General features: G+C 44.8%; 1 protein-coding gene across 5 annotated transcripts; it reads left to right on the top strand.

Moving 5' to 3' along the window:
• The first annotated feature begins 43,433 nt into the window (after positions 1–43,433).
• Positions 43,434–103,472, top strand: dag1 (dystroglycan 1). 5 transcript variants are annotated; one of them, XM_085353621.1, is made up of 5 exons: positions 61,302–62,374; positions 62,575–62,679; positions 75,800–76,485; positions 98,889–99,350; positions 99,546–103,472. In XM_085353621.1, exons 3-5 carry the CDS (start codon positions 76,078–76,080, stop codon positions 101,385–101,387), a joined length of 2,712 nt encoding a protein of 903 aa, XP_085209747.1. In that variant the 5' UTR covers positions 61,302–62,374; positions 62,575–62,679; positions 75,800–76,077; the 3' UTR covers positions 101,388–103,472. The 5 variants fall into 5 exon arrangements, with proteins under 5 accessions (XP_085209744.1, XP_085209747.1, XP_085209745.1 ...); XM_085353618.1 differs by lacking the exons at positions 61,302–62,374; positions 62,575–62,679 and adding an exon at positions 43,434–43,863; XM_085353619.1 differs by having other exon boundaries at positions 61,302–62,679.
• Positions 103,473–144,179: the final 40,707 nt, after the last annotated feature.

Raw genomic sequence — 144,179 nt, 5'->3', positions numbered from 1 at the left:
TAAATGCCACTTGTTTTGCACATATTCAACTCTGTATATTTTATATATTTTATTATTATTATTATTATTATTATTATTTTTTTTTTTACTATTTAATTTGTAAAAATGTGTATACACACACACACACACACACACACACACACACACACACACACACACACACACACACACACACACACACGTAGGAAAATATTTAGTATACACATCCAGAAATGCATACACTATTATATATTGTACATATATTTATTAGTTTCAGGTTGGCCATTCTTGTATTTTGCTCGTTTGTGTTGTTGTGTTTGCACATCTCTGTTGCTTGTGGGGCTCGCACACAAGAATTTCACTCGCATGTGCTGTGCCAGTGTGCCTGCACATGTGATGTGACAATAAAAGTGATTTGATTTTGATGATGATGAAGCATTGGTCGCTGCTCTTCACTGTGGCCACGGTTTGTGTGTCCAGTTAAATATCATCACAAACTGCTAAAAAGGGACGTTTTAATGTAAAAACTGGGTTTTAAATCTAAAAAGTGGGATCATTTGAACCAGTTTACTGTCGTCAGTGGTGCAATCCATCAAAGTCTTCTAACTCCGTCCAAACACCTCCACGTGAACGGCGCTGCTCTGCACCACGTACACCTGCACTGAGGCTCGTTGGCCGGCTGCCTGCTACTCTGCCATGAGTGAATGAGAATTGACGAGTTCGACCGATGATGCAGCTAATACTGAAAAATAAAGTCCACTCAGGTAACCAGTCGGTGAAAACATGAGCTGAAGCACAGACACACTCAGCATTTTTAGTTTTAGTCGTTTGTGTGACCTTTCTCTGCTGTTTCATTTGCTCTGACAGCTGGAATTATGGGGGATTTTTGAATGTGTGTCCATAACCTCTGAAAAACAGCCAAAGCTGTAATCTGCGTACTCCCAGAGGAACACAGCGGGCAGATTTCAGCCTCAGTTTAGAAGATAATAACTGAAAATGTAATGAAATAATCTGTTAATAATGCAAATAAGCTGTAAGAAAAGCAGTTTGCCGCAAACAAGCTGAAAATGTGTTCCTCAGGTTCACAGCCCTCTGCTGCCTCCTCCACACAGCCTCGCTCTTTTCATGATGTGATTCACACTCCTTCTTTGTTGTTGGTGAACGCTGATGATGATTGTTTAAAACTCCAAAAAGTGGCAGAAATATTTGATTACCCCAATCACGCAGATGAACCGTGCCCGGTCACTGCGCTCTGTGTCGCAGCTCTGCTAACTTTTTTCCAAACGTGACGCGTGCCGTCTTTAACGGCGCTGCAGTCAGCACGGATTCTGGTTATGATTTCACACATAACATTCATGCAGGTAACAGCGGGAGAAAACGCCAGCGTGAGTAGTTTCGGTGCATTGCTGGGGTCGTGCGGTCGGTTAGCAGATGGTTGGAGAGGGAAAAGAAACAGGAAATAAAAATGAAACCATAAACTTACCGTGCAGTTTATTAGAAACAGGACACAAATTCTGCTTTTATTCAGAACAGTTTCAGTTTTTTGCTGACTTTTCTTCGCTGAGCCCGGCACTGTGTCCTTATTATAGATGGTAGGGTGCACACAGGATGGTGGGAACAAATGACATTTATGGCAGAGCTGTTGTATTGGATTAAAGGTGCTCAGTGAGCTTGATAAGAGTATTAATTAAGTCTCTATCTGCCTCTGAAGTCTGATGAACCACCATGATGCAGACGGCTGTAGCTGCTAGCTGTCTGCTGGGCTTCACCCTGAACTAGACCTGCAGACCTTTTTGGAGCCTTTCGGAGCATTTTTAATGACTTCATGGCTGCTGTGAGTTTAATCGTACTAACAGACCGTCAAAGAAGGTTTGCAGCTTCCTCTAAAGGAAAATTCCCTTTAAGGGATACAGTGGAGCCAGGGATGCAGATCCACTCTGTACATATTTACTGATCCATGCAATGAGCAAAAAGCAGCATTTAAACTGGTTTGTAATAAAGACAATGGGATGCAATGAACCCCAAAGTGCACCAAATGAATACGACTGAGTGATGTAATGTGCTTATAGTGATTAAAGCGATGCAGATGGGAGCTCTCCAGGATATTGCACTGTCACAAAGAATATGCAGCACGCGTAAGACGTGTAACAAGAAACTAACATGAGCTTTGTTTCCATTCATTGCATCATTTCTACAAGACAAAAAAATATTCCTCTTCATTAGCATAAAATTGTTTGATATCAAAACATTTATTTGATTTCATTTTTGTCTGTCTCGCTGTGTACAATTTAATGCATTACTAGTCTCAGTAAATACCTTGTCGTGCAGTAAACTCTGCTGGGAATTTTCTCAGGCTCATTATAAAGACCACTTTTTTCTTTCTGTCCTCTTTAAATCCGTGACAGCCCCGTGCTTTATATTTTTCTCCTCTTGACTTTTATCTTATTTTTCCCCTTTTGTGTCTCAGTCTGACAGCCTCCCTCCGATTTTCTGTCTCCTTTTTTTGCATCTGCCTTTCAGCAGCTATCCACGGAGACGGCTCCAAGAAAAGAATCAACCACAAAGGAAGCTTAATAATTGCCACATAGCAGGAAAGACAAACGTTACATCTGGATAAATGTGTTGGGAGACAGGTGAGAGGAGAAAACATGGAGGAGAAAAGATGACAGACAGGAAGCGAAGGGAAAGAGAGGAGAGGAAGAGGAGGCGGAGAGGGAAAGGGGCGGAGGGTGCCTCGATAAAAAAATTGTCTCGCACTAAATTAGTGCTGCGAGTCACAATTAGTTACACTTCAAAGGAGGAATTTTGTTTGGAAATTGGATGGCGAACATGTTGGATTTGATCAAAATGAGATCAAGACCTTGTAAATCTTCAAACCACCGATGATATAATACGGCAGAGTCAGGCAGATGAGACACGAGTGCACATGCAGGGACTGAAGAAGTGTCTGGATCAGCCTTCTTTACTTCATCCGATAAACATTTCCTCTCTTCTTCGTGCCTCCTTGCTCTCTTTAGTAGATGTCTGGGTGCAGGCATGACCTGCCAGGCCTTTCCATCCTTCCCGGTACGACTGAAGTGAAACGCATCAAAGCATCAACGTGTGTCGAATCTGAGCGGCGACCATGACGATGAAAGGAACTGACGCCAACGCTGTGCGTTCGTTTGCCTTTAATGGGGAGAATTTTTGGAAAGAAAAGCATTAGGGGTATTCATTGATTTAAGAAAAGCTTTTGACACTCTGCAACACTCCATCTTGATTTCTAAGTTAAGAACTTATGGTGTGAGAGGAATAGTATTGAACTGGTTAAGCAGCTATTTAGATAATAGGTTTCAGTATGTGCAGTGTTTAGGCAATTCATCTGATAGAATGAAAATAGACTGTGGGGTCCCTCAAGGTTCTGTTTTAGGACCAAAACTTTTTAATTTATATATAAATGACATTTGTGATGTGTCAAAAATGTTAAATTTTGTTTTGTTTGCAGACGATACAAATTTTTATTGTTCCGGAGAAAACTTGAAAGAATTGGCTAAAATTATGGTTATTGAAATGAAAAAAATTAAAAAATGGTTTGCTGTAAATGAGTTATCGCTGAATTTGGAAAAAACAAAGTTTATGATATTCGGAAACCGTGTAAAGGAGGAAGAGATAGTATTATCTATAGAGGGAGTATTAATTGAAAGAGTGACAGAATTCAGTTTTCTGGGTGTAATAGTGGACGACAAGTTACCATGGAAACCTCATATTGAACATGTTAAAAAAAAGATGGCTAAAAGTATTTATATCCTGGGTAATGTTAGATATATATTAGATTACAAGACAATGAGAATATTATATTTTTCATTGTTTCTACCCTATCTGAGCTATTGTGTTGAAGTATGGGGGAATACATACGTGACTAATATGAAACCATTATATTTATTACAGAAGCTTCGAATTATGCATAATGTTAAATATAGAGAACACACTAATAGTTTGTTTATAAAATCTAAATTGTTAAAACTAGAAGACATAGTGAAATTACAGACTTTAACTATTATGTTTAGGGTGAAAAATAAAACACTACTTCTTAAGTTACAAAGTTTATTTGTATTGTGTTCAGAGAATGGGGACGGCAGAAGGAAGTTTTATTTTGAGCTCGAACCACACAAAGGCAAATGTGTCCAACAGTCACAGGCATAAGAAACTGGAGTTCTCTCAGTGATCATCTTAAGTGTTGTATAAATGTTTCTCAATTTAAAATCTGCTATAAGAATAAAATGATAAACCAATATGAAGAAGTTGAAAAGAATAGAATTTAATTGTAGAAAAATGATCCTTTTAGTTTGATACTTAGTGGTATTGCTCATTGTTGAGTATATTGTTCTGTTTGCTTTGTTTTGTTATGTGCAGAAAATTGTCATAGTGTAATTTTGGTTGCCTACTTGTATTATCACAGATAGGGGGCAGGTATCAATAAGAATTTATTCTTCTTCCTGCTCCTTTTCATGCATGGAAACAGTGCTACTTTAATTGAAAGGAAGGTTGTGTATGGGAATGCATTACGGCTGTACCATGTGTGAAACAAAAAAATAAATAAATAAATCTTGACTTCTTTTAGATTCTTGAAAATGTTTCAGTGCTCTTCCGAAAAGCTTCTTCAGTTTTAAGAGCAACACAGAAGAGCCACCTCCACAGGACAAGACTCGGCTGTCCATCTGCATCTAAAGGTCAAAGGTCACTCTCTCGAGGATGCCAATGTTCACATTTTGGACAGAGAGGACAGATGGTTTGAAAGAGGAGTGAAAGAAGCATCTGTGTCCACCGTGAGCGACCATCTTTGAACAGAGGCGGGGCTTACGACACCAACTCTCTGCCATCTATAATCCAGTTTTGAGATCCTCCCCAGACGCCTTAACGCCCACTCACATCCTGGGCCATCTGACCTCAGGAAATCACATGATAGGGCGGGGCCAGGTTTCACAATGAGCTCACCTGAAACCCTGGCTGATTGTAACCTACACTCGTCTTCACACCTTGGCTCATGTGATTAGGTAGAGGATCATCAGGGGGTCCGTGACCCTCTTGGGGGGACACTCCCACGGGCTTAAATCTGACCCTAGAACTGAAGAAGCTTCTCGGATGAAACTTAAAGAAGTCCAGACGCTTTTCTTTTTAAAGTACCTAGACTACGATGACCTGGATGACTGAGAACCTTCACAGACATTCCTTCTTTAAGTCTCGACCACAGACTGGTGGACATGGCTACCCTGAAGTCACCGAAAAAGTCACCCATTGGTTTGTGAAGTCCCATCTTGATCTGAGGGGGCTTTCTGTCACAGTCTTGCAGTTTCAGTATATCCTAATCGGATAATCGTCACATGTTCTGTTTAACGTTACCAAGAACAAGTGACTGAGAAAAACTCCTGTGGGAACTGTGTCGCCCCCTGGTGGCCCTTAAGAATGCAGGAAGTGAATTACGGTGACCAAACTAACTTCAACACTCAAAAGGAAGTAAAACACGGCATGTATCCAAGTATTGCAGTCATGTGATCATTAACCTTGTTACCTTGGCTGTGATATAGAAGAGTCAAGCGAAGTCATCCTGAGTCACGTGGGTGTGAAGGCTGCTCGATGACCATCAGGCAACCACCAGGGAAAACTGGATATTCCATGACCAGTTGGGAAATGGACGCTGGTGGTAGCTGAGTGAAATCAGTCACAAAGGATGCTGCACGGAAGATTTCCTTGGATAGTCCTGCTGGTTGCTAGCAGGCCACCAGTAGTTTGCTTCTAAGATGAGTCTACAAACATTCACCAACTACAATCTGAGTTGTAGTGTGAAGTGCAACATTTTTATACATGGAAACTTGTTTTTGTTGAATTTTCCGAGTGAATCTATTTATTTCACGGGTGTAACAGGTAATCTTCATCAGGTCCAGTCTGAGCGTCTTCTCACACAGAAACATCACATGTATATGACAACAACTATATCAGTTTTCTTACTGTGCTTTGCAGATGAGGAGGGATGTAAAGACACTTGTCCAGTTTCCTGTTTAAGTGGACAAAAATCACCATCTTCTCCTTTTTCAATTTCCGCTGCTCTGTGTCTGTCATCCATGTGCATGTTATCATTAATGGATCCATTTATAGACTGTACAAACAGCAGCGCTCATTTCCAGGATGCCCGCTCATCTTCATCTCATGTTTCTTTCATGTACTAACAGCTTCATCGCATGCAGCAGTGAGAGGATCAGAAGCAAATGTGAGATTTTGCAGATTAGTGGCTTAAAGTTCATCCATTAGTATCACATGATCCATATGCAGGTCTCCACAATCCGGTTGTTCAGTGATGACGCGACGAATCCTACTTCCGGGTCTAAAGTAGTCTGCGTTTAATATGGCTTTTGTGTTGTTAACATGTTTAATGTTTTGTATTTTCTTCTATTTGATCTCAAAAAGCTCCTAAAACAGTCAGCGATCACTGTTGACCTCCCTCGGCTTTTATTACCGCTAATCATTTATTTAAGCTCAGTTTTTAAAACCTTAGGATGTAACTACAGCCCAGCCCATGCAGCAGTATATGAATGACTAACCTCGTATTGTGGATGGATTATCTCAGTTGTTCTCCTGGCTGAAGTTTGGTCCTTTTACAGCATCCTGCCATGCGATTACATTTGTTCCTGACCACCGAGAACACTCACGTTAACTTTTATCGAGTGGAAAAAAAGTTAGCTTGTTTATATTATGCTAACATAGCTGTGTCGCTAGCGGTCACGTAGCACATCATTATATACCAGCTAGCCCAACTTCAGTAACCCTACAAACGTCACTGCTGTTTAGTTTTCTGTCTTCATTTATGCTGGAAGTGATAGCAGAGCTGTACGTTTTAATTTGTTTCCAAAACCCTGCAGTCAGGACATGCTATATTGTATTTAGATAGAAGCTAGCGAGCTAACTCCCTGCTAACTTCTAACTCCGTTAAATGTCATAAATTCCGTTTTCATGGATGCCTGGATGTTAAACTCAATTGTTACACCTGGTAGAGCAGAACGCTGATCATTTTATTAAAGATGAAAGACTTTAGACAGTTTTTCAACTCTCAGTAATGCCATAGTGATCGTTTGATATATGGACCTGCAGCGGAGTTTAGACCCAGACACGGCTAGTGACGTCAGACTGAACAACCGGATAGCTTTCTGAGCATTAGCAATAGCATTGTTGAAAGCATCCAAACGATGTCTCCCAGTTTTTCTCTGCTTAGTCTGAGATGTATTTGTGGAGATATGATGCAAAATCTCACAACGGTGACCCACAAATGTCTGGATCCACTAAAAAAATGAATCAGACCCACTCTCTAATCACTCAGTCACACCAAGGTAAAACGGGAAATGTTGGTGGTTAGCCAGAAATTAAAGTGAATCTTTAATACATTTGCAGTATTTGCAACAACTATCTGATTGCCCAGAGATTAAATGTGCAGTGAGCTCGAATTCTGGGCAACCACAAGAGATCTGATCACAGTGATTGCAAGGCTCTAGCATCTATGTCAGTTTGAGGGTAAATTGCTGTCCTGCAGCAACTGCGTCACAATTTGTGGAGCAATTTTTGAATTTGAGTTTCTGGCTCGAGTCTGAATGTAAGTAGCTCCTGTGAACTTCTGTGTATGTAGAAGACGTCAGATTGGCTATTTTCACCAGTTTATCACAAACAGATTACATGTAATTACCAACCTGATCCCACTCACTCACTGACTGATAGCAGACCGACTCCATCTTATCGCTGTTTCAACGTGATGCACCAAAGTCTCTTTGAGGATGACAGCAGACTGTGATTGGTCGCTGTTGGCCCCCAGGTCAAAGCACCCATCTCAAAGGTAACAAGGCTGCCAGCTTATTGCACACACAGTGATTTTGCCCATGGGACTGTAACATAAAGGTTTCCATGCAGACACCTACATGTCTTTTTGAATAGTCCTGCTAAAAACAAACCAAAATGGTCACATGACCTCCTCGTGGCGGTGCAGCTGCTCTAATAACAGATTTTTATCAAGAGTGAAAAAATACGCAGAGCCTAGAGACACGATCAAATCTCCCACTCTCAGTTATGCAGGTTACGAAAGGCTAAATGGTATAAATGTCAGCGTGGCCTCTCATTGGTCATGCTAATCGCAACACAAAATGTGCGGTGATGGGCGGGGTCAGGAAGGCTGTTATCTGCAATTTAAACGGTGGCACGGCTCACCGCGGATCTGCGTCTGTCCGCTGTCCGTAGGCGCGTCCGTGATGCCCGTTTGCTAAAGTACACTGTGTCTGTGTGTCCTCCGGCTGGCTGAGCCAACTAATCAGTTATAATCAGGTAACCAATCAGGGCGCAGGTACACCAATTAGGGAGCGCCGGGGATCCTGGGAATATCAATTAGAAGAACTGATTTGGTCTAATTTAGAACAGCTGCTACGGAGCGCTCTGGGTGACGGCAAGAATTCCCCCTCTGCAAGGACGAGATGTGCACCTGACACACACACACACACACACACACACACACACACACACACACACACACAGGAACAATACCATGTGGTAGGTCCACATATGAAAAGCAGGACATGTATGATATGAGCGTGTGTGTGGATGCACTCCTGAACCTGTAAACGTGTGATTCTGTTCACGTTCTGTCCTGCAGGATGAACACACACACACACACACTCGGGATAATAATCCTAACTATTTGCTCTGAGCAGCCGTGTGGAACCACTCTGAGCTCCGAGGACAAAGTCACATTCTCGCTGACGCTGTCTCCTCTTCACTCTTTTGTTCAGCCTCTCCTCTTCCTCACAGCCTCTCCTCTGCACCGTGCTGACTGCTCCAGACAATTAGAGCACTACATCACATACGGTGCATCGCCTCGGTCTTTAATATTTAAACATAATGTTCATTTGCAGAGAAGATAGCAGGCTGCAATGGAAGTGGTTGTTTTGTGGATGTGAAAAAGGACCTCGAGCAATTTCAGATAGATATTATTCTTATTATTTTGCCACCAAACGACAGTAAACATGTCACATCCCACTTCGTACAGTGCTCTTATTACTTTTTCCTCTTAAAATAATCTGATTCAAAGTGGCTGCAGCCGCCTGTGTCGCCACCCACCTGTCAGTCACAGAGGTCACGCCCTTAATACTGCAAACTCAAAACACTGCTCAAACCCAGTGACAGCATCAGGCTGTTACTTACCTGTTTGTTGCTTTATTAATTTCACAAATTTAATACAAAGTCGACAAATGAAATAAAAGTTGAAACATTTTGGTAACACATGTTACAGTATGACATCATGATATTATAGATGGATTTGTTTAGCTTTACATGAATTTGTTGCTAACTGTGGAAACCCACAGAAGAGTGAAGAGTAATAATAATAAACAGAAATAGAAGCAAAATAATAAAAAGTCTGAAAATGGAGTCGATGCAATAAATAAACACAGAAACAGACGCAGAGCCTTACTTTACTCAAGACAGTCTCTCTGGCCTCCCTAATGGAGTGTGCAGGGTGCTGTAATGGTTACCAGTATAACAGGTTGGCCTCGAGCCACTTTAACTCTCCTCGACTTTATTACGCCTAATGGTTTTGGCCGAGGCCGTATATGCTGTCGATCCAAAGTCCATAATGAATCCCTACTGCTAGCTTTTAGCCGCTGAGCTTTAGCTGGACGTTTAAATGTGGGAATCAGAGAGTTGTTTGTTGGGGTGTACCAAGTCCTCAGCGCCCTAACAAAGATAAACAGCTCGTCTCGATAACCTCTGTCAGTTAAATTTAGACAGCCCAGCAGCTCCCAGAGCGTGTGTGTGTGTGTGTGTGTGTGTGTGTGTGTGTGTGTGTGTGTGTGTGTGTGTCTCAGCCTGCACATCCCAGCAGTCATAATAGTACAGGGCTTATTTTTAGGACGGGGAGACTGAACACTCTGACAGAGGTACAACTTACTGAACACTGCTGCTGTTTTTATGTTAGCAGAGTCAGAAACACTTTTACATTTTCTTCTTCTTTTCTCTTTGAGCACGAAGATCTGTCCAGTGAGATCAGTGATCAGAAACATTCGGTCAGTTATCATCTACTTCATGCCAGCTTGGTTATCCAACAGCATCCACAATTCAATTCCATTTTATTTATGTAGCGCGACATCACAACAACAGTCACCTCAAGCCGCCGTCTGTCTTGAGGTGACCACAGACATGGATACTTGTCAGCATCCAATCGAAATCCTAGAATTTCACCGAAACTGGACGTTCTGGTAGCACAGTAACCTCACTGCAGCCATGGAGGTGACTGTAGGCAGACAGCTAGCAGCTACACCCACCTGTGTCACCAGAGGCCGCAGGCTGTAATCCAGACTGTTTATTTCTTATTGAGTGAAGTTGGAGATTTTGCTGCAGATTTATTATCACTCTTATTGGCTTTAACTATTTCCCAGACAAACTGAACCCTATTTATTCCTTTCTGCTGTGTGCCTGCATCAGAGTGTGTGCTTGTCTGTTCTTACTACAGAGTCCAGAGTGGGTGTGTTGAAGAAGTAAAGGCTTTGCAGCAGTAATTTATGGACTCTATCAATGCCCTTTCATGCTGAGTCGTATCATAATCATTTATTTGGGGGGGGGGGGGGGGTTGCAGTGTATTGTCGTGATCCATGTTTGTGGTGCAGCTGGTTTAAAAGCCTCTGAGTTGACGTATGCATGCACGTGCTGCACCGATGCTCTTTAGGAGTTCACAGCTATTTGTCACCTATTGACCGTATAGCCCATTTCCACTGATATGTAATCTCAGGGCTCCTTCCTGCTGCCAGCTATCTGCACTAACATACTATTAGTCTCACATGCACACACCTACACACAGCCACAGTCACTCGGACTCTCTTTATTTGGCCTTCCTGCTCGCTGCTGATAATCAGGCAGCAGATAATTCTGCAGGAGCCATTATTAGCTTCTTGAACGCGAGGCTGCCACTGAACAGCAGCAGTGACACAAACAATATGACCTTTATATTCAAAAACACTTCTCGGTTAGCGGCTGCTTTCACCTCGGTGTTGCCGTGTGGGTGGGAATACTCTGTCTTAGACACATGAGCCTTTATTAAGATACTCTGCAGAGGCTCTGTGGGCAGAGCGAGGCAGTAACACTGTCAGGGTCAGAGGTTTGAGTCCCAGTGGAGCGACTGTGCTGAGCATTTAAGAAGCTGCACAAACCTTCAGTGTGTTCGTCTCATCCCTGCCTCGTTAGTATATGCTGGTTTGGTAGGTGCTCTGCAGATTAAAACTCGAGACTTTCAGGAGGGAAATGTAGATATTGTGTTTGGGTTTGTTGGGAATCATTCCAAGACAAATCCTACCGTTTCAGAGCTGAACTGTAACATATACTGCTGTACTACTCACACACAGCTGTACTCACAGCGTGGAAATACTGTACAGAGCAGCCTGTGTGTATATCTGTCACTGCCCTTCACTTCTTTGGACAATTTGTCACCTAACGTCTCGTCTGCAGGACCTGAGGGACTTTAAGGCTCACATTTGTCACAACACTGAATGAAAAAAAACAGTTAATGACAGATCATCTTCTGATCAATGATTTAGGGCAGAGGTATCCAAAACGTACTTCCTGTTCTGGATTGTTCCGGATTGTTCAGGCCGTCAGCGAAGGCACCAACATTTCTCTTTATTTTTTGGACTTGATGAGCCGTGGCACTGCCGATGGTTTCCACAAATGTTCCCGAGACTGGATGTCAGGACAAGATGTCCTTAGGCGGCAGCGTGTGGCCCGTTGGGTCATAACAAAAACAAGAGGTCTCTCCCTTTCGAGCCTCTCCATAGTAGTTCAGGTTTATTGTTATGCAAGAGCCTGTTTTAAACATAAAACTCAAAAAAGCCTTAACCTTGAAAACAGGTGATAGGAAAGATCCTCCTGAGATCCCGCCTGGTCATTTATGTCCTCTGCTTTTGACACTTGTTTTGGTCTATATCTTTGTACTCGTTTGAGCTACCCTACCAAGTCCTGATGTACTAAATAAAGCACATCCCGGGGTTTCCATTGATATCTCATGTGTCTGGTTGGTGTAATTTTGCTCCAAAGATGCATTTTGCATGTTTAGGCAGCAAATTAGAATCTAAAAAATGTTAAACATAAAAATTTGCCACACATGAGGAAGATCTCAGCTGTCTGTTTGGCAGATAAATGTACTTTTTGACTTTTTTCTTGGCAGAATCAGCAGCATTTATGTTATCGATCTGAACTGATTGAACTTTATGAAACTTTGATCATGTGTAGGAGTTTAAATAAAACTTATCATCCTTATTTTGGGGCAAAGTGGCAAAAATTGTGTTAGTTTTAGAAATGATTGCTTAGGCTTTCTGGCAACTTAGTTACAGGCTTCAAAATCAACGTTGACTAACAAGTGGCCCCACCCAATGCCAGGGGCAGCCAATCAAAACAAAGTCAGCTGAAAGGGGGAGGGTCTAAAGCAGGGGTGTCCAACTCTAGGCCTCAGGGGCCGGTGCTCTGCGGGTTTTGATCCAACACAGCTGATTTAAATGGCTAAATGACCTCCTCAACATGTCTTGAAGAGGCCTGGTAATGAACTAATCATTGGATTCAGGTGTGCTGACCCAGGGTGAGATCTACAACCTGCAGGACACCCTCAAGGCCTGGAGTTCCCCACCCCTGAGCGATGGGATGTGGAGCTCCACCCACAGTATAAGTCAAATCAGCATTGTTTTGGTAGGTCCGTAGCAGACAGATATCCACGTCTCTGTCTGACACACGCACACACTATGCAGAGCCACATACGTCGCAGATTAGCTTGTTATTTTTGAAGGTGAGGAACAAAGGTGGTGACATGAATGGAGACTTAATGGTGCTGCAGGTTACAAGATGGGGAGGAGGCCACAATAATCAGGTCCCATTCTCTCTTTAGTTTTTAATCCAGCCTGAACTGTTGTTAATTATCGCAGCACCTCCTGAACCCGGCCTCGCCACAATGGCTGCTTAATGAGAGCACAGGTGATTGGAGAGGCATGTGCTCATGCACGGCAATAACTACCAGGAGGGCATTCATCACTGATTAGGTTGCGCTTTGCATCTAGCTACATCACGGAGGTGCCGGTAATCACAGTGGAGACCACGCTCGAGGGTATAATGGCTTTAAAAAAGTACCTGAAAACGTTTCTTCACAGTGGTGTAATTAAGAAATATAATTAAGGGTAAAATAGAGCCATTATTATATACAGGGAGTGCATAAAGATGAGATATAAACACATACATGCTGATGAGACGTGAGCGCCGTGATGTATAATTCAGTTCTTCTGTTGATCCTTCATACAGCGAACGTTTCCTATAAATACATTTCAGCTTTGGCGTTTCGCCTGTGAACACAGACTCTAATTATCTCACTGTTCACATTTCTCTGCATTTCAGTAGAAGCTCATCAAACAGCACCATTACTTTGTGATCTATGGACAGCACTGTATTATTCACAGTATTTATCCCAGCATGCTTTGCTCTATCATATGGAAACATGTTGTGGTTCAGCGCTTGGATTTTTAGTCTTTCGGTGTAAAATTCTCCTGCTGTTGGTATAAAATGAACAAATCTCACGTTTGTTTTCTCAGCAGCAGATTCCTGCTTTCTTTAGCTGCGTCTGCATGCAGAACGTCACTTCCTGTCGCCGTGCGTTCAAACCAAGTCTGAAGAGTTTGAGCTGCACAGCCACAAATGCTGAAGCTGTGTAGCATGAATAGATGTTCACCGCGTTCATTTTAGATAATATATTCAAATTATGCACAATCAAGCTGCTTCATCAAAGCCTCCGGCGGGATTTTCACTGTTTTATTGGCTCGACTGTTTTCTGGTAAATTTGTGGTGTTTGTTTCTTTCATGTCTTATTTACTTTTCCTTTCTTTTTTATGTAAGATTGACAGATTTTTTTTTTTTAGTCCATTTACCAGTTTTTTTTATATAAATTTGCCAGTTTCTTCTTGTCAATTTTGGTATTTTAAAATCTAACTTTGCTAACCCACCAGCGTAACCTTGCCAGCACTGCTGCCTGTGGCAGCTGTGACTCCTCTCTCCTATAAACAAGAGGACTTAAATGGGACTGCAGTGATCCAGATCAACTGTAGTCTCTCTCTCGCTCTGTGTGACTCAGGTTTAGCAACTGCGGCACGATGCACTAGATTTTTCTTCTAAAGTTGCAAGTTATCAATTTACCACTTTTTATGAAAATCTGCCTTTTTTATTGTAAGTTGTAAGCTTTCCAGTCCTTTTCTTGAGACTGTGCCAGTTCTGCTTTGCTTTTGGCAAACTGACATGTTTAGTCACGCCGCGAGAGGCCAAGTTCGGATGCTCAGCTGGTTGCATCGGCTCATACCAATTAACTTTAAAGTTTAAAATGAAAAACAAAACATAAAAACAGGTTTGCTTTTCACATTTCTATCAATCTGGGTTTTTCTGAAAATCACGAGGAGCCAGGAGCTGGGCAGGTTCGAGAGCCCCGGCCCAAACTCTGCTTACATAAAGTGTATCTTTTAATCACTCTGCCATCGTTGCCGGTTGTTCAGTGCCAATATGCAGTTTTATCATCAGCTGAATTCCAGAGCTCGGACTGATTTCCATTTTTCGGCATCACACGGGAGCCCGGCGGCACACCTCCTCTTCCCTGCAGCACCTGCCTCTGCCTTCGGTGCAGCACACACTACAAAGTTCTTCTCCTCGCCTTGAAATCCCTGCACAGTACGGCCCCCTCCCTTTATATCCACTCTCCTCCGTCCCCGCACAGCCCGGCCCATCTGCTCTCCCCTCCTCCCAGCGGCTCGCCTCCATGGATGACAGGGCTTTCAGTGCTGCTGGCCCACCGCTCCGCGATGCCTCAGGGTCTGCGCCAGCGCACATCTGTTGCTTCTTCAAAGGTGCGACTGCAAACACATCTTTGTAGAGCAGCTCCCCTTTCAGCTTCTTAATCTGCATGAAGAAAATGTATCCGGCTCGCCTCACACGTCCTCCTGTCACCAGTTCCTTTCTGCTCTTTCAGCTTTTAGGAGCTTTTCTTTATTCGTTTACTTAATTCAGTGTAATTTGTACAATAGCAGCACGCTTGAATGACCAGTATTAACAAATACAATTTTAAAAAAATGTATTTATACCCTAAAGCCATGAAAACATTAAGATACTTGGATCAGGAACCATCACTTCATCCTTTAATCATGAGTTATTATTAATCTCTGACTCTCTTCCACATCTTTGTCCTGTCTCCATCCCGGAGCTCCCAGCCAAGTGCTCGCTCAGAGAGGACTGTTGATTGTTGGCTTTTCCTTACAATATAAAGTCTCTGAGGTGGGAATTAAATCCTTCACATGGACGTCCTTCCACGAGTTGTTGGACATCATCTGGGAAGATCTCTGAAGTTACATTGCCAATAAAAATATTTTAATACAGGAAAAACCTTCATAAATGTCACCTCCTGTGGATGTTACTGGAAAGTTTGTGCTGAATCTGTCATAAATAAATCAGAGTGAAGAAAGGATGCGTGCTTTTTAAAATGTATTTACGGACCATATAATCTCTTTTGACACTGGTAATAAAAATGTTTTGCATGAAAAAGTGTTGCACTTCTAAAAACTCAGGCTTAATAAAACCAACAGGAGTGTCTGCAGATGTTTTCATTAGAGCGCTGTCAGGTTAAAGACAGACTAAAAGTTCAGGAGGAAGTAGATGTGTGAAAACGGCTCCAATCAAAAGCACTTAGGCTATGATTTGATTTCACAAACCTTCTTCTTCTTCTTTTGTCCCTCGCTGGCGCTCGGCAGGGAGGTTTTGCACGAAGCCAATACGTCGCTGTGGGTGCCGCAGGGTTTCCATCTTGATCAACGATGCACGTCCGGGCCTCGTGGTCTCTTGCCTTCACCTTTGCTTGCTCGAGGGTTAGACGTCGTTGTTTAAGATCATCTTCAGTTTGCTTGATCCAAGTCTTCTTGGGGGCATCACACTTGATTCTCCAGTGGTGGGGTGCTGCTGCTTCAAGAGGCGATATGACAGGCGATGGCTGCTCATGTGGCAGATGCGGTCGTTGCTTCCTAACCAGCTCTTGCGTTGACGGCTGCTGGTGACATTGACTACGTATCACGCTGTTGCTGAGACGATCACGGAGGGACACTCGGAGAATCTGATGTAAACAGCGCATTTGGAAGAGGTCGTGTTTGAGGATAACCCAGGTCTCCGACTCATAGAGAGAATGGGCAACACCAGTGTACGGTACAGGCGGATTTTGGTGGTGAGGGTGAGGTTTGTCTTCTTCCAGATGCACCATCGGAGGGAGGTGAAAGTCGCCGCTGCTTGACCAATTCTTGAATGTATTTCCGCTGCTGATGCCACTTTCTTTTGTTGCACCAGAGAGCCGAGGTATTTGAATTCCGCACTTGTTTGATTTGCACGCCTGCAAACGATTTCACAAATAATTAACTTAAAATAATCAAGCTTGTTTCTAAACTTGAGCTCAGATATAAAAAGATCAGCAACAAAAGCCGTTAAAGGAGAAATACTCGAGTCTGTGGTCACTTAGGATTTATGCAAGATTTTCAAGGACACGGGAAAGTAACACAGAGAGGAGAGAAGAGTCTCCAGATGTCTCACAGCGGTTGTAAAATATCACTGGAGCTCTACTCTGGCTCTGAGATCCAGTTTGAAAAGAGCCAACAAAGCTGAACTTGTCAGAGAAACGTCTCCATCTATCTTCATCTCCTTCCTTTGTTGGCCTTTAGGGAGCCAACAGTTTGTCTTTCTTTATTTTTTCTCTTCTGAGAGTTTTTTATCTTCAGCTTTTGATCTAAATTCTTGTGGATGTTATGAATGTTAGTTTAGTTTGTGCGTGACCTTCATTTACAGGAGAAATTCAAAAATCTGGGTTAGGTTTACTAAAGATCAGCTTTTCATTTGATTCAAGCAGATTTCCATCCCATTATTAAAGGTTGTTTTGTGTCGCAGAAGATGTTTTAATGTAGCTTTTGTATTTGATAAGAACCGATGGTGGGATTTAAACCTATCATAGTCAATCGTAAGCCCTTTGGCTACAGCCTGGCTTCATTCATGTTTGAATCATATGAGTTACCAGGATGTTAAAGGACTTGATTATAGTCCTATAGATGACTTTTGAATTTAAGGAAGAAACGTAGTTTCACACATAATCTGATTTTCATTCCACTTATTCAAACACGTCTGGATTTCACATATTTCATAAATCTAAACATGAAACTTTCTGATTGAAAATCAGAAAATATCGAACCAAAGCTGGAACGTAGGGAATTGAATTAAAGATGTGGGATTTATATTTATCTCATCATTTCAATGTAATGACACTGACAGGTGACATTACTGACACATGAATCGATGCACATCACAGCTCACATTCACCGACGTCCTCGTGTTATCGATCGTGTGGGTGAGCGGCTGATGACAACTGGCCTCGCACACATGTTGAATTTAATGAGCACTGATTGATGATCACACATTTAATTTGTCATGACGGTGATGTTTTAGTCAAAGATACATATAACATAGATCAGTGGCAGAGCCAGATTATTCCATTAGTTAGCCTGTATTGATTAGCTGATGTTATTTACTGAGCGAATGAATCGATCCATCAGTCACGTCTGCACCGTGAGAGGATGTCTCATATCATGTGACACACAGGCATGTTTTAGCTTTTTGATCCCACAGTCATGTTTGCAGTGATTATTATTATCTCTGATTATTATTATCTTCTGAAGAAGCTTCTCGGATGAGAGATGAAACGTCTTCAAGTAACTTAAAGAAGTCCAGACGCTTTTCTTTGCAAGCTCCTTTGACTCTTCAGACTACAGAATCTATAATGATTTTAAGGCACTGCTATAGAAAGTTCATCGTTTTATCATCTGCTCATCAGAGAGCTACGGTGGCCCCTAGAGACAAAACACGTACAAACTCCAAAACACAACGGAAGTGCTCCAGGACACTAGGGGCAGTGTTGAGCTTCTCTCTGAGCAAAGCACACTGACTGTCAGCTAATGTCAGTTTTGACTCCACCATACACCAAGCGTTCATAGTAATGAAAAACAAATCAAACAAACAACAGTTTGCACATTAACTTTCTTATAAAGCGTGGTTGTTCTGTCCTTGCAGATGTTTCCCGCTGGTATCCAACTCCAGGTGTTTGCAACAAACTTGCTGTTTATTTTGCAAATCAAGCTCAACACTGCCCCTAGCGTCCTGGAGCACTTCTGTTGTGTTTTGTACATGCTTTGTCTCTAGGCGCCACCGTAGAGAGCTGCTGGGAGGACTGGAAACCAGCTTTTACTGGTGCTCGTACAGTCAAACTGGATTTAGATTCTCAGTTATAAAAGGTGTTTTGTTACTTTTTTTAATTGTTGAAATACCAATAACAGAAACTCTGCGTTTAGAAGCATCCATACAGCTGCAGCGCTCACTCTGTCTGTCTGGGTCCAAAGTTACAGCACAGCTATTAATAAGACTTCAGTCAGAGCTGTCATGTCCTACTGGGAACCAGTAAACTCACTTCCTGCTGACTTCTAACTCAGCTAAACCTCATCTGCTTCTTCATGGACACCTGGATGTTGAACTTTATTATAACGCCTTGAGGACGACTGTTTTCGATTCTCGGTGGTGCTTCGGTGTGTGGACCTGGATGTAGTTAACATCACAGATTAATATTCGCTCTTTAGCGTTAAGTCTTGGACATTTTTCTCTCCGGAATCGCGACAGTGGTCTTTGCTTTACTTGACTCAGCACCATCACTGGGAATCTGCTTCCTGCTCTGAATCTCAAAGCACATGATCTACTGGGGGCTGGCCAAAGGCTTTTTAGCATGTTGTCAGTGCCGCTGGCTCAAAGAGAACTGGAGAAAAACAAGCAGTGCTGACAGCAATAAGCTGCTGATTACTGAGCAAGTCCTCGCTAACCTAAGCACGAGCAACACAAGTTCACAATATTAGTTCACATTATTATTAATCTAAGAGGAGCCACGTTTGATCTGTCGAGTCCAGCAGGTCAGCTCCGCCCAGCCGCTTCACCTGGGGAGATGAGATGTTATCTGCCTTTCTCCTCCTCCCTTTTTATTCCAGATAAATGTTGCATGTTGTCGACTGCACTCGTAAGAATCTTAGCAGTGACCTTGGAGCGAGCGAAGAAGTGATTTCGTGAGCGTATTTGCACAGAGTAATCCCATAGATCACATTTCTGACTGCAGTTTGAGGCAGATAAACAGTCGTCTGGGCCAGATTACATTCTGAGCGTAACCTTGCCAGCACTGCTGCCTGTGGGAGCTGTGACTCCTCTCTCCTATAAACAAGAGGACTTAAAAGGGATTGCAGTTATCCAGATTAACTGTAGTCTCTCTCTCGCTCTGTGTGACTCAGATTTAGCAACTGGTGGCACGATGCAGACTTGCTTACCTCAGTTTAGCTGTATTTAATTTGCTTTGGAGGAGCTTTATTAAAGAGCCACTTTTAAACACCTCATGTCCTCACATTGGATGCAGTTACCTTTCACCCCGCGGGAAGAAGCGCTCCGGGCCACGGATCGGCAAAAGCTCCTGACAGAGTCTGGGAAATGAGTCTGAGGCGTCAGCCCAAAGGTGTCCAAAGGCGTGAGGAGCTTAACTCACGATGCCCACACTCGCACTCAGCGGCCTCTTCGACCGACAGGCAGCTGTAGTCACTCCTGTCCAACAGATGGTAGAGTTACTGTAACTGTGAGATTTGGTACTAAGACAAGTATTTGTGTTGGTAAAGTCCTGCATTCACCAGCTGTGTTCCACAGATAAGCATAAATCGTTTGACTACTTTAATAAATCTCAAGTCAAGTCAAGTCAAGTGGCTTTATTGTCATTCCAACCACGTGCAGCGGTACAGTACAGTGTGTCTCTAAGACCACGGTGCTACATATGACACACACAGGACTGCAAGTGTGCAAAAACTGCAACAACAAACAAAAGAAAGACAACAGAAAAGTGCAACAATGACAAAAGACGGAGCACTGTGCAAAAAGTAACTAAATGAATGAAGATGTGTGAGATTGTGCAGCTCTCCAACCCAACACTGGCTTCACTCGTCATTCCTTCTCCAAATGAGGATGAGGATGCTCTCACAGCACCTCAGCTGGATCAGCTCTCAGGATGTTGGGTTTAATGTCTTAATCTTTAATATCTATTAATTAAACCCAACATCTGCCAGGTGACCGTGTAGGGTTAGAGCTGTGGTTTGCTTGTGTTGTATGTTTTCTGACTCTCACAGCACATTTACTGTCCATTTTGGTCTCCTAGTTCTTTGGTCATAAGCTTTTCTGTTTGGCGTACGTTGACTGAACCCTGACACTAGATGTGTGACCAGATGGAAGTTAAAAAACACTAAATAAGGTTAATGTGGTTAGAAAACCTGCCCAGGCCTTCAAATCCCCGTACTCGATCTGAAAGACGTGTTTTAGATAAAGCGCTTCTTATGTCGGGCTCAGCTGTCACCCTGATGTGATGCTCACCTTCAAACACACTCATTTTTTTAAAGGTTACAGATTAAACTCACTTAAAAGGAACCGACACAAACTGGTGTGAGCTTCCTGATTTCTTTCTCTTTTACCCCAGATGTCAAACTGTTCACAGCTTTTATTTTTTAATGAAAAGTTTCACTTTAAAACATAAAAGTTTAACAAAGGCCGATTTTTGTTTAGTTGCTGAATTTGAATCTTTTTGCTGACCAGAAAGACTGCTCGCTTGAGCAGCCTGAGCAGCGTAGTTAAGTGAAAGCTGAAGCAAACACCATCATTAGTCATCAAATTAAGGCAACGCTGCGGAGGAAAAAGCATCGGTGGCATTGTCCACTGGCAGGGAACGCTCACGCTAAGTAGCCCAGGCTTAAGCGGTCGAGTTGTTAAACAGGGATTGGAGGGAAGTGTAAGAGGATTGGCTGTAAGTGACCTCAGATCGCTGCCTTTGGTCTGTAACTCCACACAGTGCTGCAGCTGCCACATGGTTCATAATGAGAGGCCGTCTGGGAGGGAGGACAACGTGCTGGTAAAATAAAAAGATGGTGCTGGATGACATGACGCGCACACTCTACTCTTCACAGTCGATGCAGATCTGATGAATAAACACAGGAAGCTGAACTGAAGGTCTCAAAGTACGGTCGTCTTTGTGTTTCAGTCTCAGCTATGACAGCATCAGCACATGTAACCAGGGTTAGTGAGCAGTGAAGGATTCAAATGAATTCTGAATCCCAGTGAGAGCCGCGGGACAGCAGCCAGGATCAGGCTGGTCGGACACGCTCTGTTAAAAGCAATAAGAAGCTGCTGCTGCTAAAAACTTTGGTTAAAACCACCGAAAACAGACAATAGTTTGTATTTTATACTGAAAAGAATAAAATCTTGAAGCATGCTGATGAATTCCTACAACTAAGAGAGGGACAGCAGCAAAAGATGGTGGAGCTGAAGATGTTCAGATGTTCACTGAGCAGCATGGATCAGAAATGAGTCCATCAGAGGGACAGAGAGGAGAGGCTGAGGGTTTGGACATGTGCAGAGGAGGGAGGGTGATGAAGATGGATGTAGTGAAGGAGGACATGCAGAGGGCTGGTGTGATGGAGGAGGAAGCTGGGATAGGAGGAGATGATCCCCTCTCAGAAAAAGAACAGAGAGCTTTTATTTAATTAATTTTTTTAAAGAGTATCACTCTGCTATTAAGAAACTGTGGACTTTTATTTTGAAAATCTGCCACACAGCAGCTTCTGTCTGTTCCTGATGTAACAAATTCAAATGCAACAAATCAGCGTAGAAAACATACATAAAAATAAAAATGACTAAATGCAGTAAAAACAACGTTTTAGGTAACGAGGAAGTCCAGATTCTGCACCTCCAGTTTCTAGGAGCAACAATCATTTTATATCAGGTAAGCTCGATATTGATGTGTGTGTGTGTGTGTGTGTGTGTGTGTGTGTGTATTCCTAATGGCAGTGGCCCGTGGCACAGTGCCAATCATTCCTCACTCCCCAATTACAAAGAGCAGAGGGCTGCAGGTAATCACCATTGATCAGTGCCGTGTACACACACACACACACACACAGTGTGGGTTTGCAGCATTGATCCGCCCAGCCCAGCCTGCAGGGAAGGTGGTGTGTGTGTCGGAGAGGAGAGACAATAGAGATACACAAACAGAGACGGGCAGAAAGACAAATAAATGGACGTGACAGGCAGAGAAAAGGCAGCTTCATGCTAACTGCAGCTGAGCTGAGCGAATAACTGCAGTCACTGTCACTTTGAGAGTTTACCTTAAATGTAATATAATGAGCTTAAAAATGGCAGGCATTGTCAAAGATGAAACCAGCTGCTCCGAGGCTTTTCGTCCCGTGACCTCGCACAGAGAGCCGGGTGGAGCTGGATGCCATCCTCACGTTTCAGGGCTCTGTGAGCTACTCCACCAAGCTGAGCCATGTCTGCTTTAAACTGGCTTCATTTTGGCTGATTACAGTTGTGGGTCACGCTGTACTTTATGGAAATAAGCTGTGCATTTATTTCGCATTAGAAAAAACTAGAAATAAATCATTCTTTATCAGAAAAAAGCAGCACAGTCCCTACCCTAATTACACACCTTACGGTCTAATTAGAAACCTGATAAAGTGCCATTAGATCCTAAATATATGCCAGATTGTATTTAGCCTGGATAAAAGTGAGACTCAGAGGACAATACTTTAGTCTTTATTTACCGTAGTTTTTCCTCACAGCAGGATCATTCGTCGCTAACTAGAAGAAAACTGTGTTGTTAGCTTCGACTGAACCACACAGGCTCACACGCTAAGAATGATGGGTAATCCACTGCAGCCCTTACATCTGCAAAAGGTGTTTGGGCTTGTGAGCTGTGATTCTTCTGATCCACCAGGCAAAGGAGCAGCGATATGCAGCGTTCAAGCTCCACGTGTATAATCAGTTACCCATAAATCAGCAAGCGTGGCATATAATGGTGACAAAAACCAGTATGCACTTACCAGTTCATCATGAAACCAGTGTGGCAAAGCTGGCTGTTGTTCAGCAGACACGACCAAACGATCAGACAGGACTGAGCCAGAATGAGCGAGGGAACATCGCGGATCAGAACACAAGATCATGAAAGCCTAAAACCTGCACTGCCACCAGGGGGCGATATCTGTGGCTCCAGAAAAGACTTTCTGGGAAGATGGCAGTGAGGGGAACATTTTTGGGTTCAGCTCCTGACACTTGAGTTCATTTTCTCTATTTTAGTCATTCTGGGAGGATTACGCAGTCCAGCCCATCCTCACTCATCACTTCCTGTTTGAAAACATCAAGACGATGCGTGATGTCATTAAACAGGGTCACGGGAAATGAGTTGATGATGTATTTTGTAAGGACGACGCCAGCTTGTCTGCAAACACACTTTACGCTCCGAACTAGAAGTTACAACACAAACCTGAAACAGAGCGTTCGCCTTCAAATTAAAAGTCACGTCTTCCCACTGAAACCAACACAACCGAGAATGTTTTGAACTCTCAGCGGTGCCTCTAGGATTTGTTCGCTTTGGGAATCGAGGGAGATTCAGAAAGCTGCAGAAAGCCGGCCGAGCAGCGTCTGTCTGGTAGCTTTTCCTTTTTTCCAGGACAGAGAGATGGTGGGTGTCATGGCGATCGCTGACTCTCTCCTTTCACTGTAATGTGAGCTGTGCCTGCAGGTGTGGGGAGATGGATCCATCATTAGGTAGAGTTTTGCCACCTGAGGCTGAAACCCTGAGTGTATTAAATATGAACTAAGGTCATGTTCGCCTTCAAAATGCTGACCGGTGCTTATATTTTGCTCGGTTATAGTGTGAGTGTGTGTTGTTGTGGACCGTCTGTGCAGTCGTTATGATGCTCTTTATGATTTTCCATCAGCTGGGTTGGAAATTTAAAAGATGGGTTAATAATCTCTGGAGGTTCTTTGTTTTAAATCAGGTTATTATCCCAGCTAGTCATCTGTCTGTCCACAGTCCAGAGTTTTGATCGGATGGTTTCACTTTTAGTGGAAAAAAGGTCTGAGAAGGTTTCAGAATCACAGAATATCTGTCATGGTCCGCGGCCCGGCGTCCGGGGTGCTGCTGGGATGTCCACGCCCACGAGCGTGGCTGCTAACCCCACACCTGCATCCCATCCCAGGCGATCACCAGGTGGACTATTTAATCCTGCCCTACCTGCTGCTCCACGCCAGTCCGTAGTCGCCTCTCAGCGGTAACGTACGCCTGCGGGAAAAGAACTCTTATGACAAACTCTCCATCGGACCTAACACTGTTTTTTCCCTGTGTACCCAGATCACAACTCGGCGTGTTTTTGTTTTCGAGCCACCTGCCTGTCCACCTGTCCGCCTGAGATTTGGTTCACCATCAGCTTCGCCGTCTCGACCCCTTTTTGGAGCTCCACCCCCCTCTGGTTCACTCGGCCCGGCTATCACCGTGAGACGCACACTCCACCTTCCCTCGTATGCTGCCTTTTTTCCGCACCCCAGTAATCTGTCTCTCTTTTTGTTTTACAGCCTCTCACAGCCCCGCTCTCGGCGTTCCCTGCGCGGTCCCTCGGTTTCCATACGTTGTTTTTCAGGCTACCCTCACGGGACACCTTTAGTTGCAATAAAAATTACTTTCTTTATTCGCTCCTACCCTAGTGTGTGTGTTCTGCTACTGGGTCCTGCCTGCGCTCGGAACTTCGGTTCATGACAATATCTGATCTTGCAGAGCGCTCATACATAATTATATGAACTGTATATAAAGATGGAAGTAGCCGCAGTCCCAGCCTTGGTATGCTGAAACAGGACAGAGCAGATCTGACCAATAAACAGAGAGAGACACTCTTCAGCCAATGAGCACGTCCTGGATTATGTTTATTAAATCATAATAAGACTGAGGCCATAAACTCATCAGGACAGCGTTCACTGAGGTCAGCTGCACAGAAGGCTCGTTTTCTCATAGACAACAGTCCGACGTCTTTTCACAAGCAGAGGAGTCGCCCCCAGCTGGACATTAGAGCAAATGCAGGTTTAAGACCCTTTGTGTGTGTTTTCAGACCTGGAAGCTGTGTCCATCCCTTTTATACAGTCTTGAAACCTCACTCTCTGACGCGCATGCACGTGGTTTCTGTTGCAGCAGATCCTGAGTGATTCTTTACCGTCTGAAACATGAGCAGCAGCCTCGCGGACGGCCGGTGTCATCGGTACTTCACTCACTGCTTGATCAGAAACTGCTGAGTGACATCAAGCAGCGAGTGCTATCCAAAGTAAGAAGACTGGCCTCATGATACAGACATTAGTGGTGTTATTAAAATGACATGTGGATCCATAAAGTGTCAGTGTGGCTAATGCGATGGGCCGCTTAACGATTCAGTGAAGCAGCAGCCGAGTATTCATCACGCGTGCATTGATTTTCAGCTCCACACAGAGTCATCACCCACCGTCTTCAATAAAAACACCAATAACATTTTATACAGAGAAATATGCATGCACAGGGTGACCCCGTTTGCTCCGTGCATGCATGAGTTTTAACGTTAAAGACTCCGTGGACGATCCAGGGAAAGGCTGCATAAAGAAACAAATAAATGGAGGCTCTGAAAGCGAAGAGGGCGGCGTGGAGAATGATGTGAGTGCAGAGGAGGGCTACTGACTGCTGCTCACATCCAGTGAAAGGTTACACAAATCGATTCTCAAACAGGTCTAAACAACATGTTATCGACTCCTGTTTTCAGAGATGCATTTAAGCTTTGAGCTTCTGTCTCGCTGCAGCTCCTGTAAACAAAGGACACTCGGACGAGACGCAGCGCCGTACCTACACCTGACAAAAATCAGCACCTGCTCATTTCGAGACGTCCATCCTCTGTGTGTCACAGCTTATCATGTTCCCGGGGTCACATTTCTGTGGGATTCACAGATAGACCTCCAACCGTGAATTTCTCGGAGTATTTCAGACCTTTTATTAGTCATCTAGAGAGAACTGATTTGAGCTCAGTGTTGGAGATACCCGATGACCTACCCATTAATGACCTTTCTGTGATTTCCAAAGCGTGCCCTAAAATATGTAACAAGCCTTCAAAGGCCTCGTCTCCGTGAATGCCACAGAAATGACCGGACATGGAAGAAAGTTTTATTCTCTGATGAGAACAAATGTGACCTTGATGGTCCTGATGGTTTCCAGCGTTCATGTCTGGATCTTTGATTTCTGATTTGGGGGTTTACGGGTGTTTTCGGAGGTGCGCTCCTAAACTTTTGATCAGCTGTGTTTTGTCTCTCTCCCATTTCTTCTTGTTGCATGTTGAAACTCTACTTGGAGCCTTGTTAAGATCCAACCATGCAAAATATGATTTTTTGTCATTTTTCAAGTGGTCTTAAACTTCTGATCGGGATTGTATTGTATCAATAAATGACTCTTCAGCTATGAGTTTGATAGCAGTAGGAAGTTTTGAAGTGTTTTCTCAGTTGGCCGGTTGATTCTTTGGTTTGCTGAAAGGAAACAGAGAGAAATGCTGATGAGTTACTGACAGCTGAGGAATCTAATAGCTGAAGTGCCAGAGAAAACGCCGGCCTCTGTTTTTGTTCTGAGGAACGAACGCGCTGACACGATAAAGCTGCCGACCGCTCTGCGGGCGGGTCTGAGAGCCGCTGACCCCCACCCCCTTATCATGTGAGTCATTAAGCCAAGCCACCATCAGGTGAGCCTGGTCGAAGTGTGAGCGGGGCCTGAGTGCTCCAGTTGGATGTAGATGGTCATCTTGGTTTTTCTCTCAAACTACCCGTGTTCTCGGTGTAGCGAGCGTAAGAATCCCCCAAAGATAAATGTACTGGCATAAGTGGCATGATAAACAGGAAAGCACTCATACGTGAGGAGGTGCACCGGGGGGTGGCTGGCAGCGGCGTTGCCTCACTCTCAGCAGGGCAGGTTGGATCATGAAGCCAGCTCAGCCTCTGTTTACTTCCCCCGGGTGAGAATGCTTCATTCAGCCTCCTCCGTGACTCTGGAAAGTCCCTTTGTAGGAGTCGACTCACACTCGGCGCATGTGTGCAAATAATCCATTCATTCACTGCATTCTGTGGAGCATTAAATTGAATACTTTTAGCTATTAAAATCCTTTCCTTCCTTGCTCTCGTACTGATGCACTGCGTGTAAATATTATTTGTATTAATGCAACGATGGTCGTCGCCGTTGCCGCAGCCTCCACGGTTCAGATTTCTCCTTCTTCTGCTTCTCTGCCACAGATGGAAGGAAGACGGAGTGTTTAATCTGCATGCACATGTGCAGAGTAAACACAACCCCGTGACCTACAGCGCACGCACACACACGCACACGGTCCTGCGGCTCGTTTAAATGCCCCTCTGGAAAATGCTGTGCAATGAGAGGATCCATAAAAGGAGACATTCGGCTTTAAAAGTGAATTAGGTAATTTCACACGTTGCCGCTTGCAGTGAGAACAGGTGAGAGAAAGTGGAAGACTTCAGGTCACAGACGTGGATGTCGCAGTGTGACACATTAGCCTAAGAGTCTATTAAAACTGGGGAGAAAGGGCTGATTAGCACACAGCACGCCGACTGCACGAGGATTAATGACACGGCGAATGATGCACGCGATAAAGTCACATGAATGGATGTTTCCTTTGCCCACAGCGAAGAATCTCAGAGCAGACTTTGTTATTGTCTGTCTTCATTGTAACTGGGTCACCAGATATTACTTTCTACATGAACCCCCTGCTTTAGGCTCTGTGAGGCCACTGAGACAGCGCGAGGTTTTCCAAGCCATCGCTCCCTCGTCTCGTCTCATTTGCTGTGTTGTTACCATCAGAGGAGCAACACAAGAACCACATTCACCTGCAAACCAGCGAAACCTGATGCGATGACTCATAATGAGAGAAAAACTGCATTAGCAGAGCGCTCGCTGCTGCTTTAAACTTCCTTGGATTTTGATCTTGACTGATGGCAACATGCAGCTCAGCAGTGCGACACTATGACCTCAGCGCGGCGTGTGCAGTAGCATCCGTGCATGTCTGTGTTAAACCGTGTGACAGACATTTCACAACAACGGATACACGATGATGTACCTGATGTTGGTGACGACTGTAAAACTCAAACACACACCGGCCTTCAGTCCCGTTTCTCACAGACTTTACAACCAACGCTCTCCCGGTGACCTCGCAGCAGACTCCTGCGACCTGCGTGAGCCTCACACTTTGTTTGGAAGGACTGCATCAGTAAGTTGTGCACCTGTTTAACGTTAATGCGATGCATTAAAAAACTCTCAAATTCTTTTCCGACTGTGTCGTCAGTACGACTTCACACATCAGGGTGTGTGAGACAGATGCTGTCCACTGCACAACGATTTATTTACCAAAAAATATTTGCAAAAATCAAAAAACTCAACTCCAAAGTTAACTCGGTGCAAATACACAAAACTGAACTTAAACCAACAAAAATGAAGGTGACGTGCGCTCAGCTATTTCTTCTCTTATCAACAACTTATGATGCTGAACTTTATGAGCAATACAAACATTCCAAGGTGTAGTCGATAAATATCACAACAAAACATCCATTTCTCAACAAACAATGCTAAAACTGACTTTATTAAATTCTCCCCCTTCTGCCCCCGGTGCCTTCCTGTGACCTCAGACTAAACAGGAAGCTATAAATACAGGAAGTGAAGCTGCACTTCCTCCTTTAGCTCCTGAAACACAGGCAAGTAAGGTGAATTCAACGAAGTAGACAACTAACAGTTAAAACAAATAACATGTTAACTTAACAAACTTGTCAGAGTTGATTTTAACCAAGATGTTACACAATCTGTAAAAGTGCAAAACATGAACAAACACGGGATAATTAATGTTTGCAAACTACAGGATAAAAGTAATGTGTGGCCAAGTTCAAAACAGGAACGTTAACTAAGAAAAGCGAGCTGCAAATATGGACAGAGTGTGTTCTCGCCCACTTTGTCACAGGGCGGATCAGCGTGAGTAACGAGTAACTGCACTGGAAGCCACATTAATCTTCACACTCAGGCATAAACTGTCACAAACACCTGAGCAGAGTGAAATGAGGTGGCGTCGGGGTCGTGTGGTCTAAGCTGCAGGTTTGGAAGCTGTTTGCAGATCAGATCAACATTAAAGATTCAAACGCCTCCTCATGTTCACGTTGTCGGGAGCAAAGACAGAACTGGATTTTCCTTTTACTCACAGATGTTTAAAGAGCAGCTCTGCTTGAAACCGTGGAGGTGTGTGGTGAAAGCTGCACCGGCACTCTTACCACGTCCTCGCAACAATCTCACCTCATTAACTTTCACACCTAATGACGGAGCGGGTCAATGATGTCGCCTGCGTCACTGTTACTCTCCCGCCGACGTGTCCCTCTCCATCGGGCTGATCAATGTGCGCCCTGAAGTTCCACAGCAGACGTCTTCTGTTTTCACATTCCTGCAGCCAACGTTGCCCGAGGGGCTGATTTTAGATAGGACCCCTCCTCGGTGGGAAGAGTGGATCAATGGCGTGACTTTGCACGTTCATCTGTAATTGGATGACTTCACTGACCTGGCCTGTGTGGCCTGAGGACAAAGGGAGGGTGTCAGGAGCGCACGGGTGCAGTCTCGTGGTCAGGTTACATACTTTGACACAAACCTGTCCTGACAGCGACCACGAAACCTGCACATTCATGTCAAGAGTATTTTTATGACCAGTTCATGAGTCCTAAATCTTAAAACATGCAAACTCAAGAAATCACAAGAGTTTTCTTCAACGTGTTGGTGGGAAGGATAAAGTTGGCAGTGTGGTTGTGCACGAGCTGCATCAGTCTCTGTGAGGGCAGTGATTAGGTTAGGAGCTAGGAGCCAATTGTATCTACAGATAGTTATTGATCCTGCAACAGGTGCTGAAGGAATGTGTGTGTGTGTGTGTGTGCTCGCTGGTGTTCAGGATTCCTTCTATTTATGGATCCCTGGCACTCGAATGCTTAGGCTGCTGCCCCCGCGACCCGGCCTCGGATAAGCGGTTGAAGATGGATGGATGGATGGCACTCGAATGCCTCGGTGTGTTTGCATGAGTGCAGAGTTACCTCAGAGACTGTGTGTGTGTGTGTGTGTGTGTGTGTGTGTGTGTGTGTGTGTGTGTGTTTGAGCCTGCTGGGAGCTGAGGGCCAAGACGGGGGCATTAGCTGGTGACATCTACAGCCGCGGCGTCATCCGTCAAAGCCCTGCTTGATCTCTGGCTCTTTAATTTGCTAATTAGGCCACGAGACCCCTGTTTGTTTCCAAAGACCCCTGTTAGATACTCATCACTTTTACAAGATAATTCCCAGACAGCCTGGCACGCTGCTCACACCCCAGCTGGAAATCAGTCGCTCCTCGGCACATGCTGGCATTCCTTCAGCTCTCGGCAAAGACAGAAGTCCTGGAGGAGAGAGAGTCTCTGAATTCACATGTTTGTTCTCAAAGCCATTTTAAACCTGCAGGCAGGTATTTGTGTTGTGGATGCTGATATGAAGACAGGTAAGGACAAGCACAGCTGTGGTGGTGGGCGTGATCCCTCAGTTTAACTCTGGAATGTCAGAGGCAGTTCAGAGCGGGTTGTTATAATTCCTTATTATCAGGTTGTCCTAAAAGCTTCCGGAAAAGCTTTCAGTTCGTCCAACATGCCGCAACAGGAGTCCCAGCAGAGAATAGATGATTTAATCTGGGTATTTCCAGCCTTTGTTGGGGGGTCTGCGTGTAGCTAAAGCAAAGAGCCAGCGTTACTTAACAGAGGTCTGTGAACATGTTCCTGTTGTTTGTTCTTGCTATAGATCCAAACCTCTTTAAGAGGATATTTTTAGGCTTTTCCTTTTAATCCAAACTTGGATCTTTTGCTTACAAAAGTCAGTTTTTGTGTTCTTAAACCATGAAGTGGGATCATTGCTTTGATAAATGTCTGTATCAGCTGTATCTGTATTTCTCGTTTAATATTTTATTTATAGATTTTAAAGAAGTTTATTGTTAATTTTTAAGCTAAAAGAGATTAACAAACATGACTCCTTGTTATTTTTCAGCATGTAAACATGCTTTTGTTTCGCAGCATGAATATTTAATCGTTTCGGTATTAGCTGAAGGGGAACCATAAAACTACGAGGGCGGCTTTGGAGGGAGAAACTGATGATGAGATGAATCGAGTCTTCTTTAAAACAATCTCCCGCTGCCTGTTTAATTCATGCAAAGCATTAATGGATGAATATGCTAGCCTTGGGTCACGCCGGACAGCCGTGGTTGTTGCATTTGAAATGTTTCTGAGCAGGACTCGCAGTCAGTTTCCGTCCTCAAAGCAGCTTTGGAGACAAGCTGCCTCCCACCCGGGGACCAACACGAGCGCTTTGAAAGCGGTCGCCCGGAGGTCAGTGGTGTTGCATGGCAAGCATCTGGGCAAACAGTCGGTTACTGCAATTACTTGCAGTCTGTCACTGAATGCAAAAAATATGCAAAAAGACAAACTTTGGAGACGCAGAACGAGATCGTTTTATTACAAAGTTACAAGCTGTGAAACTACAGCTAGCATGTGTGTACATGCATGTACATCCTGAGCAGGGAACATCTAAATGAAGCAAATATAAAAACACAACAGCAGACACACTTTTATTGATCCGAGTCTTAATATGAGCCGTTTAACGACGCGGCCGTGTCCTTGGTGATGGCTGCAGATCCGCTCTCTCAGCTCGCCGTTCCCCAGATCTGTGATGCAACAGCCGTGCAAACGGGACAAATGTCTCACATGCAGTAAATCATAAATGTGTGTTTGGACTGAAGCTCATGAGAGCCATAATTTTTCTGCTTGATCACTGGTGCGTACGCACAACATGTACACACACGTGCACGTTCTTGTTTACCAACACAGCGCATCAACATAAAAAATGAGCATATAGTAAGTATTATGGTGTGTGCAGTCCCCAGACACTTTATTAGGCACACATATAGGTGTGGGTTGGACCCTCGTTTGCCTGCAGAGGTGCCTTCAGTCTTCCTGACTTAGATTCAACAAGGTGCTTTAAACACTCCTCGGAGATTTTGTCTCAGTGGCAGGAGGAGGAGGACTTTCAGTAATGCATATTTAAAAAAATCCTACCTTTTCTTTGTTTTTTCTTTTAGTTTTCTTTTCTTTTCTGCAGCTATAACCTGCAAACTGAAAAATGAAGCTAAACTGCTTCAAAATTTGACACCAGGCGGACCTGACAGAGCAAACTGGGACAGAGACCAGCTGACAGAGACCAGCTGACAGAGCAAACTGGGACAGAGACCAGCTGACAGAGACCAGCTCAAAATCTGACCAGTTTTATTAGAAAATAATTTTGTGCTTTCTTGGGCGAGAAAATGTCTCCGAAAAACTCCAAAAACACCAAATAAAATGTCCGTCAGTTTTATTAAAAGACAAAATCATAAAAAAACAAAGATGTAACTGAAGAGCTTCACCAAAATAAGAGTCTCAGCAGGAAACAGGAAGTGTGCTTTGCTTTGTTTTGTAAAGATTCAATAAGAAAATACCAAATGTCTGAGACTGTTTTAAGTGTCACTCCGTGCACCATAGAATAGAATAGAATAGAATAGAACGCTTTCACTATACACGGGTGCAGGAGATACAGGAGGTGGAGGAAGTAGGTGGAGTTGTGCCAGAACTGAACTGTTTATTAGATATTCTTGAAAACGAGTGAATATTTTTAGACTTCATAACATTGAATTGATTTGTTTTGGTTGTTTGTGTCTGAGCAGTTTTATTGCAGCAGTCGCAACAATCAGCTGAGACACTGAGGAGGAAAGGGTGACTTGTGCTGTCCACTGCAGCTTTAAGGACATTTGCTGGAGCTCGATCTTGTGACATTAGTTTCAGGATTTTATTGCGTCTGTAAGAAGCTTCTCTTTGAAGCCGATTGTGTCGTGAGTTATTCGCTCGTTAGTCGCCACCATCAACCAAAAATGACGCGACATTATTTAACGTTTTAACGAACTGAGACAAATCTCTGCGAGCTTCATCTTTGTTTGCGTGGCGTGCTGATGAAGGGTCACGATAGCTGACGAGTCCGCGCCCCGGGATTATCGATGACCTGTGTAACTTGACAAATCGTCAATCAGCTGCCGGGAGTAACGACCTTTTATCTTGCGGTAGAAAATCCCCCGATTTTGTTTCCACTGTAGCGTTTCAGAGCATCTGAGCTGCGCTGTGACACCTCCAGGCCAGCTCCAGCATCACTTATCTTCCAGCACAGGCTGAAAACTCATCTGTTGGAGAAGTGCATCACGTCCCCTTGTCCCCACTGAATCATATCCCCTCTCCCGTATCTCCCTCCCTCTGCTGGCTACAATATGCTCTTATCTCCAACTTAACATAATCGTTTCTGCCTCTCAGCTCGGCTTTCATTTCTCTCCTTTCCCTTTAAAGCGCTGCTCTCTCTTACATGGTAATTCTGTGGTCACTGTAATATTGCCAGGATGCTCTGGCCTCAGTTACCGCAGCAGCCTAATGCCTCAGATCTTGTGTTTACAGCCGAATTTCAATTTCCTCTTCTTCATATTCAACTTAAAATCAGTCATAATTTTATCGCAGTGATTTTCCAACCATCCAAACACCCAAATCGTGACTGTTTGCACTGATTACTGCAATTATCACCTCCAAACAGTGGGAATGAACACAGTTTCTCGCCTGGTTTAATAGATAGTTTGCTCTGTTTTTGCAGCTCTTGCTGAACAGCTTCATCCTTGAATCTTTAACAGGCCGCAGCACAGTGAGCGGCCGAAGGAGATTCCTGCAGCCCAGTCACTGAAAGAATAAATGAATAGATGAAGTGGTTTGGCTGAGATGTGCCGCCAAACACTGCTGTGCAAAAGGCTTCCACCTACGGCCCTTTATAATTCATACTCCGTATATTTTTGAGACATCATGTCGTTTGTAAGGTCAGCTGCAGGGAGAGGTTTTCTTTGATGAACCTCTTCTCTCATCTTCAGCTCCTGTGAAACCAGGGTCCCAACGTCCCATATGAAGACTAGTTTCCAGTGAAGGAAAACCTTTATTATAATCAGAAGAAGGTTAGTTTGTGTCATGTTCATCTGGGAAAGTTAGAAGTCACTAAAAAGTCACAAGCGTAGCAGATTTCACTGATTATCAGAGAAGCACACAAAGAAAATGAAGCAGCAGGACTCAGAAATAGTTTTTGCTTTCAGAGTTGCACAGGGGGAATATGGTGTGCAGTGGCACAGGAGATGTGTGCCATAATTGGGTAAAAATTGCTAAAATTGTCATGGATAATGGCTCCAAAAAGGTACACCAGTCTATGGATACAAACTGAAACACAAAAAGTGCTGAAATAAGAGTGAAACCTAAGAGAATACAGGCGCATATAGAGGCTGTTGTTTGAGACTGTAAGACAAACTGAAGCTTCCTTTTATCCTTATTGCTTTTACTGAAATGTAACATATGTGGTCTGTACATCACAAATGTTCAAGTTCACACTGTGTCCCGACGTCTCCCACCCAGACACCCTGTCTGTCCCTCGTTTAGTGCGCTGGGATCTGTTTATGTTACCTGCACACGACAGACCTGCTGACGAAACCTGAAGCGTACGTTCCTGTGTACGTGTACCATCACACACACACACAAAGGCATTAGCTTCAAAAACCAGGCACAACAATACAATCTGAAATCAATAAAACATAAACAAAACTGCACACAGACACACACATCCCGCCGTGTTAGGCAGAGTCTCCGTCACATTAGGCCTTCTGTGTTTCTCTGCCCCGTTTCATTCTGTCAGGCCTGAGATGAAATATTAACGAGGAGGACGGCACCCTAACCCACATACTGTATCCTGCACTGCCAGTTTGACTCGCTGCTTTACAAGGCACACAAGCGGAAAACACACACACGTATTCATGTGTTGTGGGGACATCTAATTGACATAATGCTCCCCCTAACCATGAAAAATGAATACCTAACCCTAACCATAGCCCAATTGTAACCCTGACACTAAAACCAAAACTGCCATACCGGGATTCTGGTCCCCACAACTGCAGTAAACTTCCAACATTTGGTCCCCACAAAGATATGAATACACACTCACACACACAGAGGACATTGCCTTGCTTTTATTTAGTCACAGGACAGCCCACATTTATCCAAATCCTCAATAAGAAAACACAAAACCAGCCAGCACCCAGTCTAAAAAGAAGGTTTTCCATAAATGTGGCTGCGGCACGAACACGCTGGAGTATTAATAAAACAAAAACAAAGTATGCGGCGCGTCTGTAAGCCGCAGGATACGCCGACACCAAAGCTGCTTCGCCTCATCGACCTACAGATGCCCACCGAGGATGGAGACTTTATCTTTCTTGTAGATTGATTGAGTGCACTGTGAAGTTTTCCTATCACATGCTCATCAGATAATCTGACACGCTCTGAATACCTGCCATTCAATAATCAATTTACTTGCTATCTCTCAAATGACAACGTCGCAGCGTTCCTCTGCCTCGCCGGCTTTTCTCCCCAAACATCTGCTGCTCAGCAGCAACACACCGCCTACAGTTTCTCACATTATTACACGTTTAAAGCCAGCCGTCTCCCCCCTTTCCCTGCAGGACAATTACAATATTTAAAATATAATAAGTATATATTGGCAGCAAAATTGGGGAGCACTTTATTAGAAGGCTGAGAGGAAAGAGATGAGGAGCACTGCTGACGGTGTGGGAAGTGGCGGTGGTGCTGCTGGTGGCGGCAGGGCAAGCAAATCGGATTTGAAGCCTAGCAAAACAGGAGGGCTTTCCGGGAGAAGGGAGTTGTCACTTTTCATTAGATACAGCGGCACGGACGAGGCCCCGGCTCGCCTGACGCCTTCCCTGCATTCATAGTCTGAGACGGAGAGCTGAGCATCTGCAGAGATTTGCCTTCTTCTCCCCTCCAGTGTGTTTGTGCGATTTTAGAGCCACGTGTCCCACCTCTTTCCCCCCGGCTCAGTTTCTTTGTGGACAACCTGCTTTTTTGTCTTCAATCTGCAGAGCTGGAAACGAGGGGACGTCACGGTGGACAGCCAGCTCCCTAAAAACGCAAGTTATTTATTTTGTGTGTAGACAATGTTCACTGGTGGGCGAGCACAAAATCTCCTGGCTGAATCCTCCGGACGTGAGCAGCTTCATTAGAAAGAGCAGCTCCTTTAAGTATAAACATGTTCAGTCACTCGTTAAGAAACGTCCAATCACCGAGCTTCAGATGTTGCCGAGCTGTCATTTGTGGATTTCTGAAGATGGCTTCAGAAGCTGAGCATTCCTGGAAATTTCCAGAAAATAGTGCGCTCTGTACTGTAGTGAGGTGGTTATGATTATGCACAGCTACAAACAAATCTGTAGAGCAGCTTTGCTTGATTCTCAATTCAAAATAATCCTTCTTTGTCTCCCTCTGTGTGAAACTGGCTGTTTTAGCTCCTCCCCCTTCAAGCCAACCTTCTGCTGTTTGGTTGCCCCTCCTAAACAGGAAGCTTGGGCAGCAGGTGGGTTTGGAATTTAAGCTCTTTCTGACATCATCCTGATCCAGGAGTAGAAAGTACCGCCCACATTATTGGAGACAACGTTTAATCTGAACAGCCAGCATTAAGAAGGGAAGATAAGGATAATTATTCTATGCAGTATAAATATAATACAATTTACTGCTGTCTCCTCTCATTCTTTATACTTGTGGCAGGTCTCGCTATGATCTTCTTCTTTCTCGGTGCCTCGCGCTCCGGCTCTTATACGCTCTCTGTCTTTGTCAGACTCGATATCCTTTATAGTGCTCTCCCCAGCCCTCCCCGGCTCTCTCGACTCCACTTTGTGCCTCCGTGGTGTTGGTTTACTCCTACTTCTCCTCTCATCCACACTTCTGTCATGTACCATCATGAATATTGAAACACCACCCCCCTCGGTAAAGATGGCCTGTCTCCCGACGTTAGCAGCAATGAATACCTCTTCCAGGGGCGAGTGTTTGCTCTGTGCACTCAGCACGAGCAGGCTGGCGGTCCATTTATTAGGTACAGCCGGAGTTCAGACAGTCAGGAGAATAAGAGCAAACCAGATTCGCACGAGCCAACCGGAGACACAAAGATGATGCAGGAACAAGAGGGAGGGGGTAATAAGGTGAAGGTGAACTTGGTCAAAACGAATGCTTCTGTGTGGACGGGGCTCCTAACCTCCTCTGTGCACAGTCTGTGATGCTAACACAAAGCTAGCAGCAGCATGCTGACCACGGCCGAGCAGCAAAGCCCGAATATTCCTCTAACTTCCTTTAACAGTTGCCCGCCTCTTTCCTTTGCTTTTCTGTCATCTTGCAGATACTCAGCATCACCTCAGCTCCATCTTCCTCAGGACTCCAAAGACAGTGAGATCAGCCTCCCTGGACCTGCTCCTGCAGTCCTCGACCACGTGAAGTCGGCTGGCCTCTGCCTAAAGCTCTCAGTACAGCAATTTTACTCCACGAGCAGTAAAGTTGTGTTTTGCTGAATGAGGAGGCTTTTTATAGCCACTTAAAATTCTTTCACTTTGTGCTTTTACTTTTCGTTGCATCGGTGAGTATTTTACTGACTCATCTGCCCCCACGTGACTCCTGAAGTCCTACGGAGACCTTCAAGTGACACAGAAACTTCTGCTTCTGACGATGAATTGGTCAATTGTTCAATTTCGCCTCTCTTGTTTGCGGCATTTAACAATACATTTCCAGTTATCTGACGGAGCCTGAGAGGCACGGAACAATTTTTTGTCTCTGCACAATTGGGACAATGTCTGCTGTCAGTTATAATAACGCTCTCAAAGATGGCCTAGTTCTCGGACAAAATACCAACAATTTTCCAGATTCGTTTCATCCCTCGGCCCCCTCACTCATAACTGCCTCCGCTGGTTCTGGCAGCTCCACTTCAGTGGACGCTTTCATGTCCGGAGATGTCCCGAGCACCGTCGAAGCTAAGTACACACCGTACTCAACTTTTCTTTCACCTCCAGACTTTCGTATGTGATCACTGAGTCATCACAGGGCAGACAGTGTGAGTTTCAGCCTTGCACTCCTACTCGCCGATCTGAGAAAACTTAACTCCCAATTAAACACGAATGAAATGAAGCGCGTTTAATGAGCAGATTGAAGTTTCACATCTCACTCACTCTGAAATGAAACATGCATTACTTAAAAGTGACACCTACGCTCATCTCGTACTGCGGATTTAATGACAGAACAAAGCCGTATTAAATGAAAGCAATTTTCTAAAGGACAGACAGCCACTTAACACCGACACAAAGATAACATCTGTGCAGGTGCAGAAGACCAGCACAACAACAGACTCTTGCGCTCAGATCAGTACACCACAGTACGCCATCAAAGAGCTTTCTTTTTAAACACTGCAGAGAGAAAACTTTCCCTCAACTTTACAGGAGAAAACACATTTGCGTTCCAGACTGATGTGAATGTGGAATTTCCTTCAAGAGATGGAGAACTGGTGCAGTGCCATCGAGATCAAATCAAGAATTAGCCATTGATTTGATCTCGATGTCAGCGCAGTCGGTTCGTTCTTCCATCCATTTCTGTTTTTCCAGGTCCGAGTCACAGACATAGGAGTCACTTCTACAGGTCTGTGGTGTTGAAGAGAGACAGGACGTATGTATCTACCATCATTTCTGTCTACGAGCTGTGGGAGCTGACAGAAAGATTGAGACTGAGGACCAAAGTGGCACAAATGAGCCGTTTCCACACCAAACACTCGCTGGAGGGTTTTTGGAAAATCACCGTCTGTTTGGTTCAGAGTCTCAGACCAGTCGATCACCTGCTCTGTTCTGTTTTGCATCACATGGACTTTGTACATGCGAGCTGACAGGTTAAAGTCTGACTTTATGGCCTCAGATGTAATGCTTCATGCGTAACGTGTAGAAAGGTTTGGGGCTGCAGTGCATGCAGGACTCTGGCTGCCATCGCCTTCCTCACAGACTCCGTATCCAGAAGCTGCAGATGTTTAAATGACGACCGTCCTCTCTACCGCTGATGCATCAACCGCTGATGCGTCAGTAATTTTATGACTTGATTACGAAGACTCCTGACACGTCTGAATCTGAATCAGAATCAGATAAGGAGAAAATGGAGAGCTGGATAAACGAATATTCTCAGAATGACACAAACTACTCCTCAGTTCTTATGTGTTAACGTCTTAGTTTCCATGAAACGAGTAGTAAACTGGCCAAGCTGAAGCTGCTGTGAGCCTCGGCCTACTCCCGCCGCTCGGCGCCTCGTGTGATGTATGAAACGCCGTTTGTGCCGTCAGAACAATGCGAGACATCGAGAGTGCTCTGAAGTGCTCTTGAGATAAAGGCACAGTATACACGCAGTCCATTTATCACCACCCTGCTTCACGCTCACATCATTACGTACCCAAAGGACAAACAGGAGGACAAAGGAGGGGGGAACAACTAAGCTGTAGTGCCTCTGCACCTCACTGTACAATACCTTGTGCAATACTTTTTGTAAATAGTCAACAGTGCAATAGACTCAATACTTGAAATGTGCAATTCACTTGTATTTTTATTTTTTATTCCTATTTATTCTATTTATCCCCTTTGTATATTTTATTTATATTTGTCTCTGTATTTATATATGTGTGTGTGTGTGTGTGTGTGTGTGTGTGTGTGTGTGTGTGTGTGTGTGTGTGTGTGTGTGTGTGTGTGTATATATATATAACAGTTCTGTAACTGTAACTTCGGTCGTTGCTGTGCTTTTTTTGGAAGTCGAATTTCCCAGAGGAACCCACCCGAGGGATTAATAAAGTTCTATCTTATCTTATCTCTTATCTTACCCTATGCTCCCTGAGCAGCGCTGTGTTCGCTTCTCTCCTCATCGCTGGCTCAGATTTTGGAGAGTGACCTTCCAATCAGAGCTCTGCTTCGTTAACGGCACCTTTAGCGGGATAGCACTCAACGCCATGCGACAAACAATGGGTTAAAGACGTTAAGGCGTTAGCATTTACACGTCTCCAAGCAAAAGTCTGTTTTTTAAGCCTCGGTCCCATCGTGCGAGGTTACAGTTCAGACCCTCTCCTAGAAACACGAGGCTTTTACTACGGATAAAAAATGATTTTATGATCTCATAAAACACTTAGCTGAGCTTTTATATCCAATCAGCCTCATTTCACGCAGTGCTGAAATGCAGGCACACGCATAAAACCTCTGCAGGTGCCTTCACTCTGTCCATACAGCCAACACAAGCAATGCAGGCATGGAGACAAAGCCTCCGGCCCCACGCAGACGCAGTTTAAAGGGTTTTTTTTGAAAAGCAGCTCAGCTTCCTCTCTGAAAACATCTGCACAGATAATATTTATGCTGCAGAGAAGCTCTGAAATCACAGGGCTGCTTTATTCTCATTTCTTCGCCCCGACCGACCAGCAGAGCCTGGATCTGCTGCATGTTGCTTCCTGTTAAAAGAGAGTTCTTCCTCCTCACTCTCACCAGGTTCTTCTTATACACAAATCTCTCGTTAAGTTCTAATATATCGACTCTGTCTCTGGTTCAAACATTGGATGAGCTTCTTTGACTGTTCAGCCATCATTCTCAGCCTCTGCATCTTTTTGTCAGCTCTGCTCATGTGCAGCAAATTGTTGAGTTAAAGTCTCAGGGTGCAGCCCAGGAGCTCCCGGTGTGCCCATCGCTTCAGTAAAGAGTCTCTCTCAGGCTGACTGAGATTGTCTCTGCCCTTCAGAGACCCTCAACATGAACTTTTACTGGGAACAGTTGACTCCTCATCCTCCAGCTTCCCTCTGCTAATGTGCTTCAGTTGTTTTCAATAAACTGCATGCTCAAAAAGATGTTTTGTGTCACTCCCATTTCTTCTTGTTGCATGTTGAAGCTCTACTCGGAACCTTGTTAAGATCCAACCATGCAAAATATGATTTTTTTTAGTTGCCATTTTTCAAGTGGTCTTAAACTTTGGATCTTTTCTATTAGCCTGGCCATAGCTCTGCAGCTAGCCACCAGCTACCTCATCACTTTACGTCAGCTGAGGTCAGGGTTCTCCCACCTGCTCTTCAGTTTTCTGTCTTTGTTTACGCCCAAAGTGTTGGCGGAGTGTGTGATTTATTTCTGATCAGATCATTTTCCTGGAGTGGGACTTGGAGCGTTTTTAGCTCTCTTTGGTGCCTCAGAGTTTGACTTATTTGGGAAATGGAGACGAGAAATGGTTAACAAACATCAGACAGGTGGGTATTGTCTGGATCTGTCATACAATAGAAAAATAAAAGAAGCTGAATTCAAAATATGAGAGGATTTGGTCAAAGTTAAATGTCAGATATTATCTTGTTCATTATGAGCTGTTAAGACTTAACTGCGTGCACAGATATCGACAAGCCCTGCACGATGATTATTCACATCCTGGATCAATGTCATAAGCGTCTCAGCTCACCGGAGGAGGCGTTGAGTCAACAAATTGATTATTTGCTCATGATTAGAGGGTGAACGCTTCACAGATAAAGACAGAGAACAGTGTGGAAGCTCACCTGAGGCTGCGCTGCAACAGGAGGGAGCCAGCCAGAGATCGAGCAGGACTCTCAGTTAGTTTAAAACTGTCACTCATCAATCAGCACGTTTCAAAGTTTAAATCCAGTGCTGTAAATAAAACTACAGTTTATCATACATGTATTTATTTCCAGCTGCAACATTGAAATGATGAACAGCTTAATGAATTCATGAATAATTATAAGGCAACAATATGCACATGATTCTAAATAATATATACTTTTACTTTAGGCGCTTTTAGTATATTTTGGTGCAAACAGCATCTCCACATCATTTACATTTAACTTCATATATGGAAGTGTGTGTAGTTTACTTGCTAATATTGACTTATGGCCTTTTCATCCACATCACGGAGGATATTTTTACATACATGTTTTAATAATTTGTTCTTGGTTTTTCTGAGTAAGGATCGTTTCTGCAACACCAACAGAAAGCCCTTCATGTTCTTTATGTAACATCGTAATCGTTTCAGTTATTGTCATGTTGGGATTGTGGTGGACGTGTGGCGTCGCTCTTACAGACCAACACGACTGAGACTCCCGCAGAGACTCCAGCGTTCATGTCGAAGAAAAACGAGATCTCTCAACGCAAAACAACAAGAAGGGAGGCCCACAACACGCCTGTGTGTGGGAACTGATGCATAACGGTGCGTTTCAATAATTATGAGATAGGCCATCAAAAGGGCGACAGTTTGAAGGATGACTGAAAGAAAGAAGAGTGCGTGGAAGAACAGTGATGATTGTAGGCAGAAAGTGAGAAGTAGGAAAGGTGAAGATGCATTTTTTAATATTAGCCTCTGACAAACAACCTCTGTGTGATAATAATTAAAATGAATGAACTAATGAAAACTAATGTAAAATCAGCAAAATCTGCTCCGGAGACCAGCTGGAGCGAAACTGCAGTGATGAATCTGAACAAACCAAACCTCAGCGTCTGATTCGCTCCTGCTCAGATTTCAGATACTGTTTATATGTTTGCTGATGACACACAGGTGTACTTATCAGTGCCTAAATCCGCTGCAACAAAAGACTGAAGTCCACCTGAAAACCAGAATCTCCAAATCAGGACCGAAATCCTGGAATAGTTGCGCGTCTGAGTTTCGTTTAGACGGAGGAAAACTCGCTCACGTGTTGGCGTTCAGCAGGTTCAACCACAGCAACGCGCACATTCACAAAGCTGTGTCGCCTTGCTGTGTTTCAAAGGACAGACTTGAAAATCCTTTCACTGGTTTAAAAAGCACGAGCAGACCAAGTTACGTTTCAGATGCGCTCGCACATTTCCGCAGGCTCAGTTTGCGCTCCCACGCTGAGAACCAGAATCAGCTTGTAGATCTTTGCGGTGTGAAACGAACTTCCTGAACACCTCACATCAGACTGTGGCTTTATTTGTTGTACATTTCTATTTTTTCTTGTTCTGTCCTATATTTGATATGTTTCCACGTTTTTAACTTTTGGATGTTTGAATTAAGTTCACTAGAATTTGGAGTCGCAGATCTTAATCTTATTTGGATGTTGTACTTCATCCTTTGACTGATTTGTAATTTTACTGATTAATAACTGTTTGAAAAATGAAATGCAAACAAACTTTTATATTTTGTATTTTATTTTGAAATCCAGTTCCTATCTGGTGTATTTGTCTGGTAGATTTGTGTTACACACACATTTGGCTTGAAAACTAAAGAACTAATTATAAAACACAGAATAATAATAATAATAAGTGCTGCCCCCGCGCGCAGGCCACTGGTGGAGAGGTGGCGGCGCTGAGGGGAGGGTGGGGGCAGCTTGGAGGGTGGAGTAATTCAGAGAATGCGAGACACTGCCCTCCCTCCCTCTCTCTTCACTCCTCCTCCTCCGGGTGGAAATTCATCCTTCAGGCTGGGTAGCGGACATTTGTGAAGAGGACGTCGGGAGTGCGGGACGCGGAGACTCGGAGACCCGCGGTGGCAGCAGAAGTTCTACCGCCGGGTTTGGTGCTCTGCGGCTTCTGAGCTCCGCGCACAGCGGCGTGATTTCCGTCTTGTGCTTTTCCGGTGGCTCTCAGCTCTTCTCGGTTCCTCGGATTTTTCCAGCTGCCGTGCCTCCCTCAGCTCCAGCGGTGTTCCACTCGGAGCTTTACGGACATCCGCCTCTGCTTCGTGTGCAACTTTGGAGATCTGACACCGACACACGGCCCGGTTCGTCCGCTGCACTCCGGAGTGAACAGGAAGGAGGTAACCGGAGCTCCCCGTCGCCTCCTCCGCCACCAGCTCCGGTGTGACCGCGGCGGCAGCAGCGGAGAGGGAAGCGGGATTAATGTCGGGAGGACCCGGACCCACAGCAGCGCTCACGGTCAGTGTGTTCTCGGCTCTGTGCGTCACCGCGCGGCGGCTCGGCTTCCCGCCGGTGCTTCCGGTGTGTTTAAGTGTGAATATCGGTGCGTTCGGAGCGCGTCGGCTCCAGCACGCCCCGGAGCCCTGCTTGTCCTCCGTGTCCGCGGCTCGGGCTTCAGAACCGAACAGGTGCTTTTTAATTCGGGGGTTGGGGGGGTGCCTCTTTCTAAAACGCCTCTCGGTCACAGTCGGGCTTATTTTAGGCGTCATGTGTGGAACTCTGCCCCTGACGCGGACACAGCGCGGCAGTCAGGGGCAGCGTTCCTCGGACACTCGGACGGAGGCTGAGCGGCTCGCTGACCCGCCGGCTCCCCTGCACCCTTCCCGGGCTCTCTCTCTCTCTGCTGGGCTGGAAGTTGGCCGAAGTGCACCAGGCGCGTGAAAACGTGCCGGGCGGCGTGGACGCAAACCTCCACCTCATCAGCAGCTCCTCGGGACTGCGGGGTGAGCAGCGGGGGGAGAGGTGAGGAAGGTGCGCACCGCAGGGTGTTTTCGCCCGACTCTTCTTCATTCCTCTCACGTCCTCTTCGCCATGGAGACGTTTGACAGTCTGCCGCGGCGCGGGGACGTCTCCTCTGACCGGGGGACGGCGGGGGGAGGGGGAGTGAGGGGGGCTCACACACTGCTCCGGTTCAGTGATGGTGTTGCTGGACTCATCAATCAGTCTGTTAATATTCACGTCGTTATGAAATAATCCTGATTTCGGTCATTTTTAAAGCAGAAATTTCCTCCTGAAAACTGAATATTTTCGCTTTATATCTAAAAAGTGGCGCTTCCATGACGTCATTTTCTCACCGGTGAACGGTCTTCTGGTCCAAGCTGATCGGTAGCTGCAGTTTTCGTGAATTGCGTGAGGCGTGCAGAGGTTTTAACCACGGGACGTGATTGGCTGCTTCACGCCAGCGGAGCAGGAACGCGTCCGTGTGCTGCTGCTGGACCCCGAGCGGCGCGGGCTCTGCACTCGGTGCACAGCGGGTTTATTTCAGACACTCTGCTGATCCAGGCTGACCTCAGCTCTGATCTGCTCCAGTTATCTGTTAAACTTCTTCACTCTCAGCTTGCTTTCTTCATGGTTTTTTTTTTTGGTCCAGAGTAATGTGGCCCCTCTGCTTCACGGGCCCTACATAAATTAAGGGGCTGTGCTGTTCAGTAATGGGTAATTTGGAGGGTTTTGAGCGGTCCCGTGGGTGCTATTACTCTCTGTCTGAAGCGGGAGCAGGCCTGGAGGTCCACCTGTTCTCCTATTACCACCAATGGAAGTAGATCAATACCTCCTCAGTACATCACCATGGATTCTGTTCTCTTCTATTCTGTCGAGGCTTCAGTGACGCAAATCAGCCAGAGCTGCAGCTGAGCACACTGTGTGTGTGTGTGTGTGTGTGTGTGTCATGTTGATGGGGCTGGTGTGTTTTGTACACATGCCGACTTTAATCCTTCACACTGAGAACAATGTTTGTTTCCGTCTGAGAGCCGGAGCTGATCAGCGTCATGGTGGCGATGAGTGTGTGTGTTTCTACACCGGACTGTTAATTTGTTCACTGTGTGTGTGTGTGCTGACTCTGACGTCCAGCTGTGAAAGTGTGTATGTGCCCATCGTTTGCTGCTTTCCTTCCACGTGAGGCCGTTTTGTGGACACTGTGGATGAAAGTCGTTTTATTAGGCAATGATCAGATAAATATTTCAGAAGTCAATGTACAAAAATGAGGCATGCACTGATAGGTCGCCGTGCTAGTAAACAAAATGCATTTCCTGATGTGAGTGGGTGATGGGTTTTGCGGTGGGCCTGACTGTGGATGACGGCAGACTTTCAGCCTGTAAACGTGTCTGTTAGACGCTGACCGAGCTCACAGTCACATTTTTAAATGTCTTGTTTTGTTTAGCAGTTTAACACCTGCTCACGATCGTATTGGACAAAGAAAAGTTGGAATATTGAACGTTTCCTCTGTGAAAAGGCTTCAGTTGGATTTCTGTAGCACTGCAACACTACAGCGAGAGGGTTGTGCTGTGGGTCATGACTTCATCAGTTTAATACTTGATTTGTTTCCTCTTTCAAACATGAAGATGAAGTAGTGTGTAGAAACGTGGACATATCTGTGAAGATAGTTGCAGAAGCTGGCCGTGGTTCTCCACCTTCGAAGGGTGGAGTTCCTGTGTTTCTGGCCTGAGAACGCCTCCGTGTCTCCCCAGGAGAGCTGAGGGAGGGCGGGGTGTCTCTGATGCCCGTGAAACCCCGATGCAGTTTTTGTGGGAGTAACGTAGTTGCTTTGGTCCTGGGCTCTGGTTGTTTGGGATTTGCACCCCAGACTGTTTCTCCTGGCTCCAAGGAGCTCCACAGGCGTGTTTATCTGCATGAAGCTTATGTCAGCAGTTTTCCTTTGGGTGTGTGTGGCTGCCTGCCCGTGTTGCTCATGTAGGAGGGCAGTTGCTGGGGTTGGGTTATCAGTGATTCTGCTGCTGTCGGGTTTGGTTTAACTTCAAAAGAGGTCGTAGATGCTGGTTTCTTTCTTTTTTTCTCCATTTTTGCCAGTGACCTGCTGCTTGTTAGGTCCAGATGTGGACCTGTGGTGCTGAGTTGTTTCAAACGCAGTCAGATGTGAACATGTGAAAAAAAGGCAAACGTGTTCACCCAACTGTCCCCGAGCGAGAAAAGCTCTAAAAACCAGATCAGTGCAGCCGGCAGCTGCAGTAAATAACCTGGTCTCCTCTTCTGATGAGACGCCACGCGCACTCTGAGCCGTCATCGGTTTGTCGGAGAGCTGCAGCGGCACGGCGAGGTGAGAAACGTTTTGACGTCTCTGTCTGCGTCGGGGGAAAGATGCCTTTTCCTGCTCTCCGGCTGCTCCTCATCACATTTTCTCTGCTTGTCCTGTAGTAGGCGTCTCTGCGCTGACCCGTAAGGGCGAGCGTTTGCTCTCGCCTCTGAAATGCCCCCCAGCCTTTGTTAGAGACGCTCTTCGGGCTTGAATGACCTCTCGGAGCTGCTCGTTGCAATGATGAGCCTAATAGATGTGGTGCAGGCTTTGTGTTTGGCCTGCTGTGTGCTGGCCCACTGAAACAAAGCCTGCTGGCCCGTCTTTGAGGTTTGGAAAGGAAACCCTGGAATTCCACTTTGGGTTTTGGGCTCTACCCCCCCTTACATGCTTACATAAGCAGTAATGTGCTGAGTAACTTCAGACCAAGGGGCAACCTCTGGAGCAGAGAAATGAAGGCAGTGTGCAAACTAATGTTCTCCTGCAGCGAGCCAGTCTCTGTGGACTCCCGTGTTAAAACGTCCGACTTTACAGGGGGAATAAACATGTTTACAGCCTGCTTCAGCCTCTCTGGATAGCTTCTCCTTCATAACAGCTCTGAGTGGGGCCATCTCTTATTTTTATTTATAAGTCGTCCACTGCAGGAGCTCCTGACTGCTTTACGACCCCCTCCTGCGTCGCAGCTGCCCGGCATGGCGGTGCACGGGGCGTTTATGCAAAGATAAACCTTGCAGGCTCATTTTTTTGTCTTTGTTTCTGTAAATCTGACAGCAGCAATGGTTCAGCCAAACAGTCAGTCACACTCCCCTTCCTCCTCTTCCCGCCTCTCTCGCAGCATTTCTTCTGTCTGAGCGAGTCCCCATCTCTGAAATCAATATCATCCAAAATAGGATCGAGTTCTCGTGTTATGAAAAGCCTTGTGCATTTACAGGATGATGAGTCTAATCTTTGGCTCCCTGCTTTTCAAACTTTTGGGTTACGAGAAGGAAAGGGAAGATTGGGTTATTTTTTTCTATTTTTGAAGCTTTGGGTTGAAGGTAAAGAAAACGTGCTGTGGAATAAGCCCGCTTTATCACGCCGGGAGATGAGCTTGAGATCCTTTAGGCGCTTTCCCTCCTCTCCTCCTGAGCTCTCGTGGGCTAAAATAGGGGGATGAGGCATCCCGAGTGTTACTGTGCCCACAGCTGACTACCCTTCTGTCGCTGTGAGTCATGCTCTCACCACGACTCGAACACCACTTGTCGATGCGCGTTTGTCAGAACTCGAAAATAAAATGGTCATGAGATGTTTAAAGAGCCTCGCGGGCTTTAGGAGGCGTGGGACGGCGAGGGCTATTCTTAGCCTGAGATAACAACGGGGCTTTGGTTGGCGAGCAGATTGAGGGGTGCGAAGCGGGCGAGTGCTGCCGAAGCTGGTTTCAGACACCGGCCTGCAACCCAACAGGCCTGCTGCTTTGTCTCTAGCTGCTTCCTTTATCATTAACAGTCGCAGCTTTCATCCGGCGTAAGCGCTTCATCGGGCTTACAGCGTTCAATGCAGATCCCGTCAGTCTGTCAGGGCTCACGGGGAGTTTCCTCCGTCTTCAGCTGCTGTTCTTCCCACGGACGGAAGATCATTGTGGTTAATTTCAGTCGCAGAGTGAGAAATCGGTGCTGTGTCAGTGACTGTAAAAGTTCACAGCCATTAGAGTTGACTTAACACTTTTGGATATTTCCGAACGCTCGCTTGGAGTCACACCACACCACCAGAACACCCCAATCAACACCTGTCAGCTTTAAATAATCAGCACTGGAGTTGCTGGAGTTCAGAGGCTGGAAGTCATTTCAGGCCCAGCGCATTTTATTTCCTGCTTGCAGGATTAATTGATCCTGATGCCACTAATATCATCAGAGAGGAGCTGCAGTGGGGCGATGGTGGCAGGAGAACTTGTTTGTCCTTCCACGGCGAGCTCATCTGTGCGGATGCTCGCTGACTAATGTCACACATGCTTGAAGTGAGGGCCGTGTTGACCCGGCAACAGGAAGAATCCTCCACCGTCCTAAATAAGGAGGACGCCCCCCTCAGGGGGAGGAGCTGCCCAAAGCTTGTGCTCATAGATCAGCGTAGGACTGCCTTCGCACTCTGCTCTCGCTTCGCCATGGCGCATTGCTACAGCAGAGATGCTGTAGATGCTTAAAGTCCTTCACTTGGGGCGGCCACTCCTCCTCCCACGCTACAACCACCACCTCGGCTTTGGAGGTGTTACCTCACATCGTAGTCAGGTCACACTTGGCTGGAAACCATACTGGTGAATTTTAAGTTCGATTACAGCGGAAATTCACAGTGACGATCTTGTTTCTGTTACTGTAGTCGCTTCACTTAAGCCCTGCATCCCCCTCCACGATCCTGCCACAGCTCACATTCATTTCCTGCTTTTCTTATTTGCTTTTGGTCGATTTGCAGTTTAAGTTCAAAGACATTTACAGAAAACAGCTGAGATCTAAATGCAGAGCAAAGCGTGGAATCGATGAGCCTTATCTTTCAGACCTTTACTTGTAAATGAGTGGCAGCGGCGCCGTCCACAGGTGAGTAAAATGTCCCCTGAAGCCTGTTTGTCACGTGCACGTGCGGCTCTGCGGATGCACGGTGGCAGCTTCTTGCAAATCTGACATCGGCTGCTGCAGAGGGAGACGGAAAGCAGAGCCGGTCATAATGAGCGATGCTCGGTGCGGCGCTCGGGCCTGTAGTTGCTGATATGGATCCATTTTAGAGCTCAGCAGGGGGCGGACGTCGATCTTGTAGTGCCGCCTCGGCGCTCGTACCTGTGGAGCGCTGCTGTGGCTCATATTTGTTTGGATCAGTTGCTGACGTGCCTCATGAACATCAGAGGTCAGAATCAGCTCCTTGTTACTTCCTTCTGTTTGCCCGGTTGCCGTGGCAGCAGCAGATATCCCAGTCCCCCCCCCCTCCCTGTGTGTGCTCACATGTCACACTTCTGATTTGGGAGGAGAGAAAACAGGGTGGCAGTTCAGTAATTAGTTCTGGAGCATTAACTGCTTATCAGTGGGCGCTTTTATTAGCCCCCCTGTTTTGGCTGGTTAGCCTTCTGGACATGGAGCCAAATGGCGCTCCAAGTTGTCCGGTCAACCATGGAGGAATTCCTCCGCCGTGCCAGAACCCTCAGTGCCGGGAGAGGACCTAATTGTGATTCGAAATCGGTGTCGACACAGCGGCCACACGCTGCTGCGTGATTTTCACCGCCGAGATGGAGTCTGATTAGCTGAAATGCTTCCAGCAGCGAGCAGATAGAGCGATAGGACCGGAGCCTGGGTGGTGCCGTTTGATTTGCTGGGCCAAGCATTTTGTAACCCGTCTGGGGTTGGGGCTGCTTTTTGTTTCACAGAGCAGAAGATGTTAGATGTGAAATAAAGTCTGAAACACGATAGATTTGCTGTTTTTCTGGGTCCAAACTGATGAAAAGTCTTAAAGGCTGGGAGGATAATCGTACACAAGCCCTCGGTGGCTTGGATGTCAACAGGAAACACCAACTTAAATACCGGACAGTTTCACAGCGTGTTCATGTTGAGCAGATTTTAAATCCATAAAGAAAGAAGAGTGTGGGAGATGCGGACCTTTAGCCCACACAGGCCGAAGGTTAATGCTTCAATATTAACTGGACAGATGCTCATGGACTCAGAATTCATATGATATTGAATATTTGTGGGTCATCTCCTGTTTTCCCTCAGTGGTGACCCATCTGGAGTGTCCAATCCTTTCATAGGATGGATGGAATAATTTTATTTCCAACACAAGTGAAAAAACCCGAGAAAAGAAAAACTTAAAAACATCGAGTTTTCATGAAATACACAATGTTTAGCAGAAGTTTACACTTTTTCTGTTCCCACCCCCTTATTTTATATTCCAGTATTTACACATCAATATTCAGAATATGACATTATACAGTCCACACATGTTTACTATATACAGGCTACACTCATATATGCTACACTCATAAACTCAGCACCCTGTGGTTAACACCCACTATGTGTAATGTTTGAGATGTAATCTGTGAAAGTCTCCTACTGTCGGGATTACAGTTCGGCTCGTCCAAACAGAAGCTTCCAGACGTTAAACCAGCACCAACCTGCGCTGCAGGTGTTCGGTCTGGTTTTAGCCTCATGCTAAATCGGCACGTGTTCAGAAACTAGAAGACCAGAAACGCTTTCATGGGAAACGTGAGAAGTTTAGTGTAGTTTGTGGTCTGTGTCCACTCGCCCTGATCGCAGGGGATCAGTTTAAGCTTCTCATTCAGGCTGGAAAACATCAGTGAAAACAGGGGATTGTAACCCAACCCAGTCATGGGCGGGACGCCACCTGGTGGATGTTTCCCCAGCACCGCTGTCCAACGATGAAAGTTCAGTTTAATAAAACCTGATTGTAAAAGCGTTTCTTCGTTTCTGCTCCTTCTTCTCTGCCGGTGATCTTCAGATTTTCTGTTTCTTGGAGCGGCATCGGTCAGGTTTCCATTCTCAGGCTGCTGTTTCATGACGTGCAGTAGATCTTAGTGAGGTGCTGGAAACAGGCTCGCATGTGTGGACATGTTGCTTCAGGAATTCAGCTTCAGCCATGGAGAACTGCCCGTTAGCTGGGGGAGCATAAAAGTGCCAAACAGACACAAATGTTTGCATGAACTCAGTTTTACTTTGTTGACGATGTCTGTGATAGCAACGCGCTGAAATAAAAAAAGATAAGCGCTTGTTTGCTTATCTCGTGTGTGGTGTTAAAAAAGAGACTGTTATCAGGCATGTGCTGCTGCTGCTGCTTTGGAGACGATTTGCATGCTTTATTATTAAAAATTAATGCGTGTGGTGCAAGTGTGAAAGTGAAAGAGACTCGGGAACCAAAGAAATGACACATGAAGAGGAAAAGCAGCATTTTTCACATTTGTCTCCGGCGGTGGAAACACATTTCCTCTGATGGATTTATGCTTCTTCTGCAGCTCATTTTTTTTCTGCTGCACTCCCTCTCAGAGCATTTTTTTTTTGTATTAATATGAAAGCTGCACAAAATTAATATTTTGGACACAAAAGGAGATGGCCTGCTTTTATCAGCAGAGAGGGGAAACAAACGTCCAGTCATTGGACGGTCGCACAATTTCTCTTTTTCTTTGGGGGGGGTTGATTTTAAAAACAACGTCACAGCGTCACGCCGAGCTCTGACTGTGACGTGTTGCTCTACACCGATCAGGGATTCATTGATCAAACAACCAGGAGAGTCATCCATAATGGAAACGATCATTGGCTCCATCCCCGAATAAAGATTTAGAAATGAGCTCCACCTCTGCGAGTTACAGCAGTAAGATGCTGATTACACACTGATGCATGATTAATGATGAGCTAATGACACAACGCGACTCTCAGCGCGACTATTTTCCTTCATTGAGGTCGCTGACTTCAATTAAATTTGTCTGATTACACCTCAAATTTTGGCTTTAGTTTAAAAGGTGTGTGTGTGTGTGTGTGTGTGTGTGTGTGTGTGTGTGTGTGTGTTGTTGACTCAGGCAGACGGCTCGGCCCTTCCACCTGGCCCGGAGCTTTTAAAGCATCAGCGACAGACAAATACAGCCGGCCGAGGAAATGAGACGTGAGAGAAGCTGACATGTTAAATCTAACAGTCAAACACCACCCGGCCAGCTTCACACCTGCCCCTCTGTGTGTGTGTGTGTGTGTGTGTGTGTGTGTGTGTGTGTGTGTTGTGCAGTTGGTTTCTGAGTAGGTGACTTTACTGGCGTGAATTCAAATGTGTACACACTTGCATACATGCATGCACACACACAGGAGTAAAGACTCCAGACTGCAGAGATGCATTCTTGCAGGAGGAGAAGAAAGACGCAGCGTTTAAACGTCCGTTTGCGTGTTCGGCGATCAGTTCTTCAGTTCCAGTGACGTTTGGATGAACGTGTCAGTTAATTGGCTACAAACTCTCAGCAGAGAAAACTGAAAAAACATTTTTTCGCTGTTCATGAGATCTGTTGCTGGTTGTGTTCTTAATAATCACTTCAGCATTATTGCTATTAGTGCGTTAGTGCTGCAGTTAATGGTTATTATGCTTAAGACTCAATTATTTCTCTCAGATAATCAGATTAAGCTCCCGGAGCCTGAGATCCTGATGATGGCTTCTTCTCTCTGATCAACAATCACAGCAAAGTCAGATTTATTCTTGGCAACAATACCGGAGTTAAAAACACTCAGAGAGAACAAAAGCTCTCACAGCTCGGCTGCGCAAACTACAGCAGTGCAGGCTGCAGTCATTAGTGCGCATTAAACATCTTTAATATTCACAAATGAGGCTGATGTGAGGAAACCTGATGGCAGTTACCAGCATCAGCCACCAGCTTTTCTACTGATGGGTATCAAACACTGAGAAAAGATTATAACTAAAAGATAGGACGGTAAACTCACGCGGGCTGACTGCTCAGCCCGTCACAGGCATGATGGGTAATTCCTACTGTTTCCACAGATTGTATTAAACATCTGGACTGTGGTGTCAGTCTGCACCCCAACAGGTGTGTCCACGCTGCTATCGGCTCTCTGCGCCCCTAAAAGCTTTAAAATATGCATCTGAACAATGAGAGGTACACGACGGTGCCACAGCCGGCCTGATGCCCTGCGATGTTAAAGTGTCATTTCTCTTAGCTGGTACAAGAACTGGTCAGCTGTGACGAGCTGTGGGTGGACACCAAAAGCAGAAGGTCGAAGTTAGAAGCATGAGCTTCCTCTGCAGGACGTCTGGGCTCGGCCTCTGAGGTGAGGAGGCTCCTCCTCCACATCAAACAGATCCAGCTGTGGTGGGTCAGCAGGACCTCCCAGGTGGGTCGTTTCGGGGATGTCTGACTGGGACCCTGAGGGCAGACTCAGGACCTGTGGATGGATTAACCAGGAAGGCGAACCCTCATCGCTCTTTAAGAATAGAAATGTTGCACATCGGCGTCCATCGCAGTTCCACCGTCACATGTGCGTGACACGGCGGCAGCCTGTGATGAATGACCAGGTGTTGGTCTGAAACCAGTGAATCAATGGCTTCAAAGTTTATCAGTAATATTTTTTGGCTAAATTGTCTTAACTTTATCAGGTTCGTCAATTTCTTTACAATCTGCTTTTGCGCGTCTCCGTCAGTGAACGCCGCCACCGCTGCAATAAAGCCTGATATTTCCTGGATAATCCACTTGTGTGATAAACATAAATTTGGCGACGACTGCAGAGACATTGAGTTTCAGATACATCCAGAAGCTTCCAGCTCTCTGTTAAAGGAGCTCGCATTTCTGCAGCAGGAAGTAAACATGAAATGTGTCACGGCGGATGAATGCTCATCTCCGAGCCTATTTGCAGATTTGTGTAACGGATCAGGATGTCATGACTCACCCATTCATCCAGTTATTCGCCCTCCTTTTCATCCACCCACCCTCCCATCTATCCACACACTCATCCACCCATCAAGCCGTTTATTCTCTCCACCCATTCATCCGTCAATCTGTCTTTTATGACAGGCAGTCATTCAGGGGACGAGCGCTGCCGTCTGCCAGCTCGCTCTGATGATTCACGTCCTGGAGACGCCACGGTGGCGGTGCATGCGCTCGGCGTGTTTGTTGGCGGGCGGCGGGGATGGAGGAGGAATTTGGGAATGACAGTGGATGTAGTAATGGGATGAGCTGATTTATTAGGACTGCAGAAAGGCACGGCAGAGGGTGAGACAGGGAGAGAAATGGGGTTAATAGAAAGCCGTGGCGTGAGAGCGGCAGAGAAAATGAGCACAGAGGTGGAGGATGGGTGGAGGTGGTGACAGCAGGAGGATGGGTGAGTCGAGGAAAATTACACGAGGGAGCAGATTATTGCCTTTGAGCATCCTTCCAGCGCTGCGGACCTCAGGAGGACGGTATTGTTGACGTCGCTGCCGCTTCAGAGCGTTGCACTCTGATTGGCCGATAGCCTTCAAGGGCAAACAGACTGCAGGTGGAGCTCACACCCAAACTCCCCGCTGTTCGCGATGTGGCGGCGGAGTCTTATCGACGCCACAAAATCTCGCCGCCTGCCGACTTTCAGAGAGAGTTTAAAGCAGTTTATCAGATCTAAGAATCATCTGAAGACTTTTATTGGAGGCTGAAACCTTTGCTGGAGTTCAAACTCAAATACCCTAACCCCTAGCACAAAGGTGAGCTTCAGGACGATGATCTCTGCTGACGACAGGAAATGAGGGCGGTCCAGCTGCTTGTAGATGGTTATGGTCTCTCTTTGTCTGTAAGGTTGGGTTTATGAAACCTGTTCTCCATCATGTGATGTGATTTTGGTGTTAAATGGTGCCTTTACTGTCAATCTGCATCTTCTCAACTTGTTTTTAATTGCCTGGAGTCACGACCTTTGTTCAGGATGAGATGTTTCTCGTCGTCCTTTTGGTTTCCTCCAGTTCAGAGAATCGGAGACTGAGCCAGTCGTATTTGGGAAGGAGTGTCCCACTCTAGGTGATAACATGTGTAGCCCTTTAAGTATGTGAAGTTATCGTGGCACTTATTAATCATTCAGAGTCTAAATACTCTGTTTGCTCAGAACACAGATGTCTCGACATTTATTGGTCCATTGTTTACGCTTTACTGCTCACGTTAACGATGTCGTATATAAAAGGATTGCTCTGAATTTTAAGAGTTATCTGTACTTATGAATTCAAATTTCACCTGTTTCCTTCTACACACCTACAAGAAGAAAGTTGACTGAAAGAGGTGGAGCTAAAACGCCTGCACTGACACTCAGTATAAACCAAAGAAGGATTATTTTGAATGGTGACTCATGCAAAGCTGCTCTAGGAGAGTCCAAGAATAAAAACGCGAAGCAGGAAATGAGCAGAACCGGTCCCATCCGGCTTCTGACACATTTCTGCGTCAGGTTCAGACTCAATGTTTTTGTATCCTGGCGTCACCAGTGGTGGATACTCACAACCCAAAACAGTCCCTCTCATACCATCCCAGGAATATTATCCTGGGATGGTATTCCTATACTGAGGTAAACGACAGCTGTTGCTGGGGGGATGGAGCCGGTAACGATAAAACTGGTGAGGAGAAACATGAGTGTGAGAGTCTGTTTAGACCTCAGGATAACGGTGATATTTAGCGTCACGTAAGGCAGCGAGTGTTGTACATCCAACAATCGGCTGTCTGTGTGGAGGGATTGCTGGCAGCAGACGTACTGCTGCATGCAGAGATAGCTGCTCGCTCCTGCCCTAATGACTCCCCCTCTCTCTCTCTCTCTCTGCCGGCTGAAGTGGGTCTCTTGAAGTGCAGTCCTGTACATCCCGATAGCACAGAGCAAACAATGGATGTATTGGCCGTGCTAGTGAGGGTGTTAGCATCTCAGAATAACAACGAGTCGAGAGAGGACGCTCCGGTTGAATTACTGCACTTCAGAGAAAATCCTCGCCGTCTCTTCCTGCTCTATGAACAAACACGGCGCAGCCGAGCAGCCCGTCTTTGTCTTTACTTTTAAATTAAAGAGGGCAAAACAGATGCTGATTAGTTTTCTTTCCACTTGGTAAAATTAGATCTGCTCCAAGTGCCAGAACTTTATTCATGCATACATATCTGCTAAGTATGGCAAGCAAAAAGCAGGGGTTCATACAAACAAGCAGAACGTTTAAAAGTCTGTGTGGTTTCTTTGAGGGGGGGTTGCATGCTTCACTGTGCAGCCGTGAGGGGTGTGGAGCTCATCCTGAATGTTCAAACAGAATTCATATCATTCCAGCCGAGCTGTGCTGATTACAGGCCCGGCTCTGCAGAGGCTCAACACCTGGTTTGAGGTGAACTTAAATAGGAGCTCTGCCGTAAATCCACCTGATGTCTCAGGACTTAAACGCAGAGCAGATGACGGCAGAGCGCCTTCAAGTTTACTTTTTCCTGAGATCTTAAAGCACTTTGAAGGTTCCAGAAATGTCTCAGGTGATTGCTGGTGTGTTTTTTGGAGGTTTTACTGTTATTTTTGTGCCTTCGCTGGTAATCATATATATTTAGCCATTATCTAAATGTTCATTTTCTGGATTTTGCATAAAACAAAGTCAAATGGTTGGCGTAAAATCCTCGAGACGTGCCTTGTGTGTGCAGAGGACTTAAAGAAAGCCGAGCTGCAAAGACTCCATATCTCAGATCCTCCAAACTGTCACACTATAAGTAACTGAACCCAAATTACACTCCAATAACTTTGCAGACGGCACAAATTGCCGACTTTGAATGAAGCCAGCGTGAACGTCGTTGTTTTATGAAGCACTCTGCAGTTTTATGACTTGTTTTCTTCAAGCTGCAGGCAGCCGTCACCTACAGTTAAGAAACTCTTTGTGAAATTAGGTTTTTCCTTTTATTAAAAAGAGACGCATACAGCTCAGTTGGATTGGATTTAAAAAGGCTTCATTTTGTTGCTCACGTGGCAATCTGCAAACACAAACACCTGTAGTAAATACACGAGGGGAGGGGGGGATCAAACAAAATGAAGGCACAGATTTCAAACCCACCGACCGCACATTTTAAAATTACTCATTTCCACCTCCATGTTTTCTTCTTGGACTCTTCTAGAGCAACTTTGCATGATTCATAGTTCAACATAATCCTTCTTTATCCCGTCCTGGTCATTCAGCCAATCAGTTCATCCTCTGTCTGACCTTGTAAACATGCAAATATCCATCCTTGATGACATCATGCAGAGCCAATCGTAGAAAAAAAACTGCTAATCTGTCTGAAGGTGACGTGATTATTAGAAACTCTGGCTGTGTTTGAGCAGCAGGTATTTGACACGACCTCGTGTGTCTGAAATGTGAGAGTAGACCTCTGCATTTAGTCTGCCAGCAAACATGCCGAGCATCATTCACATCCTGAATTCTGCTCTGTAAAAACAAACTTTCTCTTATCATTCAAAGCTTAAAAAGAAAGAGCACCGCCCAAAAAATTAAGTCAAATGACTGCAAATTGCAGCTGGCTCCAGCTCGTATGTCTTTGAACTGAGGAAGTCATCGTTCGAGAGCCCAGCTGCTCGGCCGTCGCCGCTATGTTTGAGCTTGAACTCGAGCAAAGGTTCCAACCTGCGGTAAAGAATAGGTGAGCTTGAGCTCGGGGTCTTTAAATGGGAAATAAGAGATTCTTCCTGATTCGAAAGACAGACGAGGATTCATAGTGTTAGTCGAACCTTTGGTCTCAAAGTCTGTCCTCGTGCACCTGGAGCATTTAAAGTCCTGTTGTGCCTCTGCAATGGGCGTGTGATCCTTCAACTCGGTCATTACTTTTGGGCAGAAATGACAGATCTGGTGAGTCGGGCGGCCGGTGAGCTACGATTGTTTTAATGTGGCCAAAAAAACTAACGACATGGATTGTGGCACACATCTCGGTTCAGTCATTTCCTGCTGTTCTCCCTCAAGAAGCTCAGGACGTCACAGTAGATTAACCCAGTGTGTGACGGGAAACTCGCCCGGTAATGAATGTGAAAGCACTGATGTTGATAGACCTGCTCCCACGTTCTTCCTTTGGTACGCAGGAGATGCAGTGATTTAATTTCAAGACTCTGCGGCTCTTTGGAGTTTCTTGTTTTGACTCTTTCTTCGTGTTATTGTTACTGTTATTCCATCTTCTCCACGTCAGTCGGTCAGGCCTTCAGCTGCTGCCATTACAAACTCTGCCTTCTCCTTTTTTCTGCGGAGCATCTAAATCTCCTGATGTTCAGGCTCGAGCCTTCAACCTTTCAGTCAGTGCCAGGCGCTGCCTTCTCCGCGTCCTTCCCTTTAGTGTTATCAGTTTCTCCTGTTTGTGGGCACTTATTACTTTTTCTTTTTTTGATAACACAAGTGCAACGTCACCTTCACAGAACCTTCTGCGGCACAGTGCTCTTAAATCAAAGCACGCCGAAAGTCTGCAGAGAAGATCACATTTTAATTGACTGATTAGCATCAAAGAGGCTTTTTTTCCACTTCACACAGAAGCTGCACAAAGGCCGAAGTTGTTGATGTGATCCAAAGACCAAAGTAGAGACAGGCGAGCAGAATAACCAAATTACCAACCTTGAATTGTCTCTTTTTAGTTTTTACCTGCACGTCCGAGTTTTGAGTCTTGAGCCTTTGTGTTGCAAGTCTCTGACCGTCTTTCTTTTCGGGCGTTTTCAGAGATGAGCTGTGCTCTCACACCTCCTCTAACCTGTTAGCGGCGTGCAGTCACGGCTGTATCAGCGCCGATGGCGTGTTCTCGTCGGTAAAAAATAAGCCACGCTGTCGGCGACTCCGTGTTCTCTCACATGTTTTCATTTGCAACAGTTTAGAGGGATTTCAGGTTTGATTCCTCGTGACATTTACCTAAGTCCGTCTGCGGCGGAGCGTCCGTAACATCCGCCACTGAGAGGAAAAACAAAAATGGAGTGATAAATATCAGCTGGCCGTCTCGCTCCATTGGGCTGAGATACATTTAGTAGACGGGGGGCATCTTTAACCTGGCCAAAAAATAAAAATCCACACCGTGGTGCCTTTAAAACCCTGCCAGCCAGTTGGAGGTCACATTGCTCGGGCTGTAAGGCTATCAGCCGTGGCCCGCTATTATCATAGAGATAAAGAATGGGGCCTCGAAGCCGAGACGTCTGCAGTGACCGTGGAGGGAGCGAGGGGAAGGGAGGTAGACGAAGATACGGTCTGGCTGCAGTGAATTATGTCCTTTGGGAAAAAAAAAAAAAATTACCGGCTGGCAGAAATGTGAGTTAGCGGGCGAGCGAGCGGCGCTCTGGCCGTATCGCTGAGAGTACTTGCGAGTGACTCAGTAACACGCTGGCAGGCTGGTGGAGTGAGTTACTGCTTCCAGCAGATTGAACAAATTAATAAATGTTATTGATCACCGACCTGCTGCCTTTGATTGACAGAAAAGTCGATTTTTGATTGATTTCTTGTTGTTTTTGGACTGAAACATTAAAACCACCTCCTTCATGTTGTCTAGAAACCGAACGAGCTCTAACCCGCTGGGCCGCAGAGGCAGGAGGGTTGGGTGGTTGGACAAATGTGCTTGCTATCTTTGTTTCCCAATAAATATTGTGAATAAGTGGATGAACTCCAGCTCCACCATCTTGGACTGCTGCTGGGAGCGCTGGTGACTTCTCCTAGCAGAAACAAGTCTCCACCTGTTAGAGGCTCTGGTTCGATTTGGCAGAACCGGGACTAATGTTGTCCACTGCAGTCCAAGACGGTGGAGCTGGAGTTTGTCCTGCAGTTGGACTTGAAACAGCTGAATGGCACTGAGGAGAGCACCGAACGGTGACCTGAACATAGGGAAGCATGATGGGAAGGATTGGTGCTAGCTGGCTTGCAGCTTTAAAAATAAGAAAAAGAGGATTTTACATTCAAGTCAAATCAAATAGTTCTTGTAATAATTTTAGCTCTTCATTCCCACGAGCTTTGGTGGAGGCTCTGTTGGGTAAGCCATCTGCATGTTGGCTCTTCTCCATCACTCTGATCATTAACAGCTTATGTTTTGTTTGCACATCAAGGGGCCTACAGGTGGACGGTGACACAGGTGGTCTGCTAGCTTCGCCTGAACTGGACCTCTGGTCTGTGTTTGTGCTGTTGGAGCATTTTTGATGACATCATCTGACCAATAATATGGCTGCTGTGAGATCACTGTACTAACAGGATCTGAGCTCCAGTTTTGGTGAATAAAATTCATATTTTTGGATGTTACTGAGCAGGTATCTGTAACATGGTCCTGGTATTTATGTGTATCCCACAAAGGTACTGCAATGCAACAAGAGAACCGATGCTTTGTCCTTCACCTGTCAGTGGCTGTTGGCAAAGAACTCTGTCCAAGTGACCTTAACTCTGGCGTCAACTGTGTCTGCAAACAGGAGCTGCTAGCAGAAACTGTTATTGTTGCCAATTTAACATAATGTAACCACGCACAGACAAAGAAAAGGGGAGGAGTTAAGCTGCCGAAACATCATTCTGCCTCTGTGCATGCCCTAAGGCATTATGGGAAGTGCAGAAGAGTAATAATAGGCGTGTCAAAGATCTGTTGATATAAAGTGACACGCTCTGCTCGCTGGTCAAACGCAGATGTTTTCCCTGCGTTTGCAGGTCTGTGTGGTAATAAAAGCAGATTTTTAAATTGTCTCTCGGTGCAAAAACGTGCAGCTCGTTCTGTAAGTAACAATGCACGGCACGTAGGGCTGGGCGATATGACCCAAAATTCATATCTCGATATTTTTTTACCTGGATGGCGATATAAGATATATATCTCGATATTATTATTTTTTTAAGCCATAAGTTAAGAACAAAAAGAGAGTTCTTAGTCACACTGTGTCCCAGCTGTCACACGGGCACTTTTATTTACATACAGCGTAGATGTACATGAAGAAATTACTCAAAAATAAATTATCAGCATTTATTAAATAATCATGGTCCATAAATAAAAGAAAACAATGTTGTTTTTGTGCATAACAAAAAGCTCACAATTGTGCAGTCAAAATGTAAACTAATAGATGCTGAGCGTAATAACAAAGAGATAGATTTCACAGCTGCACCACGTCTCTGAACAGGTCTCTGAACACGTATCACTCCGCGAGGCTCCTCCTCGGTAGCCGTAGTCCTCTGACAATCCATCAAGCAGTGCAGCTCCGTAGCTTAGCAAAGTCATATTAAAACATTTTTTGACAGATTGCTGAGCGCTGTGTACCACATAAAATCGGTTCGCGGTCAGTAAGCACAACCAGAATTCATACATAAGGCGCACTGTCGATTTCTGAGAAAATGAAAGGATTTTAGGCCGTGCAGCACCTCCGGGCTGCATGTCGTTAGCGCGGTTAGCTCGTTAGCGCGGTTAGCTCGCTAACACGTTGACGCCGTCCAGCCCCACGCACGGTAACTCGCTAACGGAGATTTTCCGCTTTCATCTTGTCATTGCCTGCAGGTGAAGCTATGGGGGAGGCGGAGTTGTGTTCAGTGAAGGAGAGGCGAGGCCGAGTAACGCAGCGTAGAGACAAAAGTGGACGAAAGAGAGGCAAACCTGCGGCTCCACAAGTATAATTATAACGTAACATAGACTATATCGATATAAACGATATTGTCACATCTTATATCTCGTATGAAAATATATCGATATTTTTAAAAAACTCGATATATCGCCCAGCCCTAACGGCACGCTTGGCTAATAATACTTGTGTAAATAAAGAGAGAGGAGGGGAACAACCCGGGGGTTTACATGAGTGTGTATGCAGCAGGCTGGCTGTCTGCGCTGCTGCCTGTGTATTTATAACTCGGCAGTGGAAGCCAGATAGGACAGGCACGGAGATGAGAATTGATGACCTGCATCAGCTGGGGATGGGAGGAGATTCCTATCACTGCAAACTCATCGCACACTGATGCAGGTAACCACACAAACATGCTGTGTGAGCGGAAACCGACGGCGTACACACAGGAAACGCGATGGCTGCTGCAGTAAGAAGGTCACTGCGGTGTGTGTGGAAACGAGAGCTGTATCGTCAGACGTGTACCTGCTCACAGCTGACCCAGATTAGGCCCGTTTTATGTTTGTGGAGGAGGAAGGAGACGTGTTTGCAGTGCGGAGCTAAATGGAGCCTGTCAGAGGCGTGAAGCACCCGAGGGCTCGTCAGTTTGGGAGTCCACCGTGTACCTGACCCGTTTTAACTAACCCAGAAAGAAAGTAGAGCCTCGTACATCAAAGTATGTTTACAGGTAAATATGTTAATACCTCCTTTAGCTGGTCACCAGGTTTGACTAGCTGACAGCCACTGAACTTTCAAAATAAGAGCAAGAAGATCTTATTAATAATATTAATAATGATCACAAATTAATTTCTTTGACTTTCTCAAAGTAAACTTCAGTGCAATCACACGTTTTTTAATCATTTTGTTTGTTGCCTCGTTTCTCTGCAGATCCTGACCCTCAGCCGGAGGTTTCTTCCTGTTAAAAGGGAGTTTTTCCTTCCCACTGTCACCAAAGTGCTTGCTCATAGGGGGTCATATGATGGGTTTTTCTCTGTATGTATTATCGTAGGGTCTACCTTACAATATAAAGTGGTGGTGTTGTGATTTGAATTGAAAATAGATGTTAGATGACGTCAGCTGTTTAACGTCTGATCCGTAGAAACCAAAGAAAACGAGGTTGTTGTTGCTGACCTGGGCCCTGTTTCAGGAAGCCGGTTTAGAAAACTCAGAGTGAAAAACGATACGCAGGGTTGAGTAACCCCGAACTGTCCAACTCGGAATATTCCGTTTCAGAAAGGCTGATAACAATTAGTTCAGTCAACGCGGAGTTGCTTTAACCCCAAGTGAAGCGCGCGGACGAGGATACATAAAGCCCTGATAAGCGGAGCACAGATTAAGCGAGTCACCATGGAGACGGAGGGAAAGAAGGCGTGGTCAATGTATTTTACAGCGCTTGAGGCCGAAATTCTGATGGCAGCATATGCCGATAACACGCAAATTCCGCGGAAAAAAGTAACACAGCCACAGCTGCGAAAGACAGGGAGCATGCATGGCAAAACATAGCCGACAGAGTCAATGCGTGAGTGTTAATATAAACATTGATCTAGGGATTTCCACCCATTTAACACGTTATTTTATCATATGTTATTTTATTTGTTATTTTATACATTTTATTTTGTGATGTGATGTGAGCGCAGGTGCAACCCAACAGGCCCCAAACGTTCCTGGCAGCAAGTAAAAATGAAATATAAAAATATAGTCCAAACAGGTAAGGTGTAATTGTATTATGAGCCATAGTGCTTGGTCTGTTTGTCCCATGTAAATCAATTGCAGTTAGAGGCTACATTAATTTCCTTTCTGTAAGCACTTATTGAAATTATCTGAGCACATTACAAGTACATATTTGCTTACTCTGTATGCTCAAATGTGGCCCGTTATAGCCAACAGAAAAAAAGCGGAGGCCCGAAAAACAGGTGGGGGTCCTCCACCACCACCACTCACAGAGGCTGAGCAGTTGGCCCTCAGCCAAAACAGTGGGCGCCCTGTGGCCGAAGGCATCTCTGCGGGGACATCCTCTGAGGCAATAACCCCGCAAGACACAAGTGCCTACATAGGGGGTAAATCCAAAATAATACATGATGTGCATACATCCTTTCTTCACAGTCACCTTTGCAGTGCTACTCATTCATTTGATAAACTCTTTACCATAATGGATTATTTTGTAGTGAAGTTATTTTCCGACTGATTTTGCCTTCCCTCAGTCTTGGTTGTCTTTGAGAGCATAATGACAATGAAGTGTAAGGTGATTGGTATGTTTGTTAATTGCCATTTGGTCCCTTGTAAGTTATAAGTGACCTGTATAAACCTCATATTCTATCAGTTGATGGTGGTGGTGTACTGCATCTGGTGCAGCCTCCTGTTGAGCCAGACCAACATGCAGTTGTGAGTAATACTCCACAGATTATATGAGTTTACAGTAGAACAGCAATGTTGTTTATTTCTTTACTACAGGAAAATAATGAAGAAACATTGACAGCTGTTACAGAGGAGGAAGCAACAGAGACACTTTATGAGGTTTACATCTTTTAATACTTTGTGTACAGGAAATACAGGCGACCAATAAAGCCAGTTGAACAAAAAATCTGTTTATTCTTCTTTCAACATGTTGAGGTGATGGGTCAAAAGAAATGATTGTGACATATGGTGTCTCTGACTGCGCTTCCATCTTGTATGTCCGTGGGAGGGTCAGGATGTTCATGGTTTGGATCACTGCTGATGTTTGGTTCAGAAGGACAGTGTTCTCCTCTAATTGTGGCAATGTTGTGAAGAATCACACATGCCACAATAATGTCACATGCCCTTTCTGGGGTGACCCTGAGTCTTTGCAGGCACTGGAACCGGGCCTTAAGCATTCCGATAGTCATTTCAATTCTGGCTCTTGTCCTGCAATTAGCCAGATTATATCGCTGCTGTGGGCCCGGTTCAGGGTCAGGGTAAGGGGTAAGCAAATAGGGTAAACATGGATACCCCCTATCACCAAGCAAGTAGCCAGTGAACTCTCCTAAGACAGAAGGATACACTTCAGTTCAAATGTCCCTGAAGCAATTGGTCTTTACATATTTTAAAGTATTCTCAACTCACCATGTCCAAATTTTGTGCTCAGTGTACATTCACGGAATATTTGTGAGTCATGGACAGAGCCTGGCCACTTGGCTTCCACATTTGTGATAATGTTGGCAGCATCACATATGATCTTCACAGTGCAGAGAACACAAATTAGCATCCATTACTATAATGAAATAATTTGTTAGTTTGACATGCTACAGGGAACTATGTACCTGTACATTAATGCTGTGGAAAGACTTCCTGTTCACATAGTCTCCTTCATTTACTAAAGGAGCAATGACTGGAATGTGAGTGCCATCTATACAGCCAATCACGCCTGGGAACCCTGAAAATAAATGTAAAATTTAAGTAGTAGTCCAAGTATCACCACATCATGAATTAAGTTTTGGTCATCCTGATACCTGCAATTTTGTGGCATCCCTCTTTGATAAATCTTGTGGGTCTGTGACCGGGGAACACCACAGACGAGTACAGGAGACGTTTCAGTGCAACTGTAACATTCCTGACTGCCCGACAGACGGTAGCCTTGGAAACGTGCTCAGCGTCACCAATATTATACAGAAAGCTCCCGTTTGCAAGAAACCGAAGTGCAATACAAATAATATGCAATGAACTGAGAGGATGTCCGCGATGTGTCACATGCGTAATATATGGCCTGAGGATGTTATTCAAATAAATTATAGATTGTGCTGAAAAACGGTAACGTTCACACAGAAAATCATCAGGAAATGATAAAATGTCCAAACGCGCTCTGATCACTCTCTCCCGGCGGAGAGCTCTGTGGAGAATTTGGGCTTCACGATCTACTGGCTCTTCAAGGAAGTGGCACGCCATGTCCGACACTTCCTACTGTCAGGTTTCCGACAAAGGGGCGGAGACAGTCAGGGTTAGTTGTAGTAAACCTGCTAGGGGGCAGGTTAGCTTCACGGAGTGTGTCGTCATAGTGACTCACTCAGGCTGCAGCTGAACTCGCTTTGTGAAACCGAAAACCCAGAGTTTTCGTTAACTCAGGGTATACTTACTCAGTTTTTCCACTAAACCGGCTTCCTGAAACAGGGCCCTGCAGAGCTGTCGTCCCTCTGCAGTAAAAGCCTCGCCTCCGGGAGGCGTAGTGCGTCCAGTGAGTGCTTTTGTTTAGTCTGCGTGCAGAAGGAAAGTTTGTTTGTTATTACTTTAATGGTGCAATCTGTATGATTCCTCTGAAAAACAGATCGTTTGGCAAATTAGAGCAAATTAAGACCTGCTGCGTCGTGTGCTGTTTGCCTCTGTTTTCTTGTAGAAGAGCAGCCTGAGACGTTTACAGTCAGTCCTGGATGAATGACTCCCTCTAAAGGTTGCACTAAATTTATAATTCACAGCTCTTCTTAAATCAGTTTTCCTCAGACTTTTGGACGCATTAATCCGACGACTGTACGACAAATAACAGCTCTTTCTGGGAGTGCGAGTCGCACCGTTTCATCTGTGAGCGCGCGTTCCAGAACCTTCTCCTGTAACGTGATTCATCTCAGAAAAATAAAGTGACGCGATTATTCATCCGACTAAAATAGCTGAGTGGATTGTTTTTCTGAATGACGAGTGAAGGTCAGACAGCTGGTCCACGGTAGTGCAGCGGTATTTAAAGTCGGCTGTTCCTGGAGTTTGTTTAACAGTGAAGAAGAAGAAGGAGAGCTTCCACACGGCTTCCTTTAACCTCTGACTCACTTTAAAGCTAAAAATAGTCGCCGTTGGCTTGTTTACTCGTGCCAGAGCTGTTGAAGGGAAAGAAAGCCCAGCGCGTTTGGAGGGAGCTGGATGGCACCTGGGAGGGAAAGTTCATGGATTGAAGCACGCCCTCGGATTAAAGAGTGCAGATTAGCCAGGGTGTGTGTGTGTGTGTGTGTGTGGCATATATAAAGTCTTGTGTTACCCAGCTGTCATTTTCAGTCAAGCTAGCAACAGTAGCCAGCTGTCTCACACACACAGAGCTGTCGGTGTATCTCAGCTCTTTGCTGGTGGTCTCAGCATGACCAGGAACACACACACACACACACACACACACACACACACACACACGAGCTCCTGAACATTCAGGTTTTATTTCCTGTTTTAGCTTTAATGATGTTAAAATGATCCTCATCCTCTGGCTCGTTGGGGCTTGTCATTAAATCTCTCTGATGTTCTCCGAGGATTTCTGGTCCGTCTGACCTGCATCAGATTTTGTTTCCCCCTCGTGGATCAGTCGAGCTTCCTTCTCCACAGCTGTTATCACATGTTGCACTGCAGTCCTGAGTCTTTTCACAGTTAGGTTTCGCAGTCGGTGCCGCTCCAGATCCAGATTAGTTGGTACGTGTAAAAGCAGGGAGGCGAGCAGAAGCCCACAAACTGGAATGACCCCGCAGCTCTGATCCAGCAGCAGTGAATCTCCATCCATCAGGCAGGAGGGCGAGATCTGCAGGAGTGATCCCGACTCTTCGATTTATTTGTCTGTAAAAGTCGTACGAACACGTAAAACATTGAAATGCAGCTGCTGATTGTGGTTCACTCTGTCACTTCACATCTGAAACTGAAATTTGTGCCACTGCTGAACTTTGAGCCGTGAACACGTCTGATCAGATGTTCGATGGTCTTCACGCTGGACCGTGTTGCCAAAGCGACCCAGCTGAGCTCTGTCCAAGTAGCTCCCTCACCTGAACCACATGCAGTGTTTCCTGCAGCGTGACGCGGACGGTTTCCCGAAAAATACGCAAGTTTATGTGTGAAAATGGCTCAAATCCACCTTTAGGCTGTTCATAAGTTAATTATTAGAAACTTTGTTGGTGTCAAATGTGAACATCCAGCAGGAGCAGGCATGACAGGAAATCAGGACAGCAGGATGGATCTGCTTCAGAATCGCAGCAGAAACAGGCCGAATGATAACAAGAGAGGAAACACAACTCCAGAGGTGTAATGGGAGTGAAATGTAATTACTCTTCGTCCTACACATTCTTTAACAATGATTATATTTCCCACTCTGCCCGTCTTTCTCACTGATTGTTAATTCTTTCATATTCCATTTTGCAGCCATTGCAATGTTATAATTAGTTTACGGAGATGTGCAAAGCATTGCCGCATCTTCCCTTTATGAGCCGTTGGCCTCATCACACACACGCTCTCTCTCTCTCCGTCCAAAGCCTATGAGCTTTGTAAGCGGGCGAGCGAAAGCGCTGATGCTCCGGCGTTGCAAAAACACGACTCTAATCAAAGTGGACGTGTGTTTGGCTGCGTTCGCAAAAGAATTCCCAGGATTCTTCCCGCTGGGTTCCTTCTCAGTTATTTATTTATTTCCAGCTTCGCCTCAAATTAAATCCTCATTTTGACAAAGTTGAAGCACGCTGAGACCTCGGAGGGATGGGCGGGGGGGCGGTGTCGGCCCTCTGCATCATATGGACCCGATTCTCAGAGCCCGGGAAGCCGGCGTGGTCCTTTCATCCGGGCGAAGGTCACGCTGAGGTTTCATTTCTGTTCTGATGAGACCAGAAGGCGGATGTTTTGACGATAGGTGGTGGATGCTCTTGTTTTCCACGACAGGATCATCCACCGCCTATCGTCAATGTAGGAGGATCTTGTTGTTGGAGATAATAAATGGCGCTCCGCACGCTGCAGGTTGCCCGCCCACGTAACCCCAGAGGTTCCCTGGGTGTGTTTGTGGAGACCTGGGAGGTCCGGAAAAGCGGCCCCTCCCTCGGCTGTGCTGTTTTTTTGTACGACGTCCTTCGTGACATGAACGTTGGCACGAATCTGTTGAAGCTGTAAATTCTGCTTCAGCCGCAGTTTCCACTACACCCACGAACGACACATCGATTTCATGTTACCGGCTCCAGTTTCTTTTACATATGCATGCACATCTGTGCAGACATCTGCGCCCAGTGCGCTGGCTTCAGGTTGGATGGCGTTCGCGTCTGGCCCCGCCCGTCGCCTGCTGTTTTCTTGTCCTTCTGTCCTGTTGTTCCCGCTCGCTCTCAGAACTCTTGTTTTATGAGGCAGGTTCACATCTGCTTCCAACTGTCTGTCACACGTGGACATTCAGCGACTCACATATCAAAGCCGGTGTGGCCGAGGAGCGGCCGGAAATTGCCGTGGGGAGTTGTTATTCCTGTCGGTTGGATTTGTGCTTGTTCTTCTCATTTCTCAGAATTCAGTGTTTTTAAAAATCCGTTTGTTTGTTTGTTGAAACGGCGCTCTGACTCCCACAGCTCCGCTCTGATCTCCTCTGTGTCATGACACAAACTTATTTATTTATTGTGGAATTAATACGTTTAATTCATTCGCAGCTCTCAGTGGAGCAGTTGGGGGATCTTTGGTAAAGCTGCTTTATCATGTATAATCATTTCTTAAGTACTTTTTAACCTCTAACATCTGTTTTCTTAAACTCTGTACACACAACTCATTTAACAACAACAACAAAAAATGAAATCATCATAAAAGATTTTTAAAGGAAACCAACTCTGTGGGATTAGAGCTGCAGACACTCGAATGTTTCTCATTTCTTTGTCTTCAGGCACATTAAACTGAATTTTGGGGTTTTTTACTGAACACTGAAGTCTGTACTCAGCGTTTTTTCTTTTACTCTAAGTGGGACTTCCATGTTTCAACAAAAGACCCAAAACTACAGTGGCCCTGAGAGGCCAAATGGACTGAAACTTAAGAAAACACCAGCAGTAAGAAAAACACTGCAAAAGCACACAAAACACAACGGAAACAGGAAAAAAGAAAACAGAAATAGGAAAAAAAATTTTTCCAAAAGCACAACCAAAATATGGTAATATTTAATAAATATGCAGGAACTGAATTGCGCTGGGAGTCACTTAAAATAAGTGGAGGATCTATCTAAAAAAACAAACAAACAAAAAAAACCAAACATGAGAGGTCAGTGTGTTAGCCTGACTGTTAGCCTAAAAATCTGTCATCAGTATTACATGAACCATGACATTAAAACACACTTACCAAGCATACTTTGGTTCCTGCAACTGCTCCGTCCGGTTATTGCCTCCCTAGAAACACTTACCTTGTGCTTTTGGAAATCAGTTTTTCCTGTTTCTGTTGTGTTTTGTGGTGTTTTTCTTATTTCTGGTGTTTTCTTAAGTTGCAGTCCATTTGGCCTCTCAGGACCACCATACAAAGCTCTCAGCTGAGACAGTAAACTCATCAGGAAAGTGTTGTTAAACTTGGAAAGTTCGGCTCTTTTTCTCATAGACTTTTATGCAATCACAGCTTTTTGCAACCAGCAGTGTCGCCCCCTGCTGGCCATTTGGAATAATGCAGGTCTATTCTAGCTTGCAGCATTGACCTTTGACATTCGGGTCATTCCATAGAAATCTGAACAATTTCCCCATCAGCTGATTGTTTCATACAGTAACTTCAATTTTTTTTAATGTAGCCATGCAAAGCTTCACCTTCATAGTTTTTTTTGTGTTATTTCTTTGCTTTAGCATTAAAGTATGAGGGATTTTAAAAACTTGAGTTTAGGACCTGAATGGATCGATCAAGTCCAAAATATCATGCAAAAAATTATGACTACGGTACGTGAGCGTTTTGATAGTTAAGCACAGCTGTACCAGGATCTTCTCCTACAGAGCACCATTCATCTGTTCGTAAGTTGTTCACCACATGCTAATGAAGGTTTACCCACAATGCACTTTTGTGAAGTTTTCTCCAGTGAATTATGAGAAATGGATCAAAGATCCGGGGAACCCGGTGGGTTTCTTCTCCTGGGTGGAGCATATTCAAACATCGACCGACCCCGTGATGCAGACGCTCACCACCGAGCACACGAGCAAAACTGTGCCGAGCAAACTCTGGTCTTTAGATCAAAGTGTTTGAAACTACTTCAAAAGTCACGAGGCTGTAAAAATGCTGGATAAATTAATACGTGTGAACTTTGACATACCGTGAATTAAATAAAGATGCTAATGTTATTGATACTCAGGTGATTCTGAGGGTTCAGGTGGCCTCTTGCTTTTCATGATTTGGACGTAGCTACGAGTCTCTGGTTCTGCAGCTGTGTTTTGTACACCCGTCATCCACCCCGACCACCTGCTGATGGAGTTTTGAATGCAGTTTTTCAGGCTTGCTGTGGAAGTTTGTTTTCTCACACTTTCTGTTGGTTTTGTGGGTTTGTTGGGAGAGTTTTCAGGCCGAGCTGGTCAGCGTTGGCACTGCACACAGACGCACTCCTCGCCGCCTTATGTTCTCGCAGATGGCCCATCGGCTCGCCTTTAGCAGCAGCTAATGGTGAAGCGGCTCGGAGGGTGGATTTGCATTTCTATTATTCTGTAGCTGGAGCTTCTTCCTCTTGTTCCAGTTGGAGCCAAGCTAATTACAAATGTAATTACGAGTGGGAACGAGGATTAATTTGAATGCTTTTTACAGCAGATTTTAGAGGAAGTGCAGATTGTTGAGTCACCGAGGTCCCCGTTTGGCTCTCGATGCTTCTGCTTTTGAAACTCATCCATAAGTCACCAATAATGAGGCCTAAATTATCACAAAGACACACGCGTCCCCCTCTCTTTCTCCCCCACGCTGTAACAGAACAATGTGGACTCCTTACATCCTCACACCGGAAGAATAAGCTGCCTCTGTTTACACGCTGCAGATCAGGCTGGATGAAAGAAGCGCTTAAATAGCTGAAATGTGCCTAATCTCCGTGCTAAATATCCAAATCTCATTGTAAAGGTAAACCACGCCGTAATCCCGAGTTTCGCTGGGCGCAAACATAACCTGTAGTCTCGTCCCGAGGGAGCTCTATCCGCCGCTCGGTTTGTTGTATCAGTGGGATGCAGAGGCGGGGGGAGGGAGGTGGGGGGCGTTGAATGGTGGGAATATTTGCGTCCCGCAATGGCGTCAGTGTCACCTGTCAGTCTGGGAGCTTCCTTAGGAAGGTGACCATTTTTAGAGGCTCTCCCTCTCGTTCTGTTTATCACGCTGCTCTCGTCCTGTCTGTGCTAATAATAGAGGCATCAGCTGTGACTTTGGGGGATTGAAAGGTGACGGGAAGGAGGGAGGGAGGCAAATGGACATAGAATGAGGAAGAGACGGGAAGAATTTAAAGTGCCACTGAAGTGCTAATGTTTCACCGCAGCTAAGACGCCCGGCTCTCCGATTAGCTGCCACAGAGGGATGCCTTTCCTCTAATTGGCCCCTGTGTGGCGTTTCTGTGTGCTCATTGGTTGCTCCGAGGATTTCCAACGAAGGAATGTCCTCTCAGGTTCAGACAGGCGCTGCTCCACGTTAAGACTTCATGTTTGGAGGCGATTCAAAGTACGAGCCACAGTCGGTTTTATTAATGAGGACAGTATGAAGACAACCGGTGCAGGTTCACATCTTTTTACAGCAGATTGATACAAATTAGTGGCTCTTGTTTTCAGTTCTTCCTTTCATTTTTATTTGAATACTGCCTAACCCTCCCACCCAGCCATAACCTTAACATGCAATGACACTGCGATCATCCTGGCGCCGACACTGGTGGGAAAACAAACTCAAACACAATAGATGTCGTAAAATGTGCAAAACGGAAGCTTCGGGATTCCAATAAAGAAGACAGCCCTGTTGAGAAGCTGTTTGAGACCTCCGGCTGTTACCATGGGCACGCCAAAGCCGGGCCATGACCCGGAGACGCAAACGGCATCAAGCAATCCACATAACATCCTCACCAGGTTCCCTCCACACCTCAAAGAACAGCTTCAAGTAAATCTGAAAGACTAAAATAGCACATCTGTGTGTGTAGCCGTGGTTACAGGAGCCACTGACTTTATTTTGAAAGCACTTTCCAAGATCCACGTTCCAAAGTGCTTCATCTGAATTTCAAAATAAAACAAGCTTTGATAAAAGTTACAGGAAGTGAAGATCCGGTGAAATCAGGACTGCTTTCTCGAAAAGTTTGATGTGAAAGAAGCGCCGGACTCGACCGACCTGGTTTCCAAAGGCAGATTGTCTGAGAACCTGCAGGCTCTGTTTGGAGCTAATAGGTCAGCTGTAGTAAGAGCAAGGCTTTAAATCTGAGTCGAGTTGTACAAATGGTGCTGGGTACTGAAAGTACTACCCCACCTCCTCTTAGAGATGAAAGCTTCTCCCTGATCTGGACCTTAAACGTTCAGTAATCAGTGACGAGGAGTTTTAAGGCAGCTCGTTTCAGTGACGTCCCTGTTTATCAGACAGAGCAGCACAGGAGCCATGTCTTCGTAAAGAGGTGATGACGTTAGATATTTTGTGGTTAGACTCAAGCCGTCTCTGCCCATGGAGTCCCTCCCCGCTCTTCTTCCTCACGCAGCCCGCGTGAGGAAGAAGAGCGGGGAGGGACACCCACCTTTTTATTAACGTCGGACTCTCCAAGTTTAGACTTTACTGGCAGCATTTCACATTTTGTTCTCAAACCGATGATGAATCATCTGCCAGACCTCTCAAACGTCCCACTCCCGCTCTGCTTTTAGTTCTGCATCCCACCCCTCACCAGTCCTCACCCTCTTACTCTGTTACCCCCGCCCCCACGACTGTCACTGCCGCTCAGAAGAGCAGCAGCAAGTGTCCGGTTAGCCGTTTATTTATAATAGCGGGAGATGGAGCCAGGTCTGGATGCTTATTCTGGCCCCTGAGCAGCGGCGGGCCGGATGTCGGGCTATGTTTCGGTAAATGAGTGTTTGTTTTATTGCAGTTAGTTTAAAAACGACCAAAGAAGCAGAAAACTTGTGCTTTGATATTCTGATCATCGTCTCCGGACCTCCAGGTCGGTGCGTTGGGTAAACATTACACCGAAAACCTCATCGACTGCAGGAAAAACCCAAAATGTTTCTGGATAAATGTCTGGGCTTTGGGCTTGTAGTGTCGGTTCCACGTTTGCTTTTTAAAAGTGGATTTACTTTGACATCCCTCTTAGAGATGCGCCCGCATTCCTCAGCAGCCGGCTGTCATTACGCTTGCATTAGTTTGGCTGGTTTTGCACAGTGTTGCCTCATTTCTTTACGTCCTGCAGCTGCTGTGGTTTTACAAGGAAATAAATTCACCTTCAGGATTCTTTGTTCTGTTTTCAGGAAAATCAGCAGCTTACATAAAGACAGAAAGGCTTTCGTGTTGAACTCTGATTTATGAAAGCACGCAGCAAGCGCTGGAGCGACACCATCTCCGGTTCAGTCGGTCCGACCCCGATGAACCCTGGTTCAAGTTACATGGTTATTTGGAGTAAATAAAACAATTTGCCCAACATATAGATGATGTGGAGGGGAGGCTTCTCTTTGATGGTTTTGACCAATCAGGAAGCACCAGGTTCTCAGTCTGAATCCAGATTTAAACCCGAGATGCTGAAACCCAAGAGCTGCCGTTTCCTTCCCTTCTTGGCTGTCTTTGCCCACCTTCCTGCCCACCTGTGCTACAACGCCGGGAGGTGGGTGGAGCATGTTTGGGGGGCGGTGTTGTAGGTGTTGAGGTAATGGCAGCTTTCTGTCCCGCTCAGAGTCAAAGACTTCTCTCTGTGCCCTTCGTGTCTACGTGCCTCTCTTTCTGTGCGCTGACAGCTTCTCTTCATCCAGCTCGCCGGCGCTTTCACAGCGACGCTCCCCCGCCATCGTCAGCCCCATTGTCATGCGATGAATAGAAAGGCTGTGTTTTTGATAGGTGAGTGAGCGCCAGGAGGGAAAAGAAGAAGAAGAAAAATGGCCTTGAAGGTTTTGGAGATGTGAGAAAAGGCGTGGCGTAGCTTAATGCTCTGGAGGGAGGACAGGAAGTGTTTGAGATGAAGAAAGGCGTGTGAGGACAAAATGTAAAACAAAAAACATCCTGAAACAGACAAAAGCAGCGAAGGCAATCAGACGAAGAGAAACCGATGACAGATTGAACAGCACAGAAAAGCAATAAGGAGGAAGAGGAAGCGGGAGGGATGTTGCCTCTGGCGCTGCAGTTGAAGGGACCCTATGTGAAAGCGAGGGGGGGGGTTATCCACGGTGGCCATCTTGGACTACTTTCAAGAAGCCTCAGTAAAACTTTAACGCACCAGAAGTAATTCCAAGGAGCTTCAGTGGAAATGAAAACATTTAAAAGTAGAAAAAGCAACTCGACTTTGACAAAGGAAATGTCGAAATTCCAGTGATTTTTCCTTCCCTCGCTCCGGATGTTGACTCGTTGTAGAAAAGCTTGAGCAGCGGGGGGAACGACACCGTGGCGCTCCTGATTAAAAACAAAGTTTTGTCCAAAGGTGATGCACGCCGAGGGCGAGGCGGCGACAACAAAGGGTCCTTTGAGCTGGTTGAAAAGCTACCTGGGAGGCCGGGTGTTGTTGTTGCCGGGGAAGTCCTGCGGTGATTTCACTCTCTCCAGCGGGCATCTGCTACGGGGCAAAGTGGAGTCACGGCGGGGGTCCCTCTTTCTCATTCTCGCCCTCTTTCTGTCTAATGAAAGCACTCGGGGGAAATCATTTGTGTTGTCACAAACACACACACACACACACACGCTCAGGAGGGGATCCTCTCCGCCATGAAAGAGCTGTATGAATAACAACCTCTGAGTTCACCCTCCACGCTCACAATGGACACACACACACACCTACACACACACTCAGTCTGACCCTGCACACAATAGAGAAGGCATGCATTCATTAGGAATTCCAAGAAGGCTTTGACTGGTTTGGCATTGTTGGCTAATCCAAGGTCCCACCGTATATCACCTTCACCTCCCCCTCTTGGTTTATCCATCTCAGCCTCCTCTCCCTCCTTTCTCTCAGCGCTTTCATACTCCTGACTCGACTCGTTGGATAACTCAGCAATGAGTGATTCAAGTGTGTGTGTGTCTGTAAGAACTAATCAGATTACTCCCCAGCATTGATAATATTATTCCTCCTTACACCCTCCGTGCAGTCCATGATGGATTTCTATCAGCAATGAGATTTGGGTCGCACAAATCGGTTTAAGGTGCCGAACTTGTCGTGAGATTGACTTTTGATGGAGTGTGAGCTTTGAGTTCGGCCTGTTCGGGTTGCGCTGAGTGTTTTTCGCCCCTTGTGTTCAAACTGCTCGTCTAACTGTGCCTTTCTTGTGTTTCCTCACAGATCTCGAAGGTGCTCGGCACAATGGGACTCGTAACCCTCTGAGGGGCGAGCACAAAAGACGGAGAGGAGCAGGAATAAAGCCGAGTGAAGAAGAGGAGGAGGAACAGAAGAAAGAGAAGATTCTTCCTTGGTGCTGGAGAGGGAGGGAGATTTGTAAAGAGGGATTTGCTCTGTCTGTCGGGGGTGCATGCTCCCCCTGAGCCCCCCACCCTCCCACTCGGACATCCTCCTTTTTATTTTATTATCTGCATCAGTGACGGTTCGACAAAAGGTGAAGAATGCGCGATAAACAAAGTTTGGGCCGGCTCGGGCTGAGCAACGGCCTCGACGTGAGACTACCCAGGACTAGAGTCGTGCTGCTGGGCGTGCTGCTCACCGTGGCCGTGGCTGCGGAGCTGGACATCGACGTGCTTGGCGGCATGGTGTTGATAGAAGCGGGCGGAGAAAGCGAGAGGTTTGACGGAGGCAGAGGCGAGCTCGAGGCCTCCATGCACTCCTCGCTCTTGCAGGACTTCCAGGAAGTGACAGAGGGCGTCGCGGCGGCGGACGTTGGCGAAACGGCAGCAAATCAGCAAAACGCAGCTACGCCCACAGCCTTCCCCGACTCTTCAGCGGTGGTGGGTCGGATTTTCCGGATGAAGGTGCCAAACAAGATGGAGGATGTCTACCTGGGTGATATCGTCAAGGTGAGTCACACAATCGCACCACGTTTGATCAAACACGCCAAGACGTCTCACTTTAAATACATTCTGGTCTTACTTATGAGCTTATTAAAATCCTATGTTCAGGTAGAGCTGGGCGATATGAGATTTTTTCATATCACGATATGTTTTTTTCATTTCAGGCGATAACGATATCTATCACGATATAAGCCAAATAACTATATTTGTAAGATTTAAATGTGCCGTTGCTCACAAGTAAAATGTGAAATAATCAGCAGCTTGTTTTGATTTAAATATTTATTTCCCATAATAAGTTCAACAGGGTAGATGTACTTAAGGAACACGAGACTTTTTCAGATAAATAAAGGCAAATATTGCAAACTACACAAAAGGCAGCCGCTAAAGCGTTTAAGTTTCAAAATAGAACAAACGAAACAGACTAAATTGTCAATTCCACTTTGAAATTATTAATTCTAAAAATAAATCTTAGTTTGTTTTACAGAAGAACAGACAAAACTGACTAACTTTTGTCAATATCAAATAAACTGAGAACTAAAAGGAAATTCTCGATCTCTCCTTGTTGTATAGCTGAGCTTTTCAAACAGTTGTAACAGTTACTTTAGTCTGACAAAAGCCGAATGACGAATCAGCGCTTCCAGTCAGACTGAGCTGCACCGCTTTATTGTATTTCCAGACTTGCTTTCGGCACAATTTACAGTGCACGCTACTCTGTTTGACTTGAAATAGCAGAAATACCTTCACACTACGGAACTTCTGTGGCTCTTCCGTTCGACAATCTCTCCGGCGTTGGAACCATCATCTGTTTTCTCTTCGGTAACCTTCGGTCATGCTCTCGGTTGATTTTTCTCTAGTCGGCGCACTCTTTTCCTCCATTACCCGGGCGGCACGGCGGCTGGCTGCTTCCCAAACAAATACACATGTGTGGCTTGGCACTTGTGCTGTATGTAACAAGTCACGTAACAAGTCACGTAACGTGACGCTGCGGCTGTGATTGGTTCGGCAGGTTTAAAGTAGAAGCTCAGAATAGAATAGAATAGCTTCATTGTCATTGCACATGTATCATGAAATCATGGATGCTTCATGCCAACTGACAGCGGGAATAAATAACAAGCAGGAGAAGTATGTCCAAACTAGAGGAATACATGCAAAACAAGCAAAACGGCACTCACAGGAGAACATCACTCACACACCACAGAGCAAGTATCAGAGGCCAAAAAGCTTTGGGGAGTTTAAAAAATCCAAAGACTCAGAGGGACTCTGATTTAAAGGGGGGTAGCTGCTGAAGGGTTTCTGGTTATAGGCTGCAAATTTGAATGACTTCTGTGAGTGAAGTATGAGATGAATAAGACCATGTCCAGGTTTTAGTGGAGTACGAGGCTGTTTCAGTCCAGCTCTTATTTCGCCGGCATGCTGTCGTTTTTAAGTGACCGCGTCGTGGAAATAAACACATTTACGTTGTGATTTAACAGAGTTTCCAAGTTTTGGAGATTTTTTTTGAAAGGTGCAGCCTTAACCTCGTCTGTCAATACTAAATGTAGTTCGGCAGTAAATCAGACTCCACTGGAAAACCTCACAAGAAGCAATACTGTGATGTGGACACAGTGGAGTGGATCAGCTTCAGTCATTTAAAGGAAATGAAATTCAATTTCATTTATACGGCGCCAAATCACAACAACAGTCGCCTCAAGGTGCTTTATACTGTAAGGTCGACCCTACAATAATACATACAGAGAAAAACCCAACAATCATATGAGCCCCTGAGCAGCACTTTGGTGACAGTGGGAAGGAAAAACTCCCTTTGAACAGGAAGAAACCTCCAGCAGAACCAGGCTCAGGGAGGGGCGGGGCCATCTGCTGTGATTGGTTGGGGTGAGAGAAGGAAGACAGGCTAAAGACATGCTGTGGACGAGAGACAGAGGTTAATAACAGATATGATTCAATGCAGAGAGGTCTGTTAACACATAGTGATAAATAAAAAGCAGGTGTGCGGGTCATTCGTGCTGATTGTTGAGTGAGATTCTTCAGCATCATCCCTCGTGGGTTTGGCATCTCTCAGGCTGTTTTCACATGTGGACTCTGGATGGTGTCAGGAGGATCTGATCCTCACATAGTGTGATGTTGCTGCTTCTCACGTGTAAAAGACAACAGCCCAAATGGAGGGGAGAGAACAGGTGAAAACCACTCTGCTGATGGCTGGACTGCTCTTCAGCGAGCTGGACAGTTGAACACAGTTTCAAATCCCTTCTGTGAGTGGGAGTGGGGGAATGTCAAAGCTGCAGTGTGACGGCATGAGCACCTGTTGCAGGACGTCTTGGCCTTCTTGCGGCTGACGTTTCCTCTTTATGGCTCTGTCTGGATGTTTGGGCTCATTTTGCAGGGGGAGTTGAGACCCATCACACGCCCTTCTGATGATGCCGGTCCATGGCTAAGACTCTTAATAAAGTGCCCCAAACCTTCAGCATGTGCAGACACAAAAAACGGACCGCCTCTGGGTGGGTGCTGGTTACAAATGCTTCGTGCTGAGCAAATAGGCCAACTGCAGATGAACTCTAAAGAACAATCACTAAAAAATATGTCCGGGAAATGAAGCACGCGTGCGCCGTTGCTCAGAACCTGTCCCGAGGCGCCACATTTCTGAGGCCATTCACAGCAAAATGCCCTTTTTTTAATTGCACCGCATTTTCCACAATAGCCAATTTTCTATAATATATGGCCTCATACCTGAGTGCAGCGTTGCCCTCCTCTCTCTTTTCTTTCTGTTTCCTCTTCTTGTCCCAGTTATTCATTCTGTTCCCTTAATTCCATTTATCTTCCTTACCTCCTGCCTCCTTCTTCATCTCCTTCTCTCCTCCACCCTCTCTCACGCTTGACGTCATCGCCCTCAGCTTCCCATCCCTCCATCCCTCCTCGTCATCCACTCATCTCTCTGGGGTAAATCTTTATATTTCCTTCATGCCGTCCATTCTTCTCTTCGTCACCTTCCTGCTGTTCCTCCGCCCCTCGCCATCTTTCTTCTTCTCCCTAATTATCACTTTTAAACTTCCCTCCTCTCCCTATCACCTTCCAGCCTTTCATATCCTGTTGCTTACCCCCTCCCCTCCCCCTGCCTTCGTATCTCCATTGCTTTTAAGTCCGATCTCTGCCCTGCACATCCTTCCCCCGTCAGCCTCTCCTTTCTTCCACCCCTGTCAAGTCACATCAGATCATATCAATCAAGCTCCCCCAGCAACGAGCGGCACGCTAATTTACTTTAAACCGCCTCAGTAAAACTCGGCACATGTGCACACAATCCGACTTTGGAAAGATGTTTTCCTGCACATGCGGCACAAAAATGTCAGAGGTGAATTTTGGGAGCGATGTGAATGATTCGCAGAAGTTCCAAGCAGTTTATTTCATACTCGGTGGGAGCTTCTGTTTAGTGTTTCATTAGCGTTAATGTTCTTTTACAGCTTACGGATGAGCGATCTAGGCCGTTTGCTGAACTCGATGTGGCTCTCTGAAGAAACCGGGCGCCGCGTGCGTTCTGTCTGGAAGTTTAAGGGAATATGACGCAGATTTCATGTGACAGCTGAAATAAACCCGCTGGGTCAGTCCCCTGGTTTATGTGGTTGGCTTTTTCCTTCTAATCTAACGTGAGTTTGGGAGTCGGTGCTTTCCGTTTCAGCCTCACCTTTTCTTCCTCTTCGTCTTCTTCTGACATGCCTTCTTTTTTTTAATCATTCTACTCATCTTCCTCTCACACTTCCCATCACAATTTCCAGCTCTTCTGTCTCCTCGCTCCCACCCCTTCTCCCTCCATTTGTCCCGCAGGCGAAAGCTGTTCTTCCAAACCTGATTATATCTGTCACACTGGAAGCTTTGGGCCTCTATTAGAGCCAATAGGAGCAGACAGCGTGGGCAAATAAGCCAAAAAATGGAAGAAGTATAAGCAAGGAAGAACGGAGAGATGGGAGGAGAGGAAGAAAAGACATCCTGACCTTAGAAGCTGCAGCTTCTGTAAAATTCTGCAAATAAAAGGTCACAGATTAGATGTGGAGCACGAGATACGCCGGCCTGCCGAAGCGCCCTCGTGAAGGAGTCGGCACCTTCGTCCTGCGCCGCTCTCAGACTTTTAGCCGAGCCAAGAAATCCCCACGACTCTAACAAAGTTTGTTTACCTCCTCCTCCATTTCTAATTTCAGCCCTGCACATCCCTTCCCCGCTGCTGCTCTGTCCTCAATTACAAATTTCAACACTTTCTCCCCGCCACCCCCTCCTCCTCAGATGTTAGCCCCCCCTCAGGTATTTCGAAGGTCGGCGCTGAAGGTTGTGGAGCGAAAGGCCAAATCAATTTTTGTGCTTGCCGTTGCACTCATACTAATGGCCTTTTCTTATGAAAATCTGCCAGAGTTTGAGAGGTCTCCAGCTCCGTGACAGCCTCGCCTGCTCATTCACCTTTAGCTGAGCAGTGGGTGCCCCATCAGTGAATGCATCGCCATTTAGCCTTTCATACCGCGTAGAGATGAGGGTTCTCAGCCGGGTGGGCAGGACATCAGCCTCAGAGGAGGTTTTAAAGAGGTTGCAGGGTGATTTAAGAAATACAGTATAAACCTTTACAAGTGCACGTTATTTATATTGAGTGATATCTCTGAGAGCCGTAGCGTTTCCCCGTGCTGCTGCAGCTGCCTAAACACATTTCTGAATCCTTTTTGAGGTTAATGTGACACCGTTTCTTCATCGAAGGGTCGCGGTGAGATATTAGGTGATAAACTGAACGGGCCAGTACTGATCTGATATTGGCCGACGGATGGCTGCATTGGTTAATGGATTTCAATGCGCTTTCTTACACTGAGTCATTATGAAACAGAGAAAATGCAGCTTTACAAGCTTTCTCTGAAGATTCATTTAGAGCAGAGGTTCTTATATTTTTAATGGCTGATTTAGGAAACTGACAAATGATTGAAGGCGATGTACACAGTTAGCTAACAAGGAAGAGATGCAGATCCCTTTGGTGTTGCGTCTGGAGGACCATTTGGGCTAAAATCTGCCATTGTGTGAATAGGGGAGCATCTAAGGCTGCGTTCACTCTGCAGGTCTTGATGCTCAATTCTGATTTTTTTGATCAAATCAGATTTTTTTGTCTGCTTGTTCACACTACAAATAAAATGCGACAGCAAACGCGCTCTAGTGTGAACGCTCAAAGCGGCCGCATGCGCAAAAGAAGACGTCACACACGACGCGCTCTGTTTAGACCCAGAGCAACAATATTGTTTGACTGATGGCCCTTAATATAAAAACTTCGGACTTTACGTTTCCCAATTTTTGCTTTAAGTTATTTTGTTATTGACATAATAATGATAATGTAATAATAATGTAAATAACCTAATAATGATCCTTGTTGCTGTTTTAGAGGAGCGCTGCTTCAAAGGATAGCTGCAGATTTCTGTCAGAATCTGCAGATTATACAGGACAAATAAAATGTTCACGTTTCTCCAACGTTGTCCTCTCAGCAGTTTCACCGGATGTCCAGGAAGCGTTCACGATGTCTTCTCCGGCGCTGATAATTGGCGTCTGTCTTGTGTCGGTGACGTAAAAGACGGATTTAATGCGACGTGACCATCAAACAGCAGTCGCTTTCTAAAACATCAGATATGTATCGGATTCAGTACCACATACGAAAGTGACCCAGATCGGATTTGTGCCGTTCACACTGTCACACCATGATGGGATATGGGTCGCATAGGGTCAAAAAAATCGGATTTGATGCGCTTTCGCCTGCAGTGTGAACGTAGCCTAAGACAGCTTCATCCCGCCTCTGCAGGTATGAAGCTCAAACATGCTTTAAAGAACGCACATCATTAAATTGCTGCCCTTCCTCATCCTCGGACCAGCTGCCGTGCTAAACTGTTTTTCCAACTCGTGCAACAAATGCACATGGTCAGTCTTGTTATTTCAGCTGTATCTGTTGCTATGCTGGTTTCCAGCTGGCATGTTGGGGAGCTCTCCAGCGGGTTGTACCATCAGGGAGGTCTGAAAGCTGCTAGAACTTCAGATTCAGACACTGGCAGCGTTGAAACGCGTGTCCAGTCTTCACCGATTACCTGTTTGTGAACACACAGCAGCGAGCGGCTCTGAAGCTGTTGTTGGCGTGTTATTAGACAAATGTTTTTGTACCTGAGATGAGTTCAGGAAAGTAGACAGACATCTGCTCAGCTCTCCACTCCGGGCAGATTCGTGGCAGGTTAACCTTGTCAGAGTGGAGCGATTTGAAAGCTTTTGGAATATAGGGCTGCTCGATTATGGCAAAAATGATAATCACGATTATTTTCACTGAAATTGAGATCACGATTATTTGACGATATTTATTTAACCCTTTAAGACCTACTATAGAACCAAGTCCACCAGAGCTTATATTATTTTTATTTATTTTTTTTTACATGCTGTAGTGCCATTTGTGGGAGCATTTCAAGTTGCTATACATCAATACAACTGTTATAGCCCATATTTTAATAATATGTATGCATTAAGTCCATAGTAATTACATAAATTGCAAAAAAGTGCAATAAACTACAAAAAAAATTGAAAATCGCTTTTGTTTTGTTTACATATATTTCTCCTTGGAGAAGTTTAAGGGTTTATCCCTCAAAACTTTAAATACAATAAAGTTGCAAAAAATAGTTTCCCACCACAGGAAATTTATTTTGAGTGTCTTCATAGTTTTATTTTGGAGATACAGCAATTTTTATATACTGCAGGAAAAACAAAAAACAATCCTATGATGCAAATTTGCAAAGAAAACAGCATGTGCATCATTTCACTGTGGGAAGTGTTACGAACAGCTGATAGGAACGGCAAAGCGTGTTTCTGGAATATTATGTTTTTGTTTCTGCAAGCGCTTTTTATGCAATTTTTGCAAAGCTATATGTGGAAGGAAACCGTGACCGAGGACAAGCTGATGGCATAAGATGTAAGTACAACTCCTCCGGTTTCATATGCAAAACAAATTATTGCGCTAGCTTACACGGTTCAGATTCTACAGGGATTTAAAAATAGTTACGCAAAACGGAGCGTGCTGCTCTGACCGGCTTTAAAGGGTTAACAATGACTTTAAAAAAATAATATAAAATAGTGTGCAACACCACTGAAGTTTTTTGTTTTTTTTTAACTCTTTTCAACCAACGGCAGTCACTTTCCAAATAACTTCTGCTTAGCTTTCCGAGCTTCCCTCGGGTCCTCTTAATCAGCGGTCTCCAACCTTTTTTGCGCCACGGACCGGTTTATGCCCGACAATATTTTCACGGACCGGCCTTTAAGGTGTCGCGGATAAATGAGGGAGGGGCTAATAATCGGCTCAGTCATTTTTAATGATCGTTGAAAGCCCAGATCGTAATCGTGATTAAAATTCGATTAATTGAGCAGCCCTATTGGAATAGATGAAAAGGTTTGGACGATGTGTGCAAACTGCAGAGCGCCCAAACAGAGGTGGAAGAGGAGGTCTTACTTTTCTTATTTTGGATGTTATCATTCAGAGCGGCTGGAGAGCCAGAACCTTTGCGATCGTGGCGTCTGCGTGCAGGTGCTGCTGGGACTCGACGACCCTGCTGTGGTTCTCTCTGCTGTTATTAATGGAAGTGGCTGGAAGTTTGGGCTTTCTGGCCAGCAGATGAGCACTCTCCATTGCCTCATTACTGCAATTACCAGCGTAATTAGCTGATTGGCTGATGGGCTCGCTGGCAGGCAAAGCACGCTTACCCGCTTTTCCTTTTTTTATTCCAGGAAATAACTGACGCTAGCTGAAAATTCTTTTGTGCTTCAGTTCACGGAAAACGAAAGAAGCCTATGTGGGTATTCATCTGTTTGCCTGTGAGCAGATGCTGCGTACTGCTCTGTTATCTCAATGTTGTGATTGTGCATGAAGATTAAAGACAGATACTCACAGCTAACCCTTTCATAATTACTTTGTGGAACGACCCCACCCTCCCTCCAACACGCCTCCACTCCCTGCGTCTTTGTCCTCCACGTAAAAGCGCCTCAAAGCAAAACTCTGGATAACAAACAGTTTATTTGGTAAAACGCTGGTCTTGCTCTGCTTGAAAGATCTGAGCTCACACCCAGAGGAGGAGGAGGAGGAGGTGTGAGCTGGAGAAAGAGAGAGTGAATCACTCCGACACATGCTCAGTGTGGACAGTGTTGGGAATCTCTTATTCAGTGTTACTAGAACTACTTCAGTCAGATGGATGGTTTAGCAGGTGACCCTCGTCAGAAGTCTATCTGTATTTTTCTACCATTTATCTGGATCTGGAGTCGAAGCAGAGATGCATCAACCTTGCTTTCCCCGTCCACCTCCTGCACCTTTGACTGCTGCCCAATCAAAGCACCGAAGCCCCTTTGGTCCCTTCTGCTGATGGTCAGGGTTTCAGCAGCAGCTTTTAAACCACACCAAGTTATGGTTTGCACTGAAAGCCAGTGCATTCATATCAGCCGCTGCACCGCCTGATAGTTCTGCTGTTGACTGTGCTGCCAAGGAAACGCAGACTGTACACCAAACAGTCGGGCTTGGACAGCTTCTGTTGAATATCAACACTTCACCGAGTTCTTTTGATTCCTCAGAGGCATCCGATGGAAGACAAACCACTGCTCAGGAGACCATCAACTTTTATTCTCTTACACAATACTTCTAGAAGGGTGATGCGTCCTGCATGACACGGTGCCACGGATCTCAAAATGGTGACGCACGCTTAACAGTTTTATTACCCGCTACGCCATTCTACTCTAAACAACAGTGTCTCAGTAACTTTCTCAGTAAATGATGGTCCCCTGTTGTCTACTTTTTCGTGGGCGAGAGTCTACAGCTTTCTACCACTGAAGGACACGGAGTCTAATGCCTTTGTTTTTCAGGGCCGTGTCCACTTAATACTACACTATATGATTAAATGGCATTTTGGTTAATATGAGACTCGAAATTATTTGAAGTGCCATAATGTTAACACTTCGTACTGTTATAGCATGAACCAACGTTTCCAACAGACGACACAGTTATGGGCTCAACATGGTTCTCTGCTGGCAGACTGTAGGGAGCGGCTGTTACCGCGTGGAGCTGGTGTCCAAAAAGATCCCGTTAGTTGGCAACGGTGGGAAGATTTGGGGGAGTCTTTTGTTGCCAGTGGCTGATTCAGCATCACCTGATCAGCCCTTTATCAAAAGTTTGAAGCCTAATCTTGAAAGTAGAGATAGTGTCTGTCTCCTGAATCCAAACTGGAAGCTGGTTCCACAGAAGAGGGGCCTGAAAACTGAAGGCTCTGCCTCCCATTCTACTTTTAAATACTCTAGGAACAACAAGTAGGCCTGCAGAGCGAGAGCCAAGTGCTCTGTTAGGATAACGTAGACCTCTTAGCACCATTTTAGGCAGTGATGTTAACTTCCTAAAACCGGAACTCTTCCACGGCATGCATTTTTAATTTCTCTTTGATGTTTGGGGTGATTGATGAATATAAAAACGAAGAATTACCAGATATTTTTTCATCCATCCATCCATTCGCTTCCGCTTATCCTCTTCAGGGTTGCGGGGGGTGCTGGAGCCTATCCCAGCTGTCATAGGGCGAGAGGCGGAGTACACCCTGGACAGGTCACCAGTCTGTAGCAGGGCTAACACACAGGGACAGACAACCATTCGCACTCACGTTCACTCCCGCATTCACACCTGTGGGCAATTTGAATTAATCAATTAACCTATCCCCACAAGCTGCATGTCTGCATGTCTGTGCAAACTCCACACAGAAAGACCCCGGCCTGATGGTGGTATTGAACTCGGGACCTTCTTGCTGTGCGGCAACAGTGCTAACCACCGTACCACCGTGCTGCCACATATGAGGATATTCATTTAAAATTTCGATAGAACAGTAGCAGTATAACGTCCTCGTAAGTGGATTCAGGCCCTTTATAGAGCAAAATTGAGTATTTTGGTCTAAATAACCCAAAATGTGACGTCCACATATGTGTACGCCAGCTCCAAGGAGGTTAAAGCTGGGATTCTTTAGGCCTGTCTCGTCATCTTCTTGGCGCTTCCTTGGGCTCGCCGTGCTGCTGTAGGCTGAATTTGAGTCGGGTGCGCTTCTTCCCGATGACACGGACTAGTGGATCCAAATCTAAACAGCCAAATCTTCAAGTTTCCTGCACACATACAGCAGAATAAGTGGCCGCACACTTGTAGATGCATGCATATTTGCGGCTGCGTGTTGCTGTGTGTTTGCACGCAGGGAGGAAGCGGCTGCGTGCGTGCGGTTGTCAGAACACATCGACTCGCTGTTTGGATCACTCCCCTCCTGATGAACGGAGACAGTGGCTTGTTGTTGTTAACGGCGGCTCCCTCGGGGGCATTTTGGTGGGAAAACTAACTTTCTCTTCTCCTCCCCGCTGTATCCTTTTCCCTCCTCTCAATTAGATCTCATCCTCCTGCCCCCCCCCCAATCATTCGCCGTCTCTTTTTCTTGTTAAATTTCCACCGAAGGGAACTCCCTTTCTTTTCTGTGCTTCATCTTTTTTCTTCCACATCAGCAATCTGTCTCCCATTTCAGCTACTGCAGATTAGCTTGCAACACAAGCACGAGCAAAAATTATTTTTCTTTCTTTCCCTTCTCTGTAATTTTCTCCTTTTTTGCCAGACTCCCTCTGCATTTTCTTTTCGATGGGTTTTAAAACCGCAGCCGTCATTCTGTTATTTCCCCTTCTTTCCATTTGCTTCCACGTCTCTTTACTCACAAAAACTTTTCATTCTGGCTCTCGAGGCTCTCCTCTGATAATGGCAGCATTGTCACTCTTTGTCGCGGGCCTCTCTGCTTGTCCTGCAGTCTTTTTTTACAGACAGGCTTACATTGTGAGCCCCTGTAGCTCCGGAGCTGTTAGCTGGCAGGATAGCAGTGGAAAACTGGTATTAAGAGAGCAGGAGGGAGGAGGCGACCCAAAGATAAAAACACACCAGAACATATGAGTCACCCTAGCTGTAAGCTAGCACGGTGCGATGGGTTTACTGGCACCGGGACGGCGGTGGCCATGTTGCTATGTAATTAAACATACAGCAGGCGAGGCTTCTTGATTCATATGTTCCAAATTATATGCTCCCACAAATTCATTCACAATTTGATGGCTCTCAGTTTAAAATGAGGGTTTGTGCGCTTCACATTCTGGGACTCTCCTGCTCATAGTGTCAAGCTGCTTCTCTGCTACTCACATTGATGCCTTCATGTCAGTGTTGGGTTTCAGGGCGTGATTTCCCTTTGACCTTTAGCACATATAATTACTGCCAAACAGCCACCGTTTGACTCCCTAACCTCCCAAAGAAAAGCACGGCAGAGAAAGATGGAGCTCATTTCAGTGGTTTCGTTTCTGAAAGTAAATACTGCTCGTGCTGCTGAAAAAATGCCTCCCGGCGACGTTGTTTTGGTGTGTGCCTCCGTAGCCAGGCAACCACGGCTTCTGGACTGGCCGGGATCCTCCTGCATGCTTGGTTGTCGCCCAAAGGGGGAGTGGAGCTGGAGCGTGGTGGGCTGCTTTCATTGGTTTGCCAGGCTCGGTGAGCCGAGCCATATTTGGTGTGTGAAAGTTACAGTGGCAGTTTATTTTTAGACGCTGCGGTCTTAGATTGTGTGTTGACTGCCTTAATAAGTCAAAGCAGTAGTGATGCTTCACTGTGTGCACAAAGTTCGAAAAGTACGGCATCGGCCCGAATGTTGGGCAGAGTCTCACTGAGGTGCCTGCAACCCAATCAGGAGAGAGTCCTCGTGACACGCTATCAGCCTTTTCAATCAGCTGAAATCACTCCCATATTCACTGTCAGCAGGCAGCTTCCTCCACAACATGCAGGCTCTGTCGGCTTTTGTGGTTTGGCTGCTTTGCCGAAAAAAAGAAATAATAGCGCAAATTAGATTAGAAGACCAGATCTGCTGGGCCTGAGGTTTAAACCCAAACCATCCACAGTGAGAGAGAACCAATCGGTGTACTATTCCTTTTAATAGAATACAATAGAATAGAACAGAAAAGCCACTTGACACCAGTCAGTGCACCTGACAAACATAATGGATTTACTGGCCGTCAGACTGACAATGTAAAAAAAATCAGTACATCTAAATCTGAAATGTATAAAGTCCATTAAAAATATCCAGCATATTTACACATAAGACTATAAGAGACAGTTGTCTCTGTACTTTAACCGTACAGGATGTTAGAGCAGGGTGTAGAAATATGTCTCATTTAACAACATCAAGGTCAATTTGGAAACAAACGCCAGACGTCACTGACCAATGGGTGGCTGTGCATATATTACAGTGGTCCCTCGCTATAACGCGGTTCACCTTTCACGGCCTCGCTGTTTCGCTGATTTTTTTGGTGCAATTTTGCACGCTTTTTTTCTCATTGTCAATCGATCTCGTGCTGTGTGTACAGTCCAGAATGCGTTCAGCTTGTCAAATTTACATAAATCTTCGATGCTAGCAGTGTGACTCTGAAGTGCTGCACTGTATGTTTGTAAGTTTTCTCGCCAACAAACAACAATGTCAACGAAACGTTTTGTACCATGAAAGGCATCTGCGGTAGGAAGATGCTAACCATCGCACAAAAAGTTAAAGCTAAAGAAGGTAGAAGTTATCATATTTTTTAAGGCGCACCGTAGGGCTGGGCGATATGGCCTAAAATATCTGCTCGCTAGTTTCCACCTAAACATTTCATAGCATGTTCTGACTGAGAGATTTTTGAAACTAATTCAAACGTACAGCTCTGCTACCACTTCCAACATAAATGAAGACAGAAAACTAAACAGCAGTGATGTTTTTAGGGTTACTGAAGTTGGGCTAGCTGGTATATAATGTTGTGCTACGTGATTGCTAGTGACACAGCTATGTTAGCATAACATTAGCACAGTGAAGCTGGAGGATGAACGCCAACTTTTTTTCCACACTCACACAGAAAACACTTGGCAGCCAATCGTTAAGGCTACAAATACCCCAGAAAAACATGGCCTTAGATTTCAGTACCCAAGTACCCCGGTGTGCTCTGTTCGGTCTCGCTCTTCCAACGGTGTTAATATAAACAGGCTGAAATCTCGACTTGGAAGGAGGCCGTCCGTGTCGTTCCTCTCATCTCAAACCGATCTTATTTCTGCCTCCTCTTCAGGCTGCAGCATTCAGCGTCACCGCCGCTTCAAAAGAAGGACGCTCTATACAGTGTCTCTCATTATCCCCGAGCACCGCGTTTCAAATTTAATGGCTGGTGTCGGCACTAAAGCTCGTTAGCCGGATATAGAGGGCTAATGTTTTATTCAGCAAAGAAAAAGGGCGTAATTGCTGACCTGGGGACAAGCGAGGCCTCGGCCGAGTCCGTCGTCTTTAAGGACGCGCTCGCTCTGTCAGGTCTCCCGATGAAGACGGCCGGTGGGAAACTGAGTCCGTCAAACAGAAGAGCAAATCGAATTGTGGTTGAGCTCCTTTTATTCACATCTCAGAAGAAATGATGGGAGCGTAACTTTGTGTGACGTGTGCTTAATTGTCCATTTTTTTCCCTCCATTGTAGCCGTGTCACAAAGGATTTAACAGCGTTCTTATTTGGCCCACAGCGCTGTCTTTAGTTTACTCTTTACTGTGAATCACTGCTGAGTCTCTCGCTCGGCTCACTCAGGACTGTAATGCTGTGAGCACCGTTTTCTCTTTTGCTACTTTTTGAGATTTTATGTCATTTTTTAGACATATTTTTCCAGCTGATGCCTTAAATCCCAGCCGCTGACATAATTCAACGGCGAGACGAGCGTACACGTTCAGCAAATGTGACCAAGGCCATGTGGTCATCTGCGGCTGACGCAGGACACGCCATTTAAGCCGCTTCAGCGTGCTCCTGCAAGCCACTTTGCAACCCACCTCCACCCCAGGTGTTTGCTTTGTGTTTGGCAACTTTTTTCAGTGAAAAATGGAATAACTTTGTGTCATCAGTAAACAGAATAAGACTGCTCGAGTTCAGTAATGAACGGGAAGAGTTTACAAGATGCAAGGTGAGGAAAGGTGAGGTTCCAGGAAAGATAACAGGGAGAAAATAAATTTAAGAGACAAAGATGGAAGATGGAGAGAATTGTGGAGACGGAGGTACCATGTCATTTTAGAGGACGGCTTTGGAGAGCAGATCTGTTTCATCGGCTGACAGATATTTAGGCCAGTCTCTATTCTGAGGTATTTGTGTTCGAGCGCTGCAGAGGAAGATGAAGATGTGGGTGTGTGTGTAGGTGTGTGTGTACTCCTGTGCTCTGCCTTCCTCGTGAGGCTGAGAGTAAAGAGATAGTGGAACATTTTCTACTGCTGAGGATAGTGTGTGTGTGTGTGTGTGTGTGTGTGTGTGTGTGTGTGTGGTGAGTAATTGTGGTGTGGTGGGGCTGCAGCATTAGTCAGAGCTGAAAGTGAGAGTCTGCGAAAACCGAGCCACACGCTGAGACAAGATAACAAACACACACGTTTATTGTTTTTAGCACACAGTACACGTGCATGCACATTATATGCAGCGTGTGTGTGTGTGTGCACGCAGTATTTCATTTTCTTTGCCCTTCCAGCTCAGCTTCTCTGCTCTCACACACACATCTGTCTCGGCTGGCTTTGTTTACACGGTTTCATTTTCCTCGCTCGCGCGTCCGGCGTAGCGCGGTAGGAAGCTCGGCTCCGTCGTGTTTGCTAAGTCGAGCCTGCTCCTCGGACGGTCTCTGCAAAGGCCGCAAGCTGTGCGCTCGGCTCCTCGCTCGCCTTCCACTCGTCCTTGTCATAACACGACACACACTCTCCTGCAACCTTTTTTCTCGGCCGCTTCACACACTCGTCTTTTCTCCTCCTGCAGGAGCGGCTGATGCACGCACATCTTTCTCTTCCCTCCCTTTGAATCTCTCACCCACACAGCTGGAGTCCCACAATGGCCGGCTTCTGTTGGCTCGTTATTGTAACGGCAAGAAAACGGAGAGAGAGGGATAGAGAGACACAGGAGGAGAGCTTTGTGAGCGTGCCGCAGGCCTTGGCGGCCGGGTTTTCCACAGTGTGTGTGTGTGTGTGTGTGTGATATAAAGAGCGCATACTTCAGCACAGGTTTTGTAGCCCAGAGCCGCTTCATCGTCATACTTTAACGACTTTATAATAGGCGCGTGTGTGTGGTTATGAGTGTGTGTGACGTGCACACACGTGTGCGTGTAACTGCAAACTTGTGCGCAGCAGTCGCAAACATTTTAATGACTTCTTAAACTCCCACAGCCCATAATGTCTTCCTGATGCCGCTGATTCCTGTGGATCCCACATTGATCCTGAAATAGAGCTTGTTAATAGGAAGAGTATATTTTTCCTGGAACGTGTTTCATCTGTGGGAATCTACACCCCTGTTTGACTTTATGACCATGAAGTAAACCCACCTTCCACAAACATGCAGAGTTCTGGGTGTATATTTTTATATTTGAGGATGTATTAATTCAATTTTGGTTTATAATGCAGGTATATATAATTTATAATAATTGCATATTGCAGCTGTTATTGGAGAAATGCCGACATTAACACTTCTCTTTTTAGTTATACTGAGAATGGAAAATCTTGTTTGATACCTTAAAGCTTTCAGCAGATTACAAACCAGCACTGTGTCTAACTTACCTCTGTAGCTGTGTGTAAATCTGTGTTTTTTCCACGTGTGTGTTCTGTATGATTTTCATTGTTCGTCCGAATTCGCCAGCAGGAACTGCAGTACTGATCACATGTTTGTGCAGGTAACAGTCCCGTGAATGAGCGCTTAGAAAATCAGAACAAAGGGTGGTATCAGTTCAGTTCGGTTATTTCTACTAGAATATAGAATATAATATAATAATATAGAATATAATAATAGAATATAGATAGCCTTTATTGTAAAATATAAAACTAACAACAAAACACGAGAACTGTTGCCTCATGGCGCTGTTTATTGTAAGGTAAGGATCCTACAATCATACAGGGAAAACTCCTACAATCAAGCACTTGGCGAAAGTGGGAAGGAAAAACTTCCTTTTACCAGGAAGAAGCAGTTCCATTGATGAAAAACGCCAAAGATGATGGTGTTCTAAGCTTAACTGAGGCTCAGACTTGACACTTAATAAACGGTTCCAGGAAACCAAATTATTGCTAAAATACTGCCCGGCATAAGTCACAGAGGTAGAGCAGGTTGGTGGTTTGATCCACGGCTGCTCCCATCTACATGTCGAATGTCCTTGGACAATATTACTAACACCAAGTTGCATCCATCAGAGTATGAATGCGTGTCATTGGTGGATAGAAAGGACTTGAGCACAGATGCAAGTGCTTGTATGAATGGGTGAACGAGGCATGTTGTATGAAGCTGTGTTAGAGTCATTCCAGTTAAAGTAAACGGTCCCAAATACAAAGCTGTTGCCTCCGGGGTAAAAGTCCAGGGTTCAGTCCTCGCTCCCAGGATGACCTCCTGTTGTTGGACGTCTTTACTGGCGTGCTGCTGTAGAGGCCGAAGCCTTTGAGGTGTCAGACAGAGGTGCTGTGCAGATGCTGCGCTCAGCCTGGCTCAGTCCCGTGTGGCTCCTGAGCGGTGCCTCGTCAGACCCCGTCACCTATAACAAACAGTATTTCCAGGAGTGCAGAATGTGTTTCCTGTGCCGCATGACAGAAGGACGACTGTGGGGAAAAAGTCCACAGTGACCTGTGTGAAAATGGCTTGAGTGTTCTCCATAGTGAATTTGGAGAGCGGCGTTCGTATCGAACTGCCTTTAAACCCATTTTCCGATCTCAGAACTTTTCCATTTTAAAAACTTGGTTGTTTTTTGCGATCAAGCTGACATTTGGGAGTTGGACAGCTCGCGGCCCTCGCTGCTCATATATTTCCAATTCCTTGACTGCACCGCGAGAGTGTGAGTGTGCCTGCTGTGGACGGGGCCTCGAATTTTTAACAGCAGAAAATAGGCTCTAAGATGGATTTCCCCCCATAAACATCCGCCTGCCTGTTGGCCAGCTGAAGCCCCCCCCAATAGCTCGTCCGTCCGTCTTCATATTTTCCACTGGAAACCTTCGACTGTGCCAGGCAGCCATTCCCATCTTGCCCTCTCTCCCTCTGCAGGTTTCCTGCAACCCCCCCACCCGCCTGCTCTCTGAATGCAACCTTTCTCACTCGCCCCACGCTGAGCCTCTCACCTCGCTCTACTTCTCCCCTCTTTGCATTTCCTTACACTCCTCTGCTCCCCCCATCATTCCTCCTTCTCTTCCTCCCTTCACGCTCCCTCTGTCCTCCTTCATCTCACTCTGAGGTTCATTTCGCCCCAAGTCATCATATCGCATCACTGTGCTCCCGCTGCACCTCCTCATCCTCGTCCTCCTCCCAAATATGAGGCTTATCTGTGGAGCTGTCACCAGGTCCGCCGTAACAATGGACTCCTTTCTCGGCGTTCGCCTCTCGCTGCGACAATGAGCTGCTTTCTTTCTGCTGCAAGACTCGATGCCTCCTCGTAATATGTCCATGTTTAGGAGATCTCTCCCTCATTTTCTCTCTCATTATTCTTGCTTGACCTCTCGTTTTCTTTCTCTCACTCATTCCTGCTTCCTGTCTTTGTCACTATCTCAGTCTATCTGCCTCGCGCTCGCTCCCACTCTTGGACTTCTTTGAAAGAGCTCTGTGATTGCATTTTTCTCGAGGTAACAAAAGTGTGTGTGTGTGTGTGTGTGTGTGTGTGTGTGTGTGTCCAGTGTTTCATAAAGGCGGTGTATCTATGTGCCATATTATCAGGTCATTAGAGCGCCGGGTGTGAAGAGAGTGAGGACAGAAGTGAAGTTAATTATGTGTCACACCACCTGTGATCGTTAACACGTGTTACCTGTGTCCAAATCCAGGGCGTGGCTAATGCAGGCCACACCTTCACAAGCCAGAACCGGGTGGGACGGTCTATAAAAGCGCTGCTCCTGTAGCATAGCGACTGTGATGCTATCAACGAGGGTCCTTTTGGTCAGAGAGGACATGAAAACCTTTGTTTACTCTCAGGCAGAGACGCTGCGGCCCGTTTACAACAGCTAATGTAGGTCATAGAACATAAATAATATAACACGGCCAACATTAAAAATATAATTCTATAAAATATATTCAATTTCATTTCATTTAAAAATGACTTTAATAGAATGAAAACTCAAACACTGGGCTCGAACTAGAAGTGCTTCGTTAAAGAGCCTGCTAGTGTCCACGCCTACGTGCCAGAGGTCAGAGGGGGTGTTTCAAAATAAAGCTCATGCCCTCTGCACGTCAGACACACTGCGAATACTCTGCGATCCGTCTCTGACTTTTTGTCCAGGCTGCGTCTCTGAATGAGGAAGCTGAGCCTGCAGAGCGAGCGAGCCCGGCGACGCGCAGGAAAACGAGGATGATGCTGCTGATATGCGATAACGTCTCCTCGTGTTTCATGGCTGTCGCTCACACAGACTTCAAATACATTTTCTGCCTAGTTTGTTGCAGCTGATAGTCATGGTGGCTTTGTGGCTGACGCATGTGTCAGCCACAAAGTTGGGACTTGTTTCAAAGACGATGAAACAAGTCCCAACTTTGAGATTATCACGTATTTGGCTTTAATTAAGTCTTTTAAGTGGGGGGGTGGGGGGGCATCCACACCTCTGTCTGCATGTCAGTGATTCGGTCTTTGAATCGGCCATAAAGCACCAACGTCATCATTAAGCATTAAGTCTTTTTGGATGCAAAGGAACTCTCTGCTGTAAAGTCCTCGAGCATTTAACCGAAGCTCTGAAAGGTTCTCATCCTGCTCGCTGCTTCGGTACGTCCGTACATCCCTCGCCTTCACCTTTAATAATGTCCCACAAAGCGGTTTAGCGCCCTCCATTCTCCTCTGCAGACCAATCCTCCCAAAGTTTCCCGGCTGGTTCAGAGGAGCTTGGGCTGTAACCTCGCCAGAGGTGCGTGCTAAATGGGAGGAAGAAGGGAAGCCAGAGTAGCCCGTGAGAGCGCACGATAACCTTTAGGGCCAAACATCAAACTCCTCTGCGCCGCAGACTTGTGCCAGGAAAAGATGTGAAATATGTTTCTTGACATTTTGAGAGGATTTGATGTATTTTTCATGTTCTTTTAGGGAAGCGGGAAACTCCACGCTCTCTGCTGGGTTCATGCAGGAGTTAAAAAGGTGCTGTTGTGTTCTGTTTTAACGTACGCCGAGCCAGGAACGCTGCCTCGGAGAGCAGCTTTGGGGAATGTGCTGTGGAGGGGATGCGCTTACCCAATCACAGCTGGAGTCGGGCCTGTGCCGCTGCCGTTTTAGTGTCAGTCGGGTCAGGAAGATGGGTTTTTGGGGTTTTTTAGTAAAAAAAACATCAGGTTTGACTAGCTTCATCTGCCGTTTGTATCCACACAGCTAACGGGAACAGCTGGCCTGCAGCTTATCATTCAGCACCACCTCTCATTGTCATCTTTTATTTTCTGCTCCACTCTCGTCACGTTCTCCCGACATGTCTTCACCCTGTGGTGGATGCCTGGTAGCAAGCAGCAGGAGCTTTTTATATTTCACCAGGATTTTTCCTGCATATAAAAATGCATATAGGAAGAGAAGTCCTCAGAACTGAGATCCACAATAAACTAAAGTGGAGATGAATTTACTCGAGCGCCTTTTAATTGTGAAATGTCCAAAAATAACAGGAAACTGCCAGAAAAAGCTACACACAAGTCCAATTCACATCTCAGCCGAATCAGTGAATCGCTCCATTTTTATTTGCTAATATCTTAACGCTTGTTGGGATCATGTGAAGAATGAAAATGTTCTGCAGCCGACCCGAACCTGTAATCACGGCTCTGATCATCACACGAGAGGAAAATGAACTGTTCCCTTTGTGTTTCCTTTCATTCATTTCTTGAATTTGATTCATCAGCAGCTTTACTTTTCAAATTAAAGTCTCTTCAGTGAATTTGGGATCAAACGCACCCCCAAAATGAAGAATAAATCATTTTTAAACTTCACATTCGTGCTTCAGTCTTTTAACTTCTTTTCAAAATTGAAAACTGAAGTCCAAAGGAAGATTTTAATAGACGAACGAGTCCCAATGGATGCTGTCCTACTGCCTGATATAAGAATTAAACCAAAGATTATAATTTGATTTTATGCTTAATCCTCAGGGAATAAGTCATATAAATTTTTAACTTTTGTCATTTTTTTACCTTTATAAGAATTAAGGATTTTGAATAGTTTTTTTTAACCTGCAGTACCTTCACAGCCCACCAGGGAGTTACATCCCTGCAGAATAAGAAATGAGATCATAAAAATATAGTAATTACTAAAATTAGGTTTACTGAATATTATTTGTTTGAATGTCTGTATAAAGGGTGATATGTTTATTGGGGTGCAACGGTTGCTTTGTGTTTGTCTGGACCTGGGGCCCAGTTTGGTGTTACTGGGGCTCCGGTACGGTACTAACACAGCACAGCAGTGAGTTTTTCCTGATATAGGCCTCGATAAGTGAAATGATCACCCGTGTTTTTTCCTCACACTCATATTTAATTAGCAACTCTTAAGTAAGCGATCATCCTTCTGCTATTCGGACACAAATTAAGCAATTTACCGAACAATTAGAGACGAGTTGGAGGAGATCGCTGCCCGACAGTTCGCCTGTCCTTCGTCGTCTCTTTGTGATTTAATTTGCAGCGCCGTGTCAGAAGGCGTTTGGTTTGAAGTTCTGTCTTTGGAGAACACTTTGTGACAAACTCAATCAGCCGAGGAAGCTGAAGATTTTTGTTTCTTGATTTCCAGCCGTTGACCCGTTCTGATATTTTTGCCGTCTCTGCTGCTCGCCGCGCAGCATCGCAGAAGGCTGCTGGTTTCAAACAGCCTATGTTATGAAGCTCAAGTGTCGGTTATAATGGGCCCTGTCTGCTTTTCTGTAATCTATAATTATGTGGACAGAACTGTATCTATAATTTGTTTTCCTGCAGTAATAATTTTCGAGCTGAATCGTGACATCCAGAAATGAGCTTTTATCTGGCGGCGGGGAAAAGGAGCATCAGATTTTAATCGTGACACTTTGAAATGACAGAAGGAAAAGGAAGGCGGGACTAAAGAGGAGAGCATGGCGATGCAGAAAGAAAGGGAAGTAGAGTGAAGTTGACGGGAAACTGAGGATGAGAAAAGCAGGCGAGGCAACAAAGAAAAGGCAGGAAGATATAAATAAAATGACTGGAACAACTTATTTCCACTATGTCCCTTTGCTGTTTGCTCTGCTTCTGGAAAAAAGGACGAGATCCAAGAGTTTGCCAGAGAAGGCTTGAGGGCGCTTATCCAGCAGGGGGCGTGAAGGGGGGTATTTAGGAGACTTGTTGTCCACGAGGGGGTAACTGGTAGAAGTCCAGCTGCTGGCATGCTTTTGATTTTTGTTGAGGTGGCCACATGCGCTGCACCTCTCATGGAAAATAGGCTTCTGTGTGTGTGTTCGACTGTTTGCATGGCTGTGTGTGTTTGTGTGTTTGTGTGTGTTTTCCCCCGGCGACGCCTGTGTGCTGGTTAGAGCATTAATGATGTGTCTAGGGAGCGTTGCCTCTACATAATTTATCAACCAGGATTTATTAGCCGCAGAATTAACTTGTAGGGGCTGGTGGAGGGTCGGGGGCGGGGAGGCGGCGCAGGATGCATTCGCTCTTGTTTTTGAATTTATGTGCACGGATGCATTGTCAGTCCCCTGCGATCCATTTCTCTCCATCAGCCTCCTGCCATGTGGGCGTCCCCAGCCGTGTAATTGGCCGAGTTATTTTAATTTTAGTCGGGTTTAAATTACAATTCTGTTGAGTGTGTCCATATGCGCTGAAGGAGGAAGGCTTAAACTGGATTTATGGTTGGCGTAGGGGTTATGTTAATGCAGACGCTGATGACAAACTATGATTTATATTTGAGCATCGACATTTGTGGTTGACTGCTAGCGGCACGAGCACCGAGGGGCCGTTTCAGATTTACACAAAGAAGCTACGTTTACATCGGGTTCGTTGCAAAATTGAAGTAGAGAGGTCCCAAAACTTTCATACCTGTCTTCTGATACTGTTAGACTACTGTCAAAGCTGACCAGAAATCATGTTTGATTAGAGCCTAAACCTGGGGTGTCCAACTCCAGGGCTCGAGGGTCTGCAGGTTTTAGATCTCACCCTGGGTCAACACACTTGAATCAAATCATTAGTTCATTACCAGGCCTCTGGAGAACTTTTAGCCATTTAAATCAGCTGTGTTGGATCAAGGACACATCTAAAATGTTGCCCACCCCTGGCCTAAACCAAACCACATCATAGTACATCTCCAACTCCCCTTCCAACCCAGTTTTTTGGATATTTTGTAGCTACATGCTAAAACCGTTAAGCTAGCTAATATATATAATTATCTGGCTCTTTTTTCCCCCCCCTCTTCTGTCTTCCAGATTACAGAGATGGGTAAGGACTCGCTCCCAGAATGGCTGCACTGGGATGCCAGCAGCAGAATCTTGCAAGGTCTACCTTTGGAAGAGGATAAAGGTGTTCACTACATCACCGTGTCCATCTCCAACCACACTAAATCCTCGTCTTCTTCAGAGGTATTTTCCATCGCAGTGCACCCTGAAGATTGCCTGGATTCAGATTCAGCTCAGCTGACGTCTAACCAGGCGTCCACTGAAAATGACGTCCAACAGTTCATGTGTGGGAACGAGGAACCGGTCACAGTGCTGACGGTGATCCTGGATGCTGATTTGACAAAGATGAGCTCAGAGCAGAGGGTAGAGCTTCTGGATAACATGAGGAGCTTCTCTGGTGTTGGGCTTCAGTACATGAAGATGCTCCCTGTGGTCAACAACAGGCTGTTTGACATGTCTGCGTTTATGGCTGGACCTGGGAATGCCAAAAAGGTGAGTGAATAGTCATTTCACTCTACTAGCAGTACCCCTCAAAGCTCTTTTCTGAACTGAGCAGTTTGTGTCAATTTGAAGGGCTTCTTATAGAACAAAATTAGTTACCTTGTGCAGCTACTTATAAATAATTCTAATAGTCACCAATGGGTTGAACTGGTAAACATCTAATCAACATTTCTGATGTCTCTCCAGGTGGTGGAGAACGGCGCTCTGTTGTCCTGGAAGCTCGGCTGCTCGCTGGACCAGAGCACAGTCCCAGATATCAACAGCGTCCAGGGTCCTGCAAAGGAAGGCACAATGTCAGCCAAGCTGGGTTACCCTGTGGTGGGCTGGCACATCGCTAACAAGAAACCTCATGTCCCCAAACGAGTGAGACGACAACTAAACAACACTCCGACGCCTATTCTGGTTGTGCCTCCTCCAACAACTGCAGTGGAGCCACCAGTGCGAATTATCCCAACCCTCTCCTCTCCCTCTATTGCTGCACCGACTGAAAGCTCTGCCCCTCCCGTGAGAGGTCCCGTCCCGCTTCCGGGAAAGCCTACTTTTAGAGTACGTGACCCTATTGCTCACACTCCGACTACGGGACCTTCCCAGCCAACGAAGGTCATGGAGTCCACCAGCAGCATTGCTATCCAGCCGAGCATGACCAGGCCTACCTACGTACAACCCACCGCCACACCAGCCACAGCCTCCACACCCACATCCACCAGAAAACCTACCAGGAAACCAGGAAGGAAGCAGAAGACAACCACACCAGCATTCAGAACGCCAAAGACCCCCACAACAAAGTCTCCTATGACCACCACATCACGCACTGTTCCAGATCCATTCAACGAAAAGCCCGAGTTAAGGAACCCCATCGACCAGGTCAATGCATTGGTCGGCACTTATTTCGAAGTCAAGATCCCATCTGATACATTCTTTGACAAAGAGGATGGAACGACAGATAAGCTGCGATTAACCCTTCGACAAAACCATAATGAAATAGTTCCAGAGGACTCCTGGATCCAGTTCAACACGACCAGCCAACTCCTGTATGGACTGCCTGATGTCCAGCATGTGGGAAAACATGAATACTTCATGCAGGCAGCTGACAAAGGTGACCTCAATGCAATTGATGCTTTTGAGGTACGCGTAAACCGCTGGCCAACCAATGACAAAACGCCCGTTATATTTACGGCACGATTTGAGGGTGAGCCACGGTCTGTAACGAACAACATCCACAGGAAGATCCTCCTGGTTAAAAAGCTGGCATATGTCCTCGGGGACCGCAACAGCAGCACGGTGAGTCTAAGGAACATCACCAAAGGGTCCATTGTGGTGGAGTGGACGAACACCAGCCTGCCTCAGCATCCATGTCCAAAGGAGCAGATCTTAGTCATGAGCAGGACGCTGGCCAATTCTGACGGAAGACCCTCACAGAGCTTCAAGCACATAATGGACCCCGAATTCAAACCACTGGACGTCAAGGTGAAGGGGAGGGCAAGCTGCCGAATGTATTCCTTCATCCCACCAGGAGACATCGATATCCCAGAACCTCCAGCTGTCACTCCAGCTGTGGGATCAAGCAAGGATAGCGCAGATGACGTCTATCTCCACACGGTCATTCCTGCTGTGGTGGTGGCAGCAATATTGCTAATAGCAGGAATTATTGCAATGATCTGCTATAGAAAGAAACGAAAGGGCAAGCTTACCATCGAGGACCAGGCCACCTTCATTAAGAAAGGTGTGCCGATTATCTTTGCAGATGAACTTGATGATTCCAAGCCACCTCCATCCTCCAGTATGCCCTTGATTCTCCAGGAAGAGAAGCCCCCACTTCCACCCCCTGAATACCCAAACATGGCCACGCCAGAAACCACTCCCCTAAATCAGGAGCTGCTGGGGGAGTACACGGCTCTGCAAGATGACGACCCCAACGCGCCTCCCTACCAACCGCCTCCTCCCTTCACCACTCCTATGGAGGGCAAGGGCTCCCGTCCGAAGAACATAACTCCCTACAGATCTCCACCTCCTTATGTGCCGCCCTAAGACTTGATTAACCCTCCCCTGATAGGGCGGAGGGTGAGGATGCCTGAGGAATTCTGACAGTTTCCTTTCTGGTGTTCGTCTGTCTGGACATTTGCAGGGAGTGATGACAAGAGGTGCTATAGTACAAAAAGGCTTCAAGCGACTTTGGTTTGGGATGGGTCGGGGCGCAATGATTTGGGTGGGCTTTACAGTGCACAGGGAGGGACTACTGTTTTCGTGGTAGCCCACCTACTACAGTGGCCTAAGACGAGCAAATTCTCATCACACTGGCTTTGGTTCGACCAGCTGGTCTGAAGCAACAACTGGGAGACGTGCGCTCCCATCCCAGCATTTTCTTTTCTCCCGAGTTTGGATACTGGATTATTTTTCACCTTTTTAGCCCAAGATTCTTTTTTCTTTTTCCTCTGGACTGAAGTGTTTGCCTAACTCTTCTTCTGCCTGGCTTTTAAATAATGCGAGAAGACGGCGTCCTGTCATCAGACCGCTGCAGGCGACAGCTCGCATTTTTAATAAAGGGAGACAGATCCTTCGAATATGAGAAAAGCTATCGCGAGGATCTCAATTCAGCCCTGCAGACGACACAAGACAATAGGAGGCCGAAGTGTGTGCGTGAGTGTGTGTTTGAATGAGCGGGCGTGTTTATTCAGATTCAATACGGTTTGCCTTTTAACACTAGTTGTCTGTTTTTATCCTTATTCACAATGTGTAGTAAAGATGAGAATAACAAGGTAGCCTAAAAAGATTTAGAGAAGAAGAATAATTTTTGTTTCATTGGTTTTGGGTTTCACTGTATATCTGGAAGACGTTATGATAGATTGTTATATTTTTTTGGAGGTCGAAGAAATGTGGAAGAAAGGGACTGCCTCACTAAAATAACCTGCAGGAGCTTTGTATTCCTGTTTGTTTATATATATGAAACACTAATATCACAATTCAAACATGAACCTTCCTCCCTTCAGTACAGCCGACAGACTCAATCAGATGGAAGCAACAAAGAAATTTAGTTGACAGGTTGACGAGATTTGGAGATCAATTATTAAATGTAGCAACACAACTCTTGCCCTTTTGTACACACCTCCACGTTGTATACTAACAGGAAGAACAACCCTGCAATTTATTTTGGACCAGGGAGAATTATTTTTTTATGTAACGAGGCAGTTCTTCTCTCCACTCGGATGGGGAACGCCACGCGGGACTGTACAGATAATCCCATTCTAGATTTCACGGAGGAGACGACGGAGGCCGAGACGCGGATGCGATTAGTCACCGAAACAATAAGATCACGTTTTAATTTTCTTTTTACAAGAGTTTTTGATACAGCCTCAAATCGATTAATGATTAAAACGAGAAAATGATTCAAGATTAGTCTTCTGTGATTTGTAAAATCTTAGCTTAGAAGTTCAATTATTGGTTCAGTTATGTACTTTGATTTTTTTGTCATGGGTCACATGTTTTAACGTTTTATTTTACTCTGTGTGTGTGTTTGCATTTAAAGTGTATTTCCCACTATTCAAGAATTGAATGATCCATATTTTATGTATTCACAACTTTTATTTCTTTATGTCCTTCTGTTTGATGATGAGTTCAACTGAAAGTGACCCTTTGCAATAATAATGTACGCTGCGGTCGACCCAGCAACGGGTCGACGCAGGCTCGAGTGACTCGTACGGTCGTGATGTTGTCGGGTGTGCAGATGCCAAGGCTTTTATTTTTTGCTTTTGGAGTGTGCATTGTAATAATAAAACCAAGTGGTACCTTAAACAAAAGCAAAATCACCCCTTTCTTCATTCTGATTTAACTCATTTCTGCCGGGAAAATATTTTCTCCCACCCTGACTGATGTTTATGGATGAGATTTTTGGTCACCGTCACTTTTCTACTGCTCCACTTAGCCTTGAATTGATAAATCAATCCGTCTGAAGTCCACAAGAGGTTTTACCTCCCTAGACAGCTCGCTGCCTGGCAACCATCTACGGTCTTTGGACTCACTGGAACGGTTGTACCGCTGTCCTTTTGTACTAAATTATTCTGCCATTGAATGACTAGTTGGACAATTCCGTTTGAAAGCTCTTCCCATTAAAAAGGCTACGCTGTGAAAACAGTCTCTCAGCTCACTCTGTCTTTCCACACGCTGCATACAGATAATTTGCATTGATTACTTGGAATATTGATTAGATGTAAACAATTTGCCAGCTCTGTTGTCCCTCTGCGATAATTCACGACAGAGTTTAATTTGGAGGTAGGGGAAGCGATGATCGATGTATTCCCGGGACGTCCGTAGATGCTGAAATGGATAAACGGGTCGTACTGATGACAGAGATTAACGGGGGATTGATCTGGGTTTGATTGAGGCAACCCGTGAGGTGGCTCGGTGTGCGCATATATGACAAGACTCTCGACCTTTGAATTAAAATGAGCAGCATGGTCATAAAAAGGGTGAAATTGACGGCTCTTTAGCTGCAGTATCTCTGATGACCAACGAGACGGCGAAGAGGTTTCACGACAGCCCCCGAGGATGGGGGTCAAGGTGAAGACTCAGACCTCACTGGGCAAGCAAATAAGTGTGAAAGGCTACTGGCTTCAGTTCAAGTAGCCCAGCACAGTCTCAGAAACGGGTTAGACTGCATCTTAGCAACATGCTAAACAAGCTTAGCAAGCTGGCCTTTCCATTTGGATATTTCACACAGGTAAAAATTACACAAAGGGGAAGATCTGGACCTAAATAACCCTTAGACATTCATCTGAGCGCAACTACAAGGTTAGTGGGCTAAAGTGCCACAAAGGTGCCCCTGGTTTTACCTGCTCACTGATCCCAACCTGCTGCAAAGCATCTTTAAAACTGTGCTCACACCTGTTCTCCTTCTACGCTTTGGAGTTACACCCCTCTGAAGACGTCGGCATAGGTCATACACTGCTCATTAATACTGATTCTGATTGGAGGAGAAACAAGAGTGTGACGTTTACAGTACGTTATAAAATGGAGGTCATTTAAAGAAATACTTCGTGTTCAGGTGCACGGTACTGATCTGTGGTACTGCCGTGACTCCTGCCAGAGGCCCTGAAAAAAGTCACACTGAATTTAGTCCAGTGTTGTAGCTGTAACGCTAAAGAGAAAAGCAACAATATTCAGATCATTTACTTATGTAATGAACTGTCATATCAGCAGAACTGTGCGGGTTGTGCTTTTAATTTAATCGACTTTCACAAGCTCAGCGACACAAACGACTCTCCAGAAGCACCGTCAGTCATCCCGCCGCAACAACACCCGTCTCATTTCCTCATGTCTTAGCACCTCCTACCTGAGCTGAGGTGGCGAGGCAGCAGGTAAAAAGAGAGAGACATCCTCACCTTCATTTAAAGCGACGTCATTTGTGTCATAAATAGTTTTGTTGCAGCTCAGCTGCAGCTGGATTTATGATAAGAAGTGCAACAGTGCTCAAGTTTTATAATTAGAGACACTTTTAATTAAATTCACAGCATGGCCGGACGTGACAGATGTCACACAGAAACGGTGAAGGGCAGAAAACCTGAAACGTCTGAGGCACACCCTCGCGATGCTTCTTAGTTTTACGTGTCGAGGAGCTCAGACTGACTTCAGGAGGAAACGCAGACTACGAGCTCCCTCTGCTCACAAACACAGGAAGCTAAACCTGTAAACGTGCAAGAAGGGACCATGAACCCATTCAGAAAGCATTTAAAGGCCCATTCCTCAGCTTTGAGATCAGCATGTGCATTACTGTCACTTTCCCTAAACACATCTTGTGATTTTCCCTGGTTTCTGGTTTTAGATTCACGAGCGAAGGGGCTGATTTTCATTTCTTTTACGTGCATAGTTTAGGTTTCTCTTAACACTCTATTCTGATCTGAAGGATGTATCCTTTATATCATTTTCAGATTTCATCTATCAATCAATCAATCAATCTTTATTTATAAAGCACTTTTCATACAGAAAAAATGTAGCACAAAGTGCTTTACATAGTTAAAAGCAGCCCACCCCACCCTCCAACTCACTCCCCACACTCTCAATACACATATATCCCCCCACCCCCCCACACACACACATACACACACGCGCACACTTAAAGAGTAAAAATTGGGCTGGGCTCGCATGAGCCAAGTGAGGAAACATTATAACAGAGAGCCGTCTGCACCGGGAGCCGGTCACAGACCGCAGCCTCCGGGCTGGGCACACAGCAGGAGGGAGGCAAAGGAGCCCCCCAACCAGGCTGAGAGGACCCCAGAGACCCAGCAGCCACGGTCAATAACAGCCCCGGTGCAGAGAGCGCCCTCCGAGGAAACACTGGAGATATGACGCAATCCGATATATACAGGGTAAAATGATAAAATAAATAAGAACAGGATACAATATAAATATAAATATAAATATAAATATAAATAGAGTAAGAAGATTAAAAAATGAATAAGAATAAAATCAAAAAATATTAGGTAAATCCTAAATTAATAATAGAATAACAGGATAAATAAACGCTAAGTAAAAGCTAAATTAAAAAGGTGGGTCTTGAGCCTGTTCTTAAAAACATGTACGTTCTCTGCGGCCCTGAGCTCCTCCGGCAGGCTGTTCCACAGACGAGGACCATACCACTGAAAAGCTGCCTCTCCGTGAGTATGTGTCCTGACTTTAGGGACAATCAAAAGGCCAGTACCAGAGGACCTCAGGGTCCGCGAGGGTTCGTATGGTAAAAGCAGATCTGAGAGATAAGAAGGCACAAGACCATTAAGACATTTAAAAACCAATAAAAGAACTTTAAAATCGATCCTGAAACACACGGGGAGCCAGTGCAGCGATTCTAAAACCGGTGTAATGTGGGCCCGCCCTCTGGTCTTCGTCAGCACACGAGCTGCCGAGCTACATCACAAAAAGCACACCCTGGTTGACAAGAAACAGTTAACAGCACGGGGAAAATTTCCCCAGCAGGTAAAACTGGATCGGACAGAATGGAGCAGGGGAAAAGCGTTTTTGCTTGAGTCAGCCTTCTGATACATGATTAGTTTTCTCTGGAGTTGTGACAGACTTTATGAGATGTAATTTCAGCTGACTGAATCTCTTTTTGTCAGTAATTGAACGGTCTCATAAAAGGTACAAGATTGTAGCTTTTGACAGTTTTTCAGGGCTTTGTTTGAGGAAACATTATAGCCACAAAGGCTTCACTATCACACTTCTTTTGCAGGGAAGGTTGATTAAAACTCTCGTTGGCCACACAGGCTACAGCTGAATGCAGTCGAGTGCACTGGGTCTCTATTAAAGGTGTGTGTGGGGGGAGTGGGGGTGCATGGAGTCTGATAGGTGGGTGGAAACTGTGCAGCTGAGGATCAGGACTTTAAATTGGAAATAAATTGACAATCAATCCCAGGAAAAGTCACTCAGAAAACAATTCAGCTGGTCTGCTGCAGCCTGGCTATTACCCGTGCGGTCATGAGGACTGTCCACGATGACATGCTCCTTCATTACAGCCTGACCCGCTCAGCAGCGTAAGCATGAAGTCCCCAAGGTCATTCGCTGATGTGCAAACCACAAACAGATACTTAACGCAGGCTGAATATACGACTGCAGAGCTGCATTAGTGTGTTAGCGGCTAAATGTGCACACTGGTACCAGTATAGTGTCATCCCGTGCAAACATGAGCAGCCTCAGTCGATGAAGCAATGCTCTGCTTCTTCTCCGGTGAGTCCCTCGTCCTCTGGTTTCACACCAACTCAGACAGCGAACAGCAAACGTGGTCCCTGCTCGTCAACCAGGCCTCCACCTGCTGCAGGTTCTGGTTGGAGTGGACCTCCATCCTCCAGAACAGATGATGTCGAGGACCACCACTTCACTGACGGTCAACCAGCTGTCATGGAAACAAACCAGGAAGATGTGTCAGCAGGGGTTTTCAAAATAAGAGCAAGAAAATATTCATAAATTAGGATGGTCTTTCTCTCAGATGCATGACAAGTAAATAAATACCAAATTAGTTCTGAATAAAAGTGGTGGTGAGTTCTAAGGATCACGCCTTAGAATAAAAAACTGCTAAAAATACGAGAGCAGCACCACTCCATCGTATTTTTAGCAGTTTCTTCTTTTTATTGAGGAAGTTATTTTTTCTTCTATTTGTGAAGTTTATTTTAGAAATGGAAAAGAAAGGATTAACGACTTGAATAATTTAAAACGAAGATAGTAGCACCATGTGAGCTTTAGAGACAGTCTGACCTGCGAAGCATCTTACTGAACAGATAAACATGGACAAGATGCTAACCCCATGTTTGCCTACTGGTGGTGGTCAGAGGGCCCGGTGGCGCCTGTGTCCGGCAGCCTCGCCTCTGTCAGTGCGCCCCAGGGTGGCTACAATGTAGCTGCCATCACCAGTGGGTGAATGTGTGTGTGAATGGGTGGATGACTGAATGTAGTGTGAAGCGCTTTGGGGTCCTTAAGGACTAGAAAAGCGCTATATAAATACAGGCCATTTACATATATCTGTGTGGGGAGACGGGGGCATATGCTGCACTGGTCCCCCCTTTAACTTGATTGCCATCATTGATTTTCTCCCATAGATGCCACTGAACCAGAGTAATGCTGATTGTACTAATTGTAAATGTACTTCAAGTGTTTATGTTCCAGTGGTAACCTACACACGTGTAGTTGAACTGTGGGATGAAGTTGGAGTACCTGGAGAGAAGCCACACAGGTAGAGTAAGAACGCTGGTTCTGTTCCTGAGTTTCTTCCTGTTAACTGCACTGAGTTATGAAGCCAAATTAAACCACAGCAAGTAATGACAGCACGTGGTATAGATTCAGTAAGGTCGATGGTAAAACACGAGGAAAAACTCAGGCGAGCTAATCAAAATGAGAGTTCATGTGGGCTTAGGTTAACTGGGAATTCTAAAATCACTGAGAAGAAGAACATGTTGGATTTATTGCACTCATTAGTGGACATTGTTACACACAGATGATTTGCTCTGGTAGCGACTTTAACAACTGATTAAATTAACACTATTAAAGTTATTCAAACATGAGGCGATTGTGTTAAATACACCCAAGATGCTTACATACAGTATCTCACAAAAGTGAGTACGCCCGTCACATTTTTGTAAATATTTTGTTATATCTTTTCCTGGGACAACACTGAAGATATGACACTTTGATACAGTGTAAAGTAGTGAGTATGCAGCTTGTACAACAGTGTAAATATGCTGCCACCTCAAAATAACTCAGCATACAGCCATTAATGTGTAAACTGCTGGCAACAAAAGCGAGTACACCCCTGAGTGAAAATGTCCCAACTGTGCCCGAGTGTCAGTAAGTTGTGTGGCCACCATTATTTTCCAACACTGCCTTAAATCTGTTGGGCACAGAGTTCACCAGAGCTTCACAGGGTGCCACTGGAATCCTCTTCCACTCATCATCATCACCTTTATTTATAAAGCTCTTTAAAACAACCACAGCTGACAGAAAGTGCTGCACACCTTCCATTTGAGGATGCCCCACAGATGCTCAATAGGGTTTAAGTCTGGAGACATGCGTGGGCAGTCACGTACCCTCAGTAGATTTAACAAGGCACTGGTCTTTTTGGAGGCGTGTTTGGGGTTGTTATCATGCTGGAATACTGTCCTGTAGCCCGGTTTGTGAAGGGGATCATGCTCTGTCTGTATGTCACAGTACATGTTGGCATTCATGGTTCCCTAAGTTAATTGTAGCTCCCCAGTGACAGCAGCACTCATGCAGCCCCAAACAATGACATCCCCCCACCATGCTTGACTGTAGGCAAGACATGCTTGTCTTTGTACTCCTCACCTGGTTGCCACCACACACCCCTGACACCATCTGAACCAAATACGTTTATGTTGGTCTCATCAGACCACACGTAATGTATATCCGTAGTGTATTATCTTTAGAAGAAGCTTCCTTCTGGGACGACAGCCATGTGATGCAGTGCTAACCCCCCCTCAACCTCTGCGGAAATGCTGCCGGCACTCATGCATCTGCTTTCAAAAGACAACATCTGGATATGACGCTGAGCATGTGCACTGAACTTTTTGGGTCGCTCACAGCGAGGTTTGAGTGGAACCTGTCCTGTTAAACTGCTGGATGCTGTTGACCACTGTGCTGCAGCTCACTTTCAGGGTGTTGCATCATTCTTCTCAGAGAGTTCAGGCCATGATGTGCCAGGTTACAGAGGATTTGGCTCAGCTATTTGTATTTAATAACCAGGGTAGGGATCTATGTCCCTATCCTGAGCGAGCTGTGGGTAGTGACCGAAAGAACGAGGCAAAAATGAGCTTCCTCCGAAGGGTGGCTGGGCTCTCCCTTAGAGATAGGGTGAGGAGTTTGGCCATCTGGGAGGGGCTCAGAGTAGAGCAGCTGCTCCTCCACATGAAAAGGAGCCAGTTGAAGTGGTTTGATGTCTCCTGGGTGAGGTGTTTCAGGCATGTCCCACCAGGAGGAGACCCCGGGGCAGAACAAGGAGATGCTGGAGAGGTTATATCTCTCGACTGACCTGGGAACACCTTGGTGTTCCCCCAGATAGTTGAGGAGGTGGCTGGGGAGAGGGAGGTCTGGGCTTCTCTCCTTAGGCTGCTTCCCCCGTGACCCAGCCCTGGATAAGTGGAAGAAGATGGATGGGTGGATGTTTGTATTCTGGTTATATTGCAATCAACCAAGGTTTTCAGGTGCATTTGTCATTTTGCAGTAACACCATCGTCCTGCTTGCCTCACTGTCTGTGGAGGAATTTCTGTTTCAGAGCTGGACTCTTAATGTTAGGAAGCAAAGGATTTGCGATTTTTGCTGGTTTATCACAAACAGCCAGCTTGACCCGTTCAGTCTCAGAGTCATAGGATAAAGTCAGTTTGATGACAGCAGTGGATAAGGAAGTGAGGCACTGCAGTCTCAGAGTTCATCCATCTTTCATGCACAGCGAGTGGCATGGTGGCTAGAACTGGTCCTCTAGAGTTGCTTAACCAGCTGCATTTCATTAAGCAGAGCTCACGTGGAAGAACTGAACATCACTTATTGAAGCAGAGTGTTTGAGTAGTGACCTGCTGATCAGATTCAGATGAAACTACATAGCAGAGAGGAGCGCCAGCATTAACAGGAAGTAAAGCAGAGTCTATCAGAATCAGAATCAGAATCAGAATACTTTATTGATCCCTGGGGGAAATTATTTTTTGTTACAGTGCTCCATTTTAAACCAACATTAAGACAAGACAGACAATACGCTAACTAAGAATAGTACAATATATACATATATATACATACATACATACATACATAAGTCACTTATAAATAAATATTTGGAAAAGAAACATGTGTAGCTGTAGCAGCAAACAGTGTGTTAAGTGGATGCGTTGTACAGGGAGATGGCCACAGGCAGGACGCATCCACTAGACACCACTGCTGGTGGTGGAGATGAAGTAGGTGGAGAGTTGGGTGAAGATCTCTGGGTAGTCATGATGAGAGAGGACAAGAATGCAGACAGACATGTGTCTCTCGCCTGAATATTCCTTACTGAATGTATTCATAAGCTTCGTCAGAAGATTCTGGTTCAATGAGGCTCTCACACCCTCGTGTTTGTTTGGAAGCTGTGCAGCTGTGTGCTGATCATACAGCAGACAGTGCAGGGAACGGATTACATTTAGAGACAGTTTTCCTCATTACTGAGCTGTACCTGTGGCTGTTTGTCTGCCCAGTGATCCAGATCTGTCCATCTCCGTGTGATGTGTGGACAGACGCTCTCGGAGGCGCCGCGCTCGCCTCGTTCCCAGCTATTCTAATGGAACACATTCTGCTTTAAACTCCTTTCCATTCACGCGTCTTGTCACGCTGAGTGTTCTTGACCTTGCATCATCCAACAGAAGGGTGTGAATAGAACCCCCCCGCCCTCCTTCCTATGCTGCGGCCCCCCACCACCCCTCCATTGCTTTGGTAAATCACATAATGAGCTCCTGTCTGCTGTTTTCTTCTTTCCACCATTTTTTTTTGCTCTGAAATGCTGCACTGCTGACAAGTTCCTCCCCGTCCTCTTCAAACCCATCATTCTGAGTGTGTGTGTGTGTGTGTGTGTGTGTGTGTGTGTGTGTGTGTGTGGATGACCCATTTTGAGAATTACACATAACTATAGAAGACGTGATATGTTTTGGTTGACAAGGAAAATGTGTCTTTTCTTTGCACCACTTTTCCACAACACATCAGGAGCATACTCTCAGTTGCCAGTTTTTTTGGCGCTCCTCGCTAAAATGAATGCCGACGTTTAGAGAGCTGCTGGCTCCGTGTGGACGCCTCTCTGGAGGCTGCAGTTTGTGCTGCTGCTAAAATATTTTACATCATAAGTGACTGTGTCCTTCTAACTTACAGCCTGAACCATGTTTGCACATTTCTTCTTTGCTCTTTGAACATATTCAAATTAAAATAAAGTTATTATAATAACATAGCTGTTTAGTTTAGCAGCCCCTTTAAACACATTTATAACGTTTTGCTTGTTGAAGCACTTCAGTCTGACCTATGAAGGATGAACCAGTCCTCAGTCTGCACATTACAGACAACTAATAACTCATTTTAAATCTGATCTTTAGAGACTTTGTTACGAGCGGACAGCTGCTCCTCCTCCACATCAAAAGGAGGCACGTCAACCTCTGACACCTCCTAAGTGATGTGTTTCAAGTGTCTCCAATCAGGTACAACAGTCGTTGCCTCAACGTGCTTCATAGTGTAAGGTTAAAATCCTACAACAATACAGAGGAAACATCTCCTTTGATGGGCTGTCTGAATCTGTTTGGCTTGGGAGGGGGCAAAACCCCTTTGACATCATCATCCCACACAAACAGCAAACGACACACAAACCCCTCCACCACGATAAGGTGGTGACTTACAGAAGACAAGTATAATGATTATATTTTATTATATTTTAATTATTATATTTTAGGTGATGGCAGTGATTGTCCTGGAGATGTCATCTTTAGTTTGTTCAGCCGGACCTTCATCCTCCTCCTCCTCACCATGACCTCTTCAGTTGCGTTGGCCGTGTTTCCCACCATATCGCTGCTGAATAATAAAATGAAAAGTTTAGATTTAGAATTTGGCTCATCCCGCGGCTTTCCTTCACAGCGTAGCCCAGCTGTTTCAGAGTGTGGCTCGACCTCATTTAGCATTAAAACAAAATTGATCTCACATCTCTTGTTTTTACCGCTGCTGGGTAGTGGTCGAGGTGCCAACTAGGGTTGCCAACTCCCTGAAAAATAAATAAGGGACACCTCGTGGACAGGGCTGGGCGACCCGATCGTCTTCACCCTTCCCAGTGTGGTGAATTTTTTAGGTCCTTTTTTTGTGTGTGAAATTATTTTTTAACCATTTGACTTGAAGTTGATTTAAGCAGCTGCATATTCTTTGTGATATGAACACATGTGAAACAAATGATCATTTAGCCATTTATTTTTAGCTCAAAATGACAACATTAACACAATAAAACAGGTCTCCTTCTTAAACAGAAGCCTGTCATGCTTAACTTTTGAGAATATAAGTAAATCTTTCTTTAAAAGAACTCTGTCCTTTTTTTGGGAAAAGGAATTAAATATAGAGATCAGTGACGAGGTATGGCACAAAGTTTGGGAGAATGCTAAATCTCTGAGCGTAATAAAGTAAAGGCAATCCAAATTAAAATCCTACACCACTGACACTGAATGCAATCCACTGTGTATGCTACTTGGAGTGGCAAACGACAAAATTAGGGGGAAGTTTGGAAAGCAGCACTATGCACTGTTAACATTCTGTGCAAGGAAATGTGTCCTCTTGAACTGGATCACGGACACGGCCCCATCTAAGACTCAATGGCACCGGACGGTATTGGAATATGTGTCACCAGATTTCCTAACATGCAGGCTACATAGTAGGGACAAAAAGTTTCATAAAATATGGGACCCATTTATGGCGTGTGTCGGTTTGGATATTTCTGCTGTTTTCTCACGGGCCTTGGTATGATGCAAGCAGGTCACTGCTATTTTACATATATGTACTGTTAATCGTATCTCATAATCAAAATGTCTGGATTTTCCACTTATTTCTTTGTGTTCATGAGCCGGGTTGCCTGTTTGTTTTGTTTTGTCTGTTTTGTTTTGTTCTGCTATGTTGTTGTTTGTTTTTTGTTTGTTTGTTTTTTGTTGTTGTTTTTGTTGTTTGTTTGTTTAATCTTGGTGTCAGTGTAAAGTTTAAAACTCAATAAACACACAGTTATACCAAAAGAACTCTGTCCTGCTTAACTTCAAATTATATAAATTAATAGAAAACAATAGAAAGAACAACATTCTTGTAACAGTGCACATTTAGTGCAATTAGAAAAGTGCAAACAGAAAGTCTGTGGAACACCTGTAAACACAATATTTGTGCCTCAAAGGCCTCGACTGTAGCCGGAAGTTGAAGTAAAAAAAGAACAAACTCAGGAGCTCAAAAGCTCAAAGCCACATTAGGTGGAAACAGACTCGTTTTTCCATTTGTATATTTTTAGCTCTTGCTGCAGTTAGGCGTTGTTTGTCGTTCAGTACTGCAGAGTAAAACTCTGAGCAAGACATATCATAAGCTAGACTGACAATGAGCTCACTCCTAATTAATTCAGTAGAACATTTGTTCCGCACATCAGTCCACTTATTCTTCATAAGAGAGAAAATCCTCTCCTCAAACCCAGTGGAAGATGGGATGCTGAGTACAAAGGATACAACAGCCTGGATATCGGGGAGGTCACCTGCTGTTCCCTTGGACTGCTGCTTTTCCTTCTCCTGATGTTCTTTGCTGAGGTGCTCCAGAAGGCTGGTTGCAGTGACACTAGGGGTGGGTTTTTATAATCGATTCATCGATTAAAATCGATTCTGGCTTGGATAACGTAAAATCGATTCATTAAAATCCTGAATCGATTTTTTTAATATAAATTTATTTTGCCCGAAATGCCAGAATCTCTGGTGAAACCTCACAAAATTTCAAGAACCACCAAACAGCTAAGACAGTAAATGAGAGCAGGTACACGGCTTCTGCACAAAGACTTAAACACACAGCGCGACCCGCGGATCAGAATCAGTGAGATGTCGCCTTTCTCACGGTCGGGGCTGAAAGCCGACAGCTCGCTGATTCTGATCTGTTGGCGGGTCGGCGCTTTGTGTTCACGCCCTTTATGCGCCGATTCTAAAGCTGTTAGTTTGATCTCTCTCCAAACAATATTGACCGAACCAGCAGCAAAAGAAGATCCAAACTACGCTTCACATAAACATCGTCATGAATTCACTCTGACTTTTGCTGTTTTGCTTCCACCAGAATGCACAGCTCTCTCTCCCCCCCCCCCCCTCTCTCTCTCTCCCTCCCTCTCTCTCTCCCCCCCTCTCCCTCTCTCTCTCTCCCTCCCCCTCTCTCTCTCTCTCCCTCCCTCTCTCTCTCTCCCTCCCTCTCTCTCTCTCTCTCTCTCTGTACTTCAAGAACAGTTTCCCTTTCTTCATTATTCGCTTGCTTGTTACGCACCAGTCTACTGTTGTTTACAGGCTGTCGGCCGCTGTTTTTTTCCCTTTTACATTCTTCCAAAGAGAAAACCTAATTTCTGCCGTTCAATACTGAACAAATTTAAACTTTTTAAAATTATGCAAAATGCAAAACGCTGTGTCTCTAATAAAACCGCTGTAACTTCAGAGGTAATTTTCATATGTTGATTAATGGTTTTCTTTTGTTTTTGATGTACTGCAGAATATTTTTATAAAATCCCAGGCCAGGAAAACCTTCATGTGTTTCTGTGTTTTATCTTCAGCTACTTTGACACAAAGGCATCTGCTGTGACGCTTACACCTGTGATAAAGTCTTGTGTGTGTCAGCTTCCTTTTTATTGATACAAAAATATGTAAATGTACTGATCTGAATTATAATATTTCTGACTGTCAAAATTTCCCAGATTTTAATCGAATCGAATCGAATTAAATCGGATTAAATCGAATTGTGGATCGAATCGATTTGGGACCTTGTGAATCGGAATTGAATCGATTCTAGAAATCAGTGACGATACCCAGCCCTAAGTGACACCCTCTTCATAAAGCTCATCCATCCATTCCCAGATCTCTGATGTTGAACTTCTACAACTGTGCCATCAGCAGCGTTCTGACGTATGGATTTCTAGTGTGGTTCCCCAGCTGCACCAAGGCCGATCAGCAAGCACTCCAGCGGGTGGTGAAAGAAGCTGGCAGAATTATTGGAACAAGTCTGCCAGAGATCAGTAATATCTTCCCCACTCGCTGTCTGAGGAGGGTGCACAGTATCCTGCGGGACCAACATCACCCTGCGCGCCACCTTTTCCATCTGCTGCCCTCAGGGAGAAGGTACAGGTCTATACAGGCCAGAACATCCAGACTGGCCAACAGCCTGTATCCACAGGCTGTGAGGCTCCTGAACTCTCTGCCCCCCTCTCACGGACAATAACCATATCCAACTTCTTAATAGCAATGAACTGGTCTGCATTGGTGCATCATATCTTTATTCTCTTCCCCCTCCTGCCCCCTCCCCCCCCCCCCCCTCTTTCTTAAATAGATAACTATCATATCTGATATCATATCTCACAGTACAATAATATTGAATGGGTGCATTGTTGTATTTTGTCATGTTTCTCAGGTCTTTGTCTGAATTTCTACGAACATTATTGCTAAGGATTGTCTTATTGCATTGGAGTCACACTGGGTTAAATATGTACACTTGGGTTTTAAGGGGTATTTATTATTTTCTTCTTTTTTTTGGGGTTGTATGGAAGCCCCAAACGCAATTTCATTGTTCTTGACAATGACAATAAATAAATAAATACTAAATACATAGAGATGTTTAACCTGCCAATAGAGATGAGAAGTTGACCTGAGTCCTAGTGGCACATGGTAAATAAATGGAAAAAATGTATTATATATGTTTATAACGTTGTATAGCATTTAAACAATACAAGTATAGTTTATTTATTATGTATTTATCCATCCTTATACTAAGTATATGAACTGTTTGAATTTGTAAAATAGTGTATAGAAATTGCATGTTTGTGTATATACACTCCAAACAAAGTTAATGATTATGGTTTTATTTATATATGTTATCTATCAATTGTATTTATTTGTTTCTAACCATCAATAATATTAAAACATCATCATCATTTCACTGGCAAATGTTTTCTTCTTACCTGCCAACCAGTTGAAGTCACGTTTTTTACTCACTTTATGTCTCTTCTATGATGTTATTTCTGTCTCCAACAACATAGGTTACAATTACATTAGCATGACCAATTATGCAAATTAGGTGATGATGTCATTTAGCGACTTTTAGGACAGCCAATAGCGAATTTCATTACTGAGGAGTTGGCAACACTGGCTGGCATTAGCTGAGGTTAGTTCATAGACTGCAGACTGTTAGACTTGATGGATAGCATTAACAACCTGCTAGCTGCAAATAATCATGTGCAGCTTTGAAAGCAGTCTATGAACTAACCTCAGCTAATGCCAGTTAGCTCGGTGGTGAGTAACCTTCAGTAATAGTAATAAATCTCACAGCAATAGTACATTCATATCGTTTTAAAAGGCATGACAATATATCAAGTAATCCAAGGTATTCAGAATACGTTACTCACATTGAGTAACTTAACAGAATATGTCCAAAAAGTTGATTCTGTTCATCTGGACGTAGCGTTTTGTGGGAGAAACGTGACTTCTTCAGTCTCAGCTGACTGTAGGTTTCCCCAATCTTAGGGAGATCAGTTCCTTAATCTTAATTATGCAAGGAACTGACCTCCCAGCCCATTGTTCCTTCAGTGGGCTGGTTTCAGTCATATGCAAATGTACTGTTTATAAAATTGAAACCTGCAGTCAGCTGAGACTGAAGAAGTCATCTGATGATGACGAAACGTTTCTCCCACAAAACGTCTGGGATGTTTGGAAGGATTCTTTAAAAGACAGGGCGTTTAGTTTCATACTTTCACAAATATATCAATTTAAAAAGAAAACGGAGAACACCCTGCTTTGATACTCGATAGCTGTTCAAAAGACTCAAAAGATATTTCAGACTAAGTCAGATTCAGATATCCTTTCGGACCCAAGGACTCATTTCAGGGATGGGGTGGAGTTCTTCAAACTTGTAGCCTCAGGCTGCTCCTGGTTTAGCCGTGTACCTAATAAACTGACAAAGTATGTGATACAGTCTGTGTAGAAACAGAGATAAGCCTTTTCTCCACACTTGACAAGGTAAAATGTTTGTTTAGTGCTGAAAAAGAACCCGCAGCTACATCCAACCATCCATCCATGATGCTCCCCTCGCTCTCTGTGACTCTGTGGTGGCCATGCATCATATATATCATACAGGAGGTAAAGAAAGTGGATTTAAGATGAAGGAACTCCTCTGCGCCTCTCTCTCTGTCCTCGGTTGTATAAGCTGCTCTTCTTTGAAATCAAATGATTAGACAGCACTATATGCAGCCATAATCCTTAGCATATTGATGGGAAAATAGCGCATACATACAGATAGATATCTCAAGTGTACAATAGAAATGAATAAATCTCATATTGATACCTGTGAAATAGCTCAGGCATATTTCAACATCAATATCTCATCTGATTCATGAGCTGTGTGGAGATTTAAGCTGATGTTGTGGCTCACAACAAAAAACCCTCTGAGATCACATGCTACAATCATCACTACAGACATCAATACGTTTTCATATCCTCTGATATTCACTGGGTAAATATTATTATTATTATTAAATCTTCCTCACTGCTTCCTACCTCATTCTTTCAACTTCTGTTTGGCCTTCTTCTCGTGACCAGCTGGTCTTTAGTAGAAATGTTCTTGGTCCTTATTTTCATCCTCTCATGGTACCAAGGTCGTGGTAGCCTTAAGCATCGCTGATGTTTCACCTCTCATCGAACCGGGAAAAGGCCGTGCTTGAGGATTCATAACAGGACGGCCAACGTCATGACAGTAATGTCCAACTTTTACACTCTGTGATACAATCACCAATCAAAGCCCGGTTCCCTAAGAGTTATAAAGTAACTGATTACAATGGGGACGCCGTGACTTTCACAAGGAAAGAGTCACGATTAACATGATGTTAGTTCACTGAACTGAACACCATCAGCAGCAGTACACGAGATCAGACGCTTTAGTATGCTCATTGCTCTCTCCAAGTATCCTGACTGCACTCTGAGAAAGTTAAAGTCAGTGAAAGGCCAATCAACCTCTAACTTCATTGTACAACCACCAGAGTGGAGACCTTAAATACAGAGGTCAACGTTTTCGACTTCAAATCAATACCTGGAGTCCATTAAGCTGAGAGCTCTGACATAGGTGTCCGTTTGGATCAACAAGTTTATGAAAAAGTCTAAACTTTCAGTGTCAGAACAATCAGAATCAATCAGCCATCAACATTTCATATCTCCTGCTCCCTGTGTCGGTCTCAGGATGGATCTGCAGGTTGAGAAAATCAATTACGCTACCTTGATTAATGTTAATGTTCATTCATTTAGCATCTACCACTGAAAAATCCAGTATTTCAGACTGATAACTGGTCTAAACTCATCTTACAGAATTAAACATACTGATCCATTTAATCAAGTGCAATAATGAAAATTAAAACTTGAAGGCAGGATTTCACTTGCATAAAGAAGTTTTTGGTGAACCCCTCAAAGAGGAGGAGAATTCATCGTCCAGCAGTACACAATCCTCAGAGACTCTTGAGTACTCCCTTCTCTTCTTTGGCTCTTTGTTAAATCCAGAATTAAATTCAAAATCCTTCTCCTCACATACGAGGTCTTGAATAATCACACCCCGTCTGGTCTTTATGTGACATCACTTAAAGACCGGATTAGTTGGCCTGCTGGCCAGCCCATGCAGCAGTATATGAATGACTAACCTGGTATTGTGGATGGATTATCTTAGTTGTTCTCCTGACTGAACTTTGGTCCGTTTACAGCATCCTGCCATGCGATTACATTTGTCCCTAACCATCGGGAACCCTCACGTTAACTTTTATCGAGTGGAAAAAAGTTAGCGTTCATCCTCCAGCTTCTCTGTGTTTATGCTAACACAGCTGTGTCGCTAGCGATCACGTAGCACATCATTATACCAGCTAGCCCAACTTCAGTAACCCTACAAACGTCACTGCTGTTTAGTTTTCTGTCTTCATTTATGTTGGAAGTGATAGCAGAGCTGTACGTTTGAATGCTTCAGAAATCTCTCAGTCAGAACATGCTATATCCTGTTTAGGTGGAAACTAGCGAGCTAACTTTCTGCTAACTTCTAACTTCATTACACTTCATAAATTATTTTTTGATGGATGCCTGGATGTTAAATTTAATTGTTACACCTGGTAAAGCAGCAACACTGATCATTTTATTAAACATGAAAGAATTTGTAACTCTGAGTGATGCCGCAGTGTTCGTTTGGGACCTGAAGCAGAGTTTGGACCCAGAAACGGCTAATGACATCAGACTTAAAGGTCAGATAGAGCACGTTGCTCTCTGAATGTCTGTGTGAGGCTCCCTTACAGTCTTTAGACATAGCTTGCTAATAAAGCTAGCTGGAATTAGCTGATGAATTAACACTCCTCTGTCTTGTCTAAATACGGTCAGTTCTCACTCCAAAAACAATAAAGCAATGGCAGGTGCAGAGTTTAGACATCAAAGGTTATCCATGTTTTTTATGTTAATGGTTAGTAGATTAGAGCCCCACCAACACACTGATGAGACCAGTATATCAGTAAATATGAGCTCTTTATCTGCATTTAAAACACTGATGAATGGCAAAGTAACAAAACGACAGGGAAACCCCCTTTAACCCAGTTATGAATGTGGACATTGCATAGTTTGTCGAGCAGAGGGCACTCTGGAGTCTGGGCTTTTTTTATTATTAATTTCTAGTTCTTGGTTTGTGTTTGATTATGTTAGTTCCTTTTCATGCACAGTCTCTTCATCAGCGTCTCCTGTGGAAGTCAGTCTTTTTCCATCATAACTAAAGCTGAGACTGGGTTTAGTTCTGCCTGCAGAGGCCTGTATTCTGGGCCCGCTCTCTCCCTGCTGACAACTTTTAGGGAATCTCTTGATGTTTCATGTGTCTGAAAGAAAAAAATATATCATTCAAATCTTAGATTTTATGATCACCAAGTGCTGTTACTGGTCTAAAAAATTCAGTACCGTAATGTGATTTGCAAACAGAAAATGTGGAAGGTTCATAAAATCAGAAGATAGAGCTGTTGTAATGTGTAACAACCCTTATTGTGTTATAGCACCACTAGGGGGTGGTTGCCCTACTATTGTAGTAGTTGGGGGGAGTCTCCTAGTGGGTGTGTGAGTATAGCGGCAGCTCATGTTATGTTCTCAGGAGAAACCTTACCGTTGTAACCAGAGGCGGAGCCAGACATTTGAAACACCTGGGGCTTAGCCCTAAAGGGTAGTATGCATGTGGGATTTTTTTTTTTTTTAGAATAGGTAGAATAGGTAGAAATGACTGAAAGATTAATTGGCTCTGTTTTGAGTTTTGTTCAAAAAAGAATGACTTCATATAGGAAAAAAATATATCACATATACAGGACACCTTAAGCTAGGTTTTTAATTAAGCAGCAAGGCAGAACAAAATCAGGGCTGTATCAAGACACAGGGACTAAACCCCAATTCAACCAGACCCAGAACTGATCCGGAATTAAAACAGGACTACAACAGTTCAAAATCAGGACTACTTGGGACTTAACCAAGACAGAACCAGAATCAGAACTAGATGATAGCAGCACTAAAAATCATCATAGACCTGCACTACACTTATTTTTTAATTCTACCAAAGTACAATATTTAGATTGAGAAAAGTTTATATAATTATTTAGTCTTGTTGTGCAAACAAGCCTGCAGAACTTAATAAATATAGAATTTGAAAAATAACAAACCTAAAAAGAAACACTAGGTACGAGATACATGAGGTCCTGTGATACGGTGATACTTTTGGCAAACAACCATGTGACTAACATGTGTGTCTCACCTGCTCTTGTTTCACCTCTCTCTGTGTGTTCCTCTCTCCTTCTTTGTGCTGACAATCATCAAATATACAGTTGAAACCAGATATTTACACACAAACACTTTTTTAATTGTAACATCAAATCAGACTAAATGTTTATTTTTTTAGATTGATAAATATAAAAACACATTTGTTAATTTTAAGAGTAAAGAGAGAAACTGTCTGTGTTTCTTAATTGCAAATGGCACCAAATTGTATTCAAACTGAGCCACACTTATGGAGCTCCACAGTTCTCTTCCTGGTGTTTTGGTTGACATCTCTTGATTTTCCCATGTCACAGAAACAGGCTCTGTGTTTTGCCTTATATGCATCCACAGCTGTGCCACCAGTTTACTCACATGGACTCTACGAACCTATCAGAAGCTTCTTCAGCTCAGGATGGAATCGTCTGCAGTTTCTTATTAATTAACAATAAACTTAGTGTACATGTACTCCTAAATTTGATGAAAGTGATAAAAAAATAGAAGCTCTGTCTCTCTTTATTCTGACATTTAACTAATTCAAAAGATATTTCAATATTTATTTATTTTATACTGAACAACATACAAAGCATAATATATAAAATAACATCTACCTGAGTTTTTCTTTGAAAGAAGCTCCTTATGTCCATTCTTGTATATCAGTGCATTACTGAAACCGATTTATTTAGCCATGGAGGGAAACAACTGAAAATATGAAATAAACACATGTAAGCTGAGACTCTCTAAAGAAACAGCATTGCTGTTGTTTGGCTTTTCATTTCGCCATTTGTTGATTCACTTGAAGAGCGAGTAACGTAATATTGGTCAAGTGATCAGTTTGATATCAATCTTTCGTGATTCACCGTCATATTTACATTATTTGTACAGTACGAATGATTTGCTTTGGTACCTGGTCGAACTTCAGTTCTCCTCTGTCTGCCTGGCTCCGTTTCTCCAACAGCGCACTCGCAGGCAGCAGCTGCCCCGCCCCCCGCTTAGTGCCTGAGCTCGGATCATACCAATATCAGGGGGGATTCACGCACAGTCGTAAATTCCCACAGTGTGCACTATGTGCTTCGAATATTGTGTGTAGTTTTTGTTTTATACAGTTGTCAGCCAGGCATCTAACTATGAAAAAATTACACTCCAAAAGACCCCGGGCTTCTGACAAAACAACCCGGGCTTAAGCCCAGTAAGCCATACCCCCGCTCCGCCCCTGGTTGTAACGGGCTGGCGCCGGCGACTACAGATCCCTGCACATGTATGTACGGACAGAGTAGAGCCGTGGAGACCTGGCTCGTATGGTCTTATTTTGCTGACGACGAATAAAGGTCTGTTGTTTGATTTAACTGACTGGGTTTGAGTTTTCCGGCTAACCTCCACACCACACGCTCGCTGGACCTGCTAGCCGCTCCTTCCTCGCCAGACTGCTGTGACAAAGGGATTGCATCAGATTTCACAGGCGTACTTAATAGAGTCTCCAGGACAGATGCTCAGAAATGATTCATGCAAAATCACTATTTATCTGTAAAAAAACAACATAAATTTCTTAGAAATAATCTGGAATATATTTAACATAAATTTTGGGTGCTTCAGATAATTACCTCTGCACACTCTGCAGTAGGACCGCCCTGGCTGTGCTGATGCTGGCTAGTTATGCTACGCTGCTGCATTTTCAGATTAGGTTAATAACATGTTTTGTCCTGCAGCCATTTGAGCTTAATCTCAAGTCTCTGGTCTGCAGATAAAATAAATACAAGTGAGCGTCAGTGTCTCCATATTTGATTATTCTCCTTTCAAATTCAGCAACACTGCAGGCGACAAACGTCCACCACACACACACACACACACACACACACACACACACACACACACACACACACAGTGCACACAACGCTGCAGAGGGAATCACAAAGGCAAACACACAGCAAGGTGCATGGACACACACACACACACACACACACACACACACACTCCACACAGGGGAACCACAATTCAATGTCACAGCCATTTTACTATCATCTCAGCCATGGTTAGTATTCTGTCACCGTGCCCGGTTTACTATGAAGCAGTGCTCATTTGTATGTTGATAAAATGTAATCTCCCAGGTGCCTGGCTGCATTTGTGAACACTGTCCTTCTGACATTTGCAGAATGGCAAGCAACACATTTCTCTGCCAGTCGGGTGAAAGTGTGCGTTTCCTCAGCCAAATGTGTGTGTGAGACATTAACTGTTTTTGCTGCATGTGCCAGTCAAGACCCCTGAACTTGTGTGTGTGTGTGCGTGTGTGTGTGTATGTACACCCTTGAATCTGTGTGTACACTTCCTCCCAGTCCCACGAGGTGTGGGAGAAACCAAGACAACAGTAATGATCATGTCTGATTGGAATTAAATCCTCAGATAATAAGATGAGTCTGGCCTTTCAAACTGAGCGCTTGCTGTACCACACGTGTCACAGAGGGAGGGACGCTGGTGGAGACGTTTAAATTTTGCAGCCCACAAGCCAACAGGAACCAACATACCCACGCTGAGAGAGCTTGAGACATCAGTGTTCGTGTCCCTGTCAGGACTCTTGCTGCAGCATTTTGGATCAGCTGAAGGCTTTTCAGGGAGTTTTTAGGACTTCCTGATAATAATGAATTACAGTCGTCCAGCCTGGAAGTAATAAATGCATGAACTAGTTTTTCAGCGTCACTCTGAGACAGGATGTTTCTAACTTTAGAGATGTTGCACAAATGGAAGAACGCAGTCTTACATATTTGTTTAATATGTGCATTGAAGGACATGTCCTGGTCAAAAATGACTCCAAGGTTCCTCACAGTGTTACTGGAGGCCAAGGTAATGCCATCCAGAGTAAGAATCTGGTTAGATACCATATTTCTAAGATTGTCAGGGCCGAGTACAATAACCTCAGTTTGATCTGAATTAAGAAGCAGAAAGTTAGCGGCCATCCAGGTCTTTATGTCTTTAAGACATTCCTGCAGTTTAACTCATTGGTGTGTGTTATCTGGCTTCATGGACAGATAGAGCTGGGTGTCATCAGCATAGCAGTGTAAATGTATGCTATGTCTTCTAATGATGCTGCCTAAGGGAAGCATGTATAATGTAAACAGAATTGGTCCTAGCACTGAACCCTGTGGAACTCCATAATTAACCTCAGTGTGTGAAGAGGACTCTCCATTTACATGCACAAACTGGAGTCTATTAGATAGATATGATACAAACCACTGCAGTGCAGTACCTGTAATACCTACAGCATGTTCTAATCGCTCTAATAGGATATTATGGTCGACAGTATCGAACGCTGCACTGAGGTCTAGCAGGACAAGCACAGAGATGAGTCCACTGTCAGAGGCCATAAGAAGATCATTTGTAACCTTCACTAAAGCTGTTTCTGTGCTGTGATGAGCTCTGAAACCTGACTGAAACTCTTCAAATAAGCCTCTGCAGATGATCTGTTAGCTGTTTGACAACTACTCTTTCAAGGATTTTTGATATAAAGGAAGGTTGGAGATTGGCCTATAATTAGCTAAGACTGCTGGGTCTAGAGATGCTTTTTGAGTAAAGGTTTAACTACAGCCAGCTTGAAGGCCTGTGGTACATAGCTGATTATTAGAGATAGGTTGATCATATTTAAGATAGAAGAATTAATTAATGGCAGGACTTCTTGCAGTTTTGTAGGAATGGGGTCTAAAAGACACGTTGATGGTTTGGAGGAAGTAATTATTGAATTATTATTATTATAAGAGTGGGGGTGGGGTGGGGGTGGGGGGGGGGGGGGGTTATCTGCCAGTAAATCATTCATGGGAGACATTTTGTCCGAAAAAAGGAAAAGAACGAGTCATCAGCCAATTTGACATCACTTTGACACACATCACAGAGCATGACGCCTCGGCCACACAGGCCTAAAATGTGTATTGGCTGACTGGATGAATTCTCCAAAATCTCAAAGAGGGTATTACAAACAGTTTGCATGGAAGATGCCGACTTTTTCAGAAAAAAAATCCATCACTCTACAAATACACAGATATTTTTCCCCGATGAGCAGTGATTTCCAGGGAGTCACCCAACAGTTTCTAGGCCAGTACAAGTAGAGAAATCCAGAAATGGACACAGAGATGAAAAAGGGTCCAGAAGTGCACAGAAAAAATGGTCATGAATGTGGAATGGGTCAAAATGAAATCAGACCTCGATGTTCTTTTCAGGGGAGGTCTCACAAGACAAAGTACGTTGCATTCTGTTTCCTTCTTAACAGTCATCTTTGACTGTTTTTGAACCAGCTGTTTGAGTGAGCACAGCTGTCATTAAGTGACTCACTGTTACATATAAAGGCCATAAATATCCTCTGTGACTGATCCAGATAGAATCCTATCCTACCTGCGAGCTTAAAACTTTTCCTTGTCCAGTTTAGCCTCGACTCTCAGACGTACGGGTCCTGTGCATCGATGCAAACAAGCTCTTCGTGCTTCCTTTCCACACAGCAACACTGCATGAGATAAAAAAGTTATGTTTCAAGGACAGGACAGGAGTGCTAGTCCAACACTGACCTGAGGTCAGTTTGCTGGCTGGCGTCATGAAAGTAATTGTGTTATCTGGCAATGCTGACCTTTAGAAACGTGTCCTGTTTGTAATTCACCTGAAGCCTCTAACTTCTCGTCCAGCAGAGTAAAATGCATCGCACTGGCTTCTCAGAGTTTCTTCACGTGTTCATGCTAAAAGCACTGACTGATGGTCTGTCATGCAACAGCACTCTTGAGTTAAAGTGCTGCGATATTTCAGACATCCATCAAACACTCAGTATTATTGTGTCTCTGCTTAAAGCTGGATTTACTTTGGCATCCGTGGCAGCCTATAGATGCTCGAAAGGATAAGAGGCTGTTGAGGATTTTAGTGGCAGAATAGCAATGAGCTAAGAGACGATCCAGTGTTCCTGTAGCTCTGGTGTTTATTTTTACCCTTCATGATGTCACATCTGTGTGGGATTCGCAAACGGAACATAAGCGGAAAGCAGAAAGGAAGCAGTTTGCAGTTAGCCTTTAAGATGTAGACTTTTTAAACTGCGAAGAACCTTGCAGTTATTTTTTAACAGGAAATGATCAGGACAGGTCATCTGATCAATATCTCTAAAGTTAGAAACATCCTGTCTCAGAGTGACACTGAAAAACTACTTCATGCATTTATTACTTCCAGGCTGGACGACTGTAATTCATTATTATCAGGAAGTCCTAAAAACTCCCTGAAAAGCCTTCAGCTGATCCAAAATGCTGCAGCAAGAGTCCTGACAGGGACTAGAAAGAGAGAGCAGATTTCTCCTGTTTTGGCTTCCTGTTAAATCCAGAATTCAAAATCCTGCTCCTCACATACAAGGTCTTAAATAATCAGGCCCCATCTTATCTTAATGACCTTGTAGTACCATATCACCCTATTAGAGCACTTCGCTCTCGCTCTGCAGGCCTACTTGTTGTTCCTAGAGTATTTAAAAGTAGAATGGGAGGCAGAGCCTTCAGTTTTCAGGCCCCTCTTCTGTGGAACCAGCTTCCAGTTTGGATTCAGGAGACAGACACTATCTCTACTTTCAAGATTCAAACTTTCCTTTTTGCTAAAGCATATAGTTAGGGCTGGACCAGGTGACCCTGAATCCTCCCTTAGTTATGCTGCAATAGGTGGATTCCCATGATGTACTGTTTCTCCTTCCTGTCTGTCCTTTCACTCCGGCTGTGTGTATGTTTCTCTACAGCATGTCAAACTTTTGTTTTCCTTCTGATAGTTAGTGTTTTGTCCCATTTGATGTTGGTCATCTCTCTGCGCTCTTTCAGTTATTCTATAGGAGTGTTTACAGAGCATCGTTCCAGCCAAGCCTGTTATCCTGCAGGACGTGGCCTTAGGAGCTGGGCACCATTAATGTTGAAATATTCAACATGCAGTGAAAACACAGGAGTTTCCTGGCTACGCAAACACAATCTTTCAGCTGCTGATATGTTCAGCAGATCTGATTCCCTGCAAGGAGGAGGGGAGAGGATGGGACTCAAACAATAGAAGTCGCGATGACAACTGTCCAGAGGTGCACGAGAAGATGAATGTGTGTGAGAGGAGCCACATTTTAGACTTTTACAGGAGCCCTCAGGACCTTTTCGATCACAGCTTTAATGCTCCACCTGCATGGCTCTAAGCACCTCCTGAAGTGCAAAGTGGTGACCCAGCAACAGCTTTAAAGACTCTAAGAAAGCACCTGTGTTGAAAATGATCCAGAGGTGCACGAGAAGATGACCTTCTTTAAGTACGATTTGATTTCTATGGATCTGCTCTGAGAATAATCTGATCACGCCGTGTCCGTCTGACAACAAAAAAAAAATAGAAATGTGTTCCTGTAAATGTTTCCACTGCGGACATCACATTATTCCAGGAAACTCTTATGACTTCACATCTTAAATCTGACATGCCAGATCACCTTTACAAGTCCTGCTGAGGCCAAAGCGTAAGCTACAAATGCACCCGTTCAGTAAAGCTTCTTAGAGCTGTACGTGACTTTTGCATGGAAATGCTGGTTTAATATTAAGGCCCCGATGTGAGGTAAATTGTGAAGGCAAGAAAAACAGTCCATCTTCTCTCTCATATGGCAAGCTTTTCTGTGTTCGTGTCCTCTGAGCACATACCGCCACTTACAGCAGCGTGACCTATGTCTCATGTTGCTGCATTTCTTGCCTGGGGCAGCGAGATATACAGACCAAGTCATCTGTTTCAAAGACAGTGGCGTTTAAAGTATCAGTGGAATCCAACTGTCCCCCCTCTTCTTCTTCATCTGCTCGCTCTTCCTCCATCTGGGTACATTCGTTCCCCCGAGGAGTCGTGTCAAACAGAGAGGAGCCGTTATCAAAGGTTGCGTTAGCCCCCTGCGGGTTCGGGATCAGAGGGGTCGAACCAGAAAGAGGCAAAATGAGACAGGAAGGGGAGCAGAGGAGGAAGGATAGGAGGTGAGGAAAATTATTTTAGAGGGAAAAGATTTGCCATATTGCAGCAGGGCAGATGAGAGGAGGAGGAGGAAGAGGGGGGGAGGAAGAGCAGAGCCAAATGTACTGGAAAGCAGAGTTAGAGGAGCAACAATTGCAGTGGATCCCAGCTGTGGAACAAAAGAAAGTTGAGCTGCTTTTTACTCTTTCCAAGTCTTTCATTCGTCCTTCCCTCCCATGGGTTAAGAGATGGCAGAGGAGGGGCGGAGGAAAGGAGGGGTGGAGAGGAAGAAATGGAAAAGGCTGCACCCGAGGGAGGGGGTGTAAAATAGCACAGTCAAGAAACAATATCTGTCAAAAGAGAAAACCAGCATCAGAAAAATGTATTACAATGTCAACATGTTACCTCATTCAGCACCAAACTCCATCATCGCTGCACTCTTCTCTTTATACAGCGCCGTGCTCTCAGCTCTGTCTGCCTCCGCTGTTTCATCACGTTTGTTCAGATTCAATCTGTGCAACCAGTGTTTGTGCAGCAGTTCTGGGCCTGCACTCAAAAACAAAAACACGACTCAAAAGAAAAAGGCAGAAAAAAAGGTCCTCCATCGGACATGATCATCCAGCTACGAGATTCCTGACACATCTGTGAAAAAACGATCGTGGTTCTTAACAACTCTCTGTTCCCAGTCACCAGTCTGAAGTCCTGTTTAGTCTATCAAATGTTCACCGTTTAAATTATTGTTTCATTTTTGAGTAAAACGGACGATAAAACGTGGCCGCTGTAAAGTTTCTATCAGACCTGAGTGAAAAGAAACTGGGTTCAATGACAAAACAACCAAACAAACATGACGAAGAAAAACCTGCAGGCCTCGCGTGACTTCACAGCTGCTGGTTTGTTAATATCCTGTCCATGAGTGAAAGAAGGACTCATCTACATCGTCTCATGTTTAGTTTATCCCTCTGAAGAACAACGTTGACCTTTCGACATGTTTGGTAAAGATATTAAAATGAAGAGGCTAAAGAATAAATCTACCATTTATCAACTGAAGTTAAATCTGTTTTTAGAAATCTTATACAAAACCTCTCTGTATACATAAGTTCTCTGTTAAATATGTGAGATAAAAACATATTTATGATTTAACACTGCAGTTCCCTCACTTAGCAATTCAAGCAACTGAAAATATCGTTTCAGAGAACTCGTTCAGATATTTGAAAGGCAGAATTTAGCTGGCAGGATGATGGTTTTTCCTTGGCAGGACTTTTCTTAGCCCAGCTGGAGTGTTAAAGGTCAACAGAAATGTGGAGATGTTTACAGCGCAAATTACATACGAGCACAGAAGCCTGGGGAGCGCTTACAGGCTCCGGTGGGCCTGACTTCACTCATTAGTTAGAACTGCTGTGTGGGCTTCAGCAGATCCAACAACAGCTCTTCACAAATAAAGCAGCCCCATTCATTTTCATCAAGAGCGCTGTAAAGGACGCGTCGCTGAAGAGGTGCTCAGATAGCTCCTCGGCTGAAATAACCTGAAGGTAGAGAGGGAACAGACCAGCTTTCTGCAGCTGCCACGTGAAGCTTCCCTTTCAACAAATGTTTGGTCTGCCCACAAACAACCATCACATTTAAGGTGCTTCTGTACCTGGATGTAAAAAGCAGAAACCTCAATCCAAAGGCATTCCTCCTTAAAGTAATTTTTCTAAAGGACATTTGAAGTGTTAGATTAAATATGTTTACCATATGCAATGACCCACGTAGTCATCGGCAGCCTGTCAACGGCTAATAAAGCAAACTGTTCTTCAAAGGAAGCCTGGGTGCTTTAAAAAGATTGATCTAACGATTCATCCATCCATCATTAGACGCTCATCCTGGTCCAGGCCACAGGGGAAGGACTCTATACAGAGTGCCCAGACCCCCACTCCCCCAGCTACATTTCCCCCCAGGGGGGCTTCTGGTGGGACACCGAGGTGATCCCAGACAAGCTCAAAGATGTAATCTCTCCAGGGTATCCAGAGACAGCCTCCACCTAGTTGGACATGCTGCGGAGGTCCAGGAGGTGTTGTAGTCACAGTTATCTCCTTGTGAAGCTCTGAGCTCCACCAAGAATCACTGCCTTAAGGAGGTGCAAGTGGATCATGATATCAAGAGCTGGAAGGGTGATGACCCAGACTAAGCATAGTTCTGACGATCTCTAGGCTGGACAGACCAACAGACCATGATACCTGCCCTGGACCCTGTCCTGGGGGATGGAGTCACATGGTGCACCTCTCCTGTGGGAGGTCTGTTTTCAGCTTTGTTGAGCCATCTGACACATCTGTGCAACCAGGTGAAGTCTCTCAGCTTCATACATGAAACATTTTTCAGTAGCCAGGAAACAAATAGTGACTGCAGAGTGTAAGTCCCTGCAGTCACGTGATGATTTTATCCTGATCACATGTCATGTCTGAATCACGTGACCTGTGTCGCCCGCAGGGCAGTAAAATTAAAGCTCAGATCAAAGATTTTGTGTGTTTTAACACTTTTACGTCGATTATATGCAGATTATATCCTGTTGGAGGTATTTTATTTCTGTTCGTGTCAGTTTCCTGTGGTGATATTGGTTTTTTAGGGCAGCTGAACTGTGCAGCTTAATGGAATAACAGAATGAGTGTGGCAAGCTTGTTGCTGAGCTACACTTTGATTTTTACTTGTAGTGAGAAACTGCAGCTGTTGGAGTAGTTTTATAAATATTTCAGTGTGTTTTTAATGACCAAGCCACAAGTTTAACAAAACGTGCTGTCGTCTGTTTAGTTGTATTTTAAAGAAAAATTAGTCAGTATTTGTTTTTTAAGTGTAATTAAAATATTTCAGATTCTAATGCTGATGGAAGAACATGTTGTGCTGACTCCGGAAAACCAGGTTTCCAAAGTCAGCCGCATAATAATGAAAATGTTCATATTCCAGGATCCAAACACAGCTATGATGAAAAAGACGGGACGACAAAAACTCAACAGAAAAATGTGACACAGTCTGAGAAAAATGTTTGTGCTGCGCTATTTTCAATTCCTTATTTTATGCGTCTCTGTGCAGTCTGACATTTGCCAACAGGACATGGACGGTCTGGCTGCTTACTTTTACCGAGGCCCTTCACAGCTTTTGCTTGGTTTCTGTTCATAGAGCGGACAGGAGCAACAGAGCGGCAGATGGAGTGATGATGAGGTTGAGTGGAGAAATCATTATCATTATGTTACTGTAAGTGCAATAAATGTGTGTTTAACTTTTTAAAACCTCTTTCTTTGGATGCTACACAAACTTAGATCAAGTATTTAATGACGTTACTGCAAAATAGACCTCGGCCTGTCTTCAATGAGACTTGAAATCAGCAGCTGAGACCATAAACGCTTCAGGAGAGTGTTCACTGAGGTCATAGGTCACAGGGAGCAGACTTTGGTGTGTGAATTTGATTGATTCTGTTGTATCCCTTAGTTACTTCCCGTTTTATTTTGGCATTTGGTTGTTTCCTGTTCTGATTTGTTCCCTCTGTGTTCCCCGCCCGTTTCCTCTAGCTGCATTACGTTTGATATTTATAGCCTCAGTCTCCTGTTGTCCTTGGTTGAGTCGTCCCACGTTGCTTTCCAGTGTATCTTACATCTTCCTCCACGAGTTCTCTGTACGATTACTTCTCGAGGACGCTGGTTTTGCCTTTTTGTTTTTTGGACTATGTGTTAAACACAGCTGTACCATAACGTCTACAGTCTGTATCCACAAACGTCGGACGTTGGGCCTTTTGCCTTTTTACAAACCAAAGAGAGGCTGACACCCGATTCACCCGAACCACAAACCGACCTCCTAGTTTTTGTTGTCGTGGCGACGATGGTCCATCAGGACTAGAGAAATCGAGATGCGAGTTCCTCATGACTCGGGTTGTGCTCATGGACAGTGATGTCAAAGTTACTGAGGACACGTCTCTAATCAACGCAGATTTTGACATCATTATTTTGAGGTTCATAATAAACTGAATCTTCTTTGCTCTACTTTTATGTCGCACCTCCACACAAAACTGACACTCAGAATTATGAAATTGAGTAGAATATAGTAGAATTATAGGTCAAAGTTTTACCAAACTAGAGAGCCAATGAATGTTTTGACCTAAAACCATTATTTTTTTTGCGTTGGAACCACATTCTGCATTAAAGAAGGTGGACAGCGCTGCCATAATGGGGGCGCGTCAGCTTTCTCTGCCACCCAGCGGTGATGCCATCAGTCATTGGCAATGCCACAGGGGAACGATCAGATGATTGGACGATGGAGCAAGTCGCCTAACCCTCCTCACGGCTGGTTCTGACAGGTGACTCTGCAGGAAAGGTAAAGAGAAGCCCAGTCCTGAAAAAACCTTTGGGATCTGGATGATTCACACTTATGGTGAGGGGGGGAAATAACATTAGGCCAAATTATTTACGTTTCTAAATAAAACCAGTCACACTGGAAGACAGACTGAAACGGGCATAACGACACATATCCAGAAAATCTCTCCGTAGTTTTTATGGGGTACCCTACGAGCAGGACCATCAGTAGCATGGAACTACAGACAGACTAAACGTCACACTTATCTTGATATAAAGTATAAAGTAGGTCTGAGAGAGACTCCACGGGGAGGATGCAGAAGAGGATCTGCTAAAGAGTTTATTAGTGATCTAGAATCCTGATCTCCCTCCGTTCTCCTTGAACTGTATTGGACCGCAGAGACTGTATCTCGGAGCTCAATTGGTCACTGTCAGAGGCGACTGTCCAACTGAAATCAGGGTGGTGCTCAATATAATGGATTCCTATTGGTTTCTGACGTCCAGACAAACGACACTGGAGGTGAGAAAAATGGCTTATTGATGAATGTCTGAAACTGGAGAGCAGCATGCACAGGGCCTCCTCATTATTATCGGTCTCTGTCTCTCTCACACACACACACACACACACACTCACTCACTCACTCACTCACTCACTCACTCTCTCAAGGAACTTGTGAGGATATTTATTTGATTTAAAAAAGTCTTAATCATAAAATAAAGAGCCGTTAGTCTCCAGGTGAGAAGTGAGTACCAACTGTGTATGTGCATGTCTGTGTTAATAAAGACTCGTGCTTTATAAAGGATTATGTCACCCACTGCTATTAAACTCTTATTTTCTAGTCTAATTAGCGTTTTTGCTGCATCAAATCAAAATCCTTAAATTTCACTATGCAAGAAACTCAGACGTCTCTGACAGTTGAAGCTCACAGCAAACACATTATGGGTCAGATAATGGCTTTGAAAAGGCTCTAACACAACAAGCAGTTCAGGGGCTCAGTGCAGCTACAGCCACCTCCTCCCACCTGTCAGTTAAAGAGGCCACACCTTAAAATGCAAACTTTAAGGCTCACTACTAATTTAAAAAGGTGAGTTGCTGTCTGACATTTTAATATGGGAGTCTGTGGGGACTGACTCACTGCTGGAGCCTCTGCTGGACGTCAGAAGAACTGCAGTTTTCAGTGTCGGCTGCACTTTTCAGTCCTGCAGGTTGCAGCTCGGTTTCACTGCAAGACATGCGAGTCCTTGTCGGACCTTAACTGTGGCAAGAGATCTCTGGGTAGGCCCTGGTGTGGTTTTTCACTACCAAATGCTATCATGCATAAGGTGTCTCTCGGAGTCGGGGGTCTTTACTCAGCTTGTCTCAGCTGGCGCTTCTTTATGAGAAGAGCCTGGTTTGTTAGCTTTCCTGTGCCGGACCCCTTTGATTGAATAATGCCCAACCTTTTAGCAGAAAAAGAGCACACCGCTGTGGACATCATCTTCTGTTATAAATCCTGTTTAACCCTCAAAAAAGATAAAATCTGCTAAAAAACAAAAATGTTCCTAAAACTAAACACTAACAACACAGCACATTTACAAATTTATAAACATCTGATTCTAAACCAACATGTTAAATATTTAATGCAAACCCGTATTTCCACTGCCCGAAATTAAGGATAAAATTAAGGATAAAATTTTGCTGCTCGTTTTATTGCTCTGCGCGCTCAGGCTGCTGCCTGCTTTAAAGACATACTGCAGTCTTCATCAGGTCTCATGTCCTGGCATTAACATCTGTCTCGAGTGACCGCTTGTTGGGTCTCGCTCGATATGCTAATAAACCTGTGCATTATTTCCATTTGCAAAGACCAAATGGCCAAATCCTGCAGAGCTGCCCACCTGTTGTTAATGAGAGCAGTGCAGAAATGAACCCACGCAAAAAGGAAGTGTATAGTCATAAACAATAAACCTTCACAGACCTCTACTATGCACAGACAAACACGCATATCCAAAACTACCAAGGCTGCAGAGAGAGCGAGGATCGCTTCACAAGAGCTCCTGTAAACAGCTTCTTTATTGCTCTGTTGTTAATCACAATAAATCAATATTTTAATACTTAATTATTCATTCTGGAAAGCATTTACATGCACATGCACCCCTCCCTCGGCACAAATACAAACTAAATCTGTGGGAAACAACAAAATGAAACAGATCAGCAATGTCCAAACGTTTTGTGGACACACCAACGAGGAAGCCAACTTTCAAGGCCCGCCTGTATTTACAGAAAATAGACCAAATTACATATTATCAGGGAGATGAAGGCGCTGTGATGGCATGTTTGCCACATCTGAAATTTAGTTGTAGTTTGCTTCACATATGAAAGACTGGAAAAGTGCGGCAAAGAAAGAGGAGGTGATAAGGAGCGAACTGTCAGAGGGCGGGATGGAGGAGATGCGGTGCAGTCGAGGAAACTGGGTTGTACCTTTAGTATAAAAGCGTGCTGGTACACGCTCCCCGCTACAGAGGGCTAAACAGTACGTGACATCAAGTGTTTTTATAATCTGATATGAAACAGCTTTCAAACACCAACCAGGGACCTGGTAACAGGTCTACGCTCGTTTTCTTTACGGATTCCCTCGACTTGAGCATTAGTCATCGTGTAGTCAGGGCTTCCTTACCACACTTTGTAATTCCACAGCTCTTCTGTTCCTTATCATTATCTGCTCCTATGGGGTGCATTAATATAATACATGCTCACATAAACAAGCTAAACTGCCCCAAGGCGTGCTGAATAAAACATGCGGATGTTGAAATTCAGTGAAATTCCTCTTTAAGTGCATTTGTAATTCCGCGCTAATTTGTTTTCCTAAACTTGCCCACCTTGTCCCTGCCCGCTTCTGACTGTGAGTAAGTGCAGTGTTTGTTCCCTGATAAAAATCCAAGCCAGCCTTGGGTGTGCCGAGCGTTACCGCCACGCGTGCTCCCGAGTTTCAATTACACTGATGTAGAATTCATTTAAGGATATGAGACAGCAGCGATGCCGACTGCTGGGCGCGTTCCTATGGAATAGTGGCAGATTTAATAATGTCAGGAAACAAACTGGAAGTGTGGTTATCTGAACGTCCTGCTGTTGTCGTGCAGCTCGGTCCGGCTCTCGAGCACTGGAAGACGAAGAAGACGCTCCGCAGCGCGTGCTCCACACCACATAACTCATTTCAGCATCATAATTAAATGTCAGACAGTGCGTTATTAAAACCGGTGATGGTAACATTTTATGATCCATATCATAGATTCTGCTCACTGTTACCTGCTCACACGGGTCCACAAAAGGATATCCGGCACGCTCGATTATTCAAATGTTTCTGACTTTATGGTATTTGTATAATTCATAGACTGCACATCACGTCCTCGGGCGTGTGTGCATGTTTGGGTAGTTTGCATCGTTGCCGCCTGTGGACAGTGTTCACCCCATGAATCAAAACGTGACACGTGATGATTTGTATTCATAAATGAATGCCAATATAGCACGAGACGCCCCAGTGCCTCTGCTTCCTATGTATGTATATATATATATATATATATATATATATATATACACACACATATATATATACACATATATATATACATAGGTACAGGCATAGTGTACAGGAACATCTGTGCCGAGTATAACCTGGAAGTCCCGAGGTCAAAATGGGAGATGCCCCCAAGGGTGGTGGAGAATGACCGAGCTAAGATCCTGTGGGACTTCCAGATACAGACGGACAAAATGGTGGTGGCTAACCAACCGGACATAGTGGTGGTAGACAAACAGAAGAAGACGGCCGTAGTGATCGATGTAGCGGTTCCGAATGACAGCAATATCAGGAAGAAGGAACACGAGAAGCTGGAGAAATACCAAGGGCTCAGAGAAGAGCTCGAGAGGATGTGGAGGGTGAAGGTAACGGTGGTCCCCGTGGTAATCGGAGCACTAGGTGCGGTGACTCCCAAGCTAGGCGAGTGGCTCCAGCAGATCCCGGGAACAACATCGGAGATCTCTGTCCAGAAGAGCGCAGTCCTGGGAACAGCTAAGATACTGCGCAGGACCCTCAAGCTCCCAGGCCTCTGGTAGAGGACCCGAGCTTCAAGGACAAACCGCCCGCAGGGGCGTGCTGGGTGTTTTTATATATAAAATGATGATGATGGAAAAAATGATGTGACTTACCTCTTTTGTAGCTCATGTATTATTTGTCACCTTACATACGAGGCTGCAGTCTTTGATCATTTACACCTGAACTAAAGGAATAAATAATGTAGAGATCAAATGCTATGACTCCATATGTGAAACTCTGCGTATGGGGATGAAAGAGAAGTTCCCCTTTGATGGTCCGCTCGCAGTGAACACACTCCTGTTTTATTTCCTGTTTCCGAGCTTAAGAGACAATAGAGATAATTTCATCAAGAAACCTAAACGACTTTGCCATAGTGAACACCTATCTGGCCTTTAAGGCTGACGTCATTAACTGTTTCCGGGTCCAAACTCTGCTTCAGATCCCAAAGTCAAACAAACACTGCGGCATCACTGAGAGTTACAAACTGTCTAAATTCTTTCATCTTTAATAAAATGATCAGCATTGCTGCTTTACCAGGTGTAACAATTAAGTTTAACATCCAGACATCCATGAAAACAAAATGTATTAAGTTAGCAGGGAGTTAGCTTGCTAGCTTCCACCTAAACATGATATAGCATGTTCTGACTGAGAGATTACTGAAAAATTCAAACGTACCGCTCTGCTATCACTTCCAACATAAATGAAGACAGAAAACTAAACAGCAGTGACGTTTGTAGGGTTACTGAAGTTGGGCTAGCTGCTATATAATGATGTGCTACGTGAGCGCTAGCGACACAGCTGTGTTAGCATAAACACAGTGAAGCTGGAGGATGAACGCTAACCTTGTTCAGATTAAATAGAACAAGATACAAAACATTAAAACATGTTAAAAACAAAAAAGACACACAAACACAAAAGTATTCAAAAGTATTTTCTCTCAGACGGCCAAACTGCAATACAAACAAATTAAAAAGCAAGGATCAAAAGCAAATTAGATTTTATTTTTCCCTTCAAGCGCATTTTTTAAACACAGCTGCGGGTGAATGACCCATGCCCCGGAAGTAGTCATTGACGCAAAGCCATGTAGCGCGTACGTAAACACAGAGCACATTGAACAGAGAAGAAAGCGGCATTCCATTTCCAGCTGTCAAGGATTGGGTAGCGACACAAACTATCTGCAAATTGTAGCCTACTAGCAGCGCAAAGGTAGGGCTCGCCGTGTGACAAAGTGCGCACTCCCATAAATAAACACCCGGCTCCCGCTGTGGAGAGTACCCAGAAAGTGTGAAAAAGTGGAAAATAAGTATCGTTAATTACCATTCAGTTTGAGGGTTACAACAGAAAATTATATTTCATCTAAGTTTAAGATAGCCTGGTGACGTCACGACGACTTCCTCCCTGTCTATGCGCCGTTTTAGTTGTTTACTTATTTTTTGCTCTGTTTTACATCCCCAAATCCTCTAGTTTTATAGTCTAAGACAGCAGATCACTTCTTAACGTCGGTGACAAGGTTGCATATGTAATCTTGGACACCTTTAAACCTGACCAGGCCGACTGAGATGTTAGGCAGGCCTAGACAGGCTGCTCATTCGAGGCGCAAGATGCGCCGGGTGAAACGCGCTGGCGTTCGGACCTTTTTTGATACATTTCAGTGCGTGTTGTACTTCTATAACTATGCGTGTGACAAAAAAAAGAATCTTGAATCTTATTGTTCACACGTGCTATCGTGTTATGTGACCTGTCGTGCCAAAGTAGATGGAACATGTTTCCACTGGATTGGGGTTATGCGCGAAGTTGTGTCTTTGTTTTCTGAAGAAAAAAAAGAGTGAAAAACTAGTATCGTTACATTATCATTCAGTTTAAGGGCTACAACTGAAAATTATATATTTGTTTTCACGCGATATCGGACGTGTTGTGCTGGGGACACTGACACCGGGACCCAAACACTATCCCATCGCTGGAGCTACTGGCAGTGGCCGTTGGAGCCACTGGCGGCGGCGGCCGGTCACACAACTTTCCCCAATTCCCAGCAACATAAATGTTCATGTTCAGAACTGAAGAAGCTTCTCGGATGAGAGGTGAAACATCTTCAAGCAACTTAAAGAAGTCCAGACGCTTTTATTTCCAAGCTCCTTTGACTACGATGACCTGGACGACTGAGAACCTTCACAGACACGTTCATGTTCATCCTTTTCTGGTTCAAAGTGATCTTGTCTTGTTATTTAGATCATTTTTTAATTTTTATTTTATAACAAAACACGGTAATAAGCATTTGGTGTAAGCAAAACATGATAAACCTGATATAGCACTATATTACATTTAGTGTGCTTCTGCAAAAAATAGTAATGTATCAAAATTAATGTTGGTGCCAATCTTTGGTCCATCTAAAGGCCTAATTATAATAACAATCAAATATTACTTCAAATGTATTTTATGGAAAATATTTTAATACTTTTAATAATTTATGTTTTTTTGTTTTTGGCTAAAAACCCAGTTCACTACCACTTAGTGAGTTTTCAGACACGTCAACCTCCAGTCGCCAGATGACTGCTGACCCGTCTTTAGGCCTCGAAGACTGAGGCCTTGTGACCTGATGTAAGCTCTATTTGTTTAACTGGTGATACGTGATAACCGACACGTCATGTCTTAGTGCAGCGGTCCCCAACCCCCGGGCCTCGGACCGGTACCAGTCCGTGAGTCGTTTGGTACCGGGCCGCGAGAGTTGAGGCTCGGGTGTGAAATGTATGGTTTTCAGGGTTTTTATCGGTTTTCAGCGTTATTTTGTTATCGTTTTTATCGTTAACTCGGTTTTCCTGGGTCTTTTCACGTGTTTTATGAATAAATCTTCTTTTTTTGGTACTAGTTTTATTTTGTTTTATTTATCCGCGACACCTTAAAGGCCGGTCCGTGAAAATATTGTCGGGCATAAACCGGTCCGTGGCGCAAAAAAGGTTGGAGACCGCTGACTTAGTGAGCCTTCCTTCAGTCAACGTGCCACCACGCCGAGTTTATGCTAAACAGTTTCCTGCAGTCACCGATGCCATTTTCACATCATAACTATTCACGCTGCCACAGTTTTACTGGCATGAGAGTTTCTCTTTCAAAGCTCAGTACGACTCTTATCCTGCCACAGTATATCATTCAGTGTAAGCCTCGCTCTCCTCCTCATTACAGCCTCTCATAAGGTCAGGCAGGCCCTCAAGAACAATATGGCAAGAGAAGACAGATGGGGAGAGACAGGCAGCCACTCAAACAGACAGGCAGAGCTGTGTCAAAACTGAAAGCTGCAGCTTTGCCATTCCGGCATGAGGAGCCATAAATGGGTCTCTTAATTAAGGTCCCTTAGCCCCGTGCGTGCCGCCAAAGGCTGGTGCTGCTGCTGACATCCAGCTAATATGGTTTTTATAAGGGCCTGGAGAAGGATAGTGAGGGATAAGAGAGGCACAGAGGAGTGAGGGAGACAAAGGAAGTGCACATCCTGACGGGCCACGTAAAACATGGAATTCTTTGAAATAAAGTCCGAGCATCAAAATCGGTGGAAATAAGAGCTAGAAAAGGGCGTTTAAACCAAAAATACACTTTGATTTTTACGGTGAGCCATTAAACTACAGCCCCAAACTGCTCTCACATGCCTCTGCATAGCCGTAGTTAATTTATCAGATGGTAGCTTTACCTGGCAGAGATACACCGGACCTCATTCCTGTTCACTTTTTGAGTTGTTGAGAACTTTCTGAGAGTCATCGTCGCTTTGGCCCATCAAGCGCGGCTGAACGCAGTGAGCTAAACAAGCTCTGTAGAGCGGGAATGCAGAGAAACGTACTCACAGCAGTGGCTGGCGCCGCTGTACACTCAGCACAAAATTATGAGACTGTCAAAGGTGCTGACAGATGAGCCACACACGTCTCAGTGCTGATGACAGAAATGTTTACTGTGAATAGATAACAGATGTGATGCTGAATTATTTATTTCAATAATGTCTTCCATTCCTGTAACGACACCGCTGACGGCCGCAAGCAAGAGATGTACAGAGAGATGGAGGACGAGAGACATGTGCTGTCAGCTATAGATGTGCCATTGTCACTCCTAATAAACCATGGCAGCCTGGTGACTAATTAGCCATAATTTTGCTCATTGGGGCTTTGAAAAATGTTTGAAAATCTTGCCCGAGTCACAGTCTCTCTGCCAGGAGGAATGTCACAGCCAGGCTGGGTCTAAGCGATGCTGGCACGGCATCAAGAGAGGCTGGCGTGTCGTCGAAAAACTCCCCGAATGCCCCCAGCCCTGCAAGAACTCGACAACAGTTGGAGGAAACTTCAGGGACAGCGCGGTTTAGTCTTTGGCCTCGATGACCTTAATTGAAATGAGGAGGAGCTCATTGGTATGAATGCTGTCTGAATGTGTCCCCAAGGCTCAAATACACGTGGAACTACTTTCAGGAAGTAGCCACTTAGTAATGCAAAGGTTATCACTACGCAGCTCAACAGTCACGCCAAATACGAGGCAATCGCAGGGAGGGGAGGCAGCTTTTAGAACAACGTTCTCTGCGGTCGGATAATCGAGTACATCTGCAAATGTGCTCCGAATAGCAATTCCACAGATTGTTTCCACGCTTAGTTTTGTGGTTGTGGTCCATAAATATGTCTGCTTCACAATCTAAATATCTGTGACAGCAATAATGAAATAGAGTTTAAGACGAGGCTGTAAATAAGGATTTCGTAGCTCTGTTTGCTGCAGCGTACACTGGATATATCTCTGGGGGGCAGAATGTGATATTGGTTACAGCAAGACAATATTTATGGGGTGGTTATATATCACCAGGTAGTGTGAAGACTTTCCAAATGTTTATGGCATTTAAAGGTCAGCGAGGCTAAGAAAAAAACAAAAATACCGTGTCCATGTTTACCCGCATTTTCGCTGACTCGACCACAAACTGCAGCTCATGCATTGACTTTTTTTAACTGAGCATTAATAAGTAAGTATTTAAAAACCATCAGGCTGATATAGATTCAACTGAGTCACATGAAAAAGTCCCCTGAACCTCGCCTAAAACCATAAATTTCACTGATCTTTACTTCAAAGTCATCTCCTCGTGCACCTGTGGGGCGCTCTCAGCTTGACTGCTTTTATAAAATCCCTCAGTAAAGGTTTTGGCCTCAGTTACAGGCCCAGAGACCAGCTGATGACCCCTGGCAACCACCCATCGCTAAGGAAATGTGTACTCCCGGACCAGCAGGCGAATTGTTGCTGGGTGAAATTAGTTGCAAAGATTGTGCTGCACCACAAACCTTGTTATTGCTTTGATTGCTAGCAGGTTGCCATGGTCACCCACAGTTTACATGCTCTGAGCTGAGTAAAACTTTAAAACTGTATGGAAATGAAAAACATTCACCTTCAAAGTAAAAGTTGTTCTTACTGCTACAAGCAAAAGGAACAGCTTTTAGTTTGAAGGTGAGTGGTCTCCCACTCTTCCACTGCGAAACGACTAATAACTGCCAACAATGTCCACCAGTGGCCTGCAGCTGCAGAACACTCCTTTTCCCACAGCGACCAGTGGTTTCCAGATGGTTGCTGACCAGTCTCTGGGTCCGTGTGACTGGGACCTCCTCAAGTGTCCAAATGATCCGAGGCAAATCTGTTGAATGGTGCAGGTCATGAATAAAGACTGTGCATCATATGTCTCACAGAAAGAGCGAGGGACTGAGATGCTTGTTGTTGGATTCTGTGGAGTTGGACGTGGTGACGGCACTTCTTTATTTTGACATTCGGTTTTACTGGTTTTACTGTGGTTTCACAATGGGACACAGACAGTCCCGCTCCGCTGTCACGTCCGCTCTCCTCCACTCCCACTGTCACTGTGAACATATAAAGAGTCACATTCACATCCCAGCACACCTGTTCGCCCCGCCCCTGCGCCGCCCCGGGAGCTCGCTGCGTCACCCCTCCTCTGCAGCCGGCCAGAGACCACACCCACGCCACAGATTCCATCAGCCAGTTTCCCTTTGGATCGTACCCAGCCGGCTGCAAAGAATGTGGGTTTGATCGACAGAGCAGCCATAGCAGGGTAGCAGAGGAAAACTGAAGGATCTGCAGTCAGAGCTCCGAGATGCTGGATCCATGTACCTGAGGAAATAAGCTCGGCCACTGTAAGTCTCATCATCAGAGAGAGAGCGACTGCAGCTTGCTCTACCGACTAGGATTTCTTTACTTTGTCTTATTCAGATTTTTGACTAGTGTAACTGATAGCATCTATAGTTATTTTTCACACTTTTATTTTATGGAAACATTTGATAACGTTTACATTTTCTGTCACTTCCACTCAAATAAGACTGAAATGAAAGTGCTCAAGGTTACAGACAGAGCTTTTATGCTCAAATAAAATCCAATTAATAACAGATGTGATAAAGCTCACCTTATCGGACATTTTTTACAAGTCTGTATCACTTTGTAATTACCAACACACTCTTTGGGTCGGACTGCCATTGTGTGTTCGGCTCTGTGTTGCTTGTGTATTCAGAGTTGACGGAGCTCAGCTGGTTGAGAGGATGTTGGCTCTAAAAAACGCTGAACAACAGTAATTTATACTTTTGTGAACATATGCACTGGCAGAACTTAAAATGAGTGACGAGGACGCTACGTCACGGCCAGAAACGTGTATTTATACCTAATGTTTCAGAGAAGCCTCCGTATGATGGCTTTATGCTGCTGTAGGTGCCGACACGCCATGTGGGACAGTCACGTGATGACACTGGAAAGCAGCCCATCGTCCCCGGCTCGGACTAATGAGACAGATGAATCCAGACAGCTCAACAGTCGCCGGTTACAGCCGAGCTGCCCAAAACCTTCTGATTCTGGTCTCGGGATCAACGACTGTTGGTGCCCACAAAGTTCTTTTAACAAGTACTGAAGGAAACTTTGGCAAATGATAATATTTGAGAATCATTTACACCATAATACTGCATCACCCAGCTAAGCTGCTGTGTTTTCAGTGTGACTGGTTTTCTGCTGGGATTCGGGGTTGCCACCACACACTCGCTCCATCTTTGTCTGTGTCACAGGCCGTGTTACCACAGCTCACTGCTTTATATAACCAGGAGATGCAGTTTTCTGACTGCAGCATGTGGGCATCGTCCTGAGGCAGCAAAACATAAATGTTTTTTTTGTTTTTACTTTTAAACTACATTTGTTATCCTTTTGTTGCCTTGATTTTATGGATACACAAGGTCAAGGTAACTTTATTTATACCCAAAGGCAAGGTAAATTTGCTTTACAGAAAAAATGACAGCATTTGGCATCCCTTTAAAAACACACATACCTAGTAAAGATGTAAACCTCACTGTGGCACATATATAGTAATTTTAATATTTCGAATCAAAAACAATTCTTATTTAATTCAGTGACAGCAACGGGGACAAAGCTATTTCTATAACGCTTTGTCCTACATCTCGGAAATAGAAGCCTCCGTCCTGAGG

The sequence above is a fragment of the Diplotaxodon limnothrissa genome, linkage group LG5 (assembly GCF_057381915.1).
Source record: "Diplotaxodon limnothrissa isolate DT_005_m linkage group LG5, D_limnothrissa_male_GT1.1, whole genome shotgun sequence".
Lineage (NCBI taxonomy): Eukaryota > Metazoa > Chordata > Actinopteri > Cichliformes > Cichlidae > Diplotaxodon > Diplotaxodon limnothrissa.
Note: the sequence above shows the minus strand (reverse complement) of the source record. Positions and strands in the feature narration are given on the sequence as shown.

Coding starts and splice junctions, on each gene's coding strand:
- dag1 (XM_085353618.1), top strand. CDS start 76,078: ATGCGCGATAAACAAAGTTTGGGCCGGCTCGGGCTGAGCAACGGCCTC. Junction 76,486..98,888: donor ACCTGGGTGATATCGTCAAG/GTGAGTCACACA, acceptor TCTGTCTTCCAG/ATTACAGAGATGGGTAAGGA. Junction 99,351..99,545: donor GACCTGGGAATGCCAAAAAG/GTGAGTGAATAG, acceptor ATGTCTCTCCAG/GTGGTGGAGAACGGCGCTCT.